Raw genomic sequence first — 144179 nt, 5'->3', positions numbered from 1 at the left:
GAGCTCCTGCACAACCGGCATCTCCTACTACGGCCTGCCGGGAATGACCAAAAATGTGTTTGAGGTGAGATACTTTAAAGATGAAAAAATCACTGTCCAGAATTTCTGAATCACAAATATACAGTGAGTCACTGCTCAGAAATTACGAAACATTCTTCAGAAGTTAAGAGTCACTGTTCAGAAGTTAGGAATCACTTATTTTAGGATGTATCTTTGCAAATATACAAAGAATCAGTGTTTAAAAGATAAAAGTCACTGTTCAGAACTTAAAAATCACTGTTTAGGAGTTAAGAATTCCTGTTCAGAAGTTAGAAATCACTTATTTTAGGATGTATCGTTGCAAATATACAAAGAATCACTGTTCAGAACTTAAAAATCCCTGTTTAGGAGTTAGAAATCACTTATTATAGGATGTATCTTTGCAAATATACAAAGAATCAGTATTTAGAAGATAAGAGTCACTGTCCAGAACTTACAAATCACTGTTCAGAAGTTAGAAATCACTGTTAGAACCTAAGAATCACTATTCAGAAGATATGAATCATTGTTCAGAAGTTATGAATCACTGTTTAGAAGCTCTATGTTGTATAGAGTGTGTGTCAGTGTGTGTTATATTGTGTGTGTTGGTGATTTAGAGCCTCTCTTTTCTTCTGGTTTTTAGACAATCCCGGTGACGGCGTCTGGCTCCCCAGTCAGTGACCGACCCTTCACCCGCACCTCTCTGCTGGGCTTCATCGGGCCGGTCAGTTCTTAATTCCTGTTATTAACTGACTGATCTGATTTATTATATACATGTAAAAATTTTAAGATTTAAAGATTACATTACATATTCATGTTTTTTATCTTCAGGATAACCTACTGTTTGTTGTGGGGAAGATGGACGGACTGATGGTGGTCAGTGGGCGGAGACACAACGCTGATGATGTGGTTGCCACGGCACTGGCGGTGGAGCCCATGAAGTTTGTTTATAGAGGAAGGTGAGAGATGGTGTTCAGATACTGTTTTTTTTTCAAACTAAAAGTCCTTTAATTTTTCCTAAAATTGACAGTGCTCCTTATAATCGGGTAATAAGGAGCAGTAAAGCCACTCCACTGAAGTACAGAGTTATACAGGAGTTTAAGTGAAGTTTCTCCAGCTCTAAGGCTGGAGCAGTATTAGCATTAGCATTATCCTCTAACTGTGCTAAGTGCTAGCTCTTTCGCCGTACAGTAGCGAGTATATCAGACTGTAGCCTGCTGCTAACCCCGGCTAGCACTGGTGGAACAGTATTAGCATTAGCCGCTAACCACTAACTCTAAGCAATAGCTCTTTTAGAATGTATGTGTGTGTGTTGCAGGATTGCAGTGTTCTCGGTGTGTGTGCTGCATGATGAGCGGATCGTTGTTGTAGCAGAGCAGCGGCCGGACGCTTCAGAGGAAGACAGCTTCCAGTGGATGAGTCGAGTACTGCAGGTACACACACACACACACCTTTTTAATAGTACTGTTGCATTCATTTGTATATTTTTTTCATACTGCCATAATGTCATAATTTCTTTGGATTATCAGTGTTTTTTTAATTATTTTAAAATGTTCTGTATTGTACATTAATACTAAACTCGTTTAGATGATCAGTTTTGAACATCTCTGCTGGATTTTCTCAGTCAGTTTTATGAGGTAGAGTCTCCTGGAATTCAGGCTTTCAGTTAACAGCTGTGCTGAACTCATCAAGAGTTAATTACTTGAATTTCTTGTCTCTTAATAAAGTGTTTGAGAGCATCAGTTAAAGTAAAGTAGTGAAGAGGTAGAGTTACAGGTATACAGTGAATAGTGAATATTTGAGTAATGTTCTAAGCAAGAACTACTCAACTAAGTAAAAATCAGATGAAACTGGCCCTCATCAGGACCGCCCCAGGAAAGGAAGAGCGAGAGTTTCCTCTGTTGTACAGCATAAATTTATCAGAGTTACCAGCCTCAGAAACCACAACTTAACAAACAGCTCCCCAGATAAGAGCATCTAAATACTTCTTTACAGAGTATTTTGGTTTGTTTAACACTACATGTAGTTACTACATGATTCCTTATGTGTTCCTGTATATTCCTGTCTAATCTGTAGGCTATAGACAGCATCCATCAGGTAGGAGTTTACTGTCTGGCTTTAGTTCCTGCGAACACGCTCCCTAAAGCTCCTCTCGGGGGGATCCACATCTCCGAAACTAAACAGCGCTTCCTGGAGGGGGCGCTGCACCCCTGCAACGTGCTCATGTGCCCCCACACCTGCGTCACCAACCTGCCCAAACCCCGGCAGAAACAGCCAGGTACATACTGAATTAATTTACATTATAGATTGGTTTCCTGTTGCTTTTAATACAGATGTAATACAGAGATCACTTCAGTTTCTGAATCAGTTTCTCTGGTTTTGCTATTTATAGGTTTACGTTTGAGTAAAATAAACATTGTTGTTTTATTCTATAAACTACAAATTCCAAGTAAAATATTCTCATTTAGAGCATTTATTTACAGAAAATGAGAAATGACTGAAATAACAAATAAAGACGCAGAGCTTTCAGACCTCAAATAATGCAAAGAAAACAAGTTCATATTCATAAAGTTTTAAGAGTTCAGAAATAATCAATATTTGGTGGAATAACCCTGTTGGTTTTTAATCACAGTTTTTTTCATGCATTTTGGCATCATGTTCTCCTCCTCCAGTCTTACACACTGCTTTTGGATAACTTTATGCCTTTCAGAGGTGGGTCCCGCCTCCATGATCGTGGGGAACCTGGTGGCGGGGAAGAGGATTGCTCAGGCTTGTGGACGAGACGTAGCTCAGCTGGAAGATAATGATCAGGCACGTAAGGTACATCTTCATACTCATTCCATTCACACCTGAGACGAGTGCTTCAGAAGGTAACATTCCTCCTTAAATAAAGTACAAATACCTCAAACAGCCTCGTTACTCCTATTTCATTTCATCCAGATAAATCTCTCCATCCAGATAGAGTGAATCTGATTGTGATTGGATGTAGAGAAGTATAAACATATACCATTCCGACTCCCTATTGGTTTATACTGTGATCCATCACACCTGCACACCCATCTGCACTTTTTTAAAAACACTTTTACTTAGAGTAAAAAGCTTGAGTTGATTCTTTAACTTCTACAGAAGTATTTTATTAAACACTAGTATCTATACTTCTGCCTACAGAGTAATGAATATGAATCATTTTGACACCTTTGGTGAAATATAAGTCCAGTAAATTTGCTGTTTGTATTACATTTTGTGCATTTAATGCCGGGGGGAAAAGCACATACTAACATTAGCGATGAGTAAGCTAACGTTACTATAAAGAGAACTAAGGTTAACTGAGAGCTAGCTAACGTTAGCGGTTAGGTAGCTAACATACTAACATTAGCAGTGAGTTATCTAGCTACATTACTGTGGAGAGAACTAAGGTTGAGCTAGCTAACATAGTAACATTAGTAGTGAGCTAGCTAACATGCTAACATAATAACATTAGCTGCAAGTTAGCTATGTTCCCGGGAAGAGAACTAAGGTTAATGGAGAGCTAGGTAACATAATAACATTAGCAGTGAGCTAGCTAACTTAATAACATTAGGTTAATGGAGAGCTAGCTAACATAGTAACATTAGCGGCAAGTTAGCTATGTTCACGGGAAGAGTACTAAGGTTAATAGAGAGCTAGCTAACATAGTAACATTAGCGGCAAGTTAGCTATGTTCACGGGAAGAGTACTAAGGTTAATAGAGAGCTAGCTAAAATAGTAACATTAGCAGTGAGCTAGCTAACATGCTGACCTAATAACATTAGCGGCGAGTTAGCTATGTTACCTGGGAAAGAAATTAGGTTCATGGAGAGCTAGCTAACATAGTAACATAAGCAGTGAGCTAGCTAACATGCTAACATAATAACATTAGCAGCGAGTTAGCTATGTTACCAGGGAGAGAACTAAGGTTAATGGAGAGCTAGCTAATATAGTAACATTAGCAGTGAGCTAGCTAACATAATAACATTAGCAGCGAGTTAGCTATGTTACCAGGGAGAGAACTAAGGTTAATGAAGAGCTAGCTAACATGCTAACATTAGCAGTGAGCTAGCTAACATGCTAACATAATAACATTACGGGCGAGTTAGCTATGTTACCAGGGAAAGAAATTAACGTAAGAGAACGGTATATCGTACACTTCAGTATTCCGTACAGTTGAGCATTTAAACAATAAAATACTTAATAATAAACTATTGTTATATTTGAAATAATGTCTGGGGTCATTGTCAATCCTTCCTCTTTCCATTAAAACAGGTCAGTGACCATCCACGTTGTGTTTTCTCTTGAAATTCCGGTAGGTAGGGAGGAACCGCCCGCGTCGCCGAAAACGGGTGGGTGGGGAAGGGTTAACAACGCTGAGGCTAAGGGGTGGGGAAAACTTTATCGACTAGTTCACGTAAGGTTTTACCCACTTTTAACATTGCATTTCACCCAAAATGCAACGTTAAGCATCCAACTAACAGCATTTGTTGTAATATTTGATTGAGGAATTAATAATCATTGTTTATAACTTACTTTAAAAACGAGCTTACTCCAGCTCCACTTCACCACTCATAGACAGCTGAGATTTTGTGCTGCAGCTTCAGCACAATTTATTTTCAATTCATAGACAACTTATCAAATCCATTTGACAAACACTTTACTAAGCATCTATGTCAGTCTAAGATCATATGTTAAAGGTGGTGAAGTTTTGCAAAATACAGCCACCAGGAGCGGAAATCTGAGGTGTACGGAACACCGTTGCCTGTTTGTTTGCAGGTGTACGGAATACTGATGCACACTGGTGACAGGACTGAGGTCAGTTTTTGGGGTTTTCTTTAAAACTATTGGTCCAAAAGTAACCAATCAAAATTTATTTTGGTTGCTAGGCAGATATTCCATAGTTTAGCCAATCACTGCAGCCTATTTGAACTCGGGTATTTTCGTATACCGAAAATGTGTACGGAATACCGTTCTCTTACGTTATATATTTTTAACCTATAAGTTAATGGAGAGCTAGCTAACACAGTAACATTAGCAGTGAGCTAGCTAACATGCTAACATAATAACATTATGGGCGAGTTAGCTATGTTACCAGGGAAAGAAATTAGGTTAATGGAGAGCTAGCTAACATAGTAACATTAGCAGTGAGCTAGCTAACATGCTAACATAATAACATTAGCAGCGAGTTAGCTACGTTACTAGGAAGATAACTAAGGTTATGGAGAGCTAGCTAACATAGTAACATAAGCAGGGAGCTAGCTAACATGCTAACATAATAACATTAGCAGCGAGTTAGCTATGTTACCAGGGAAAGAAATTATATTTTTTAAACCTATAAGTTAATGGCGAGCTAGCTAACACAGTAACATTAGCAGCGAGTTAGCTATGTTACCAGGGAGAGAACTAAGGTTAATGGAAAGCTAGCTAACATAGTAACATTAGCAGGGAGCTAGCTAACATGCTAACATAATAACATTAGCATCGATTTAGTGTTAGTGGAGAGCTAGCTTACATTACTGGCAAGCTAGATAACATAGTAACATTAGCGGTGAGTTAGCTATGTTAAGTTTTGATTTTCAATACAACAAATAATTTTCTACCAAAGAAAATTTGACTACATTTTTGGGTCTTAAATTATATTTATTGCGGCCTAAAAAAGGTCCTAAAAAGCATTACATTTGACTTTTAAAATGGTGCTAGATCCCTGATCCTTTTACTAATAAACCCCATAATGCTCTGCGTCGCCTGATATCACTCTTTATTATCACAGATCAGATCTTATCACCTCTTATCATCCTCTAACATCCCACTGATTCATTTCTCTGTCTCTGTGTGTCTGAGCTGTTGTGAGTTAACTGTGTTTATGTTGTGTTTCTGCTGCAGTTTCTGTACATGCAGGATGTTCTACAGTGGAGAGCTCAGGCCACGCCCGATCACCCTCTCTTCTTGCTGCTCAACGCCAAGGTACACTCTATATTCTATATATTATTAAGTGTTTTATAGATCTTTTGTCCAGAGTTAATTCACCGGCACACGCTGCTGACAGTCCTGACTGATCATAATCTAAATAAATGCTGAATTAATCAATGCTGATGTTGAATGTTGAGTTTAGCATTTTTAATCAATGTTTTCATTTTAATTTAAGGTCACACTTTATAATAAGCATGTGTGTTTGTGTGTGTGTGTGTGTGTGTTGTAGGGGACCGTGGCCAGCACTGCGTCCTGTGTTCAGATCCATAAGCGAGCAGAGCGTGTGGCCGTGGCTCTGATGGAGAGAGGAAGACTTAATGCAGGAGATCATGTAGCGCTCGTTTACCCACCAGGTAACAACAACACATTTTACCCCATTAAATTACAGTCAAAAGACGAGACACACCTTAAATTGAATGTATATATATATATATATATAGGGGTGGGCGATATGCCTCTAAAATAATATCACGATATTTCATGGTATTTTCACGAAAACTATACTTTTGGCAATAGGACAAAACACTGAATTAGAAAAAATATTTAGAATTTTATTATTGCATGCAATATGATATGGCTAACTAAGATATTAAAAAAATAATTTTATCAGATTTGTAACAGAAGTCAATGATCCACAATGTCATGATACTACTAATGCACTCCAAATATCTCCATATATCCATGATTAGTAGATATATAAAGGGAAATGGGAACAGTGTGAATTTTTCTTTTGATGAAAACGGCAGCTATCCAGCTCTTTAAAAAATGAAGAGAGCACTTCAGTTTCTGAATCAGATTCTCTGATTTTATTATTATAGGTTTATGTTTGAGTAAAATGAACATTGTTGTTTTATTCTATAAACTACAGACAACATTTCTCCCAAATTCCAAATAAAAATATTGTCATTAAGAATATTTATTTGCAGAAAATGAGAGAAATGTCTGAAATAACAAAAAAGATGCAGAGCTTTCAGACTTCAAATAATGCAAAGAAAACAAGTTCATTTTCATAAAGTTTTAAGAGTTCAGAAATAATCAATATTTGGTGGAATAATCCTGATTTCTAATCACAGTTTTTAATCATGCATCTTAGCATCATGTTCTCCTCCACCAGTCTTACACACTGCTTTTTTTGTGAATCTTCAGCAATATAAGGTTTCTTACTATAAGTATTATTTTGGTAATATTTGTTTGTGTTTATATATGTGTGTGTGTGTGTGTGTGTGTGCGTGCGTAGGTGTTGATTTAATTGCTACGTTTTACGGCTGTCTGTATGCGGGCTGTGTTCCGGTCACAGTCAGACCCCCTCACCCTCAGAACCTGGCCACCACGCTTCCCACCGTCAAGATGATCGTTGAGGTAAACTGATGAGTGCCAGTTTCATCATTATAACGTTTTTGATGGTCTTTGCGGTGACTGCACATTTTTGAAATTCTTATTCTTATTTACCTTTATTTTTATATATTTTTAAGTATTTTTATTCTTTATTTAGTTGAGTGTTTCCTGTTTCTCATAACCTGGATTAGAACATTTCTCAAATATTCACTATTCACTGTATACCTGTAACTCTACCTCTTCACTACTTTACTTTAACTGATGCTCTCAAACACTTTAAGAGATCAGGGTTGGAGACGGGTTGGGTTGGTGATGCCTGGTTTATTGCTGTGACTAAAGCTTTGTCGCCCCCTTCTGGCACAAATCCTCCTTAACCAGGAGTGGAAAACACTTGAATCACTTACTTCCTTACTTACTGTTTTCTAGTATCATTGTGTAAGATTTTTAATACACTAGAGTTTTATTAAAATGATTACTCTTATTGATCTGATTCTCATTTAGACCTTTAATATACGTGAAACAACCCAAACCCTATCAGTAGTTAATTTTTTATCAATCAAAAGAGTACAACTATGCTTCTGTTTGCTCTAGGGGGAGTGTAAAACTTTTTAACCTATAAACTGTGTGTTTTTCTGTGTGTGTGTGTGTGTGTTGTAGGTCAGTAAGTCTGTGTGTATTCTCACCACACAAGCAATAATGAAGCTCCTAAAATCCAAAGAGGCAGCAGCAGCCGTGGATGTGAAAACGTGGCCGGTGGTACTGGATACAGGTACAGAGACATTACTACACATGTGTTATTTATACTCTTACCTGCATACTGTACATACCAGATTACTGTACCTGTCCATATGGTTGCACATGTTGCTGAAACAGCACACACAGCTTGTCTGGTCCCTGTAGAGTGGTTTAACCCTTTAAAAGGCCTTGGTCCATATATGCAGTAATACAAAACCCTTTTTTCTCTGCAGTAAACTTTAAGGGCTTTGAAATCTCCTACACTGGAGAATCTGCATGTTTTCTCTCTACTCCACTTAATTATTTTAGATCAGTAACAGGAATCAACCCAAATTCTGCAGGTTTAAAAAATAGACATAAAAACTAAAAACGAAAGGTTGTGAGGACTTAAACTGTTTGATTTGTATTTTAAACAAAGTTTAGAAAGTGCCATTTTTTATTCACTATATTTTTGACAGTTGCATATTTACTTCAATATTAAAAAATCTATTATAATTACAGTTAGGATTTTCAGTTTTATTAATCAATCATGAAACCTTTTTATTTACTGATTGAATAGAATAGGCATGCTGCTGTGTTCAGGCACAAAATACATGTTCTTCACATCATTACTTATTGCAACTTCATTGTCTTCTATCTCAAAATTAAACTAAAGTCATCATATGTGGACATCATTTTTCTTAGGAACTAAATCATTTTTTTTTTTTCAGTTTTCAGGTGCAAATTAACCCAAATAGCAAAGAGAAATGAGAAAATGCATGCCATGCAAGAGTTCGGGTCTTAGGAGGTTAAAATGCTCTTAATTTTAGAAGAAACAATGAAGGAACAGGCATCACAAATGTTATGAGTTATGAATAATTGAGGATACAGGTTTCTGAGACTGGTGTCAGAAATGGTTTTAAGTAAAGTAATTTTTTTCTTCATTCCTGTTGTTGTAGATGATCTTCCCAGGAAAAAGCTTCCACAGATCTACAAACCACCCACTCCAGAGATGTTGGCGTACCTGGACTTCAGTGTTTCCACCACAGGCATCCTCGCAGGAGTGAAGGTACCTGACAGAATAAAACCTGATATTAAAATTATGTTTCTGTGTGTGTGTGTGTGTGTGTGTAATATGTTGTAATATGTGTATAAATATCTGCTGCTGTTTCTCAGATGTCTCATGCTGCAACCAGTGCCTTGTGTCGCTCCATTAAGCTGCAGTGTGAGCTCTACCCCTCGAGACAGATCGCCATCTGCCTCGACCCGTACTGCGGCCTGGGCTTCGCTCTCTGGTGCCTCTGCAGGTCTGGAGCACCTCATACCTTTATAATAATTAGATAGATGTATTACACACAGAGTGATCTATTTTAAGCGTTTATTTCTTTTATTGTTGATTATTGTCTCAGAAAATGAGAATATTATATAAGACCAACTGGTACTTTTGGCAGTGTGGGCAGTGTCCCAAGTCCTGCTGGAAAATGAAATCCGCATCTCCATAAAAGTTGTAGCTGCAGAGGGAAGCTGTAAGATATGAAGTGCTGTAAGATTTTTTGGGGAAACAAAACTGCACTGACTTTAGACTTGATAATAAAACACAGTGGATCAACACCAGCAGATGACAGACATGTCTCTCCAAACCATCACTGATCATCAGTAAATTTTACATTTCATTTAAAGGAAATCAAGGGATCAGAGTCTGGAGGAAGAGTGGAGAGACACACAGTCCAAACTGCTCGAGGTCTAGTGTGAAGTTTCCACCAATCAGTGATGGTGTGGAGAGACATGTCTGTCATCTGCTGGTGTTGATCCACTGTGTTTTATTATCAAGTCTAAAGTCAGTGCAGTTGACCCACAAAATCTTACAGCACTTCATATCTTACAGCTTCCCTCTGCTGAAAACAACTTTTATGGAGATGCGGATTTCATTTTCCAGCAGGATTTGGCACACTGCCCACACTGCCAAAAGTACCAATTGGTCTTATTATATAATATTTGAGTTTCACATTTTGAACTGAATTACTGAAATAAAGTATTTTTTCAATGATATTCTGATTTCCTTGAGCTGTTTTAATATAATATATCAAAATATCAATATAATATGTGTGTATTTACAGTGTGTACTCAGGGCACCAGTCCATCCTGGTTCCTCCTCTGGAGCTGGAGAGTAACGTGTCTCTGTGGCTGACGGCCGTGAGTCAGTTTAAAGTGCGCGTGACCTTCTGCTCGTACTCAGTGATGGAGATGTGCACCAAGGGCCTGGGGTCTCAAACTGAAGCTCTACGGGTCAGTATTCACTAGACCTTTATTAAACACCGCTGTTCCAGTGAAGAAAAAAGTTATTTTTTTATCCTATTTCTTCTCTGTTTCAGGCAGAAATTTATTTAAAAAAAGAATATGAAGTAAAGGTACAATTTTAAAATAAGACTCATTTATAAAGGTTTAGTAATAGTTTATATTAAGATTATCAATTGTTAGTAAATAGGTTATAAACTATTAATACTTGGTAAGGGCAACAGTGGTCTGTCGTGTACCAAATAGTGATTCCACATTAGTTTATACTGTTAAACCTCAGATCTTACTAAATGCTAATCTGACTTTCAGTCATCTTGAACACTTCTGTAAATAACATTATTTATTTATTTAACTATAATAACATATTAAACGGCTAAACTGACTTTTAAACCTGAGTATATTATTTTATTAGATATGTTTAAAAAATCTTTGTCAGTTGTGTTCTTTCTATTGGTTGTTGTAATGTTTTTAAGTGCTAGCATTTAACTGCTAATGCTAATGCTCCAGCCTTAGTGCTGGAAACATTTTGGGAATATAAGCTTACTGTAAATAAAAGGAAGGGCTTTACTCACCCAATAATCAGTTTTCAGTAGAGAAATTTGTGTACATTAATGTCCAGCGCTCGTTTGACTTGAATTACAGTTTTGTTTACTTAGCTTAGCTTAGCTTTACTTAATTTAGTTAACTATACCCCCCACACCACAGCAGCAAAATCTGCAAAATTAGAGGGGAAGACATCAAAATCAACATACTTCTCTATATTTCACTGGTAGATTTATTATAATTACAGCTCACTCATTAAATCCTCTTGTGTATGTGTGTGTGTGTGTGTGTGTGTGTTGTGTTATCAGCTACGGAACGTGAACCTGTCGTGTGTTCGTACCTGTATGGTGGTGGCGGAGGAACGGCCAAGGATCGCTCTCACTCAGTCCTTCTCCAAAATCTTTAAAGACCTCGGCCTCTCGCCCAGAGCCGTCAGCACCACCTTCGGCTGCAGGGTCAACGTGGCCATCTGCCTTCAGGTGAGGGGGAGCGTCTGAGGGGTGGACGGGTCCGGAAACTGGTCTTATATCTAAATTAATATATAAATCATATAGTAATACACTACCTGGCCAAAAAAAAATCGTCACTCTGTAAAAAAAACAAAACTTAAAATCATTCTCAAGAAATATTTAATTGCACCCTAAATTATAGAAAAGTGTGACCAATTAGACTTTTTTGCTCCCTGTTATCATGTTTTGGAGTAAAATTCTCTCATACTGGCCACTGGATATTCAACATGGCACCTCACGGCAAAGAACTCTCTAAGGATGTAGAAAAAAACAGAGGCTATAAGAATTGGCTAACTTTCCAAAATTTAGATACAGCATGATGGCAAAGATCATTTCAGTTCCATTCAAAACAGTCCTCCCCAGGGTTGAACAAAATTTTTAATCCATGGATTCAGCATAATATCCAGAGGTTGGCTTTTAAAAAAATACATGCATGAGTGCTGCCAGTATTGCTGCAGAGGTTTAAGAAGTGTGAGGTCAGTTTACTGCAGTTCACTGCATCAAATCTGTCTGCATGACATTGACCAAGAAGGAGGCCTCTTCTGAATCTGATGCACAAGAAAGCCTGCAAACAGTTTGGTGAGGACAAGCAATACAAGAGCATGGATTTCTGGAACCATTTCAAGACTACTGTAGCAAAAAATACATATATTAGTTTTATGTAGTATAAATACAAAATAATCTATACATAGCTATTTTGTTAACAACCAATATTTTAATCTTAGAAAATAAATCTGACAAAAACGAATGTAATGCAACACAACAGTTGACAACAAAACTAAAGTGCTGCATATTTAATGCATGCATATGCATTAAATATATAAATGTAAAGTAAGTACACTAAATTAATTACAACAATTACAAAATAGGTTTGCTTTCAAGAATATTGCTATTATTGCGATGGAGTTTTCTTATTGTGTCAAATAATTTTGCACTATCATTTCATACAAAACTATATAGCACACCCTTAATAAAAGCATATAGGGTTCAAACTGACAGATTTTACGCTAAAAATAACCTTCTGTTTTCTGTCCTCTGAGTCGTTTCTGTGTCTCACTCGCTTTTCTCTCTTCTGTTGTTCTGATTTTTTTGTTTGTTTGTTTGTTTCTCTCCTGCTGTTTGGATGTGTCTGTTGGTGCTCTGATGTGTCTTTTGGTTTTGTGTGTGTGTGTGTGTGTGTGTTACCTGTTCCTCCGTCTCGCACCGTCAGCCCAACAGACTGGGCAACCTGGCTGATCAGGTATAGTGTTAAAAGGGCGAACGAGTGCTGGCAAGAAGCTCATACACAGTCTGCTTTTATATGTTTCTTTATGTGTGTGTGTGTGCGCGCGCGTGTGTGTGCGTGTGTTACAGTGGAAGGAAAAAGTATGTGAACCTTTTGGAATTTCACGGTTTTCTGCATAAATTTGTCATAAAATGTGATCTGATCTTCATCCAAGTCAAAGATATTGATAATTACTATGTTCCTAAAATTTGAATAGCAAAAATGTAATATTATAATTCATGTCTTCATTGAGAACATCCATAACAACCATTAAAAAGTGTGTGTTTATGACCTCAAAAAGCTAATTAGAGTTAAGTGTTAGCATAGCTGGAGTTTTGCTAGTTTGGAGATGTGGACTAGAGCTAATTTGACTGATAAAAATCAGTCAAACCTTTTTGTTTTGCTCTGCACAAGAAGGATATGTGTATTTGAGCCGTGCCTCACCAAAAAGAACTTTCAGAGGATCTTCAGTAAAAAATATTGATTTACCTAAAGCTCAAAAGGTTTACAAAGTGATTTTAAGGACTTTGGGACTGTGGCTATTCTGCCAAAAAAGTTTCCACCCAGTCAAAATTACCCCAAGAGCACAGTGTAGACTCATCTATGAGGTAAATAAATAACAAAGAGTGACAGAGAAAGAGCTGAAGACATCATTAGTACAGGTTTAATATCTGTTTTCATGAGTCTACAATCTGTATAACCTTAAATAAACAGGATGTCTATGGCAGGAACACCACTAAGGAAGTTATCATAAAAACATCATCCCAACTGTAAAGCATGGTGGAGGGAGCATCTTGAGTCGGACTGCCTTTGCTGCATTAGTGCCTGTTCACAGCTACAATCATTAAGGGGAAAATGAATTCTCAAGTGTACCAAATTCTACAGGATTTTCCACAGGATGATTATTATATTAAATATATATATATATATATATATATATATTCTACAGCAGTACGTGAGCTGAAGCTCTGTAGAAGTTGGGTAATGCAACAGGACAATGACCCAAAAACAGTGGAATAAGTGCACAACAGAATGGCTTAACAAAAACAAAATCCACGTTTTGGAGTGGCCAATCAGAGCCCAGATTTTAGAGGCTAAACATCGACTTCAAGAAAGATAAAGAGAGTTAAAGCAGTTCTGCAGCAAGAATGGACTAAAATTCTTACTGGACGATGTGCAGGTCTGATCCACAGCTACAGGGAGTGCCTGGTTGAGGTTATCGAGTGTTGAATATGTGTTGAATTTGAGTTATTATTATTTAGGCACATTATAATTGCCAGTACCTTTGACTTGGATGAAGATCAGATCATATTTAAGAGCAAATTTATATAGAAAAACATGAAATTCCAAAAGGTTGACATGCTCCTTCTTGCCACTGTATATCCGTAGCTTATCTGCATGATGTAGAAAGCTGCTATATGTTGGATATCTGTGATCCAGTACAGTCCTGTTCTACGCTCCTGATATGTTATGTTTGATGTGGAACATTTCTTCTAAATCTGGTGAAAATCTCTGCAAGTTATTAAGAGCTACAGAAACTTTTAAAATTATATCCGTTTTCTATTAAACTTCATAATATAAATCTAAAATGCTGCTCCTGGGATAGTAGGGGCACTTGCTCAACCAAAACTGATTATATTTAAAGCAGCAGGTCTACAAATCATGAAATTTACATTGTTTACATCTTCAACCAAAGTGTAGTCAACAAGTTCAATTATTTATTAATTTATGAAGTTTGCTAAATTGCTAAAAGTATTTGCTTCTCTGCTTCATTCTTAACACTTGTGCAAAATTATGTTGAAACAGCAAAAGTTGGGAGCATGAAATTGTCCGAAAAATCTTACAGCACTTCATGCTTCCCTCTGCTACTGACAACTTTTATGGAGATGCGATATGAGATTTCATTTTCCAGCAGGATTTGGCACACTGCCCACACTGCGAAAAGTACTAATTGGTCTTATATAAAATAATATTCTAATTTTCTGATTAGATTCTGATTTTTTTTTCATTGGCTGTAAGCCATAATCATAAACAATAAAATAAATAAAAGCAAAAATAAAATAGATAATTCTGTGTATAATACATCTATATAATAACATTTTGAACTGAATTACTGAAATAAAATAACTATGAGAGCGAATATCTGATTGTCTACTATTGGATAGATATTATATAATTGATATTATATGATCGTGCTCTGTAATACTCCTTCTGTATGTATACACTTTTTCTGCTGCTGTTTGCAGGCCTGTACGATCACTCATAGTGCTTGCAGTGTTTGATATTGTATTATAAATGGCTTTTTTCTGCTCGCATTGGCTTCCTTCAGTTCTGCAGCCTGTGATTAGCCTTAGTCCTGCTGTGCTTTGCCCTTATAATCCAGTGCTCTTCAGGCCTGTGGATGATTTCTTTGGCTGTTCACTAAACACGACTAAAACTGACTGCAGAACAGCTGTTTTTAGCTGTTAGATTAGGTTTAATTGTCCAGAACAGACTGATCTTAAAGTGATAATGCTTGTAGGGGGAAGGATGATTGAGAAATGAACTAGAGATGAAACCGATCCAGTTTTACAGTAGTGATATTGACATAATTAACACTTAAGAGCCTAGACACATTTTTAAATATAGATAAAATAAATTAAGAATATTCATTTTTGTTTCATATTGTGGGAAAATGACTGTAAACACAAATTTCTACATAACTATTATTTTTATTTATAACATTTTGTTCCAGAAATCAGGTTAGAACTAGTTCTATAGAAGGTAAAACCTTTATTTAAAGCGTTTGATTGGTTAATGGGTTGGAATCTGAATAACTTTAGAATCAGTATCAGAATCCCTTTATTTTGCCAAGTATGTTACACACATACCAGGAATTTGGCTTGGTAAGAGCAACACATATATGACATGTAACAGTTACACAGACTATTGACAAACACTACACTATTAAAGAAGGTACAATAAACAATAAATATAATACGAATATAGTTAAATTTACTAAAGGAATAAAAAGCACTGAAGAGCAATAGAAGCTAAGACAGATACGTTGAAGCAAATAGTACACTTTTAAAAGGATCTAGTTTAGTTTTATCTCCAGAACTAACCCAGCACTCCTCCTGCTACTTCTGTAAATACGATTGGTTGGTGTGGCGCAGTGGATAACACCAGCTTCAGTGTCAAGGCCAATTTATACAGTTTGATGTGGTTAGATTTGATCAGTGCAAGTTTGTTTTTGCCACTTAAAAACGTCTTAAAAGTGTCAGACTCTGAGCTGCAGTTCATTTTATTTTATTTCAATTACAGCATTTAGCTTATGCTCTTATCCAGAGCAACGTACAAGGTTATTTCTATTGCAGAGTTTGGCCAATGTAATGTTAGGAGTCTTGCCCAAGGACTCGTAATTGGTGTAGAGCAGCATACAGTCACCCAGAGCTGGAATTAAACCCCCGTCTCCTACATGATTCGGTAGTTCACTGACAGGTAGTGGAAGGCCCTGATGCACAACTGTGCAAGAAGATAAATATAGTTATGAGACATATAGTTTGCCCCCAAATAAAATTATTTTAAATTTGGTGTTCTTGCATTGATGGGAATTGTGTGCGAAAGAACTTCCTCCTCCAGGGCATTATGTGATGGCTCTCAGAAAGCCTTTTGTGACTGTAGAAATCGATGTTTAAATCTGATCATGCTTTCATCCCACAGGGAACGGCTGGCCCTGACCCCACCACTGTATACGTGGACATGAGAGCACTGCGCCATGATAGGTACTGCAAACCCTTACAGATATTGACCCTAATAACCCTCACTCTGAGACTTTTTAAGGGCGTTGCTTACTAAAAAAATTACTTTACATACAGAACTATATAAATATATTAAAGAGGTTTAGTTGGACTGGAGTTTATCTGGAGTTCTCTTGAGTCTCTGCACAGATCATCTTCATACTAGACTACATACGTCTGCTATGTTCTTGCTGGATTCCCTAAACCAATAGGGAATCAGAATGGTATATGTTTATACTTCTCTACATCCAATCACGATCATATTCACTCTATCTGGATGGAGAGATTTATCTGGATAGGGGTTTTATTGAACGATGAGAAGCTGGAATGAAAATTAAATAGGAGTAACGAGGCTGTTTTTTAAATGTAAGGAGTAGAAAGTTCAGATTATTGTTTAAAAAAGTTAAAAGCTGAAAGTTCTTTAGACACTGATTAGTGTGAGGAGGTCTGGATACAGAGACAATAAAAATGACTAAGATATGTTTTTTTTGTTTATTTTCCAAATTCTGAAGAGTTCGGCTGGTTGACAGAGGATCCCCACACAGTCTGCCTCTGATGGAGTCAGGAAAGGTATGTATACATACTCTCTCTTATACACACAAACACAAACATATATCCATGTATATAATGTATATTGTGTTCTATTGAGCTCAGATATTAAAATATCCTAGTTCCCAATAAGAAAAAGTCTAAATTCCTACTAGGAAAGTGAAAAGAGCCATTTAGTATCACTTCGGTCTATTAATGTTTTATTACAGGAGAAATTCAATGTAAAACTGAAAATTTAAATTTAGTGAAGGCTACTCAATACAAGATATTGCTAAACTAAAACTGAAAATATCTTTCAGCCATGCTGTTAACTACTTCCTGCAGAGTATAGCGCAAACTGGCTGTAACAAAGATTGAAGGAGGAGTGGGAGGCCCTGATGCACAACTGTGCAAGAAGATAAATATCCTAGAGTGCACAGTTTGAGACAAGGATGCCTCATAGCTTGTCAACTGACATCAGGATGTTGGACTTATTGATAATAAATTGCCAAGAAATAGCTATACCTCATACCATTGCTAGATTAGGGACAGTTTTTTCCTATAACAGGATAATAACCCCTAATCTTTTGTCTGTTTTTATTAAAAACAAAGAAAATTCACATCCCAATCTTTTAAACGGTAGTGTATGTGTAATAATAATAATAATGTAATAATATTTTTTGGTGTTTTTCTTTTGTGCAGATTCTTCCTGGAGTGAAAGTCATCATTGCCAACACAGAAACCAAAGGTCCACTGGGAGACTCTCATCTAGGAGAGGTGATGTTCTCCACTACATCTGCTTCACTTTATTGATATTAGACTCTATATCGTATCGTACGCAATAATATCGCCAACATTTTTAATCTGGTGAACTATGATATTATACTCTGAAATATGGTGCCATATCACCCAGTCTTAATTATCACATTAGGGTTCTACTTTTTTACTGTTTTTAGCAAAAGAAAAATTCACACTGTTCTCATTTCTCATTATATATCTACTAGAGACAGATTATATCTGTCCAGTATCATTTATTTTACCCTAATCCTGGATATATGGAGATATTTGGAGTGCATTACTGTTAATATCATGACATTCTGGATTATTGACTTCTGTTACAAATCTGATAAAATTCTTGTATTTTTTTAACATCTCAGTTATATCTTATCAATGTGCAATAATATATATATATTTATTTTTAATTCAGTGTTTTGTCATATGAAATATCGTGATATTATTTTATGATCATATCGTTCACCCCTAGATTCCAATAGGCCTGGATGCTTATGGGCCGTTAGCATTTAAGCTAATTAACACAATTGACTCCTCTAAAATGTGGGAAATGCTCTGATTTATTGTTATTTAGATCTGGGTGAGTAGTCCCCATAATGCAACAGGATATTACACAGTTTATGGAGAGGAGGCGCTGCACGCCGACCACTTCTGCACCAAACTGAGCTTCGGCGACACGCAGACGGTGTGGGCGAGGACCGGATACCTAGGTTTCCTGCGCAGAACCGAACTGACTGATGCCAGCGGAGGTAAATACAGATCTTACACATAAAATCCTTATGTCTGCCTGTCTCTCTATCTGTGTGTCTATCTAAAAAAGGGCCTTAACTTGTGCTAAAATGTCTTAAATTTAGCTGGTACAGGTCCTACAAATGCCAAAGACATTTCATGCATAAATGTCGTCTTCTTGGGACACCCACTTTCAATTTTCAGTTTGGAGATACTGGTAACAGGGCTTGGTTTTGTGGAGCACCAGCTTGAAGTTGTTTCTATCCATATCAGCCAAATGTGGCATGATGCTGATTCTTGGAGCAGAACCTACTGACCAATCACAGGTGCTGCATCACCTGGAGAAACCAGAGGATCCTCAAAACAAGCATCAGTAACAACAGCTGAATAAGCAGTTTGGCAATGGAATAGAAGATTTAGAAACCCATATACTCAGCTCTGCTTCTCAACCCACAGATTCATGTTCCTTACAAATGTGACTCCATATAACAGAGAAATGAACAGACTTTCTAAAAATGTAATATTTATTACCAACCCACAAATTTACTTCTACTAAACACAAATTCACTTAGTTTTGTGGTAAGTTTATGTATGTGTCTGTCTGTCTATCAGATGCTTGTGAACAGTGTTGGGTACGTTACTTTGAAATAGTAATTAGTTATAGTTACTAGTTACTTCTCTAAAAAAGTAACTGACTGAGTTACTCCACTATAAAAGTAACTAGTTACCAGTAAAAGTAACTATTGCGTTATGTTTGTGTTACTCACCCCCGTTACATATAACGGTGTTATAGTGACAGTCAGAGTAATTTGTTAGATTACTCGTTACTGAAGAAAGTAACAGCGATAGTAACGCCGTTTATTTCAAAACCGTAATTCCCATCACTGTTCTGACCAGTTTGTGTGTGTGTGTGTGTGTGTGTGTGTGTGTGTGTGTGTGTGTGTGTGTGTGTGTGTGTGTGTGTGTTCCTCCAGAACGGCATGATGCTCTGTACGTGGTGGGTTCTCTGGACGAGACGCTGGAGCTCAGGGGAATGCGTTATCACCCCATAGACATCGAAACCTCCGTCATCAGAGCGCACAAGAGTATAGCAGAGTGGTGAGTAGAATCTGCACTTTTAGTTCATTTTCTCTCTCTCTCTATCTCTTTCCCTTCTTCTTTCTCTCTTTTTCTCTCCATCTCCCTCAGCTTCTTTCTTTAACTGTGAGTAAGATTAATATAACTTTAATAAAAATGAAACATGTCTTGTTTAACTACTCTAGCAGCCTCTAGTAACACTGAGTGAGAGAAACAATAGAACTTGTGGCTTGGCTAAAACTACAGCTTGTTTTGGAACTGCTGGTCGAGCTGTCACGTTTAAGGTGGAATTTAAGGTGGAAGTGAAAACTTGTTGGAGAAATGCTAACTTGTTTGCTAATACATGAGAGAGATAAACATTTACTAAGAATAAGAAACATCTAGTGTAACTACTCTAGTAACAGTAAGAGAGAAAAATAAAATGAATATACTATTAATAAAACCCATTGTAACTCAAGCAGAACTAGAAACTCCACCCTGATAGGGACTTGAACCCAAAACCCCAGTGGTTCTTCCTGAAATAGAGCTTCTGATTGGTTCTTCCTGAGTTTGAACCTCTGTTGTTCCACCCCAAATCTAAAATAGAGCTTTTGATTGGTTCTTCCTGAGTTTGACCCTCTGTTGTCCCACCCCAAATCTAAAATAGAGCTTCTGATTGGTTCCTCCTGAGTTTGACCCCCCCTGTTGTCCCATCCCCAATCTAAAATAGAGCTTCTGATTGGTTCTTCCTGAGTTTGACCCTCTGTTGTCCCACCCCAAAACTAAAATAGAGCTTCTGATTGGTTCTTCCTGAGTTTGACCCCCCCTGTTGTCCCATCCCCAATCTAAAATAGAGCTTCTGATTGGTTCTTCCTGAGTTTGACCCTCTGTTCTCCCACCCCAATCTAAAATAGAGCTTCTGATTGGTTCTTCCTGAGTTTGACCCTCTGTTGTCCCACCCCAAAACTAAAATAGAGCTTCTGATTGGTTCTTCCTGAGTTTAAACTCTGTTGTCCCAATCTAAAATAGAGCTTCTGATTGGTTCTTTCTGAGTTTGACCCTCTGTTGTCCCACCCAAAATCTAAAATAGAGCTTCTGATTGGTTCTTCCTGAGTTTGACCCTCTGTTCTCCCACTAGAGCTTCTGATTGGTTCTTCCTGAGTTTGAACCTCTGTTGTCCCACCCCAATCTAAAATAGAGCTTCTGATTGGTTCTTTTTGAGTTTGACCCTCTGTTGTCCCACCCCCAATCTAAAATAGAGCTTCTGATTGGTTCTTTCTGAGTTTGACCCTCTGTTGTCCCACCCCCAAACTAAAATAGAGCTTCTGATTGGTTCTCTTCTCCTGCAGTGCCGTGTTCACCTGGACTAATCTGCTGGTTGTCGTGGTGGAGCTGGAGGGTTCGGAGCAGGAAGCTCTGGATCTCGTCGCCTTGGTGACCAACGTGGTTCTGGAGGAGCACTTCCTGATCGTCGGGGTGGTGGTGGTGGTGGACCCCGGGGTCATCCCCATCAACTCTCGCGGGGAGAAGCAGCGAATGCACCTGCGCGACGGCTTCCTGGCCGACCAACTGGACCCCATTTATGTGGCCTATAACATGTGATTAAGAGCATCGAGCAGCGAGCGGGAGGACTAACCGCAGAACACGACCTGTTGACCAGAGAAAAGCATCTCAGAGATATATCTAATATTTCTCATTATCAGAGTATTACAAGATATTTTCAGATATATTTAACCCCTTAACATGCCAGCATTTTAGTCAATTTTCTGCCTGACATTACATAGCTACATCTTGATTATTTATCTTTAAGCATTACACATAAAGGTTTCATGTTTGACAAGCAACATTACTGAAAATCTTAATTGTATTTATAATAGAAATGCTGAAATATATTGAAGTAAATCTGCAACTGTCAAAATGTAATGAATACAAATCATAAAATTGGCACTTTCCTGAACTTTTCACATTTTAAAATCAGTATTTTCCTAAATTCAAATGATCATTTCATTGTCCTCCAAACCTTTCGTTTGTTGACTGTTTTCTAGTTTTTATGTCTGTTCTCAATCATGCAGAATTTGTTTCTGATTCTTCTTAAAACAGACATCCTCTCCAAGTGTTATTTAGGAGTCTCCAAAACTCTCAAACTTTCAAACAGAATGTGAATAACTTAATTTACTGCAGAGATAAAGGGGTTTTTTCATCTTTACCTGTAGCCCATACACAGCCCAAGGACTGTTAAGGGGTTAAGCTTATATCTTAATCATACACAGTACCAGTTAAAAGTTTGGACACATCTCTTCTCATTCAATGTTTTTTTACATTGTAAATTTAATAATGAAGTCTAAATTAAAGCTCTACAGAAAAAACATGCTGAATTATTTGTTAATAATAAAGCAGAATCTGTTTTATAATATAGATTCTTCTAAATAAATATCAGATTTATCTTTGAAGGCAGATCTGCACAATATTGGAGAGATTTGAATCTCAGTGTCTTCATGAGGGAGAGTTACCTGGAATAGTTTTCTCAGCATCTTGAAAGAAGGAGTTCCTGTTTACTACATTATATAATTCTATATGTGTCCCTTAATCATTTTCATGTCTTTAATCAACAAATCAACATCTACAATGTAGACAGTAAGTTGGTAACATGACAGTAAAAATGTCTCAACTTGTTCTCAATTAACGCTTCTTAATACATTATCAATCATTAGTAAATTTTAATACTTAAGAAATTAATTGAGACAAGTTTCATTTATAATCATTTATAATGCCTTAACTAGTGTCGAGTAATAATTAGTTAACATATATTCTGTCATAAATAGTGTTAATTAATTAACCTTATTGTAAAGTGTTATCAATAAATTACATAAAGAAAGAAATAGTATAGATAAATAAAGAAAAAAAAGCATTGAATGAGAAGAAGTGTGTCCAAACATTTGAGTGATACTGAAGCTTGTTTGAGAAAATGATTAAATAAAAGGAAAATTGACTAGAAATGTGTGAATATAGGTTTAAAAATCTATAAAAAGACGGAAAAAGACTGAATATTCCTGTTGATAATGATGAATAATAGATATATTACTTCTTATTGTTTGAGATGCTTTCATTTTGGCAAGATGCTCGTTGTTTCATCAGGTGCAACAAAGCGTGGATTTTTGGGAATATTGGGATTTTGGAAATTTGGGAATTTGCACAGAGCGAAAGAGAAAAAAAGCGACAGAGCGCGCGAGAGAGAGAATGGGATTTCCTCCTTCTGCACATCCTCTTCATCGACTAAGCGCAGTCTGTGATGGAGCTATGCAGCACGTTTGTTCGTTATTTTGTTAATTTGTTTGTTTGTTTGTTTTATCATAGGAAGACTGTTAAAATGCCTTGAACACAGAACTGCGTCTCCTCATTTCATCAGGGCAAATTAATGACCGACTGACATCATTTTCATTTCGAGTTTTATCTTGTCTTCTCATCTTCAGAACATCAGTTTAGTGTGTGATGAATCCACACTCTGGACGCCGGAGAACGAAACGTCAGGAATCAGAAATATCCAAGCGTTCACCTGTAGAGCTGTAGACCATAATACTCCACTACATCTACAGCGAAGAAGAAGATCGGCACTGGTGTATTGATCGCAACAAACCCAACACTGCAAAAATATAACACTAATAATAACACTATAACAAGTCCTAAGGAATCCTTTTAAATCTGAAATCCAGATTTCTAACATTTCTGCCATGTTTTTTTTTATTGCGTTATTTGAAACATTTTACACTTTTACAAGATGCATCAAAAAACAGGTTGAAGAGTTTTAAAAATATTAATATTTCTATTTTAATACATCAGTCATGAAGAGAAAAATAACATGCACTACATGGTATGCACTACGAATGAATGCAGCGTTCAGCTACTTCCTGCGCAGATGTCTAGTAAACCAATTTGAAATGTTATTCACTAAACCTGATAAACATTATATTTGTATTTATAATAATATTTATCTAATTTTAAGTGTTACTCCTCCTTTTTTTTGTTTATTTCTAATTTACAAGGTCAATTGCCCAACCCACTCATTAGGACTCCCCCTATCACTAGTGTGAAGTTAGACTCCGCCTCTTTTTGAACCGAATAGCGAGTAGCATGACAGCGCTAACGCTCACAGGAAAGCACAGCGACTTGCTTCTGATACATCAGCTCACAGATGCAGCCTTCTTCTGATCCACATCACCCTATGAGTGATAAGAGGAAAGAGAGAGCGCCATCTACTGTACCCACCCAGAGAAAGCAAGGCAAATTGTGCTCTCTCAGGGCTCCTGCAGCTGATGGCAAGCTGCATGACTGGGATTTGAACCGGCGATCTCCCAGTCATATTGGTGTAGCACAGCATAGTTCATTGTTAACCCAGATCAGGAATTGAACCCAGTCTCTCACACAGCATGCTAGCTTACTGGTTTTATTAGTAGTGAAGATATTGAGCCTCATCTCATGAACCTCGATTATCTAATGGAGTATAAAGCTCTACCTTCATTGAGCTGTGAGCTGTGTTTAAGATGAGTTGGGGACCTCATTAACACGTTTTTGTCGCTGAATGCAATCAAATCTTGACAGCAATGCTACATTTTGTGTTGAAAAATCTTCGAAAATGCTTCCAACAGCCGTAAAAACAAGATTTAAGATGATTTCACCAAAACAAATGACTTTTTGCATTGAATTAATGCTTTAGTTTACATTCTTTACACGCCATAACTTTACACTTTGATTTACATACATCCCAAAACCTTTATATATGAGATATATAGTGCAAGTTATGAATGCAATAAAGGGAAGTGATGGTTGGTTGGAGGTCTGGAAGGGCAATTCTGCTGCTTTTGGGCAGATTATTTAGAACTACATACATAAACTACAATATATGTTTCAGTTTACATGGTTTACACGGCAAAACTAAATTAAAAACACACAAAAACCTTTAAAGATGAGATATTATATGTAAGGTATCAAAAATGAACAGAATGCAATACCTGACCTCTGCTTTTTGCAGAAGATAAAAGTTCTAGATTTAAAGTCCTAAGCCTCCTCTACTGATAATTATTTTCAGTGGAGATCAAGTGGGAACACTTTAATACCTTAATTATAATCTTCTAATATGCTTCCAACAGCTGAAAATACAAATATTAGCACTGAAACTTATATACAACTCTGGAAAAAATAAGAGAGCACTTTAAAATGATGAGTTTCTTTGATTTTACCAAATTAAAAACCTCTGGAATATAATCAAGAGGAAGATGGATGATCACAAGCCATCAAACCACCAAACTGAACTGCTTGCATTTTTGCACCAGGAGTAAAGCAGCATAAAGTTATCCAAAAGCAGTGTGTAAGACTGGTGGAGGAGAACATGATGCCAAGATGAATGAAAAAAGTGATTGAATTTGGAAGAAATGTCTGTAGTTTATAGAATAAAACAACAATGTTCATTTTACTCAAACATAAACCTATAAATAGCAAAATCAGAGAAACTGATTCAGAAACTGAAGTGCTCTCTTCATTTTTTCCAGAAATATATAAGATATTTTATGTAAGGTATCACAGAATCATGGAATGCAATACCTGACATCACTTACAGTACAACAATCTTGTTGCTGATGGCTGTCAAATCCTCACAGCAATGCTCCATAATCTAGTAGATATAATCTAGTCTTGATTTGGACAGTAGAGATTGATTTCAGAAAAACTGCAGATATCTGATCCCAATGTTTATTGTGTAAAGATGATTTAATCAGGTACATCCTGATGCCTGTGGACAGTTCTTCGTATTTTTAATGCTGTTCTGATCATGTGTTCAGGTCGGGGGAGGTGGAGGTGCAGTGCAGTTGTGTTCAGGTTCAACAGGCCTGATCTGGCGCTTTATTAGTTCGTTCTTTTTTTACGTACCGTATTTTTTGGACTATAAGGTGCAATTAAAATCCTTTCATTTTCCCAAAACTCGGTGCTGCTTATGTATGAATTCTACCAGTCAGTTATTAAGGATCAGTAAAACCACTCCACTGAAGTACAGAGTTATATAGGTGAGTTTTCAGTGAAGTTTTTCCAACACTAAGGCTGGAGCAGCATTAGCATTAGCCGCTAACTGCAGCGCTAGCTCTTTGGTCGTTCAGAAGCAATTATACTCTATCAGACTGTAGTCTGTGTGTTTACTGTGTTAAAACAAGCTACGTGTAACGAACCGCTAGCTGATAGCAGTCTGGGTTACCGAAACACTCAGGGTTCATCAGTCAAGCGCTATCAGGCAGCATTTATGGCCAATGCTGCTGCACCCAGCCTTAGTGATGGAGAATCTTCACTGAAAACTCTTCCTTAGAAAAAATATTGGAAATCTAAGATTACTGTAAATAAATGGAAGCCCTTTGCTCACCCAAATAAACAGTTTTCAGGAGAGAAATCTGTGTAGATTATTATTCAGGGCTCGATTGACTTTAAAAGAAAATGTTTTTTTTATATATAAGAATTACAGTTTTGTTGACTTAGGCCCTTCCCCCAGCTTCCACATTAGAAAAAGGGAAACATGGCGACACCCTTGCTCACTTCAATGAAGGCATCCTTAATAGTGTCGCTTAAAATGCGCCTTATAATCTGGTGCACCTTATAGTCCGAAAAATACGGTAATTTTCTCCTCAGTTAACAGCTCATTTACTCAGTCATTTTTTTTTGTACCAGGAACAGTGAGTTTGTGCTTGTGTTCATTTCGTCTCTGTTAATGTTTAATCTAAATCTTCAGCTCATATCGCTCTTAATCGAATGTATCGGGGTGACGTTTTCTCAAAAGTCACTTCTGTTTTCTGATTTATCGAAAGGAGAGGAAAGCTTCACACCTTCCCCCAGACCCCCCATTCATTTCCTACACTCAAACTCAACTAACTCTACTATCTACCAATCATGGTCAGAGAGGGCGGAGCTACTTCAGGACTAAATAACTGGCTGCAGGTTTGAGGGGTTATGGGCTCGTGTAAAGCTTAGTTTCAGGGCTTGTTATAAAGCGTAATAACAGTCCCTTGTATTTTTCAGACTCATTCACTGTATGATGAGTGGGCCAGCACTGTAAAGAGACCACTTCTGTCGACAGCTGCATTTCTGTCTTTCTGTTGTGTGATTGGTTGATCACTCGTATGTGGGGCAGTAGCCCGCTGTAATTATGTACAGAATTTATGTAAGTTATTCCTGGGCACCAAACACTCTACGAATGGTTCTGGCGGAAGACGTCTCTGAGCTAACCCGACTTTACCCGTTTCTTTCTCGATCTGACATCAGAAACAGCTACGTGAATAAATATTCCTGTTATATATTATTGTTATTATTACGATTATGATTATTATTTTGTTATTCTAACAGACTTTTGGGGACACAGCGACTGGTTCTGCTTCCAGGATTGTAAAGCACATGCAGGTGTGAATGTTTCTGCCGTGGTTTCCTCACCGTCAGACCGGCCTCAACGATCGCCCTGTTGAAAGGTTTTGGCTGACATTGCTTTTTGTCTTCTGTTAACATGATTTCTTAATAAAAAAAAACTTGATTTTAATCAGCGTCTGATTTTGAATGTGTGAAAGTCTGATTCGTTAGAAATAGGACTGGACAATAATAAATTATGTCAATATTTATCGTGATAGAAAATATTTAAATTACAGTGATAGAATTATTCAACATATCAGTTAAAGCCTTCTCTTAATCGTGGCAATATCTGTATTTAAGCATTTTAAGCATGGTTGGTATGGTTTAATATTGAAGACGGACCAGCATAGGATCACCACATAACATTTTGTGTGTGATTGGCACATACAATGCTAATACTAATACAATGCTCATACTTAGTCATAGAATAGCCAAGTTAATGTGTTTATTTAAGTTTTAGATGTGTGATAGGTTAAGAAAATACCTTTGTTTTAGATTAATTTCATAAAATTCAGCACTTTAATGCTGTAAAACTGAGTTTTAGTGGCCCCTACAGGCGAACTGAAGTCACGCTACGTTTGGTCCCTCTGAGCCACTGTACCTCAGCAGCAGTCTGTGATTTCTGTGCTGAGCTCTGTGTTTTATGAATAAATAGTGGTTAAAAACATGTTTTAAGTTGAAAATACTGCTCTTAATTCGATTATAAGTCATATTAAAAAGCATTTCTGTGGAGAATCCGCTGTTTTAGGTCGTAGTTTTGAGTTTATGAGCTTATTTCTCACTTGTCTGTTAGAAGTTGAGTGAGACCAGGTTGTTTTCCCGCCACTTTCTGTAGCCGCGCTAGCAGCGTATGAGCTAATCCTATAACTAGACCGCTGAAGCCGTGTCGTGTCGTCTTCTATCACATTTTGTGGTAAATAAATGTGTTCAGAGCCCTGTATGTTTTATTATGTGTGTATTTTCCTCCTGAACATCACTGGAACGTCTGAATTACAAGATTGTTTAAGGGGAGTAATTAGAAAAAACGCTAGCTTTAAGCTAATGCTTAACTGACGTCACAGCTCAGCGGCAGGGAGCAACAGTACCAGCGAACTCCGACCGGGTGTTCTATCGAGTTATGCTACCCATCGATATGTGCTACTTAGCGGCTGCGCGCATGCGTAAAACTCTTACGTTTACTGTTTCTTATGTGTTTTACATAGAGCTGGGTAACTCAGGTCTAAAAAGTACGCAGTTGGTACAAAACCCTACATGGATTTTTACTTTCCGGACCTGGATTATCCATCCACCTCTATTTTTTCTGATAATGAAGTTTTTTGTTTTTTCAATCACCTATATTACCTTAACTTCATACAGCAATTTAGGCTACTCAAACATCATATCGGCACTTATACTGCATGCAGCATGTTCTTATTTTATTTTTATAGTTAAACATACACTAGGGTAGCACCGTTTGACAGGGTAGCACCACTCGACAGAACACCGGATCACGTTTTGGATTCTTCTTCTTCTCCTTCTCCTTCACAGAGGACCATTAAAGCATTCAGAGAGGTAAAACCCTTTCAGTCTGGTGATGTTGAGCAGTGTAGCCTGTGTTGGAGATTTAAAAGGCAGATAATATGAGATGGTGGTTCTCAGTGCGCTTCCCTGCCATTTATTATTTTATAATTATTTAATTATTACAGCACACCTGATTTAAATAATCCACTACTAATCAACTAACTATCTGCCCTCACTGAGGATAGCTGATTGAAACAGCAGTAAAAAATTGCAGGACAGTGTTACTAATCTACGAGCTAATCTAGATAATCTAACTAAAGAACCATAGAGTCTAAAACACTTAATGTAAAAAGGCTTTTTTTCCACTGAAACCTAATATGGGGAAATTCTTAATGTGCCTTAGTGTAGTAAAACTTACAAACATCTCTAATTTATTTCACTGCATAATAAAAGACAGTAAATGGTAAAACGTGCTACAGCGTTTAAAGATGGTTTTGGTGTAACTCTGTGCTGTTGGGTTAGTGATTTTCTGCAGTGATATGCTCAGCTCTCCTCAGAGAGGGTATTTAGTTCATTAGTCAATTCCTGTTCCACTGGTGGGGAGCGTCATGCTGCTTTCAATTCGTGTCAGAAATATCATATTTGTGAGATGAGAGCACATGAACGCCACCACAAACTTGTATTTACCAGTGAGAAACTCAGATTTTTAGATAAGCCCTGAATTTCCCCTCTTAGGGGTGTGTGAGTAACAAGAGGTCATGTGCCTGCCAGTATGGATCCTGCTCCTACAGTACACAGTAAAAACTTTAAGCTTATTAGCAATAGTTTTAAGCTGTACAGGTTTAAAACTAAAAAAGCTTTAACCCTTTAATGCGCAACATGGGTCAAAACTGACCCAGTTTTAATTTTCATTATCCTGGCAATAAATTAATTGAATCATTTTGTTTTTGATTTTTTTTTTAATTCAAGTTGTTTTTGATTATATGTCCTTATTTCCTTTCTTACCTTTTGAAGAAAAGCCCCTTTTGTGTCAATACCCCCAGAGGCGGTCTTTGCATAAAGGCATTGCTAGGCAATTGCCTTGGGCCCCTCCCACTGCAGCCCACTGTAAGGGCCCCCTGACTAGCTGCAAACTTTCCATAGGCCTACAGCTGGTAACTGGGGCCCTTCGGACAGTAATTCACAGATAGTGGGTTCAGAAATGGTGATTCTTGTATGTTTAAAATGGAAACAAAGACAACACAATAAATTACAAAGAAATACGGTTCAGTCCACACACCCTCTCTTTCCCGTTAAAATGGAATATTCCATTCATGCCATGTGGCCATGCCGTGAACCGCTAAGGCGAGGAATTAAGGTGAAATTAAGTGTACAAGTGGGTTGTGAGCGAAGCCATGAAGCACCACTTGCTACAAAAAGAAAAAAAGAAGGAAGAGGCTTAACTAAAAACAGATGCTCTTCCAAAACTGATAAGCTTTTTTTTTCATCAATAAAATACTAAACATATTTAAAATGAATAAAAAGTAATTAATATAAAATAAAAACTCCTTTAACACACAATCAAAAGCTATCTAATAGTGCACAAAATAATATCAGTTTCAGTTAGTTTCAGTTTCAAATAATTGAAACAGCTCCCCAAAACCTCAAACTATCCTTTATATTTGACAATATTTGATTACTTTACAGGTCCTCACTCATCTTAATTTTAGTTGTTATATTATTTTTAGCCTCCGCTGAATTTAGCTCCGTGCTGGGAGGGAGGGAGGGAGGGAGGTAGGGGGAGAGAGAGCGCAGCGCGGCTCATTTTGCCTGATTTCTCTTGATTAAATATCAATAAACATGTGAATTTAATAGCTTTTAATACCATATATTTTAATTCACTTGATAGGACCTTATTTATTAAAACGTTTTTTTTTTATCGCAATGCCACGCCTTTCCTTTTGACTGAAGCGCGCGTTCCTTATGACTGAAGCTAAACTGTTTGATCCATCTGTTATATTATATTATATTATATTAATACCATTTTAACGTTTTTCGTTTCCATGTTTTGAAATTCGTTAGATTATATTTTTGTCAACATTTTGGGTTTATTTTCGTTTGTTATTTTTCTAATAATAATAGAATTTACATAATTTATTTTCAAAGTACCGTGCCCAACACTGGCTGACAATGAGCAAGTTTCCTGGCACAACCAGCATGAATGACATGAAATGTTTAAAATGAATACAGACATGTAGAAAAACGAAGACAAAGACAAGCTGTAACCTAGATATAAATAATAATAGGATAATAATAATAGAATAATTATAAATAATAGAATAATATGCCAATTAGGCATATTTGTAGCAGTAGGGTATTTTAATTTTCATCCCTGACTCTAATTCATTTAAGTTATATACCTGATTTGATATTTTTCTGTACAATCCCTGCTAAAGTTTTAGGTGAAGGAGACCTAAAGAAGGTCAGTGCATGTTTCTGGAAAAAACAAAACAGTGGGCGTGGCATCGCCATGGTTACCATCCATCGCATGCTGGGTCATAAATGAGGATGGACGATGATATCATCTATCAGCACAACCCTATTTCTCGCATATTAATGTTGATGGGCCCCCTAGCTAAATTCGCCTTGAGCCCCCAAATTGCTAAGTCCGCCACTGAATACCCCTCTAATGCGCAACATTTTTAGCACAAAAATGTTTCACTCATCTGATTTTTCAGGGTTTTCATGTTATTTTTTGGTTGTGTTGTATTTGGGATGGAATTACCAGCTTTTCCAATCGTAAATGGTGGTGAAAGGTGGCTAAAATTAGCAACTTACTTTAGAAGAAAAACTTGCTACCTTGACAACATTGGTAAAGTAGGTGTTCATAGATATCTTGTGTTTGTAGTGTCTTTAATGATCATTCTGATTGATCAAAAAGCGTAAGATTTACATAGCACTAAGGACATCTTAGCCGTCTTAGATTAGCTTAGCTTAGCTGGGGTTTTCTGTTGAGTTCTACTAATTGATATTTTCTATTTAACGATTTTGCAGACACCCACAGTTTTTAATGTTTTCTTTTGTTTTTTTCATGATAATTCTGTATATCTCTTGAGCATTTTACAGTCCAAGCTTACATATATGGCAACACATTAACAGACTTACAGTACCTACAGTACCTAGCAACCTAGCTAACATATTAGCACTCATTTAGTAGAAAAATGACACATAATACAAACAGCAAATTACCTTATTATTAAAACCACTAGCCATATGGATATATCGCTAGCTTAGCTACCCAGCTAACAAGTTAACAAACATTTCAACTGTAGAGAACTTACAAATAGCATATCTGTTTTTAAAATTATTTAATTATTTTTTTTTAAATGAATTTATTAAAATGAAAAAGCCATTCTCTTTTTTTTATGTGCTGTTACTAGCCAAAGTGTTTATTAATGGAAGATTATTTATAAGTTTAGTAGAACACACTGCAAAACACTCAGCACCTAAAACATAAGGCCTTTTAGGATTAAAAACTAGTCTTGGTCAAAACTGTAATTTTTAATAGAATTTGATGGAATGTTTAAAAGCATTAAAAATTGGGAATTAAAAGCTGCAAATGAAAGGTATACATTGACATGGATTTGATTCAGCTTTGTGTGAGACACTGAAAATATATGTATGTCTTCATCAGAATTTATTTTACATACATATTTTTATCCAAATTCCCTAGACTTTAACTAGAGAATGCTGGTAATTTACTACAGCATGACCAAGAAAAATCATTTAATCACTGTTAAAATATCAAAATATGATGAAATAAATGACCACGAGTCAAGGTTTAATATGTAATATAACATTACAATTTAATTGGAAAATTGATTTAGCAAGTCAAAAGTACAATAGTAAAAGAGAGCAAAATCATAAAAACTGTTTAATGCATTCAAAACCAACAGACAGAGTGAGATAATAAAAAGATAGAGGGGGTGGGATCACTCTTAGTTGTCTCCCCCTAAAACTAACAGACTTTGTTAAAGCAATTACATGTTAATGCAAAATATATGTAAATCAGCCTCAATCAAAATGTGTAACTACACATTATATTAAACCAATTATACCATTGCCCTTATGGTGATAAAACCAGAGGAAAATTATTATTAATGATTAGATAGAGTAAACATTTTAGCTTTAAGCACAACTAATTTTTTATATATGTATTGGTTAAATGCAGTTTTGTCTTTTTAAGTAATTTTACGCCACCACCCTTTGGTTTGTTCTTTCCACACAATTTTTTTTTTCCCAAAATTCCCACAAACAAACCCCTTGTAGTATTTAGGTAATTATTCTGTATGCAAGCAAATTATTTTCCACCTTTTTTAGTTATTCTACATTGAGATAATAAGAGAAATAAGAAAAGCTATTCTAAAGATTCAGTTTTACAACACACTTTGTGCTAAAAGTAATCCTTCATTCAGTGTTGCATTCAGTAATGTATTTTTCTACATTCTTCAGAAGCTCTGCTGCAATCTTCACTGCTATCAGGGCTTTTTCCACGGCCTGATGCACTTTAAACAGATTCCACTCAGGACTCGCCGCAGGTTCACTCTGAGCAGCGCTGAGGTCACATTCTGCCTGTCGGTACCAGCGCTTAGCTTCTTCTCTGTCTGGAATGTCTGGTTTTGGCATGTCCCTCGGTGTAAAATATGACCAAAAGTTATAGTGCTTCCTAGAATTGTTCTGATAAAATCGCTCTCTCCCCCTTCTGTGCCTTCTGGCCTCTTCATTCCATCTGGACCAGCTCTCTCGGAAATGATCTCCACCTGAAGATGTGCTGCCTGCAGTCTTCCCTCCCTCCAGCTCGTTGATTTTTTTCTGTAGATATTTGAAAGCTTCATTGAAAAGTTTAGTGTTGTCCAAGTTCTTGTCTGGGTGCCACCTTAAGTAAAGGCGTTTGATAGCCTTACATTTGTCTTCTTCTGACATTTTCCAGATTTCTTTCAAATATTGGTCAATCTCTTCTTTGACCTCATCCAGGGTCTGTGGTTTGGGTCTCTCCTCAGGTGTCTGTGGTTTGTGTCTTTCCTTCGGTTCATGTTGTGGTGTGGGTATCCTTGGTGAGGATGTAGACTCTGAAGGATTCGGCATCACAGCCATTTCTGTGCAGGAGGAAAATGTCATTGGGGTTGATTGTTCTCTCTTAAACTGATAAAGATCGAGAGAGCTTACTTCAATAAACTCATCAGTCCCAATCTGTATTTTGTATCTTGCAGGAATCCTTCTGTTCTGTCCTGAAAGCTCATCCAGACATTCTACAATGATGGCAAAACGATATTCATTTTTCAATTCATCCTTTTGGAAGCCAACATATTCTCCCTTTTCAAAACAATTAAAGGGGTTCATGTCAAGGGAATCAAGCCATTCCTCTGGAATAGGATCTCCAGGGTCTGGACGGGTACCAAATCCTCCTTCTTCAGTCATGCTGTTATGGATTCCATTTTGTTCCAAGGTTCTTTCAACATTCTCCAGATTTTTACACAGCAAAAGATGACCAAGGATGAGTAACATGAAGGAGTTTAGTCTGTTGTTGAGAAGACCATTGATCTCTTTAGTTAGATGCATGATGACTTCATTCACTACTTCAAAGTCCATGTCATCACTGTGTTTCAAATAAAAGATGGATGCCTCTGGCTGCTTTTTCACATAAACCTGTGTCCTGGACCTAGTACCCTCCAGCGGCACCTGGTGCAACAAAAGCTCAGTTTGGAGATCACTGCAACAGTTGATTTGAATTTTACCAAAAATGTTTTCACACATGCGTGTAGCTTCAGTTTGTGAAATAGAGCCCTTGCTCTGTTCTCTGATCAAACAGATCAGACCATAATGAAATGCACGGGAAGACAAATGCTGTTCAAACCAACCACTGAATTCACATCTTTTTCCATATTCACATTGTTCAGCATGTGCACCAACCAGGTTCTCTGAGATAACTTGAGTAAGAAGCTTTGGACGAATGTTCTAAGGAAGTAACTGCAGAAGTTTCTGATGTTCATATGGGTCATTTCCAAGGTGGCAATGGTTTAGGTTCTCAAGCAGCTTCAGTTTGGTTCTCAGTGGATCCTCTAGTCTTTTAGGCCGGAAGACAGTGTCATTGAAAAACAATGTGTTGGACTCATATAGTTTTCCGTCTGTTGATGGGAGATAAAGTGTGTTATTGTGAAAATTACATGTTTTATCCTCTTTAATCAGCTGGAAAATTTGCTTCACTACACGTTGCACTGTGGTCTGCTGGTTTGGGTGAAGTGTATTCTTATCACTACACTCCTGGTAGATTTCCTGGAGCACTGTACACAGTTGTGTAATTGTAGGCTTCTCTTTAACCCCAATCTTCTTGAAGAATTTTGCGTACTTTACATGATTGCTTTGGATAGGGTACAAGTAAGGCCTGAACTCATTAGAATGTGGAAGTGAAAGGACTGCTTGGGTAGCTTTCACAAGGGTTGTGTCGTTTTCAGTGAGAACAAGAGGGAGACCGACCAAAGCAGATGCATCAAAATCCACAGACTGTAGGTATGCATACGAGTTGCTGAACACTGTAGCTCTTGTATCTACAGAAATGTCTGATTTGCTCAAATGTTGACAGATATTTCTCAAGTTTTGCATGACTTGTTCTGAAGGGGGTTGATCAAAGGCTCCAACAGAAATCATTGCATCTAAATGACTTATAGCGCACTTTCTGGAGGGCAGGATTGGCATAGCTGTCCATATGAGATACTGGTGGCTAGAGTCTTTTTCCAACAGTGATCCTTTGATAGCGACAACCTCTCTTTCTTGAGCAAATGCTCGGTGATAGTCACAAAGCTTTGCTTCTACCTTCACAGGAAAGATAAATTTCATGGTTGCAATTTTCTGCAAAAATTCTGAATTCTCAGTGCTCTTCTGCAAAACAGTCTCAAGTAATGTTGTTGATCTGTGTTTCAGAACATCCAGGTCAGTGTTACCTCTGGCATCAGATTCAACTTGAAGTGCAAAGTCAATTATCTCCTTCTCTGATACTTTGTGATTTAACCCAAATTCCTTTAGAAAGTTTTTTACTTTATCCTTAAGTTTATTCTTTTGAAAGCTTTCTCCATCGCTCCTTGGTTCAAATTGAAATTCATTCCAAAATGCCTGTGGCACAAACCTCTCTTCTGGCAGCATAACCTTATAAAGGTTTACAGTTTCATCATAGAAGTGTGAAGCCATCTGAAGATGTCCATGTATGTCCCGAATACATGAGACATCTCTCATTTTCGAAGTAATTGTATGCCAACAATTTACATTGACACCAGAAAGTTTCAGTGCAAAAAGAAGTTTTACTAGATTGAGCAGCTGGGTTTCTTTGAGGTTTTTGACAGTGGGAAGAATGAATCTTACACAGTATTCCAAATCAGCTAACTTTGGTATTTTGAGATTTTCTGCCAAACTTGTGTTCACTGAACTATTCTTGAGGAAAATTCCATTTTTGTCATCAAAAATGTACAATTCTGGAAACATTTTGTGGAACTCAGTTATTGTAACAAATACATTTTTGTGAAGATCAATCCGCTGCCGCTTTCCAGATATTGTCTCAAACAACGGCAAGGACATTAACTTTCTCTGGTATTCATTTCTGTTTTTGGTGGACCTGATGCCATTTTGCAAGTAATATTGAAGCTCTTCAGCATCTGCAGAAGAAAGCTCTTCAAACTGTGAATGAGGTACGTCATACAGCTGCTCCAAAACAGCATGGGTGTTGCTGAGTTTCAGAAGATTTGGTTCCAGATACATCTGCCTAAAACTGTCAATATCTACAAAAAATGCATTGTTTAATGTCACAAATCCCAGTTTGAACAAAGTCAAAGAAATGGGATTTTCTTTGTCTGAGTCAGGAACAACATTTTGTAGATGTCTAACTGACTGTAGGAACTGTTCATCCTCCTGGTTTGGGCAAATTACAGGCAGAATTGGCCAATTAAAGTGTTTTTTTATTTTCTCAAAGATTTTATCTGTTTCTTCATGTAGGGCCTCCTGCTTGTATTGATCGTCAAATAATTTCCAAAGTTCTTTCAACCATGTGATTGTCTCTGTCTCTGCTCTATGAAGCCCTTTCCATTCTGTGGGTGATGATGGTTGTAGCTTTTGCTGAAGCACTGGTTCCAGAAACGTTGCTGCAACTGGGATTGTTATCTCCTCAATGTATTTTCCCTCTTGGAAAAGTGTTTGATGTTCATCATTAACAGAGAAATCTGCAAATTCTGACTCATGTCCCGAAAAAATGTTTGCAAATTTTGAAAATAGCACTGGAAAGTCTGAGTTGAACTTTCTTAACATCTGATCATGAGTAAGAAAGAGAGGTAATCCATTCAGGTCAGGTGATTTTTCCTTTTCATCTGATAAACAAAAGTTCAGAAGTTCTAAACAACTTTCTTTATCTTTAATCAGAGTCTGGCTGATGGGTAAGGGTAAATCCTGAGTCGTTTGTGTGGGATCATTCAGTCTTTTTTTCTTCAAATAACTGATAACTGATAAAGGACTGAAATCAGCTACTTCTACTTTTGCTTTTTTAAAACTCTTCATAACTTCATTTGAATTATTTATCCATGGTATCAGCTTCATTCCAGTGTGCTCCAAAACTTGGAGAATTGTGTCCTTATGTTTCTTTGATGTAAAATGAGGTAAATCATTTGGGTCTGGTTCTGACACATTGGACCAGTAAACTTTGTACATTGGACTTGAATGTGAACGGGCGACACTTTTTAGGGTAGGTATCACCTGAAGTTTTCGTCTCTTGATTGATTTGTAGACTTCACTGATCATCTCATGCCAAACTTTGTCAACGCTCATTAAAAAAAGTGGAAAATGCATGAAATAATGCTCCAAATGTTCCTTGATTAGTGTTAAATCATTGGGTTCATCTTTCTTAAAAGCTGAACACAAATGGTTTAGAAGGTCAGCATATAGAGGTGCCAGGGCCTTCAGCTTCAATGACTGATTCCAGCTGGTCCTCAAACTGTCGCCATCCTCTTTCCACAGATCTCTTCTAGAAGAATCTAATTCAAAGTTTCCGTTCACATGAACAGGAAGACCAGTTTCAACTGGTAATGGTAGAGAACAAAAAGCCTTTCCAGTAAATTCAGGATCAGCTGGTTCTGCTCCGTTGCAAGCTGCCAAAGCCACATGAGGCACTCTGTGGTCCGGGTGTCCATCTTCTTTGTTGTAATTTTGAAAGAAAGAGCCAAAACTCTCTGCAATAACCCAGTCACTTTGCTTTTTTTTAGATGATATCTGTACATTATAGATAGTTTGGCATGGGGCAACCTGCCCAGAATTGAGAGAATTACGGACATGTTTTAGAAATCCTTCCCTTTCCTCAATGTTGCTCTTGATGACTTTCTCAATTAAGAAATCATCTGTCATTTCGCCATTGTTGTTGATCACGTGGAACTGAATTTTTGTGATGTTCCTCAAGAAGAGAACCAGTCCCTCAGGATCTTCAACCAAAGCTTGTTTAAGGCTTGTAAGTTCCTCATCTGTTACAACATGTTTAGATATCTGAGATTGGTCTGCCATTTCCTCTGTCCTGAGAGGAAGCCTGAACATGGTTCCAGCTTGAAGAACAAATTTGTCAGGGAGAAATGTGCGGTAAACATCGTTGAAAGACTCTTTGAAGTTTTCATCCATGGAATACTTGCAGCCTCTTTTTTTTCTAACTCCTTCCACATACTGCAGATTTGGGTCAGAGATACAGAGATACTCGTCACCAGTGAGTATAGAGGGGCAGTCTGTCAGCTGGTAAACAGAATTGAAACCCAGTCCATATTTCCCAGTTCGACCAAAAGTGCCATGTTTACCACCTTCCCCAAGCTGCTGAATGCCAATCAGGTCTTTGTCAGAAAATGTCTTGTTGTTGTAAACACAAAGTGCTGGGCCCTGAAGCATCTCCCATTTTTCTCCAAATATTTTTTCAGTCTTATGCTCTCTTTTGTCCCATATAAAGTGGATTTCCGTTGCTTCTGCATCATCAGCATTCTGTATGAGTTCCTTCAGGATGTCTTTTTTGGATGGATATGCTTCAATAATGTTTCTTATTCTGACAGTTAATTCTTCACCTTGTCCAAACTCTTCAGCAAACAGAGAAAACCCTTCATCTTCATGACTGTTCAGTGTATGGTGTCGTGTTGTTTCCACACCAAGGTAGCATGCAATAGGTCAAGGTATTAGTTCATGACAAAGTTTGATCCCAGCTTGGACTGGCATCCAAGGGCTGTCATTATACTTAAGCTTACTTGACCTTGTGAGGACACCTTCTTCATCAGGTAAAAGACAGTCTTTAACCGGTCCATCTCTGGACTTATACAGTCCTTTTGTAAGAATGGAAAGAGATGTATTAAGAGCTGATTTACAAAGAGGTCCAGGACAAGTACTTATTTCTTCTAGTACAGCCACAAACTGATCTGTGGTAAACTGTTTTTTGATGCCAACACAGTTCCAAAGAGTCTCAAATCTGGAGAAGTCAGATGGAAGGATATAGAGGTAAGGTTTCTCTTCAAATTCCCCACTCTTGGCCACTGATTGCACGTTTACAAAGTGGCCTTCAATAAAAACAAATGGTACTGATCTTGCATGATCAATGATAGCAGTAGAATCTCCACCATCAAGCAAATATTTGTTGAGATAGTCGTAACAGCTTTCAGCCACATTAAGCAGCATTGCTTTACTCAAAGTATCTGAATGTTGATGTGCCGCCTTAAGTTGTTTGAGAATTGTCTCAACTGGTGGGTTCCTGTTTACTCCCAGTGTTGTTAGGACTGGGTGATCTTGCCGTATAAGCAGGTTTGTGTGATCAACACTGGATTCTGTCATGTTCACCAGATGGTAGTGTCTCTTACTGTAGACTTCAGATGGTTTTTTTAGTCTGGTCATCTCTTTATTACCCAGGTTGGTAATCACAGCAGGCAGGAACGGGATGTGTTTCAGTGTTTCCCAGTGTGGAGAACTGACATCACGAGAACATTCTTTCATACAGTCAAACAGACAATGGAGACATTTTTGTGCTTTCTCACTGTCCTCTTTCCAAACTCTTGAAATTGTCTTTGCTCTGTCTACAACTTCCTCAAGTGGTAGAGTATCATTCTGCATTCCCAAGCCTGACAGTCGCTGAAACCTTTCGGGAGTGAAGTAGTCATTTTTGGTTCCATCAAGAAAGCGTCCTTCCTGTGGCTCATACAGACATGCTACTTTCCCATGGGGATACACAAGTTTGTTGATGAACTGAAGTTTGTCACTTTTCTGTGTTGGAATGCATGGATTACTTTTCAGTAATTCATCAATCGCAGGGTCATTCAAGTCGAGAGCATGCAGTATAAGAGCATTCCTACAGGGTGGATCCATGTTGCCTAAATTCTTGAAAACTATTTGATAGAACTCGACCCAGTAAAAAGTCCTTTCTTTTACCATCTCATCAAAACCACAGTCAGTGAAGCTTTTTCTCACCCATGATGGCAAAGGAACGGCACAGTAGCTTGAGTCTGCATCATTCAGGAAAACTTTCATGGCAAGCTCTCCCACGGCATTATTGTTTTCAATGTTTGCAGCCAGAAATCTCACCTTGTCCATTGAGCACCAGGTTTTCCCATTACTGAAAAGCTCTAGAGATTGTTCAGTCATGTTGATCTGTGTAATGGCTGAGTAGAAAGCAGCAACCAAAGGTTGAAATGCTTTGCATACTTTTTCAGCATTAGGCCAAAATGTGTAGTAGTCATAGTTTTGAAGTTTCCCGTTTTGGGACATCTTCTTTAGCTCGAGTAGTGTGGTGATATAGGCAGAAGCAGTGGCATCTTGGAGTAATGCTTTGTTCCATTCCCCCTTTATTCCACTTTGCCAGAGAGCCTTCCTATTTGACTTCCTATAGACTGCAAAAGACCCATTGATATGAACTGGGAGGCCTGTCTCAATCAGAAGAGGAAGGAAGCAGTAGGCCTGGCCGACTCTACAACTTTCATCAGGGGACCAAACATTTTGTGCTTCTTGTTGTAAAGGTACAGCAACTCCTCCAATTGGCAGGGAAAACTTGCTCCCCTGTTGTTCTCTCTGGAACATTCGCAGGGAATCCTTTGTCCCAAAACTTGAGTAGAGAAACCAGGACTGGGTGTTAGTTCTCTCAAGCTGTTCGTTTTCTATTTCTGTAATGTGTGCTCCAAAGCAATCAACAACCCTGTGGCAATTTTTGTCAAGGTTTCTCAAAGTGTCCCTGATGTCTTGAAGATGTTCAGCATTTGAAATTTCAATTGAACAGGCAACCTTCCTGGAGATTTTAAGGAGTTTCTGAGTTTGATTCGGTAGTGGAGGCGTGGAAGCATCTTCAGAAATTGATTGAAGAGACACAGAGTTTATGTTCTTAAGGAATAGCAGGGGACTTTGAAATCCATCAGTGAAGTGTTCCTGTAAAGCACTTATGCGTTCTTTGTCATACACCTTGCAGCTAATTTCTGATTTGCAGGCTTCTTCTGGAGTGCGGAATGGTAATTTAATCAGGGTACCATTGTAGTAGTTCTGGCTGCTCTTGGTCAGGTCACAGTCAAAAATTCCTTCATAAGATCGGAACTGTCCAGGAAATCTCCTGAACAGTCTCTCTTGGAACAAATCAAGTTTAATTCCAGGATTTGATTTACTCTGTATGTGTTTTTCCAAGTGGGTGACATTTGGATCAAGAATGAGAAGACTTTTCCCACTCAAAATAGATGGGATATCTGTCAAGTGATAAACAGCATTGAACCCAAGCCTAAAATTCCCTATTTTCTCTATTTTGTTTTCTTTTGAGGCAGCTCCAACTCTGACAATGTTTTTCCAATCTTCTTCTGAGAAGCGTTCATTGTTGAAAGTCCAAAGACACGGTCCATTGCAGAGGGCCATTCCTTCATCAATGAGACCATCAGCAGGATGTGTTCTGAAGTCAAGAAGGAAATCACAGGTACTTGCTCCTGCATCTTCTGCATTTTGGATGAGTTCTTTGAAAATGTCACTTTCCTCATCATAATCTTTGAGTATGTTTTTGATTCTTTGAGTAATTGGTTCTTTTCGACCACACTGTTCAATTCCTGGACAAACATCCTCTGCTTTTATGAATTGTGGCTTCAAGATATGTGTACTAAGCAAAGGAATTTTCAGCCATTTTGCAGTGACAGCTAGTACCTCTTCATGAATGACGTGAAACTCCTCCTGGTCGTGTCTCAGGTCATCTAGTCCTTCATCACTGATGTCACAGTAAACTGTATTTCTTAAAGGCTGTAGGGTGAATTTTCCATTTTCCGCCCTGACAGGCACTGGGGTACTGTCCTTCAAAGGTTTTTCATTCTTTTGCATCCAGTCAAGAATGGCTATTGACACCTTGAGTTCAGAGTGATCGCCATAAGGTGGATCTCTGTCATCGATGCTGTGCTTTATATCATTCAATATGTCTTCAATCTCTTCATCAGAGAGTGTTTCCTTTACACCAAACTCTTTTAGCATGTCACCATATTGCAGAAACTCATCTGGTACCTTCTTAATGTGAAGGCTGAGATCTAACTCATGTGGATAGTACAGCACAACATCCCGAGGTGAGACAAACTCATTCTGGCACCAGAGCCAAGTGATGCATTTCTTGTTCATCTCTTCTCTGAAATATTCGATGTTTTCCTGCATGAATTTGTAGGTGTTGTGCAATTTGTTTTTGAACTCAAAATCAGAATTTGGATTGTCTGGAACCATCGACTGCAAAACACAAAGGTTCTCCAAGACCTTTTTAGCTGGAGGAGGGCTAAAAAGACTCAGATTTTTGCATACATCCTCACTTAGCTCTGAATTAAGTGGCATAACATGGCCCACAATTGCTGAGAATTTTGATGCTCTGATTTCAGCTGGTTTGTAGAGACCCTTCTTCTGACTCTTCTGACTCTTACTGTTTACTGAACTTGCATTTTTACAGGGCACCCACTGCATTTGACGAAGCTGTTCTTTCTCCCCCACAGAACACTTTGAGAGCAAATTTGTTCTATTTAATACTCTCACAAGGGCTTCTGCCTTTTTAAATGCCTTATTTCGAGAGTGGATGTGGAGCTTTTGAATTTGGGAGGCAACATGAAGCACATTTGAGGAGGATATTTCTTCTTCTTTTGTTCGTAAACCAAGTTGTTTCAAGCTTTGGAGAATCACCGGGGTTCTGTAGACTGGTGGTGGAAAGAAATCAGCGTCAAAAAGATCTTGAAAAATCTTGTTTGTTGGGTCAAACACACTTGAGGGTTTCTTGCGCTCCCCATTTTCGGTTTGAATGAAAGGGAGATTCTTGCTTTTTCTAAGCAGTTCATCACTTTGTGGAAGCAGGACATTCCCATGATTCAATATCCAAGTCATTATTTTCTCTTCATTCTCTTTATTAAATGCATTTCTTTCAATGCAGTCTACCAAGTTGATGGCCAAATGAGCTGCATCTAGAAGATCAACCTTGAGAAGAGTCAAAAGCCTACGATCAGCTTCATTGGCACACTGTACAATAGTCTCAGGAACAGGCAAATCTGCTGGAATGGCTGGGTTTGACTTCAGAATAACTGCCTGTTTTGACTCAGCAGCTACAAAATTTCCAGACATCAGTCTGAAGAGAGGAAGAGCTGAAAGTAAACGTTTCTCAGCATCAGAGACAGAATCCAATGAAGAGAGATACATCTTAAACTCTTCTTTTTCATGGAGTGAAGCACTGGCAATGCCTCTCATGACCTTGTCCCTGGCAGAGTTTAGAAGGACTTGCAGAACATTCCTTGGTGATGTTGTCAGGACATAACTTTTGATGTCATGATGTTTGAGACATCCATCCTTCTTAACGACTGTTCCTCCCACCATCTTTACCACTTTCTGAACTTGATCTGGCAACCTGGACTCTCTGCTTTTCTGAAAGATCAATGTGGAATTTTTCTCTAGTCTTGCTAACAGTGTAGAACTGCCTGTTTTTTGAAGAGGTTCCAGAGGTATTAAAGGCATGCCAATGAAATCCTTCAGCTCCACCCAGTGAGTATTCAGAAATTTCCAGAATTCTGTTAGCCATGACTTTGGTGGGTGACCATCTTTAGAGGGATTCCATTTCACCTGACCTTGGGTCTCTATCCAGTCTCTGGGTAAGTGTTTCCTGGCAAAAGCTGCAACGTTCTTTGCATCCAAAATGATTATTTTGTACAGGTTTGCATCTGAAATTAAACAGATATGGAGACTATTCATTAGAAAAGCAACTGCAAATGTAACCAAAATCTGCAGTTGTTAGGGGTTGACAATATGACATTATTTGGTATGTATGACATTATTATTGTGATATAAAGCTTAATACCAGAACAACACACACCACAACCATGTTGCTCAGTGTTGCTGAAAAGAAGGACAATTAGTGTAATAACAAGAAGGGGTCTTTCCTTTTTTACACTACATATATACAAACCTTTGCATACCACTCTAACTGACAATGAACAATGGCCAACTAAATGTTTATTTGTGAAGTATTTATAATTATTCAAGTACACTCGTGTGGTATCTTGAATAAAAATAATTATATTTATATACTGTAATATATTTTTAAGTCATGCTAATGGCATTTTATTGTCTTGAATCTACTGTAATGCAAGCTATGTGACATGAATGTTCTCAATGTTGTATTTTTGATGTATCACATACTCCATGGATACTACATGGATTATGAAATTGCATAAAAGCTTTACCTGTCAAAGCCATTCCTCTAAGATGAGGGACTATGTTGCTGTTAACGTTGGCATGCAAAAACTTCTCTTTGCAAAAAGGCAACAGCATTCTAGAAAAAAGAAAATTTGCATGTTGAGAGTGTCAACAAGTACTGATATAGGCACCAACTGACCTGGCACTGGGTCTTTGGTTTTTGGGTCAAGAATTAAAGAAGGAGGTGTCCAGAACACTGATCAAATGGTAAAAGATATATATTCAAATTTAAACCAGCTGGAAAAGTGATTTTTCACTGCAGACAGACTGGACCATGGTTCAGTTGATCAGGACTTTTGGTCCAACGAATTTTAGTCCATGGCAACTTCCAAATCTGCTACTTTAGTTTGGTTTAATTGGCTAAAAAAAACATTGACTTCAAAAGGTTAACAGGTCAATTGTTACATGTATTATCCAATTGTAACTGTTCTTATGGTAACTTTGCTCACCCAAATCAATCACCTCTCACCCCTTCCTCAATAGTAACCCATGCCAATACCCACTTACAGTTATGAATGGGGATAAACTGAAGATAATCTCTAAAACTCACCGTGAAAACTCTTCATTGTCAATCAAAACTGTATCTTCTTCCTTATTGGTGAATGACCTGAAACTCCCATCACTGAGAGGCAGAAGCTGTAGACCATGCAGTTCTTTGTACTTGCCATCACTGAGGATGTACTCCAGGAGCGACAGTTTATCATCTTTACACACATTTCCAATCTCTGTTTTGCGGAGCACATTTCTAACAAGGCACGGGGTCACCCATTTCAGAGCTGCAGGTTCTGGGAAAACTGTTCTTATAGCTGTCAGCACATGTTCAGGAAACGTGATGAGGTTTTCTCCCTCTTTGATCAATAACCGGGACACTGCTGACATAACACCGCTATCTGTACTGTTGGATGGGAAAACAGCCTCTGAAGCAGCCACCCAGTTTTTCTCATTTTGAGCAAGAGAGAAGATTCCTTTAGTCTGGAATAACCGTTTAAACACGTCCAGGGCAACTTCATGCCATCGGTCATTGTGTTCCGTCTTGCTCAGGTCAGGCCAAAGACTGTACACAGCGCTGGCCGGCAGCAGCGACTTTGTGGATAGTTGAACAGCATCTCGAATCATCTTGAGATACACGTGGGGAAGAACCTCCTTCTTCAGCAGCTCGTTCCACATCGCCGATTCGTCGTTCTTCTGGTCCTCCTCCTGCCACTTGATGTACCTCCGGTCGTCTGTGAGGCCGAAGCATGCGTTAACGTGAACCGGGAGGCCCGTGTTATTGGTCTCATTGTTCGGAAGGGGCAGGAAGCAGCTCAGTCTTCCAGAGTCACATGTTTTGACTTCATCACACTGAAATGCTACATCAACCTGAGGAAGGAAACTGAGCTTCTCAGCAAGGGTGTCAATCTCAGGTATGTTCCCTTCTGTTAGTCGACTGGTCGTCACTAGCCACTCGGCCTTTGTCTCAGTCCCAGATGAAGAAAAACAGGACACTGTTTTATAGCTGGTTTTACCTTCTACCATCTCTCTTCGGAAACATTCTTGATAAAGAGGAATTTCAGGAGATGCCACAGAAACTTTCATCCTAACATTGGCGGTGCCGTTTGTGTCGACATGCATCAAAGAAATGGATGAAACGTTTCTCAGAAAGAGAAGACTGATCTCTGCATCTGCTATGAAGCTGTTGAAGAGCTGTGTTATCTTGCTGGAGTTGTATAAATTATCAGAGATCTCAGAGGCTTCACTGCGCAGAGGAAAGCGGAAAAGTGTTCCACTGAAGTTCTGCTCATCTATGATTTTCTTCCAAGAACAGCGGCTGACTAGATGAACTATATCCTGAAAAGGCTTGAACTGATCTGTGAATTCCAAAAGGTGCCTTCTGTCCTCTTCATCATCCAGTGACCATCGATAGCCCTCTTTTTTATTATCGAACATCTTCATTTGTGGGTCGAAAACAGCCAGGTGTTTAGAACTGAAGACACATGGCAAGTCTATAAATACAAAAAAATAAAAAGTACTTAATTTTACACCTTTGTTTACAAAACATAAATACAATAAACAAACCAGTTATTTATTTCTTGCATTGCAAAAAAACACCAGCAGATTACATGGCTCCCTAAACCATTAGTGACCATCAGTAAATTTTGCATTTCATTTGGAAATCAATCTCCCAGAGTCTGGAGCTTTATCTAGGTTGTCTAGATATGTCTAGATACATGAATAACAAATGTAACCCAGATGAAACATATCATGCTCAGCCAATAAGCATACAGTTATATCCTGAACTGCTAGCCTCTTAAATACTCTTTACCTGTAACATGGTAAATAGAGTTGAAGCCGATCCCAAATCTCCCCACTTTGGTTGGATCGTCCTGCTTGATGCTTCTTCCAGCTCGCTGGATTCCCTCCCAATCCTCGTCAGTGAAGACTGCATTGTTGAAAGCATAGAGAGCAGGTCCTACCAGAACATCGAAGAGATATGAACACCATGAAGAGACAAAAACAAGTCTATATTAATGTTAATCAGAACCGCTGAAATCAGATACCATCAGAAAGTGGTCTTGAACTGGATTATTAAGCAGTATTGAAAAATAAACATGCTCAAGTGATATGTATACTTGTTCTAAGTGTAAAAAAGTTACATCTTCTACAGAGACACATTTCTGCATTTTTTTATTGAATTAATGGTCTGTAGGTTTATTTGAGAGAAGAGAGAGGAGGTAGGGCATGCAACTGCAGCCTCAAAAGGAAAACAGGGGCAGTGGATGCGATGGGAGAGTGTTAAGAAGGAAAGAATTGCTTGGAAAGAGCTGTGAGCTTTGGATGCGAGTCATATCAAGCTACTGCTAGGAGTTATCTATGACTGCAAAACCTTGTGCAGTGGTTAGATGAAGATAAACCCTATGAATTACGCATTGAAACCAGTGCTGTCGGCATGTAAGGTAAGCTTGTTGCAGGGTTACTACACTTACTACACGCTTGATCAGGTATTTAGGTCTCTTACAGGTGCTGAATGATCTACCTGTAATAGTAAAGTCAGTTACTGCTATTGGATGAGTAGTAAAACATGGTGACTCAGGCTCAGAGTGGTCCAGCGGGCGAAGCGCTGACACTATAATCAGGAGATCGCGTTTTTCGAATCCTGTTCATGCAACTTGCCATCAGCTGCCAGAGCCCCAAGAGAGCACAACTGGTCTTGCTCTCTCTGGGTGGGTACAGTAGATGGCACTCTTTCCCCTGATCACTCCTAGGGTGATGTGGATCAGCACAAGGCTGCGTCTGTGAGCTGATGTATCAGAACCGAGTTGCTGCGCTTTCCTCCGAGCGTTAGCTCTGTGATGCTACTCGGCAATGCTATAGCATCAGCAGCAGTTTAAAAAGAGGCGGAGTCTGACTTCACATGTGTTGGAGGAGGCATGTGCTATTCTTCACCCTCCTGGTGTTGGGGCAACACTAGTGGGTATTTGTTTAAAAAATCATCTCTACCTTGATACTTTCCAAGAGCTTCCCTCCACACGCTGCCCGTACCGTATCTTCTCTCATCATAGATGAACACGATCTCTGAAGCTTTAGCATCATCTGCATTCTGTATCAATTCCTGTTGTAGAACACAAAGCACATTTTAACCAAAAAACACAAAACATCACCCTGCGCTAGTGCCTTCACTGAGCTCCTGAGAGTTCAATTATTTGACTGGGTGAGCGAATATTTTTGGCAATATAGTGCATCACACTTCTGGAAAAATTTAATTAAAAAAAATTACAGTATTTTTTTTACATTGCAAAATGTATCACAGGGAAAACAAAAATGCTGCAATGTTATTTCTTATTTTAATATTGTGCTGCCTTAGTTATAATTATGTGCTGTTTACAAAACTGGCTTTAATATAATGTCAAAAACTAATAATGCAATAATGCAGCACTGAAGAAGCAAGACTTTAATATAGAAGATTAGATGGTAGAAATGGAATTAGAAGAGTTTATCCTGATTCTTTCTAACATTTAAAAGACTAAACCCATTATTTGCTACAATCTTCCATCTAAATATAAGGACTTTTACTATCTGTAAAATGTTATGATGATGTCACCATGCACCAGTGGGCGGGGCAACATAACTGCATTTGTACACTGAGAAATACAGTTTAGTACCCTTTTTTCTGAGTGTGTATTTTATCACATTCAGTTGTATAAAAATACATAAATAACCAATAAGAGAATTACCTTCAGTATCTGTCCTCCATCAGGGTACCTTCTCAAAATCTCCTTCAGGTAGTCGATAAAAGGTGGAGACGTGGCTCCAAATGCATTTCTTAACAGGAACAACACATTCATATTTAATTATCAGATTAAAAAAAATTTGGTTTAAGGTAATAAACATGCATGTATCCTGATTAACAGACATAAATCAAGACAATTACTCACTTTTTCTTCCTTTTTCTTGCTGGAAGACTCATTTTTCCACTTTTATGTTCTTCTGTAAACACAAAATTGTCACTGTACCACTGTCACATCTTTACCCTGTTTTCTGTCTGTTCTCATGTCTCTGTGTGTGATCCCCACGTGACCAGGCTCCTCTGTGTTTATTCCCTAGTGATTTTCCGCTCACCTGTGTTCATTTGTAGCTCCGCCCCTCATTAATCAGTCCCCAGGTGTTACCTGTTCCCTTTCCCACCTTGTGTGTATTTAAGCTTCTCTGTCGTTAGTGTTAGTTTGTCGGTTTTTGTGTGTTTTTACGTCTGTCACGGCTGCGTTTCTGTTCTGTTTGTATTCAGTTTATACTTTAAGTTCCTGTTTGGTTTATTGTTTGTTTGTTTTCTGTTCTTTAATAAATATTTCTTGCATGAGCGTCCGCTCTCCTCGTCCGTCTTTTCACGCAGCGTTACAACCACACAGTACTAGATAATATAACACTATTGTAGCATCATTTTCCATCAATCATTCAATCAATCAATCAATACATTATTCAACACAAAAAAGCAAAAATAATCATTGTTTTTTGGAAAGAGTTTTTAAACGTGATCTTTTTTTTTTTTGCATTTCAAGTAAATCTGTGTATAACTTTCTACAAACCACACATTACATTTGAATATTTATTTTTTTTGTTTAAAGTGTTTAAATAAAATAAGTATATTGAAATATCGGCTTAGTAAAGTTTTGGGGGAAAAAAGATTATCATTAATTTTAAATAATGTGGCTTCCCCTGTCCACTATAAGCTCCAGCAGGATTCCCTGTAAAAACAGCAATTAATCAAAAAGCTGAGGTTAAGAAACCTGTCAGTTCCACACACTGGACCAAGTTTATCTTAAATATACTACTTTAAGTTTCTTTGATTTTACCAGATTAAAAACCTCTGGAATATAATCAAGAGGAAGATGGATGATCACAAGCCATCAAACCACCAAACTGAACTGCTTGAATTTTTGCACCAGGAGTAAAGCAGCATAAAGTTATCCAAAAGCAGTGTGTAAGACTGGTGGAGGAGAACATGATGCTAAGATGCATAAAAAAACTGTGATTAAAACCCAGGATTATTCTACCAAATATTGATTGAATCTTTATGAATATGAACTTCTTTGTTTTCTTTGCATTATTTGAGGTCTGAAAAGACTGCATCTTTTTTGTTTCAGCCATTTCTCATTTTCTGCAAATTAAAGCTCTAAATTGCAATATTCCATGTTCATTTTGCTCAAACATATACCTATAAATAGCAAAATCAGAGAAACTGATTCAGAAACTGAAGTTTTTGAAAATGATTTAATATTAAATAAGGATGATGATAATTTCCCTCCTCCGATGTAAAAAAGTAAAAAAGTTCTTACCGTTTTAAACTGGTCTTCATGAGTGTAGAGGTGGTGTAGTATAGGTGGTCCTTATGTCCTGCAGATGCTGAGAGCATCTCCCATCTCTTCCAGGTTGGAGGAGGAGAAGTGATGGAGAAGGAGGAGGAGAGGAAGATAAAGGAGCGGAGAGTTTCTATTTACTGGGAATCTGACATCACCATCCTCTGATAAACGAAACTTATCTGCTGAGGTTCGGTTTCCTTTCCTCCCAGTTCTCCTCCCGTTGGGGACTTCTGGACTCCATCAAGCAAAGTCATGGTGCAGGCCTGGTGCAGCATGTGCCCTGTTCTTTATTTGTTTTAATTCATTTAAGATTTAGCTCATTTTAAGCATGTAAATCATGAATAATTTGTACTGTACATAGCTGCACTAGGCACTAGTTATATGATCTGCCTAATTCTGGCACCTAATCAAACCTCAAAGACCTCATTTAGACAAAAGTGCTTTTATTGAGCATCTCAGAAAAGAGCCTCTGATCTAGGATCTGCTCTAAACTGTGATGTCTTGAAAGTGCAGTGATTTTGCTTGTTCACATCTCTTTACCTCTTTATTCTGTCGAGTTGTGCTACCCGTGGATTTGTGCTACTTAGCGATTGTGCGCATGCGCTAAACAGCTGATTTTACTGTTTTCATGTGTTTTTCCTGATAACTTAAAAAAAAATTCTCAGGTGCAATGTACAATCTGGACCTACTGTCATAGTTTGTTCGAGTGTTACAACTGTGTATAAAAAATAATGATAAAAAAATAATAAAAACTAAAATTAATTAAAAAATATTTCTAATCATTTATATTGCATCGTATCATACTGAGACTTTTACTGTGAGCATGTTCTAATATTTTGTATTTTACCTTTAAATATACACTAGGGTAGCATAGTTTGACAAGGTTGCTAAAATCGACAAAACACTCTTTATAAGTGGGAAATTGTGCTTCACTCTAAAGAAAGTCACCAACTCAGATTTCTTTACATTGATTGTGAATGGAAGCAGGCATTAATCACAGTGAAACAACACTAGCATAGCCATTGCTTTAAGCCAGTTTATCTAAAATCTGCCAGTTAACCTAAACATCTTCAAAGGTTAAAAAGTTTGGAAACACCTTCCCCCTTAAAAAATGATTCATTTATTTATTTCCTACATAAAACAATGAATAGTGAAGTGATATATCAGACTATGAAGGAACACATAAAGAATCATGAAGTAACTTAAAAACAGTGTTAAACAAACCAAAATACTTTTTAAAGAAGTATTTAGATGCTCTTATCTGGGGATCAGTTTGTTAACTTGTGGTTTCTGAGGCTGGTAACTCTGATGAGCTTATCCTGTACAATAGAGGAAACTCTTGCTCTTCCTTTTTTGAGTTGGTCCTGATGAGTGCCAGTTTCATCGTCATAATGTTTTTGATGGTCTTTGCGGTGATCGCACTGGAGGATACTTTTTAAATTTCTTGTCACGTTTTTGTCCTGTTCTGTGTCTCTCCTGTCTCTCCATGTTTTCACTGCCCTCCTGTTTGTTTATCTCCTCCATGTGCTCTGCTGTGTTAAAGTTAATTTTCAGCTTATATATTCTCTATATTTTTCTTTCACTAATGTATGTAACCATTCTTCTATGAAGACTCCTCCTAGGTATGTCTCTAAGTCTAGAATATGTCTTAAGTGTTTCCAGATGTATACCATAACACCCTATATAAGCAGGTCGGGGGAGGGGAGGGGAGAGCAGCAGGAACATATATTTGGGCAACATCTCTCTCCAGGGCTGGCCTAGGACTGCCTTGAAGATATTGTCTTACTCTTTGTAATAAATAATTGTATTACACATAAGGCAATGTCTGCGGTGTCTTCTCCCTAATCTTAAAGCATCTTCACAGCAAGAGACAGCGGTAAACGACAGTGTTCTTCCGCGTCTCCTCCCCCGTTTAGTGCCTTTACCTGTGTTTCATCTGTAGCCTTTCCTGCCTTGTGTGTGTATTTATAGCCCTGTGTTTCCTGTTTCTTTTGTCGGTTCTTGTATGTTTTTATGTAAGTTCAGGTTGCGTGTGTTTTCTTATGTACTCAGTGTTTCTCTGTTGTTTAAGTTTGTTTTATGGTTTGTTCGTGTTGTTAATACATTTGTTGTTTCCAAGTTAAAAACAGGAGCATTTCTGAGTGGAGAAGGGACCAACTCTTTGGCCCGTTTTCTGCACTACAATTGAGCACTCTCGCCGCTTTTAGACTCTTTGGCTGTTTTCTGCAGTACAGTATGTTTATTAATTAAATGATTTTATATTGGGCGTATTGCCTACAAAATCAATTCTCCTCAGATAGGAGATAATTTCAACTTTAATAAAAAACAAGAAATAATTGCATTGAATAATATCTTTACCACATGAAAGAGTACATTGTAATATATATTAACTACTACAAACAGTGAGTTTTAAACAACATGTACAAATATTTTGCGGTTGCTCAAAATGCATCCCAAATACATATTCATCACCACCATCAAATATTTATAAAAGGCTATAAAATCAGAAACTACAAAATCAACTACATTCCAGAGCACACCAGACAGACAGACAGTCTACTATTCTACTGTCACAATCATAACATGTCATCACTGTCATATAAACATATAAGATTAGATTATGATGTACATGTATACTTTTAAAGAATATGTCTAAAGTAGCTGCAAACAGAGGAGAAACAAGATGGATAATGTGAAGAACTCCTGCAGATCATGAGAAAATCTCCATCTTCAGTTTTTTTGTCTGATCCTCCAAATGCTTCTTAACAGAAACTAGAATGGAATTATTAGTTGCAATAAACACTAATATGACCTGTAATGTTTCATTAACCTCTTTTATATTTTTGTTTATGTAATTTCACTTAGATTTCTTCCTAGTCGTGTCCTCCCTCTCTTAATTCACTATTATGCCGTGTTGAGAGAGAGACAGAGAGATAGACGCCAGTCGAGGGGTGAGGACCCTTGGTGGTCTCCTCCCCCAACCCAACACAGACTTCATCCGAGCAGTTATACCTTTATGCAAATGACACTTAAATCAACAGGATCCAATACAGTTGGAGGAAATCTCTCAGTATTGTCCAGCTCAGAAGACGTGATCAGCTCCAGCCTGTCTGAGCAACAAGTTCTTATCATGGTGTTCCTCAGCTCTGTGTCCTTCATGAACACTGTAAACAATCATTGTGTATTAAACAATCCTTAAGTGTCTCTGAGAAGCTGAATGAGAAGAAAAGAGTGGAAGGAAAGCTCTTCTGGCCTGTGTACGACTTCACACCGTGTAGAACAGGCATGCGCTGACTATCTGAGGAGAGGTTTACAGCACTTCACTCAGAAGTCTTCTAGTTCATATGCGTGTGTGTGTGTGTGTGTGTGTGTGTATCAGAGCTGTCTAAAGTCGACTTGAGTAAAAGTAAAAATGCTCGATCAAAAAAGTGACTTAAGTAGAAATTTAAGGTGCCTTAGGGAGAGACTCTTAGGTCTTGGAGTCCTCAAAGCAGGGCGAATGAGTAACGTTTCAGCAGAATAGTCGAAGGGCTAAGGCTAATGCTAACGTAAAGCTTACAGACAACGGATAGGTATAAAGGTAGGTCTAAAGAAGATAGATAAAGGTAGAGAGGACAGTTTTTAGAGAATTTATTAATTGCTGAGTGGACAACCAATCAACTGTTGAGGAAAGTGTACAAGACAAACTTCCAGCTCCGTGTAACAAAGATCTTCCAGCAGAGCTTTTAAGTTTTGTGATGTGGTTCAGTTAAAGATTGGGCTTGTTAGTCTAGTGCCTCATGCAGGTTAATGAAACACAGGTCCTGTGTAGAGACTATTCTAACTTACACACACACACTGACTCAAAAACCCTGAACCCTGCATACAGTGGTTCAGTGAAAGTGGTTTGGACTGTGTGTAAGGGGGTCAGTTCGTCTGTGTCAGAAAATCTGCTGAAGAATTTCAGAATACCGGCCTTCCAGTCCACATAAACTCCTACTCTCTCAGTGCGGTATGGGTGGTAGAGTTCAGAAATCTTCTCTTTATTGTGATAAACACAGTAACTGTTATTAAAGTACTCCAGACTCCAGGACTGATTATTTTGTCCAAACTGACTGTCTTCACTGTGTCCTTTCCTCCTGATCCCTCTGTATGACATGGCTATAACCGGCCTCTGCTTTCCACTCCACTTAACCTCCCAGTAACAGCGTCCAGTCAGACTCTCCGCACTCAGAACCTGACCCCAACACTCAAACCGGTCCGGATGATCTGGATACCGCTGATCCGCTTCCACACGCTTCACCTCTCTGTTCCCATCAGACAGAGACAGGACACTGCTCGCTGTGTTTGGGTCCAGAGTGAGGTCACGAGCATCTACACAAACACACACACACACACTTATTAGATAGATCACACAATCGGCGTGAATTTATGAGAGAGAGAGAGAGAGAGAGAGAGACTTACATTTCACTATTCCTCGTTTTAGCCTGATCTCTCCTCCATGATCCACCCTACACACACACACAGATTATGAAAAATGCATTTGCAGAAAATAAAACTCATTATGTTTTTTTTTTTTTTTCAAATTTCTCCCCAATTTAGCACGGCCAATTACCCAACTCACTCATTAGGACTCCCGCTATCACTAGTTATGCCCCAACACACCAGGAGGATGAAGACTAACACATGCTTCCTCCGATACATGTGAAGTCAGCCACCGCTTCTTTTCGAGCTGCTGCTGATGCTATAGCATTGCCGAGCAGCCAGCGCACTAGCGGAAAGCGCAGCGAGTCGGTTCTGATACATCAGCTCACAGACGCCCTGTGCTGCAGACATCACCCTAGGAGTGATGTGGGGAGAGAGCCCCATCTACCCAACTGGAGGGAGCAGGGCCAATTTTGCTCCCTCTGAGTGCCGGCAGCTTGATGGCAAAGCTGCATGAGCTGGGGTTCGAACCTGCGACCTCCCGCTCGTAGTGGCAGCGCTTTAGACCACTGGATCACATGACTGGCCTTTTTAAAAACTGGCCTCTATCACATTCTGTAGTAAAGAAATATGTTCAGAACCCTGTGTGTTTTATTCTGTGTACAGTTTACTCCTAAACATCACTGGATCCTCTGAATTACGAGATCATTTAAGAGTCGTAATTAGAAAAATGATAGCACTAAGCTAATGCTACAGTGCAGCTGCAGAGATCGGCAGGGGACTCTATTCGGCGTAACACCAGCGAACTCCGGCTGTATGTTTACAGCATAATTACACCCAGCTGATCCAACATGTTTAGATGTTTGGTGTTTCTGGCTCAATGTTTTAATACATTAAGCCACATTAAGATTTGTCCTTATAACAGGTTTCAGTGGAAAAAACCCACATTAAGCCTTTTTACATTAAGTATTTTAGACTCTTTAGATGGTTCTTCAGTTAGCGGGGTTAGCTCTGTAGTTCTTCAATTAGCGGGGTTAGCGCTGTGGTTCTGGAGTAACTCTGTCCTGCTAGTTTTCCTGCTCTATCACTCAGCTCGTCTCAGTGAGGGCAGATAGTTAATTGATTAGTTAGTTTTTAGTTGATTATTTGGGTCAGATGTGCTGTAATAAACTGATGACCGTAAATAAATAGTAAACCCTGCGGGGAATCGCTGCTCCTGAACAGCTAAAGCTGTGTGTGTGTGTGTGTGTGTGTGTGTGTTTGTGTGTGTGTGTGTGTGTGTGTGTGTGCGCACTGATTGGTCATGGGGCAGATGCTGCAGATGTCTGAGGAAGGTTTTGGTCTTTTAGAGTATCTAGATGGTTTCTTTTTCTAGAAGCCAATAATAAAGCTTCACTAACAGAGAAGAGACATTTGTAGAAGAACTCTAGAGCCCTTCAGTCCAACATGTGCACAACACCAAGAGCGGTTTGACCCAGGTGTGACAGGAGCTGCCCGAGCCTAGGTAGTACTGTAATGGGTCAATGGATCACCCTGGCAGATACACATCCTCTGGGTGAAATGGTGCTTTTGTGCTCAGACTGGGAGCATTCCCTCAGACCATTATCAACACAGTGAGGATTAGAAAACCAACAGGAAAATAATTGACATGTTGATCTCACAAGAGGTTTAAAACAATCAGATCTTTAGTCTCGGTAAATGAGGCCCAAATCCCATCTTTTACGTCATATGTGACACAGGTGTTTCGTTTGTGTGGCAGTTCAAACAGGAAAAATCACACCGAAGCTGACATTTTATATTAAGAATATATGCGATATTGAAATTTGATACATTTAATTTGCTGCAATGTGAAGGGAAGTGAAGGAACAAATAAAAAATTTAGTCTGCCAGTACAGCGGAGTACTGTAAGTATGGTAAAAAAGGCAGCAGCTGGGATTTGAGGGCTTCAGTGGGCTACAGATCAAGTGAAGGAATGAGCAAACTTAAAATCAAGAAAAAGTGTTTGGAACATTTCTCCTACTTCTTCGCTAATATTATCAACATCTGCAGGACTGTTCAGACACCAGAACACCTCCTCTTAGAAATCTAACAATAAACCAATAAACAGGTGATGCTGTCTTCATTTATTAACATGATTGAACAGATATTTTAACGCAATAAGCAAGACCACAACTCACCTCAGTGTCTCCAGTTTACACTGTGGATCCTCCTGCAGTTCAGAGAGCAGCTTCACTCCAGACTCTCCTGGGTGATTGTAGCTTAGATCTAATTCTCTCAGATAGAAAGGGTTTGACTTCAGAGCTGAAGCCAGATAAGAACAACCTTCCTCTGTAACCATACAAAAAGATAATCTGCAGAAAAAAAGAAAAAGAGAGACATATGATACTGTAGAAAACACTGCAATAATAATTATAACTAGTAATAATTAGCACTAACATTAACAATAAGTAATTTAATTATTATAGTAATATAATACAGGAAATTGACAAATCCTGCACCTAACAGCTGGGGTTATGCATAGGGCTCAGCCAGGATCTACTACTCACTCGACTAACAACAATAGCCACAACCACCACAATCTGATACTGGCTCGACAAGGATCCAGAAGCACAGCCTAACACTATGTTCATGGTCCGTTGCCTCAATTGCCAAGTATCCAGACCTACCAAAAAAATAACCAATGAACAAACAGAATCACTCCTTAATCTATGCTCACTTCCTTTAGCTATGGCAACAACACACTAACCACATCACCCTACCTAAGCACAATCACACACCATAAATGACATTATAAGTTGCGTGAGCAGAACACAGCAACCACTACCATCTGATACTGGCTCGACAAGAATCCAGAAGCATAGCGAACTATGTTCATGGTCCGTGCCTCAACTGCCAAGTACTCAGACATCTGCAAAAATTCATAAGACAAATTACTACAAGAACCGCAGGACCACACCAATCCCCTTCCTCCGAACTCTAAACACCTACTTCAGTTCATAACCTCTTCTCAGGGGTTATCAGGTAGGCACCTTCCTTCGTCAGTGTTTCGCTGAATTAAGCCCACGACACCTCCAGAAGGCTCAACAGTGAAGTCTGGCGTCCCAGACCCACCCCCCTCCAAGCCTGCTGTTGAAGCACAAACTCATTCCCTTCCCAGCCCTTCTGAACCACAACCACTGACTAGATCTTTCAGCTACATCTGACAACCCCCTTCACTACTGTCCTCAGCACAAGACCTCTAATTCCAAATTCAGACAGCAGTCTTGTGGCAGACTTTGCTACAAAGCCTCTAGTACCTACCTCCACCGGTCTAATATATGCTTGCCACCCACGCTCTCTTACCTCAGCCACCAAGTCTGTATACTTCAGCCTTTTCCTTTCATAAGCTCCATCTGCCTCGTCTTCAAACGGAACAGTTAGCTCTATAAAATACACTATCCGCTTACTTTCAGAGTACAATACTACATCCGGTCTCAAGGTTGTAACCTCCGGGATCTTCAGTTTACTACCTACATCCACTAACAACTTCCAATCTCGTGCATCAGCCCACTTACCAGCAGTTTTCAAGCACTGTGCTGTTTCTCCACTATGCTGCCCCTCACGCACAAACGTGATTACCCTACTGCAACCTACCACGGGCATGTTATTAAGTTCTAACTCCTTCTTATCAAGTGCACCTGCAAGAAATTTAAGTACTTGATTATGTCTCCGTGTATAGCGCCCCTGGGATAGACTCACCTTACATGCCGACAAAATGTGCTTCAGCGTGCCACTTTCTGCACATAGCTTACAAATTGGATCCTCACCCACCCACTGAGCAAGGTTTTGTGGCGTTGGCAGAACATCATATCTAGCTCCCAAAAGAAACTTTATACGACCTGTGTCCAATCCCCATAACTCTTGCCAGGTGATTCTCCGCTTCTCTACACTTTCCCATCTCATCTACTGCCCCTGTTTACTCTGCCCTGCTGCTTTTGCTCTCCTTGCTTCCTTCTCCTGCTCACAAATAAACCCTGTAACCATACGCCTTTTCTCTGGTAATGTGGCCTTGCCGAATGCTTTCCACGAATCACCTAAACCTAATCCTGCCCTCCCATTTTGCATCTGCCCCACAACATCCCTGTGCTCCAGTGCCCTCCTTGCTGCTTGAGTGGCTTCTCGAGCATTCCACTTTCTCCCAGACCTAGTCACTGATGCTGCTGCTTTAACCAGACCATCTTTTGACCCTAACAACTGCATCTCACGTCCTACCTTAGCACATTTGAACTACTCAACCAAGCTCTTCAACGGCAGTTCCAGCATCCCTCCCCCACACCATGCCACACTACTGAGGCAACGCAGCACCCCCAACCATGTCCTTATAGCCTTGATCATAACCTTTTCTAAACTCTAAACCTCAGAAATCAGAATATCATAAACTGTTAGTGGCCACCTTAGACGAGGCAACAAACCAAACTGCAGACACCACAATTTTAATTTACCTGGCAGAAAAGACTTATCAATTCTATTAATGGCCTTCCACCTTCCACCTGCTCTTTATCATTCAGCGTTGCAGTACACCACCTACCTAAACTCTTAACAGACTTTTCCAATATAGATGGTATGACTTCTCCCTCCATCATAAACCTTTCTTGTATCAACCTCCCTTTAACGATTGATACACTCCTAGACTTGCTCGGTTTAACTTTCATTCTAGCCAGCCTAAGATTATCATTTAACTTCCCTAGTAGTCGCCGGGTACATGGCACCGTAGTCTTTAATGTTGTCATATCGTCCATGAATCCCCTAACTGGTGGGAGCCGGGTGCCATCATGCAGCCTCTCCCCCCCTACGACCCACTTAGAAGCCCTAATAATCACCTCCATGGCCATCGTAAACGCTAACGGTGAAATTGTACACCCTGCCATTATACCTATTTCCAGTCGTTGCAAAGACGTGACACACTCCCCTGCACTAAAGCAAAACTGTATGTCTTCAAAATAGGCTTTAACTAACCTTGAAATCTCTTCTGGAACCCTAAAACATTCGAATGCCTTCCACAACAATGCATGTGGTACCGAACCAAAAGCATTAGCCAGATCTAAAAACACCACATGTAGATCCCTTTTCTCGGCTCTTGCTGTTTGAATCTGGTGCCAAATCATACTATTATGCTCTATGCAACCAGAAAAACCTGAAATTCCTGCCTTTTGTACAGACGTATCAATTAACTTATTTCTTTTCAGGTACGCTGCTAGTCTACGTGCAACCACACTAAAGAAGATCTTACCCTCCACATTCAGCAATCTTATGGGACGGAACTGATCAATAGCCACAGAATCCTTTTCTTTTGGGATAAGAACACCACCTGCTCTGCGCCACTCCCTTTGGAATTATCCCCTTTTTCCACACTATAGCCATTAGTTTCCACAGAAACTTCAATACATCTGGTGCACTTTTATATAATCTATATGGAACCCCATTTGGCCCTGGGGCAGAACCTGCCTTTACAACCTTTACCACCTCCTGAACCTCACTCCACCTAGGGGGGTTAATAAGTATTATCACTAATAGAACCCACTTTCACAAAGAAATGTGACTGTGAAGCTAAAAAAGTCTAAACTCTTCTATTGTTCAAATTCAAAACAATTTATTACAATTGTTTTGAATTGTTTTGTTTATTTTACTTATAAATTCTTTTGATGGAAATTTGTTTTGAAGATTGACTTGCACATCTGTCACAGCATTGTTCTGCTTTAGTAAAAGGTGCAGTATTTGTATTAAGTAACTCATCTACCAGTGACTAGCCAATAACATCTAACCTTTTGTCTGCAGAATTTACAGTTAATTATTAGAGAGACTCAGCTCATGTTCACCTGAGTTTCTCCAGTTTACAGTGTGAACTCTTCAGTCCTTTAGAGAGCAGCTCCACTCCATAATCCCGCAGTTCATTCTCACTGAGGTCCAGCTCTTTCAAAGAGGAGTTGACTGATTCCAGAACAGAGAAAACGGCATCACAAACATAACTGGTGATATTACAGCCAACCAGTCTGCAGAAGAAAAAAAAATGAATTCACAAATAAAGTATTGTTGTTCAGAGCATGCACAGATTTCCTTTCAACTTTCCACTGAACAATCCTTGGTGCAAAGCTACCAGTGAATTGAACTGGTGTGTGTCAGTAACTGACTGAATGTGAACTTTCTACCAGTAAAATTAACTGGTGCATGTCAGTAACTGGCGGAATATGAAGTTTCTACCAGTAAAATGAACTGTTGCCTGTCAGTAACTGGTTGAAGGTGAAGCTTCTACCAGTTAAATGAACTGGTGTGTGTCAGTAACTGACTGAATGTGAACTTTCTACCAGTAAAATGAACTGGTGCGTGTCAGGAACTGGATGAATATCTGTTGATATTTCCCACCAGTGTTTATTACACTATATGCTGGAATAGCACCACAAGCTAGGTATCAATGGGCACCATTAACATGGAACTACCTCTGTGTTCGTCATAAAACTAGAAAAGATTCATTTCAAACTAAAACAACCCTGTTAATGTTTCACTGTAACTGTAACAGATTAGTCCTGATTACCCAACATTATTACATGTAATCTGTTACCATCCAACCCTACTGATCATTGTGTAGATGTTAAATAAATGTGAATGTTGTGTTAATGTAGAAATAACACTCACACAGCCCTTCTGCAGGCAGTCACAGCTGGGATCAGTCTCCCATAACCCCGCTCTGATGTGTTGTATTTCTTCAGGTCCAGCTCCTCCAGAACCTCCTCAGAGGTCAGAAGCATGCAGACTAGTGCTGAACACTGTCCAGGAGAGAGACGCTTTTCTGATTGGTTCTCTGATTGTAGATACTCCTGGATCTCTCTGGAGAGAGACTGATCATTTACTTCAGACAGACAGAGGAACAGATTGATGGCTCTCTCAGTAGAAGAAAATCCGATTTCACTTTCTTTTTTGATTAAACGCTTGATGAACTCTGTCACTTCCTCTGAGAGTGTGTGTGTTTGATTCAGAAGACCCTGCAGAAGTCTCTGATTGGATTCCAGTGAGATACCCAGCAGGAAACGGAGAAAAAGATCCAGATGTCCATTCTGACTCTTAACAGCTTTATACACAGCTCCTATTAGCACCTCATTTAGACTCACATGCTTGTTTAGATCTCTACAGTGACTTTTCTCACTGTTGCGGTTGTCCACAGAGCTCTCACTGTGATCGTAACACATCTCACTGTTAATGCTGCCACTAATACTTTCACTGTCACTGCTATCATAATAGGGGTCATCAAAGGGGTCATAAAGGTATTTCCGGGAGAGTTCTTCAAACTGCCACAATACCTTCATGTTCTGTCTCTCGTAGCAGTGAAACAGATAAACAGCAGCCAGGAACTCCTGAAAGCTCAGATGAACGAAGCTGTAGACCTTCCTCTGGTAAATCACACACTCCTCCCTAAAGATCTCAGTGAAAACTCCAGAATACACAGAGGCTTCAGTGACGTCAATGCCGCACTCTCTCAGGTCCTCTTTATAAAACATCACGTTCTTCTTCATCAGCTGTTCGAAAGCCAGTTCAGCCAGTTTTAGAAGATTGGTTCTGTTGGATTCCAGCAGTTTCTCTGGGTCTGTCTCGTCTTTCCACTCATACTTCTCCTCCTTCCTGTTTACCTGAGTGATCAGGAAGTAGGAGTACATTTCAGTCAGAGTTTTAGGGATTTCTGTGTGACCTTGTTTCATGATTTCCTGAAGCACAGTGGATGAGATCCAGCAGAAGACGGGGATGTGGCACATGATGTGGAGGCTCCTCGTGGTCTTAATGTGGGAGATGATTTTCTGGGCCTGGTCTTGGTCACTGATTCTCTTCCTGAAGTACTCCTCCTTCTGTGGGTCATTAAATCCCTGGATTTCTGTCACACGACTGATGTGTTCAGGAGGGATCTTATGGGCTGCTGCTGGTCGGCAGGTGATCCAGATTCGAGCAGAAGGAAGCAGCTCTCCACTGAAGAGGTTTGCCATCAGCGCACTAATTGATGATGTCATGGTTATATCAGATTTCTTACATAATTTCTTTCTATTTGAGAAGTCCAATGCAATTCTGCTTTCATCCAGACCATCAAATATGAACACAACTTTGTGCTCCTCAAATATCTTTGGATCCAGGTCTTTAAGTTGAGGATGGAAGACACACAGGACTTCATGAAGACTGTATTGATTGTCTTCAATCAAGTTCAGCTCCCTGAATGGAAGCACAAACATGAAATCTACATCTTGATTGGCTTTTCCCTCAGCCCAGTCCAGAATGAACTTCTGCACAGAGACAGTTTTTCCAATTCCAGCGATGCCTTTAGTCAGCACAGTTCTGAGCTCTTTATCCACTTTTCTTTTTTTGGGTCTGAGATCATCTTGTAAAGGTTTAAAGATATCTGAGCAGTTGATAGAAGATGGAGTATCTTCTATGTGTCTCCTGGGGGTTTTCTCCATCTGTAACACCTCATGTTCTTTATTCACCCCTTCAGTCTCTCCCTCTATGATGTAGAGCTGTGTGTAAATCCTGTTCAGCAGGGTTTTATTCTCTACTGTTGTAATTCCCTCAAATAAAGTCTCGTACTTGTTCTTCATGCAGGTTTTATGTTTGTCTATAACTTTGAGCAGATCATTGTGTGCTGGTTGGTGAAGATCCTGCTGCACAGGTCCAGTAACTCCCAGCTGAGTGTGTATGTTTAGGTCTACTTCTGATGAGCGCTGCCTGGAGCACATAAACAACAATAACACAAAGAAAAAACTCATTACTGAACTGTTAACACATATTTATAATTTTATTGCATTGCACTTGACCTTAAGATTCATGGTGCGTTCCATTTACCATTTATTTCGGAGCTGGATGATGCCACACATCAGTTAACTGTGTTCCATTTAAACTTTAAGATATTAGCTATCATTGTTAATATTGTCCCAGGTTAGCATTAATAGTGATACCAGTGGAAACAACACATTATCCGGTATTTTGCAGATTCAATAACAGATAGAACTGATGATGAACTTCATAATACTTCTGCTGTTACTATTGTTGATGTGTGCAGGTACTGCTGCTACGTTTGTAAAGAGGGTGGATCCAGTCCAAGATCCTTTCTCCTTTTGTTCTTTAAGTGAATGCTGTGTTAAGGGGTTATTTTTGTAAAGATGATATGGAATTTCCTTTTAGTAACTATGCTACTACATACACGTATTACATCTTAATGTTCCTCTGAGGCTTGAAGAACATTAGGCCAGCACTCTATACACAGGAAATGCTTTTAATCACAGCAAAAATAACCAAATATACATTTAGATTTTAAAATAAATCCTAATGCTACTGCAATTTTCTTGGCTGGTATGTCATTACAGTAATTATTGTGACAGGCGTACATAAGTTTACCACAGAGCCAATGACAGGATGTGTCAGAATGTCCTGCCAATGTATAAAGACAGTGCAAGAGTGATTGTGTACTAAATTGTTTCTCTTTCATTACCAATAAAGACAATAACTTACTCTGAGTTAGAGGGTGCAGCTCCACCACTGAAATCAGGAGGTTTCCCCTTGGACCAGTCACTCTTCATAGATACACAGCTGTGTTCTTTTCCTCCACCACTGAAATCAGGAGGTTTCCACTTGGAATGGTCACTCTTCATAGATACACAGCTGTGTTCTCTTCCTCCGCCACTGAAATCAGGAGGTTTCCACTTGGAATGGTTACTCTTCATAGATACACAGCTGTGTTCTTCTCCTCCACCACTGAAATCAGGAGGTATCCCCTTGGACCAGTCACTCTTCATAGATACACAGCTGTGTTCTTCTCCTCCACCACTGAAATCAGGAGGTTTCCACTTGGAATGGCCACTCTTCATAGATACACAGCTGTGTTCTTCTCCTCCACCTCTCAAATCAGGACGGTTCTCCATTGGACCTGCCACTCTTCTTCAAAACAGCTGTGTTCTGCAGGTACTGCAAACTTTCCCTGAAAGCAGATCACCAACAATAAAGGTTAAGTGTTAAAGTGTAAGTTTGGCTGGACAAAACAGCAGGACTCCCTATCTCCCTCTGCTAGCATTAAGCCAATGATATATGCCAGTATTCTGGCATAGGTTCTGATAACAGATGGATGGTGCTGTGCTGGTTAGATTAGTAGGTTCTGGATACCGTTGTAGTCAAGACTGCTAGAGCCGAATCTGAGACCAAGACTTTTTAGTAGTCGAATCCGAGTTAAGACCAAGACAAGATTAAGGGGGAATACAGATGGATGGTGCTGTGCTGGTTAGATTAGTCGATTCTGGGGTTTGATAACAGATGGATAGCGCTGTGCTGGTTAGATTAGTAGATTCTGGGGTTTGGTAAAAGATGGATGGTGCTGTGCTGGTTAGATTAGTAGGTTCTGGGGTTTGATAACAGATGGATGGTGCTGTGCTGGTTAGATTAGTAGGTTCTGGGGTTTGGTAATAAATGGATGGTGCTGTGCTGGTTAGATTAGTAGGTTCTGGGGTTTGGTAATAAATGGATGGTGCTGTGCTGGTTAGATTAGTAGGTTCTGGGGTTTGGTAACAGATGGATGGTGCTGTGCTGGTTAGATTAGTAGGTTCTGGGGTTTGGTAATAAATGGATGGTGCTGTGCTGGTTAGATTAGTAGGTTCTGGGGTTTGGTAATAAATGGATGGTGCTGTGCTGGTTAGATTAGTAGGTTCTGGGGTTTGGTAATAAATGGATGGTGCTGTGCTGGTTAGATTAGTAGGTTCTGGGGTTTGGTAATAAATGGATGGTGCTGTGCTGGTTAGATTAGTAGGTTCTGTGGTTTGTAACAGATGGATGGTGCTGTGCTGGTTAGATTAGTAGGTTCTGGGGTTTGGTAATAAATGGATGGTGCTGTGCTGGTTAGATTAGTAGGTTCTGGGGTTTGTAACAGATGGATGGTGCTGTGCTGGTTAGATTAATAGGTTCTGGATAGCGTTGTAGTCAAGACCCCTAGAGCCGAATCTGAGACCAAGACTTTTTAGTAGTCGAATCCGAGTTAAGACCAAGACAAGATTAAGGGGGAATACATTAAAGTATCTTCTCTATTTATCAAAATGATGCTTATTAGAGGTCACATTTGTCATAATAGAAGTAGTTCATTAGATTTTTTTTTTATTTGACATATAATAATCAATATTATCCCATTAACAGACATTTATCATGCTGACTATAAAAATATCTGAAGATTTTGATGGACCAAGCAAGGAGTTCTGCAAAAATGGTTAAATAGATCTGCAATCTGCTGTGTTGACATTTATACAAGCACACAAATCTGCAAGCTAATAAGTGAATGTAAACATATTGTGATAAAACTCAGAACAACAGTGGTACAATATAAAAAATTAGAAAGACAAAGCACAGCAGGCTATCATAATATTACAATATTCATACAATGATTAGTAAATTGGGAAATTTGGGAAACTTGGTTGTCTGTCCGGTAAAGTTAATATCCCCGGTAAGTATGTTAGGTTAGCTACCTTTTGTTCTCACCCCAGTAACATTAGTGTGTTAGCTAGCCTGTCGCTAAGGTTTGCCAGCTCTTCACTAGCTTCAGTTCTCTCCTCAGTAACATTACCATGTAAGCTAGCCTGTCGTAAAGGCTGCCTAGATTGAAATTGTCGCTAAGGTTAGCTAGCTTTAGTGCTCTCCTCAGTAACATTAGTGTGTTAGCTAGCTTGTCGCTAAGATTAATTAGCTCATCGCTAGCTTTACTGCTCTCCTCGGTAACATTAGTGTGTTAGCTAGCTCGTCGCTAAGGTTAGTTAGCTTTAGTTCTCTCCTCGGTAACATTAGTGTGTTAGCTAGCTCAAAGCTAGCTTTAGTTACGGTAAAAACAGTGACCACAAACAAATTAATCATACTTATTAATTCACATTAAATGTATAACTCAGGTGGTGAAGAAAGACAATAACTATATTAATTACAGATCCAGTTAATATAGTTTTTTCTAGAATTATCCACTTATTATTTTGTTTATTGTAATAATTGTTTGTTTAATGATCATTTATTTATTAATTACTAATCACTAGAGTCAAATATTGTTTTGATTAGATTGTACTGACTGAGTTAGAACTAGATTCAAAGTTTAGAAACACACACACACACACACACACACACACACACATGCACACACACACGCACACACGCGCACACACACGCACACACACACACAGTAGATACATACATTTTGGTACATTTAGTATGAATCTCTAAATGTTAGTAATTAATATTAGTAAAGATGAGTCATGTATAACATTATGAAGAAAACTCAACAATAAAAATATTGTTAAATTTATAGGTCATAACTGTTCATTTTGCTCCAAACATCCTGAAAAACTAGAACATTTATTTTTTAATGTTCTTATTCAGAATGTTTTTGGAAAGCTCTAGCTAATTGTTTTTCTAATAAAGCATAAGAATTCAGGGTAGATATAAAATGTAAGTTAAATGTATGTTATTTTTTGTCAGTATGTTAGTTTTGCTTTCAACTAGCTTTGAGGTTTTGTGGAAACTAAATAAAAGCGATGTATTTTGTACATTTAATTTCAGAGTATTTTATTTATTTATCACTGGCGCCCTCTTGTGGTCAAGTAGCGTTAGAATTTCAGCGGCCTTGTTTCCGTTTTAATAATCGTAGAAAAAGAGACATGATAAAAAAACAACAAACAGAAAACACCCACAAAGTAAAACAATAAAGAAATCATCTGCTTTGTTTTATTTTAGATGCTTCTGTTTGTTGCTTCTAAAAAAAATCAAATAAAGAAGGTAAACTTACATCCTATTGTCTTAACAGGCCTGAAGATTTCTGAGCCGTCAACACTGAACTATAATACATTTTAACTCGCAGCAGAAACATCAGACTGGGGGACAGACAGTGAGATCTGATCTGCTTTTATCATTTTATTTATTACTGAAGTAACTAATTATATATTTTTATACTGAAATAAACAACCCACCCAACACACACACGCACTTGCACTTCCTGGTTATGTAAGAAACACCACTGACTCTTTTTACGCTCTTTTTGAGGAAAAATCGCTTCATACCTGAAATCACTAACCCAGAGAAACATTACAAACCATTACAGTCAGTTCTGAGATAAACTGAAATAAACTGATACCTTTTCTGATGGTCGAATAAAAAACTTCTTCAGTCAGAAACTCCGTCTTCAGTTAAAACGAAACTAAATTCAGGGCACTTTTTCCCAAGGTAGTGTACGTGTCCAAAGGTGAGTTAGGGTGGGGGTTATAGAGAGGGCGTGTCTACAGGTGTGGGAGTGTCGAAATTTCAGTGGGTGTGCCACCACGTTTTGACACGCCCACACAAATTCGACCCAGTACTTTTTTTTAGTAGAAGAAACCGGAAACCTAAATGGCCGGGGACTCGGGGCATGAGTCGATTATGTTTTGCATCAACCAATTACATCCTTGCTCTTAGCCGTCAATCACATTTTGCATTGACCAATTGCAGAGTAGAACAACCTATAATTTTTTTACATAAACCAATCTAGATGTTGTTACGTTAGTTTAACCCTTTTTAGACCCTGGATTGATTGCAATGAACATCATGTGTTCTCTTCTTTCTTGTGTATTCATGCACTTAACACAGATTGAGATCTATTGTCCTTCAGAATAAACATTTATCACCAATCCAACAGCAGCTTAGCCCCGCCCACTATTTATTCTTTATAAATAAAAAATAAATATATAAATAAATAAATACACACATAAATAATTGTAAAGATAAATACAGAAACAGCTCTTACATAAAGGTTAATGCATGAGAATATTATGGGATCCTGCTTACACTAAACATTACAGCAATAGCATGTAAGGGAACACATTTAAAAAAAAAAAAACCTTCTCAATATCAAGCCATTCTGCTGTGATGTTTTTGTGTTTTGTTTTGTTATTATTAACCCAGAATGCTTACGTACATGAGTGTACATCTGCTTGCCTTCTTTCAGGATTTGCTACATGTTAATCACTATTAGGCTTAAACTCCGGTGCAGTAAAAGCTAATGGACATGGGTCAGCGGTGCAAGAACAATAGACACAACAAGAAACGACACATAGAATATAAGAAAAATAAACAGTAAAAACAATTATTATCGTTATTTTAGGTGCAAAAGTTTATTTATTAATAAACTGTAATTTAGCTCTACAGAATGGATCTCTCACGATCTGACCCATTTAATTATTATCAAAGATTTTCTCAACATTGCTTAAAGAAATATTTTTTTTTATCATTATAGTTTAAGTTGATTTATGGTTTTATTGTCCATGTCTGCACTGCACTGACATTTTAAAAATCGTATGGTGGTGAAATTTCCCTTGAAAATATTTCATTCATGAAAAAAAATCATTAAAAAGTAATGGAAATTTATTGGTTAAAAATGAACCCTAAGTGCTGATCTGGGCACGGGGTGCACGGGTGCAACTGCAATATAATATTATATATATACACGACGCACTCAAGTTTCTATTGACCTCAAATAAAGAAAAGGTGACATTTAAAGCACTTCGGTGTACACGAGAAAAACTCTTTTTTCCAGATTCCTTTAAACCAGGGATGGGCAACTTCCATGATGGAGAGGGCCACATTTTTTTCAGCATGACCATTGGAGGGCCACATGACCTCGCACTTCAAATAATGAAATTATTTTTGATCTATTCGCGGGCCGCACTGAGTGATGACGAGGGCCGTGTGCGGCCCCCGGGCCGCCAGTTGCCCATCCCTGCTTTAAACCAATGGCTGATGCAAAAAAAATGACAGACAGGTACTTCACACTTTTGACTGGCCAATGAAAGAAATATTGACAGTTCTCTGTTGTACGATTGGCTGATGCACAAAATGATTGACAGTATCCCCGCCTATTCGCCACGCTCATTGGTTCTCTGAGCTGCAGTTACACATACACATACATAGAAATAAAATGGAAATATGCAAGAAGCCGTTCTAAACTGCGCAGAAATATAAGAAATAATAAAAAAGAAACAATAAATCACCTGCAGCCCTTCCTGAGAGAGGGTGCCACTGTCTGCTGCTTTCACGCGCTCCGGTGTTCTGTCGGATAGTAATACCCCGACAAACTGTGCTACTGTAACTAGTGCTATATGTAAAATATGCAGCAACTCTTGATAAAGCACAGCTGTTAACTGAAAGTCTGAAATTTCAGGTGACTCTACCTCATAAAGCTGACTAGCAAGAAAATCCAGCAGAGACGTTCAAAACTGATCATCTAAACAAGAGGAGCTGCTTTGAAGAATGTAAAATATTATAAAACATATTCTGGATTGTTTAACACTTTTTTGTTTACTAAATAATTCTGTATTATTTCTTCATAATTTGGACAATTTTAGTACGAATCTAGAATGCAGAACATTTGAATATAATGAAAAATATAACTGAATTTAAGGTGTGTATAAACTAACTTTTTTGGTACTGTTTATAATTTCATGTGGTTTACATTCTGCTTAAATAGTTTTGAACACAAGTTTTAGGAGAGTTCATCAGATAGATCGAGCAGTCTTTCCTGGGAGAGTTTTTAAAAAAGTTTTTGGCTGGTAATTCTGCAAATCTGGAAAAAGCATTAGACCAGTCTGAGGTTTTGCTGAGTGTTTTTATTGAGATTAACATTAAACAATAGGTTAGACTTGAAGAATAACTAGTGTTACAGATATAGTATTTTAGTACTTAAGCACCATAGTGAAGTAAAAATAATACTCTAGTAGATACAGATACAGTATTTTAATACTTTAATACAGTAGTGTAGTAAAAATAATACTTAAATGTTCTTGTACATTTAGTAGTACAAGTAGTGTTCAAAAATATTAAGAAGTTTAAGAGAAAATAGCTCTTAAACTTCGTAATATATACTGTCTACTATGCTTCTGTCACAACATGTCACCACCATCAGCTTTTATTGGATTAGATTAGGATAAACATGTATATTTTTAAAGAATATGTCTAAAGTAGCTGCAAACAGAGGAGAAACAAGATGGATAATGTGAAGAACTCCTGCAGATCATGAGAAAGTCTCCACCTTCAGTTTTTCTGTCTGATCCTCCAAATGCTTCTCAACACAGACTAGAATAGAATTATTAGTTACAATAAACACTAATATGACCTATAATGTTTCATTAACCTCTTTTATATTTCCATTAATGTAATTTCACTTAGATTTCTTCCTAGTCGTGTCCTCCCTCTCTTAATTCACTATTATACCGCGATGAGAGAGAGACAGAGAGATAGACGCCAGTCGAGGGGGTGAGGACCCTTGGTCGTCTCCTCCCCCAACCCAACACAGACTTCATCCGAGCAGTTATACCTTTATGCAAATGACACTTAAATCAATAGGATCCAATACAGTTGGAGTGAGTCTCTCAGTATGAATACATCAGCAGCGTCCAGTTATCAGCTTATTGTCCAGCTCAGAAGACGTGATCAGCTCCAGCCTGTCTGAGCAACAAGTTCTTATCATGGTGTTCCTCAGCTCTGTGTCCATCATGAACACTGCAAACAATCCATGTGTATCAAACCATCCTTAAATTCCTTAAAGTCTTTGAGAAGGTGAAACAGAGCAAAAGAGTGGAAGGAAAGCTCTTCTGGCCTGTGTACGACTTCACACCGTGTAGAACAGGCATGCGCTGACTATCTGAGGAGAGGTTTACAGCACTTCACTCAGAAGTCTTCTAGTTCATATGCGTGTGTGTGTGTGTGTGTGTATCAGAGCTGTATAAAGTAGACTTGAGTAAAAGTAAAAGTGCTCGATCAAAAAAGTGACTTGAGTAGAAATTAAAGGTGACTCGGGGAGAGACTCTTAGGTCTTAGAGTCCTCAAAGCAGGGAGAATGAGTTACGTTTCAGCAGAATAATCGAAGGGCTAAGGCTAATGCTAACGTAAAGGTTTCAGACAACGGATAGGTATAAACGTAGGTCTAAAGAAGATAGATAAAGGTAGAGAGGACAGTTTTTAGAGAATTCATTAATTGCTGAGTGGACAACCAATCAACTGCTGAGGAAAGTGTATGAGCCAAACTTCCAGCTCCGTGTAACAAAGATCTTCCAGCAGAGCTTTTAAATTGTTTAAATAGTGATGTGGTTCAGTTAAAGATTGGGATTGTTAGTCTTGCGCCTCATGCAGGTTAATGAAACACAGATCCTGTGTAGAGACTATTCTAACTTACACACACACACTGAACCCTGAAACTCTGAAACCCTGAACCCTGCGTACAGTGGTTCAGTAAATGTGGTTTGGACTGTGCATAAGTCCTTCATTATGTGTTTGCCAGGATATATACTGTAGAATTTCAGAATACCAGCCTTCCAGTCCACATACACTCCTACTCTCTCAGTGCAGTATCGAAGGTAGAGTTCAGAAATTTTCTCTTTATTGTGATAAACACAGTAACGTTTATTAGAGTACTCCAGACTCCAGGACTGATTATTTCGTCCAAACAGACTGTCTTCACTGTGTACTTTCCTCCTGATCCCTCTGTATGACACGGCTATAACCGGCGTCCTCCGTCCACTCCACTTAACCTCCCAGTAACAGCGTCCAGTCAGACTCTCCGCACTTAGAACCTGATCCTGATCCCAACACTCAAACCGGTCCGGATGATCTGGATACGGCTGATCCGCTTCCACACGCTTCACCTCTCTGTTCCCATCAGACAGAGACAGGAATCTGCTCACTGTGTTTGGGTCCAGAGTGAGCTCACAGGCATCTGCATCTACACACACAAACACACACACACACACATTAGATAGATCGCACAATCGGTGTGAATTTATGAGAGGAAGAGAGAGAGAGAGAGAGAGAGAGAGAGAGAGACTTACATTTCACTATTCCTGGTTTTAGCCTGATCTCCCCTCCATGATTCACCCTACACACACACACACAGAGATTATGAAAAATGTATTTGCAGAAAATAAAACTCATTATGTTTTTTTTTTTCTTCAAATTTCTCCCCAATTTAGCACGGCCAATTACCCAACTCACTCATTAGGACTCCTCCTATCACTAGTTATGCCCCAACACACCAGGAGGGTGAAGACTAGCACACGCCTCCTCCGATACATGTGAAGCCAGCCACCGCTTCTTTACATCAGCTCACAGACGCCCTGTGCTGCAGACACTTCGAACCTGCGACTTCCCGCTCATAGTGGCAGCACTTTAGACCTCTGGACCACATGATTGGCCTTTTTAACAACTGGCCTCCATCACATTCTGTAGTAAATACATATGTTCAGAACACTGTTCGTTTTATTCGGTGTACATTTTACTCCTAAACATCACTGGATCCTCTGAATTACGAGATCATTTACGAGTCGTAAATCTGAAAAATGCTAGCTTTAAGCTAATGCTACAGTGCAGCTGCAGAGATCGGCGGGGGGCTCTATTCAGCACAACACCAGTGAACTCTGGCTGTATGTTTACAGCATAATTACACCCAGCTGATCCAAAATGTTTAGATGTTTGGTGTTTTTGGCTCAATGTTTTAGTACATTAAGCCACATTAAAATTTGTTTTTTACATCAAGTATTTTAGACTCTATGGTTCTAAAGTTAGCGGGGTTAGCTCTGTAGTTCTTCAGTTAGCGGGGTTAGCTCTGTAGTTCTTCAGTTAGCGGGGTTAGCTCTGTAGTTCTTCAGTTAGCGGGGTTAGCTCTGTAGTTCTTCAGTTAGCGGGGTTAGCTCTGTAGTTATTCAGTTAGCGGGGTTAGCTCTGTAGTTATTCAGTTAGCGGGGTTAGCTCTGTAGTTATTCAGTTAGCGGGGTTAGCTCTGTAGTTCTTCAGTTAGCGGGGTTAGCTCTGTAGTTCTTCAGTTAGCGGGGTTAGCTCTGTGGTTCTGGAGTAATTCTGTCCTGCTAGTTTTCCTGCTGTATCACTCAGCTCGTCTCAGTGAGAGCAGATAGTAAGTTGATTAGTTAGTTGATTATTTGGGTCAGCTGTGCTCTAATAAACTAATGACCGTAAATAAATAATAAACCCTGCGGGAAACAGCTAATGCTCACTTTCTCTTATTATCTGCATTTTAAATCTCTAACACAGTCTACACTGCTTAACATCACCATGCTAAAAGGTTTTCACCTGTTTAAATACTTTAATGATCCTGAAGAATAAAATAATCCTTTATTAATCCCACAATGGGGAAATTTACAATAATTCAAAACGTTATCTGGTGTTCACTGGTGTTGCGCCGAAAAGTGTCCCCTGCCGTCTCTGCAGCTGTGCTATAGCATTAGCTTAGCATTTTTCTCTTAACGATCTTGTAATTCAGAGGATCCAGTGATATTTAGGAGGTAAATGTACACAGAATAAAACGTACAGGGTTCTGAACATATTTATTTAACACAGAATGTGACAGAGGCCAGTTTAAAAAAAAAAAAAAGCCCATTAATTTATTTCATTGACCTGAACCTCTTAGACATGGATAGGGCTGCAGCGATTGGTCGATATAATCGACAATGTCGATTATTTAAATTTGTCGACTAAAATTTAATAGTTGACTAATGGTTAGTTTGTAACAGTACCGCATTACACAAAGTGCTGGGGACAAAAACACAATGGGAAATGCTCACACAGTTTACACTCAACTTAGTCTGTGTCTCCAGAAGTGACCAAACACAACAGATTACATATTTAATCACTAAATATCAGTACTTTCCACATTTAAATAACATTCAGATATTTAAATGCCATTTAAATCTCATGTTCTGCTGTTTCTATCGTTTTTAGTGATGGCAGAAATAATCGTTGACTAATCAACTAATCGGAAATATAATAGTCAGATTAGTTGATTACCAAAATAAACATTAGTTGCAGCCCTAGAAACAGAAGCCCAAATATGGGCATAAACAACATGGCACCGACTACAAAATGACGACACGACTTCGGTGGTCTATATAAGCGTGTCTCATGGAAACTAAAAATGCTGCATTGACCATTAAAATTTTTAAAACCATTTATCATTTTTGTATCACTTCATAATGATGTGCTACTTTGTGTTGGTCTATCACTTAAAATCTCTATAAAATACAGAACGTTTGAGGTTGTAAGCTGACGGGGTATGAATATTTCTTTCTAATCCACTGTGTGTGTGTGTGTGTGTGTGTGTGCACTGATTGGTCATGGGGCAGATGTTGCAGATGTCTGAGGAAGGTTTTGGTCTTCTAGAGTATCTAGATGGTTTCTTTTTCTAGAAGCCAATAATAAAGCTTCACTAACAGAGAAGAGACATTTGTAGAAGAACTCTAGAGCTCTTCAGTCCAACATGTGCACAACACCAAGAGCGGTAATGGGTTAATGGATCACCCTGGCAGATACACATCCTCTGGGTGAAATGGTGCTTTTGTGCTCAGATTGGGAGCATTCCCTCAGACCATTATCAACACAGTGAGGATTAGAAAACCAACAGGAAAATAATTGACATGTTGATCTTACAAGAGGTTTAAAACAATCAGATCTTTAGTCTCGGTAAATCGAATCTTTTACGACATATGTGACACAAGTGTTTCCTTTGTGTGGCAGTTTAAACAGCAAAAATCACACCAAAGCTGATGTTTTCTATTAAGAATACATGTGATATTTAAATTTAATACATTCAATTTGCTGCAATGTGAATGAAAGAATAAAAATATAAAAATAGACAGCAGCTGGGATTTGAGGGCTTCGGTGGGCTGTTCCTATTAAATTGGCAGAGCACGGCTACAGATCAAGTGAAGGAATGAGCAAACTTAGAATCAAGAAAAAGTGTTTGGAACATTTCTCCTACTCCTTTGCTAATATTATCAACATCTGCAGGACTGTTCAGACACCAGAACACCTCTTTAAGACTAGGTGTGGAGCAGAACGTTGTTCAGAGGTCTGATGTTGGTCAGGGGAGTTGCCTGGGTATGTAAAGATCCGGGGCTCAGCCCAGTTAATTTTATATCAGTGGTGTGCAGTGAGGCCCTTCTAACCCTTCAGAGAAGGGGTGACAATAGGTGCATGTAAATCATTACATAATATTTAATCAGGAAATATATATTATAGTTAAACTATAGGTATAGGTATATACTATAGGTAAACTATAAGCATATATTTTATAAATTAACTAAAGTAAAAAAAAAACAGCAACTAATTCAAAGCATTAGTCTGTGTTTTTCAGTTGCTACAGGACTCTTATCTGACTGACAGCTGTTCTAACCAATCAAAACTTTTTTAAATGGCTTCTGTCCCCATGTGTCTGCATGACCCTTCTGCTGATTTTTGAAGGGTGTAGTAATGAGTATATTAGCAAAGTCGCAGGACAGTCTAACCAATCAGATTCATGATTTTCACTATGGGGTGGGGCCATGACTGTCTAACCCCTTCTCAGCAGCGCTGTGTTGGAGGTGTTGCTTAGTGTAAAACGGAGCACAGGCATGCTGGATTAGTTCAATTGTTACCTAACTATAATGGAATTGCAACGTAAATGAGATCATAATAAATGCCCCTCAATGTGAAACTAATTCACATCATAATAGGCCATCTGACTGGTGAGTTTTTGTGTGTACTTAATGTTTTGGCTGACCTGGCGTCTTGTAGGCATACAAATGAGTGATATTTGTTGGCCGGCAGTACTTGTAGGAAAATTAAGCATTGGTAGTTGTATTTTTTGGGTGTTAATGTGCATTCTCTCTCTCTCTCTCTCTCTCTCTCTCTCTCTCTCTGCATTAAGCTCATATAACTAAGTCGAGACTGTCTGTTGCAGAATGGGTACCCACTATATTAACTGCACGCCACTGTTTATATATATATATATTACAATAAGCATCCTGATATATAATGTTAAGAGATATAAGGGTTAAGAAACTCATTTAACTAAGTATAGTACTAAATTCTGGCTATCCACAACATCAAGCTTCTAGCTAACTGGTTAAGTAAATTAAGCTTCGTTAATTGGGGTGAGAGCGCCATCGAGCAGGGCCAATTTTGCTCCCTCTGAGCGCCGTCAGCTTGATGGCAAAGCTGCATGAAGGGGGGTTAGAACCTGCAACCTCCTGCTCATAGTGGCAGCGCATTAGGAAAGCCCCCATTAATTTTCTGTTGTTTCTGTCAGCCCTAGATTGAGTCATAAAACAAAAAATAAATCTATAAACCCCCAGTTTTCGGCCCAACTGATGTCATCCCTGTTCTTTCAATTACCATAGTTTCCCCACATCATGCAATGCTTTTATTTCCTATTTTTTTCTTATTTCTAAATATAATTTGTTACATTCCAGTGACAGCATCTTAGAAATCTAACAATAAACCAATAAACAGGTGATGCTGTCTTCATTTATTAACATGATTTAACAGATATTTTACCGTAACAAGCAAAACCACAACTCACCTCAGTGTCTCCAGTTTACACTGTGGATCCTCCTGTAGTTCAGAGAGCAGCTTCACTCCAGACTCTCCTGGGTGATTGTAGCTTAGATCTAATTCTCTCAGATAGAAAGGGTTTAACTCCAGAGCTGAAGCCAGATAAGAACAACCTTCCTCTGTAACCATACAAAAAGATAATCTGCAGAAAGAAAAGAAAAAGAGAGACAGATGAAACTGTAGAAAACACTGCAATAATAATAATAACTAATAATTACCACTAACATTAACAATAATTATTTTAGTTATTATAAGTATTATCACTAATAAAACCCACTTTCACAAAGAAATGTGACTGTGAAGCTAAAAAAGTCTAAACTCTACTATTGTTCAAATTCAAAACAATCTATTTTTTAATTGTTTTGTTTTTTTTACTTATAAAATCTTCTGATGAAAAGTTGTTTTGAAGATTAACTTACAAATCTGTCGCGGCATTGTTCTGCTTTAGTAAAAGGTGCAGTATTTGTATTGAGTAACTCATCTACCAGTGACTAGCCAATAACTTCTAACCTTTTGTCTGCAGTATTTACAGTTAATTATTAGAGAGACTCAGCTCATGTTCACCTGAGTTTCTCCAGTTTACAGTGTGAACTCTTCAGTCCTTCAGAGAGCTTCTTCACTCCATAATCCCGCAGTTCATTCTCACTGAGGTCCAGCTCTTTCAGAGAGGAGTTTACTGATTCCAGAACAGAGGAAAGGCCAGAACAACTGAAACTGGTAAAATTACAGCCAACCAGTCTGCAGAAATAAAAACAAAATAAATCTGCAATTAATTGACAAACAAAGTACTGGTGTTCACAGCATGACCAGATTTCCTTCAAATTTCCCACTGAACAATCCTTGATGTAAACCTTCTACCAGTAAAATGAACTGGTGTGTGTCAGTAACTGGGAGAATGTGAAGTTTCTACCAGTAAAATGAACTGGTGCGTGTCAGTAACTGGGAGAATGTGAAGTTTCTACCAGTAAAATGAACTGGTGCGTGTCAGTAACTGGGAGAATGTGAAGTTTCTACCAGTAAAATGAACTGGTACGTGTCAGTAACTGGGAGAATGTGAAGTTTCTAACAGTAAAATGAACTGGTACGTGTCAGTAACTGGGAGAATGTGAAGTTTCTACCAGTAAAATGAACTGGTGCGTGTCAGTAACTGTCTAAATGTGAAGCTTCTACCTGTAAAATGAACTGGTACATGTCAGTAACTGGGAGAATGTGAAGTTTCTACCAGAAAAAATTAACTGGTGCGTGTCAGTAACTGGGAGAATGTGAAGTTTCTACCAGTAAAATGAACTGGTGCGTGTCAGTACCTGGGAGAATGTGAAGTTTCTACCAGTAAAATGAACTGGTGCATGTCAGTACCTGGGAGAATGTGAAGTTTCTAACAGTAAAATGAACTGGTCCGTGTCAGTAACTGGGAGAATGTGAAGTTTCTACCAGAAAAATGAACTGGTCCGTGCCAGTAACTGGGAGAATGTGAAGTTTCTACCAGTAAAATGAACTGGTGCGTGTCAGTAACTGGGAGAATGTAAAGTTTCTACCAGTAAAATGAACTGGTGAGTGTCAGTAACTGGTTGAATGTAAAGCTTCTACCAGTCAGTAACTGGATGAATGTAAAGTTTCTACCAGTAAAATGAACTGGTGTGTGTCAGTAACTGGGAGAATGTGAAGTTTCTACCAGTAAAATGAACTGGTGCATGTCAGTAACTGGTTGAATGTAAAGTTTTTACCAGTAAAATAAACTGGTGCGTGTCAGTAACTGGGAGAATGTGAAGTTTCTACCAGTAAAATGAACTGGTGCGTGTCAGTAACTGTCTAAATGTGAAGCTTCTACCAATAAAATGAACTGGTACATGTCAGTAACTGGGAGAATGTGAAGTTTCTACCAGAAAAATTAACTGGTGCGTGTCAGTAACTGGGAGAATGTGAAGTTTCTACCAGTAAAATGAACTGGTGCGTGTCAGTAACTGTCTGAATGTGAAGCTTCTACCAGTAAAATGAACTGGTACGTGTCAGTAACTGGGAGAATGTGAAGTTTCTACCAGAAAAATGAACTGGTCCGTGTCAGTAACTGGGAGAATGTGAAGTTTCTACCAATAAAATGAACTGGTACATGTCAGTAACTGGGAGAATGTGAAGTTTCTACCAGAAAAATTAACTGGTGCGTGTCAGTAACTGGGAGAATGTGAAGTTTCTACCAGTAAAATGAACTGGTGCGTGTCAGTAACTGTCTGAATGTGAAGCTTCTACCAGTAAAATGAACTGGTACGTGTCAGTAACTGGGAGAATGTGAAGTTTCTACCAGTAAAATGAACTGGTGCGTGTCAGTACCTGGGAGAATGTGAAGTTTCTAACAGTAAAATGAACTGGTGCGTGTCAGTAACTGGAAGAATGTGAAGTTTCTACCAGTAAAATGAACTGGTGCGTGTCAGTAACTGTCTGAATGTGAAGCTTCTACCAGTAAAATGAACTGGTACGTGTCAGTAACTGGGAGAATGTGAAGTTTCTACCAGAAAAATGAACTGGTCCGTGTCAGTAACTGGGAGAATGTGAAGTTTCTACCAGAAAAATGAACTGGTCCGTGTCAGTAACTGGGAGAATGTGAAGTTTCTACCAGTAAAATGAACTGGTGTGTGTCAGTAACCGGCTGAATGTGAAGCTTCTACCAGTAAAATGAGCTGGTACGTGACAGTAACTGGCTGAATGTGAAGTTTCTACCAGTAAAATGAACTGGTGCGTGTCAAAAACGGGTTGAATGTACAGCTTCTACCAGTAAAATTAACTGGTGCGTGTCAGTAACTGGTTGAATGTGAAGTTTCTACCAGTAAAATTAACTGGTGCGTGTCATTAACTGGTTGAATGTGAAGTTTCTACCAGTAAAATGAACTGGTGCGTGTCAGTAATTGGTTGAATGTAAAGCTTCTACCATTAAAATGAACTGGTGTGTGTCATTAACTGGTTGAATGTACAGCTTCTACCAGTAAAATGAACTGGTGCGTGTCATTAACTGGTTGAATGTGAAGTTTCTACCAGTAAAATGAACTGGTGCGTGTCATTAACTGGTTGAATGTGAAGTTTCTACCAGTAAAATTAACTGGTGCGTGTCATTAACTGGTTGAATGTGAAGTTTCTACCAGTAAAATGAACTGGTGCGTGTCAGTAATTGGTTGAATGTGAAGCTTCTACCAGTAAAATGAACTGGTGCGTGTCAGTTACTGGCTGAATGTGATGTATCTACCAGTAAAATGAACTGGTGCGTATCAGTAACTGGATGAATATGAAGTTTCTACTGGAGAACCAAAAGGAGAACCTTTCCTTCCTCATTTTGTATATTATGCATATTATTATTTTTTTGAAGTTCAACTGGAAATTGAAAATAGTTTATATAGTGTTTCTTGTTCAAAAGATACAACTGAACAAACATATTTGAATAAAAAATCAAGTGTTTAAGATTCCTTTAAGTCAGCAATGATATGTTAGATTTAAATTAAACTGTAATAAATAATAATATTAAACTATTACACAGAAATCCTGCACATTCGAATAATAAGAGAACGATCACCTACTCATAATCAGCTAAGCATTTCTGTGGATTCAATGATGATTTCTCTACCATCAAACATTTATTGCAGTGGTGCTTTTGAAGCTGAGAGAATATTTACTGCAGGAACTTCTATTTTACGCTGCAAATTTGATTGAGAAATATGACTGTGAAGCTAAAAAATCTAAACTCTTCTATTAATCAAATTCAAAACAATTTATTAAAATTTTTTTGATTTGTTTTGTTTGTTATTTATAAAAAAATTTGATAAAAAGTTGTTTTGAAGATTGACTTGCAAATTTGTAACAGCATTGTTCTGCTTTAGTAAAAGGTGCAGTATTTGTATTGAGTAACGTCTACCAGTGACTAGCCAATAACTTCTAACCTTTTGTCTGCAGAATTTACAGTTAATTATTAGAGAGACTGAGATCATGTTCACCTGAGTTTCTCCAGTTTACAGTGTGAACTCTTCAGTCCTTTAGAGAGCTTCTTCACTCCATCATCCCGCAGTTCATTCTCACTGAGGTCCAGCTCTTTCAGAGAGGGGTTTACTGATTCCAGAACAGAGGAAAGGTCAGAACAACTGTAACCGGTAAAATTACAGCCAACCAGTCTGCAGACATAAAAACAAAATAAATCTGCGATTAATTCACAAAAATAGTACTGGTGTTCACAGCATGACCAGATTTCCTTTCAACTTTTGCACTGAACAATCCTTAATGTAAACCTTCTACCAGTAAAATGAACTGGTGCGTGTCAGTAACTGACTGAATGTGAAGTTTCTACCAGTAAAATGAACTGGTGCGTGTCAGTAACTGGGAGAATGTGAAGTTTCTACCAGTAAAATGAACTGGTACGTGTCAGTAACTGGGAGAATGTGAAGTTTCTACCAGTAAAATGAACTGGTGCGTGTCAGTAACTGGGAGAATGTGAAGTTTCTACCAGAAAAATGAACTGGTGCGTGTCAGTAACTGGGAGAATGTGAAGTTTCTACCAGTAAAATGAACTGGTGCGTGTCAGTACCTGGGAGAATGTGAAATTTCTACCAGTAAAATGAACTGGTACGTGTCAGTAACTGGGAGAATGTGAAGTTTCTACCAGTAAAATGAACTGGTGCATGTCAGTAACTGGGAGAATGTGAAGTTTCTACCAGTAAAATGAACTGGTGCGTGTCAGTACCTGGGAGAATGTGAAATTTCTACCAGTAAAATGAACTGGTACGTGTCAGTAACTGGGAGAATGTGAAGTTTCTACCAGTAAAATGAACTGGTGCGTGTCAGTAACTGTCTGAATGTGAAGCTTCTACCAGTAAAATGAACTGGTACGTGTCAGTAACTGGGAGAATGTGAAGTTTCTACCAGTAAAATGAACTGGTGCGTGTCAGTAACTGGGAGAATGTGAAGTTTCTACCAGTAAAATGAACTGGTGCGTGTCAGTAACTGTCTGAATGTGAAGCTTCTACCAGTAAAATGAACTGGTACGTGTCAGTAACTGGGAGAATGTGAAGTTTCTACCAGTAAAATGAACTGGTGCGTGTCAGTAACTGGGAGAATGTGAAGTTTCTACCAGTAAAATGAACTGGTGCGTGTCAGTAACTGGGAGAATGTGAAGCTTCTACCAGTAAAATGAACTGTTGCGTGTCAGTAACTGGGAGAATGTGAAGTTTCTACCAGTAAAATGAACTGGTCCGTGTCAGTAACTGGGAAAATGTGAAGTTTCTACCAGTAAAATGAACTGGTGCGTGTCAGTAACTGGGAGAATGTAAAGTTTCTACCAGTAAAATGAACTGGTGTGTGTCAGTAACTGGGAGAATGTGAAGTTTCTACCAGTAAAATGAACTGGTGCGTGTCAGTAACTGGGAGAATGTGAAGCTTCTACCAGTAAAATGAACTGTTGCGTGTCAGTAACTGGGAGAATGTGAAGTTTCTACCAGTAAAATGAACTGGTGCGTGTCAGTAACTGGGAGAATGTGAAGTTTCTACCAGTAAAATGAACTGGTGCGTGTCAGTAACTGGGAGAATGTGAAGTTTCTACCAGTAAAATGAACTGGTGCGTGTCAGTAACTGGGAGAATGTGAAGTTTCTACCAGTAAAATGAACTGGTGCGTGTCAGTAACTGGGAGAATGTAAAGTTTCTACCAGTAAAATGAACTGGTGTGTGTCAGTAATTGGCTGAATGTGATGCTTCTACCAGTAAAATGAGCTGGTACGTGACAGTAACTGGCTGAATGTGAAGTTTCTACCAGAAAAATTAACTGGTGCGTGTCAGTAACTGGCTGAATGTGAAGTTTCTACCAGAAAAATGAACTGGTGCGTGTCATTTACTGGATGAATGTGAACCTTCTACCAGTAAAATGAACTGGTGCGTGTCAGTAACTGGCTGAATGTGAAGTTTCTACCAGAAAAATGAACTGGTGTGTGTCATTTACTGGATGAATGTGAAGTTTCTACCAGTAAAATTAACTGGTGCGTGTCATTTACTGGATGAATGTGAACCTTCTACCAGTAAAATGAACTGGTGCGTGTCAGTAACTGGTTGAATGTGAAGTTTCTACTGGAGAACCAAAAGGAGAACCTTTCCTTCCTCATTTTTTTATATTATGCATATTATTATTTTTTTGAAGTTCAACTGGAAATTGAAAATAGTTTATATAGTGTTTATTGTTCAAAAGATACAACTGAACAAACATATTTGAATAAAAAATCAAGTGTTTAAGATTCCTTTAAGTCAGCAATGATATGTTAGATTTAAATTAAACTGTAATAAATAATAATATTAGAACTAAACTATTACACAGAAATCCTGCACACGCGAATAATAAGAGAAAGATCACCTACTCATAATCAGCTAAGCATTTCTGTGGATTCAATGATGATTTCTCTACCATCAAATATTTATTGCAGTGGAGCTTTTGAAGCTGAGAGAATATTTACTGCAGGAACTTCTATTTTACGCTGCAACTTAAGATTGAGAAATATGACTGTGAAGCTAAAAAAGTCTAAACTCTTCTATTGTTCAAATTCAAAACAATTTATTACAATTGTTTCAAATTGTTTTGTTTGTTATTTATAAAATTTTTTGATAAAAAGTTGTTTTGAAGATTGACTTGCAAATCTGTCACAGCATTGTTCTGCTTTAGTATAAGGTGCAGTATTTGTATTGAGTAACTTATCTACCAGTGACTAGCCAATAACATCTAACCTTTTGTCTGCAGTATTTACAGTTAATTATTAGAGAGACTCAGCTCATGTTCACCTGAGTTTCTCCAGTTTACAGTGTGAACTCTTCAGTCCTTCAGAGAGTAGCATCACTCCATCATCCCGCAGTTCATTCTCACTGAGGTCCAGCTCTTTCAGAGAGGAGTTTACTGATTCCAGAACAGAGGAAACGGCATCACAAACGTAACTGGTGATATTACAGCCAACAAATCTGCAGAAATAAAAACAAAAGAAATCTGCGATTAATTCACTAAGAAAGTATTGATGTTCACAGCATGACCAGATTTTCTTTCAAATTTCTCACTAAACAATCTTTGGTGCAAAGCTTCTACCAGTAAAATGAACTGGTGCGTGTCAGTAACTGACTGAATGTGAAGTTTCTACCAGTAAAATGAACTGGTGTGTGTCAGTAACTGGTTGAATGTGAAGTTTCTACCAGTAAAATGAACTGGTGTGTGTCAGTAACTGACTGAATGTGAAGTTTCTACCAGTAAAATGAACTGGTGCGTGTCAATAACTGGATGAATGTGAAGTTTCTACCAGTAAAATGAACTGGTGCGTGTCAGTAACTGGATGAATGTGAAGTTTCTACCAGTAAAATGAACTGGTGCGTGTCAGTAACTGGATGAATGTGAAGCTTCTACCAGTAAAATGAACTGGTGCGTGTCAGTAACTGACTGAATGTGAAGTTTCTACTGGAGAACCAAAAGGAGAACCTTTCCTTCTTCATTTTTTTATATTATGCGTATTATTAATTTTTTGAAATTCAACTGGAAATTGAAAATAGTTTATATAGTGTTTATTGTTAAAAAGATACAACTGAACAAACATATTTGAATAAAAAATCAAGTGTTTGAGATTCCTTTATGTCAGCAAGGATATGTTAGATTTAAATTAAACTGTAATAAATAATAATATTAAACTAGTACACAGAAATCCTGCACATTTGATTAATAAGAGAAAGATCACCTACTCATAATCAGCTAAGCATTCCTGTGGATTCAATCATGATTTCCTTACTTACAAATATTTATTACAGTGGAGCTTTTGAAGTTGAGAGAATATTTACTGCAGGAACTTCTATTTTACGCTGCAAATTGAGATTTAAAAAGCAAAGTTCTGTTGATATTTCCCACCAGTGTTTATTACAATATATGCTGGAATATCACCACAAGCTAGGTACTAATGGGCACCATTAACATTAAACTACCTCTGTGTTTGTCATTAAAACAAGAAAAGATTCATTTCAAACTAAAACAACCCTGTAAATGTTTCACTGTAACTGTAACAGATTAGTCCTGATTACCCAACATTATTACATGTAATCTGTTACCACCCAACCCTACTGATCATTGTGTAGATGTTAAATAAATGTAAATGTTGTGTTAATGTAGAAATAACACTCACACAGCTCTTCTGCAGGCAGTCACAGCTGGGATCAGTCTCCTATAACCCTCCACTGATGTGTTGTATTTCTTCAGATCCAGCTCCTCCAGAACCTCCTCAGAGGTCAGGAGCATGCAGGCTAGTACTGAACACTGTCCAGAAGAGAGACACTTTTCTGATTGGTTCTCTGATTGTAGATACTCCTGGATCTCTCTGGAGAGAGACTGATCATTTACTTCAGACAGACAGAGAAACAGATTGATGACTCTCTCAGTAGAAGGTGATCTGTGTAAAAGTTGACTTTCTTTTTTGATTAAACTCTTGATGATCTCTGTCACTTCCTCTAAGTGTGTGTGTGTTTGATTCAGAAGACCCTGCAGAAGTCTCTGATTGGATTCCAGTGAGATGCCCAGCAGGAAACGGAGAAAAAGATCCAGATGTGCATTCTGACTCTTAACAGCTTTACAAACAGCTCCTATTAGCACCTCTTTTAGACTCACATGCTTGTTTAGATCTCTACAGTGGATTTTCTCACTGTTGCTGTTGTCCACAGAGCTCTCACTCTCACTGTGATCGTAACACATCTCACTGTTAATGCTGCCACTAATACTTTCACTGTCACTGCTGGCATAATAGGGGTCATCAAAGGGGTCAGCAAGGTATTTCCGGGAGAGTTCTTCAAACTGCCTCAATACCTTTGTGTTCTGTGTCTCGTAGCAGTGAATCAGATAAACAGCAGCCAGGAACTCCTGAAAGCTCAGATGAACGAAGCTGTAGACCTTCCTCTGGTAAATCACACACTCCTCCCTAAAGATCTCAGTGAAAACCCCAGAGTACACAGAGGCTTCAGGGACGTCAATGCCGCACTCTCTCAGGTCCTCTTCATAGAACATCACGTTCTTCTTCATCAGCTGTTCGAAAGCCAGTTCAGCCAGTTTCAGAAGATTGGTTCTGTTGGATTCCAGCAGTTTCTCTGGGTCTGTCTCTTCTTTCCCCTCATACTTCTCCTTCTTCCTGTTTACCTGAGTGATCAGGAAGTGGGAGTACATTTCAGTCAGAGTTTTAGGGATTTCTGTGTGACCTTGTTTCACGATTTCCTGAAGCACAGTGGATGAGATCCAGCAGAAGACGGGGATGTGGCACATGATGTGGACGCTCCTCGTGGTCTTAATGTGGGAGATGATTTTCTGGGCCTGGTCTTGGTCACTGATTCTCTTCCTGAAGTACTCCTCCTTCTGTGGATCATTAAACCCCTGGATTTCTGTCACACGGCTGATTTGTTCAGGAGGGATCTTATGGGCTGCTGCTGGTCGGCAGGTGATCCAGATTCGAGCAGAAGGAAGCAGCTCTCCACTGAAGAGGTTTGTCATCAGCGCACTAATTGATGATGTCATGGTTGTATCAGATAATTTCTTACTATTTGAGAAGTCCAATGCAATTCTGCTTTCATCCAGACCGTCAAATATGAACACAACTTTGTGCTCCTCAAAGATCTTCAGATCCAGGTCTTTAAGTTGAGGATGGAAGACACACAGGAGTTCATGAAGACTGTATTGATTGTCTTCAATCAAGTTCAGCTCCCTGAATGGAAGCACAAACATGAAATCTACATCTTGATTGGCTTTTCCCTCAGCCCAGTCCAGAATGAACTTCTGCACAGAGACAGTTTTTCCAATTCCAGCAATGCCTTTAGTCAGCACAGTTCTGAGCTCTTTATCCTCTTTTCTTTCTTTGTGTCTGAGATCATCTTGTAGAGGTTTAAAGATATCTGAGCAGTTGATTGGAGTTTCTTCTATGTGTCTCCTGGGTGTTTTCTCCATCTGTAACACCTCATGTTCTTCATTCACCCCTTCAGTCTCTCCCTCTATGATGTAGAGCTGTGTGTAAATCCTGTTCAGGAGGGTTTTATTCTCTTCTGATTTAATTCCCTCAAATAAAGTCTCGTACTTCTTCTTCATGCGTGTTTTGTGTTTCTCTATAACTTTGAGCAGATCATTGTGTGCTGGTTGGTGAAGATCCTGTTGCACAGGTCCAGTAACTCCCAGCTGAGTGTGTATGTTTAGGTCTGTTTCTGATGAGCGCTGCCTGGAGCACACAAACATCAATTACACAAAGAAAAAACTCATTTCTAAACTGTTAACACATATTTATAAGTTTTATTGCATTGCACTTGACCTTAAGATTCATGCACAGTGTTGATTTGTGGAGCCGTGGAACTGTGGGGAAGCAAATAAATTGTTTACATCCCATCTAGTCTAGATCCATCTGTAATTAAACAAGCTTACGAACCGCTGGAAGATCAGTACTGCTGTTACGTTTGTATAGAGGGCAGATCCAGTTCCAAGATACTTTTTCATTTATTCTTCAAGATAATGTTGTGAAAAAGAGTATTTTTTGTAAAGATAATATGAAAATTCCCTTCACATCAAAGTAATTATGCTACTACCTGAAACTTGTTAGCAGGGGTATAAGAAAATATCAATGTATCGAAGTATGTCAATTAGGCGTGTCGTAATAACTATGTTTTCGACTTATTGTACGAACGTTAGTGAACGTTAGCTTGCGAACGTATTCAAGGCTAATATGACTTTCTCTAAACTAAACTGCTATAGAGAAGGTTTAGAAGGTTTTTTAGATGTCGGGATGGACTTTCAGCTCCGGTGCGTGAGTATTTCGGCTTTAAGCCAAATGAGTGAGGAGAACCATCAACGCAAATGAGCCGGTATGTTTACTTTGTTTAAAAACAGTGGAAACGAAGCTGAGATCTCATTTAAAGCACAACCCTCCCTATTTTCAAAGCTGAATATTGAATATGAATATTGTTACTCCAGAGAGATCCTGCCTCAAGCCCCACACGGTTAACATGCTGCTGTTCCTTGCTCGGAATTTGTCTGAAAGTTACAAAAAATAATAAATTTATTTTATTTAAGCTATGGCTGAACCATCTGTGTCTTTGATCATATGAACACTTGTGTCTTTGGATGCTAATTTGTGTTTTTTATATGATCAGAAAAAGGAATCTGCATGAAGTGCAGAGTTAAAAAAAAAAAGTTGAATTAATGTAAATGTTACTTTAATCTAAATATTGTTACTGTATTTTTTTATAAAGGTCTGTTTAATATTTAGTGCAGTTTTCTTACAACCCACAGAGTCCCAGGGTGGTTGTACTTCATTTTTTTTTGTTATTTAGGACATTAAAATATGTTTATATCAGAAGCCTAATGTCTGCTCTTAATAATAAAAAGTTAGTTTAACTGTAAAATGGTGTAATAGTATTATGCAAGGATTTTAATAGTCACATTGTCTTAAAGCTCCTTTGGGAGCATTTTCTATAGTCCCCTTAAAAATGACAATATTATCGTTTATCTCAATAATTTCTGGGACAATATATCGTCCTGAAAATGTTGTTATCGTGACAGACCCAATATTTTGTTTTGCAATACTGTATCGTCTTTCAAAAACACAGTATCAATATTTATTAGTTTAGATGTAAATAGTTTACAATTGTGTTTTTTTGTTATACTATAACAATTTTAAACATCTGCAATATATTGTGTTGTTTACAGTATTGCAATATATTGTGATATATTGAATCATAACCCCTGTATCATGTATTGTTAGTACAGTCAGCTAACACGAGGCTAAATAAATAAACACTTGGCCTGTGGCGTATGCACAGGAAGTATTTTTAATCACACAAACATTAACCAAACATTAACCATTTAGATTTTAAAACAAATGCAAATGTAAATTATCTTAATCATTTCATAATTGTTGTACAAAATATTATTTTGTCATTTTTAATAAAAACCTTTTTCTTGGAATCAGTTCATAGGGGCGGTGGCCCCCCCTTGACCAGCTACTGGTATGAAACCAATATTTCATGCTTTATCTGCTTAACTTCATTTTATTTGTTAATATACAATACTGTGCAAACATGTTAGGCACCTGTGTAACTTAGAATGGAAACTATTGCAATCAAATTAAACTAAATTAAACTAAATTAAATTAAATGTAATGTAAGAAATATGTATTTTTTAAATAACTGCTTTTTTCATGCTGTACCAACTTTTTCTGACTGGGCTTTGCTGGAAGGTCATTATAGTAATTATTGTTACAGGTGTAGATGAGTTTACCACAGAGCCAATGACAGGATGTGCCAGACGAGTTTTATTACTAAACTGTTTCTGGTTCATAATCCATTAGTGTTTCACTAAAGACAATAACTTACTCTGAGTTAGAGGGTGCAGCTCCACCACTCAAATCAGGAGGGTTCCCCATAAACCGGTCACTCTTCATAGATACACAGCTGTGTTCTTCTCCTCCACCACTCAAATCAGGAGGTTTCCCCATAGACCGGTCACTCTTCATAGATACACAGCTGTGTTCTTTTCCTCCACCACTGAAATCAGGAGGTTTCCCCTTGGACCAGTCACTCTTCCTAGATACACAGCTGTGTTCTTCTCCTCCACCTCTCAAATCAGGACGGTTCTCCATTGGACCTGCCACTTTTCTTCAAAACAGCTGTGTTCTGCATGTACTGCAAACTTTCCCTGAAAGCAGATCACCAACAATAAAGGTTAAGTGTTAAAGTGTAAGTTTGGCTGGACAAAACAGCAGGACTCCCTATCTCCCTCTGCTAGCATTAAGCCAATGATATATGCCAGTATTCTGGCATAGGTTCTGATAACAGATGGATGGTGCTGTGCTGGTTAGATTAGTAGGTTCTGGGGTTTGGTAACAGATAGACGGTGCTGTGCTGGTTAGATTAGTAGGTTCTGGATACCGTTGTAGTCAAGACTGCTAGAGCCGAATCTGAGACCAAGACTTTTTAGTAGTCGAATCCGAGTTAAGACCAAGACAAGATTAAGGGGGAATACAGATGGATGGTGCTGTGCTGGTTAGATTAGTAGGTTCTGGGGTTTGATAACAGATGGATGGTGCTGTGCTGGTTAGATTAGTAGGTTCTGGGGTTTGGTAACAGATGGATGGTGCTGTGCTGGTTAGATTAGTAGGTTCTGGGGTTTGGTAACAGATGGATGGTGCTGTGCTGGTTAGATTAGTAGGTTCTGGGGTTTGTAACAGATGGATGGTGCTGTGCTGGTTAGATTAATAGGTTCTGGATAGCGTTGTAGTCAAGACCCCTAGAGCCGAATCTGAGACCAAGACTTTTTAGTAGTCGAATCCGAGTTAAGACCAAGACAAGATTAAGGGGGAATACATTAAAGTATCTTCTCTATTTATCAAAATGATGCTTATTAGAGGTCACATTTGTCATAATAAAAGTAGTTCATTAGATTTTTTTTTATTTGACACATAATAATCAATATTATCCCATTAACAGACATTTATCATGCTGACTATAAAAATATCTGAAGATTTTGATGGACCAAGCAAGGAGTTCTGCAAAAATGGTTAAATAGATCTGCAATCTGCTGTGTTGACATTTATACAAGCACACAAATCTGCAAGCTAATAAGTGAATGTAGACATATTGTGATAAAACTCAGAACAACAGTGGTACAATATAAAAAATTAGAAAGACAAAGCACAGCAGGCTATCATAATATTACAATATTCATACAATGATTAGTAAATTGGGAAATTTGGGAAACTTGGTTGTCTGTCCGGTAAAGTTAATATCCCCGGTAAGTATGTTAGGTTTACTAGCTTTTGTTCTCACCCCAGTAACATTAGTGTGTTAGCTAGCCTGTCGCTAAGGTTTGCCAGCTCTTCACTAGCTTCAGTTCTCTCCTCAGTAACATTACCATGTAAGCTAGCCTGTCGTAAAGGCTGCCTAGATTGAAATTGTCGCTAAGGTTAGCTAGCTTTAGTACTCTCCTCAGTAACATTAGTGTGTTAGCTAGCTTGTCGCTAAGATTAATTAGCTCATCGCTAGCTTTACTGCTCTCCTCGGTAACATTAGTGTGTTAGCTAGCTCGTCGCTAATGTTAGTTAGCTTTAGTTCTCTCCTCGGTAACATTAGTGTGTCAGCTAGCTCAAAGCTAGCTTTAGTTACGGTAAAAACAGTGAGCACAAACAAATTAATCATACTTATTAATTCACATTAAATGTATAACTCAGGTGGTGAAGAAAGACAATTACTATATTAATTACAGATCCAGTTAATATAGTTTTTTCTAGAATTATCCACTTATTATTTTGTTTATTGTAATAATTGTTTGTTTAATGATCATTTATTTATTAATTACTAATCACTAGAGTCAAATATTGTTTTGATTAGATTGTACTGACTGAGTTAGAACTAGATTCAAAGTTTAGAAACACACACACACACACACACACACACACACACATGCACACACACACGCACACACGCGCACACACACGCACACACACACACAGTAGATACATACATTTTGGTACATTTAGTATGAATCTCTAAATGTTAGTAATTAATATTAGTAAAGATGAGTCATGTATAACATTATGAAGAAAACTCAACAATAAAAATATTGTTAAATTTATAGGTCATAACTGTTCATTTTGCTCCAAACATCCTGAAAAACTAGAACATTTATTTTTTTATGTTCTTATTCAGAATGTTTTTGGAAAGCTCTAGCTAATTGTTTTTCTAATAAAGCATAAGAATTCAGGGTAGATATAAAATGTAAGTTAAATGTATGTTATTTTTTGTCAGTATGTTAGTTTTTGCTTTCAACTAGCTTTGAGGTTTTGTGGAAACTAAATAAAAGCGATGTATTTTGTACATTTAATTTCAGAGTATTTTATTTATTTATCACTGGCGCCCTCTTGTGGTCAAGTAGCGTTAGAATTTCAGCGGCCTTGTTTCCGTTTTAATAATCGTAGAAAAAGAGACATGATAAAAAAAACAACAAACAGAAAACACCCACAAAGTAAAACAATAAAGAAATCATCTGCTTTGTTTTATTTTAGATGCTTCTGTTTGTTGCTTCTAAAAAAAATCAAATAAAGAAGGTAAACTTACATCCTATTGTCTTAACAGGCCTGAAGATTTCTGAGCCGTCAACACTGAACTATAATACATTTTAACTCGCAGCAGAAACATCAGACTGGGGGACAGACAGTGAGATCTGATCTGCTTTTATCATTTTATTTATTACTGAAGTAACTAATTATATATTTTTATACTGAAATAAACAACCCCACCCAACACACACGCACTTCCTGGTTATGTAAGAAACACCACTGACTCTTTTTACGCTCTTTTTGAGGAAAAATCGCTTCATACCTGAAATCACTAACCCAGAGAAACATTACAAACCATTACAGTCAGTTCTGAGATAAACTGAAATAAACTGATACCTTTTCTGATGGTCGAATAAAAAACTTCTTCAGTCAGAAACTCCGTCTTCAGTTAAAACGAAACTAAATTCAGGGCACTTTTTCCCAAGGTAGTGTACATGTCCAAAGGTGAGTTAGGGTGGGGGTTATAGAGAGGGCGTGTCTACAGGTGTGGGAGTGTCGAAATTTCAGTGGGTGTGCCACCACGTTTTGACACGCCCACACAAATTCGACCCAGTACTTTTTTTTAGTAGAAGAAACCGGAAACCTAAATGGCCGGGGACTCGGGGCATGAGTCGATCATGTTTTGCATCAACCAATTACATCCTTGCTCTTAGCCGTCAATCACATTTTGCATTGACCAATTGCAGAGTAGAACAACCTATAATTTTTTTACATAAACCAATCTAGATGTTGTTACGTTAGTTTAACCCTTTTTAGACCCTGGATTGATTGCAATGAACATCATGTGTTCTCTTCTTTCTTGTGTATTCATGCACTTAACACAGATTGAGATCTATTGTCCTTCAGAATAAACATTTATCACCAATCCAACAGCAGCTTAGCCCCGCCCACTATTTATTCTTTATAAATAAAAAATAAATATATAAATAAATAAATACACACATAAATAATTGTAAAGATAAATACAGAAACAGCTCTTACACAAAGGTTAATGCATGAGAATATTATGGGATCCTGCTTACACTAAACATTACAGCAATAGCATGTAAGGGAACACATTTAAAAAAAAAAAAAACCTTCTCAATATCAAGCCATTCTGCTGTGATGTTTTTGTGTTTTGTTTTGTTTTTTTTTATTATTAACCCAGAATGCTTGTGTACATGAGTGTACATCTGCTTGCCTTCTTTCAGGATTTGCTACAGCAGTCTCCAGGTTTTCTACACTGTGGGGTTTTCATGCTCATGGCAATATTTAAAATGTTGAAAAATGATGTAATATGAGCTTATCTAATTTATGATGAGAGATAAAATAATAAAACTTGAACAATTTAAATTACAGTGACAAATATATGTGTTGTACTGTCAGGACTAAGTGAAACTGATCTTTGATAACAGATGGATTGTTTTTAATAAAAATCTAAATATTGAGTGAAAATAATATTGTTGTTATAATTTAAAGGGCCTTTATTTTGAAATGACACATCAAAATGTCCTGTTATTAAGTGAGTGACACATACACGTGCTCTACTCTCAGAACTAAGTAAAACTGACCTGTGATATCAGATAGATTATTTGTAATAAAGAGTCCAAACTTATAATAAAATAATGTAACTGTTATAATTTTTAGGGACTTTTTTAAATGTACACATCATATTGTCCTGTTATTAAGTGCGTGACACAAACAAGTGGTGTACTATCAGGACTAAGCGAAACTTGTCTGTGATAACAGATAGATTCCTTTTAGTACCACGTCACAGCAGAATGACTTGATTTTGAGAAGGGGGGCTTTTATTTTGAAATGTGTTCCTCGACACGCTGTTGGTGTAATGTTTAGTGTAGCGGGATCTGAGAAACAGCGCGGCGGATAGTAGAAGTGGAAGCTGGTTTTAAAAGCGCGTTAGAGCTGCTCTCCAGCATCTATAATCTCTCTATTATCACTCACTGTGCAATCTAACCAATCAGCCTGAACTGATCGGAGTTAGCCCCGCCCACTGAGTTTGATGGTTGATGTTGACAGATTTAATTATTTCATAGTGCACCTGCGCACATGAAATAATTAAATAAATAATTAATTTAATTATTTAAGTTAAACAATTAATTAAATATGAATATTACTATCAACTTACGAAAAAAATACATTAAATTAATTACTTTTACGTTTTCATATTTAAATATTTTAATTAAAAATTTAATTATTTAAATCTCATATACGTTTTAATTAAACATTTTTTATTAATTTATTTATAAAATAATATCACAAATAAACCTACATAGTTTGGTCTATGTGTGTGTGTGTGAGAAAGAGAAATGTATGATATTTTTTTTATACTTTTACTTTTATTTATATTGTTTTATATTTTTATATTTTTATCTGTAATATCTGTTTTTAAGCAAACTAGCCATACTGTTATGTCCAGGAAACTCTGCATTAATCACGAACAAGGTATATTTGATTTAAAACCACAAAGTACAGCATGAGAATAATTATTTCTTTTAAAAGAAGGCTTTTACTTTTAACTTTGCACAATTAATGCACAATACATTTCCAACAGTGAACAGTTTTTGTGTTTTGTTTTGTTGTTATTAACCCAGAATGCTTGCGTACATGAGCGTACATCTGCTTAACTTCTTTCAGGATTTGCTACAGCAGTCTCCAGGTTTTCTACACTGTGGGCTTTTCATGCTCAAGGCAATATTTAAAATGATGAAAAATTATTTAATATTAGCTTTTCTAATTTTCTGGTGCTCCATATTGGATGCTAAGGGTGTGCCATATCGTATCGTACGTGATAATATCTCCAAAAATTCACACTCTTCTCATTTCCCAGTATATACCTTCTAGAGACAGATTATATTACTTATATATATATATTACTATAATAATTTACTTCTGTTACAAATCTGACAAATCAGTTAGCCATATCATATTGCATGCAATAATAAAATTCTAAATATTTTTTCTAATTCAGTTTTGTCATATCGCCAAAAGTATCGTTATCTTGAAAATACCATGAAATATCGTGCTATTATTTTAGAGCCATATCGCCCACCCCTATTGGATGCATTACTTTGATGTTGTGCCTTATTTAATACGATCTTTATGTGACTCTGAGGAAGCCTTTCAATTTCACAGCTGTATATATTTTTAAAGAAACTGTCTAAATAAAGTGCTTTTAAACAAAATTCCACATTGCTAATCATTTAAATGTTTATTTCTTAGAAGGACATGCCAACCATCAGAGGATGGTGGTGTTTGTTGCTTTTGGAGAATTATTCCAACATAATGTATGCATTTTCTTTTTCTTTGAAATAAAAAAAATATTTGGTTTCAAGATCTTTATCTGCTTATACACCAACAGGTATGTACACTGTAGGTGTGTGTGTGTGTGTGTGTGTATTTGTGTGTATACAGAAGCAGGCACATGCTGAGGCCTGAGAGTTAGAGTAATAAAGGTTCATAAAAATATATGTATTACCTTTCTGAAAGTCTGACCTGACATTTCAATAGAAAATGGGGAAATGTTTACTGATCCATGTGCTGTACCACCCATCCTCTGCCTAACTTTATCTATTGATAGGGCCACTCAGTGAGAAGTTAAACATCCATATGGCTGCATGTGTGGGTAATATAATGCCCAGCAGATGTCACAGGCCCAGCTGCTAAATTTGATTGTGAGAGATTGTGGGGCAGATGAGAAGTTGCTGGTAAATTGTGTTGTTATTTACTTATTTATTTATTTATGTTAATCACTATTAGGCTTAAACTCCGGTGCAGTAAAAGCTAATGGACATGGGTCAGCGGTGCAAGAACAATGAACACAACAAAAAACGACACATAGAATATAAGAAAAATAAACAGTAAAAACTATAAAAAAATATGTGCGTGATGTAGAGTCGTTATTTTAGGTGCAAAAGTTTATTTATTAATAAACTGTAATTTAGCTCTACAGAATGGATCTCTCACGATCTGACCCATTTAATTATTATCAAAGATTTTCTCAACATTGCTTAAAGAAATAGTTTTTTTATCATTATAGTTTAAGTTGATTTATGGTTTTATTGTCCATGTCTGCACTGCACTGACATTTTAAAAATCGTATGGTGGTGAAATTTCCCTTGAAAATATTTCATTCATGAAAAAAAATCATTAAAAAGTAATGGAAATTTATTGGTTAAAAATGAACCCTAAGTGCTGATCTGGGCACGGGGTGCACGGGTGCAACTGCAATGTAATATTATATATACACGACGCACTCAAGTTTCTCTTGACCTCAAATAAAGAAAAGATGACATTTAAAGCACTTCGGTGTACACGAGAAAAACGTAACTCTTTTTTCCAGATTCCTTTAAACCAGGGATGGGCAACTTCCATGATGGAGAGGGCCACATTTTTTTCAGCATGACCATTGGAGGGCCACATGACCTCGCACTTCAAATTATGAAATTATTTTTGATCTATTCGCGGGCCGCACTGAGTGATGACGAGGGCCGTGTGCGGCCCCCGGGCCGCCAGTTGCCCATCCCTGCTTTAAACCAATGGCTGATGCAAAAAAAATTACAGACAGGTACTTCACACTTTTGACTGGCCAATGAAAGAAATATTGACAGTTCTCTGTTGTACGATTGGCTGATGCACAAAATGATTGACAGTATCCCCGCCTATTCGCCACGCTCATTGGTTCTCTGAGCTGCAGTTACACATACACATACATAGAAATAAAATGGAAATATGCAAGAAGCCGTTCTAAACTGCGCAGAAATATAAGAAATAATAAAAAAGAAACAATAAGTCACCTGCAGCCCTTCCTGAGAGAGGGTGCCACTGTCTGCTGCTTTCACGCGCTCCGGTGTTCTGTCGGATAGTAATACCCCGACAAACTGTGCTACTGTAACTAGTGCTATATGTAAAATATGCAGCAACTCTTGATAAAGCACAGCTGTTAACTGAAAGTCTGAAATTTCAGGTGACTCTACCTCATAAAGCTGACTGAGAAAATCCAGCAGATGTTCAAAACTGATCATCTAAACAAGAGGAGCTGCTTTGAAGAATGTAAAATATTATAAAACATATTCTGGATTGTTTAACACTTTTTTGTTTACTAAATAATTCTGTATTATTTCTTCATAATTTGGACAATTTTAGTACGAATCTAGAATGCAGAACATTTGAATATAATGAAAAATATAACTGAATTTAAGGTGTGTATAAACTAACTTTTTTGGTACTGTTTATAATTTCATGTGGTTTACATTCTGCTTAAATAGTTTTGAACACATGTTTTAGGAGAGTTCATCAGATAGATCGAGCAGTCTTTCCTGGGAGAGTTTTTAAAAAAGTTTTTGGCTGGTAATTCTGCAAATCTGGAAAAAACATTAGACCAGTCTGAGGTTTTGCTGAGTGTTTTTATTGAGATTAACATTAAACAATAGGTTAGACTTGAAGAATAACTAGTGTTACAGATATAGCATTTTAGTACTTAAGCACCATAGTGAAGTAAAAATAATACTCTAGTAGATACAGATACAGTATTTTAATACTTTAATACAGTAGTGTAGTAAAAATAATACTTAAATGTTCTTGTACATTTAGTAGTACAAGTAGTGTTCAAAAATATTAAGAAGTTTAAGAGAAAATAGCTCTTAAACTTCTTAATATATACTGTCTACTATGCTACTGTCACAACATGTCACCACCATCAGCTTTTATTAGATTAGATTAGGATATACATGTATATTTTTAAAGAATATGTCTAAAGTAGCTGCAAACAGAGGAGAAACAAGATGGATAATGTGAAGAACTCCTGCAGATCATGAGAAAGTCTCCACCTTCAGTTTTTCTGTCTGATCCTCCAAATGCTTCTCAACAGAGACTAGAATGGAATTATTAGTTGCAATAAAAACTAATATGACCTGTAATGTTTCATTAACCTCTTTTATATTTTCATTAATGTAATTTCTCCTAGATTTCTTGTTAGTTATGTCCTCCCTCTCTTAATTCACTATTATACCGCGATGAGAGAGAAACAGAGAGATAGACGCCAGTCGAGGGGGTGAGGACCCTTGGTCGTCTCCTCCCCCAACCCAACACAGACTTCATCCGAGCAGTTATACCTTTATGCAAATGACACTTAAATCAATAGGATCCAATACAGTTGGAGGGAATCTCTCAGTATGAATACATCAGCAGTGTCCCATTATCAGCTTATTGTCCAGCTCAGAAGACGTGATCAGCTCCAGCCTGTCTGAGCAACAAGTTCTTATCATGGTGTTCCTCAGCTCTGTGTCCTTCATGAACACTGTAAACAATCCTTAAGTTCATTAAAGTCTTTGAGAAGGTGAAACAGAGCAAAAGAGTGGAAGGAAAGCTCTTCTGGCCTGTGTACGACTTCACACCGTGTAGAACAGGCATGCGCCGACTATCTGAGGAGAGGTTTACAGCACTTCACTCAGATAGCTTATTGTCTTCTTGTACTGATGCATTGGTCTCAGAACAATAGAACAGTAGTGAAGTGTGTGTGTGTGTGCTCAAAAAAGTGACTTGAGTAGAAATTAAAGGTGCCTTAGGGAGAGACTTCTTAGAGTCCTCAAAGCAGGGCGAATGAGTAACGTTTCAGCAGAATAGTCGAAGGGCTAAGGCTAATGCTAACGTAAAGGTTACAGACAGCAGATAGGTATAAAGGTAGGTCTAAAGAAGATAGATAAAGGTAGAGAGGACAGTTTTCAGAGAATTCATTAATTGCTGAGTGGACAACCAATCAACTGCTGAGGAAAGTGTATGAGCCAAACTTCCAGCTCTGTGTAACAAAGATCTTCCAGCAGAGCTTTTAAGTTGTTTAAATAGTGATGTGGTTCAGTTAAAGATTGGGGTTGTTAGTCTAGTACCTCATGCAGGTCAATGAAACACACACAGATCCTGTGTAGAGACTATTCTCTCTGACACACACATACTGACTCAAAAACCCTGAACCCTGCGTACAGTGGCTCAGTGAATGTGGTTTGGACTGTGCATAAGTCCTTCATTATGTGTTCGCCAGAAGATACACTGTAGAATTTCAGAATACCGGCCTTCCAGTCCACATACACTCCTACTCTCTCAATGGGGTATGGATGGTAGAGTTCAGAAATCTTCTCTTTATTGTGATAAACACAGTAACTGTCATTAAAGTTCTCCAGACTCCAGGACTGATTATTTTGTCCAAACTGACTGTCTTTACTGTGTCCTTTCCTCCTGATCCCTCTGTATGACACGGCTATAACCGGACTCCACCATCCACTCCACTTAACCTCCCAGTAACAGCGCCGAGGCAGACTCTCCGCACTCAGAACCTGATCCCAACACTCAAACCGGTCCGGATGATCTGGATACGGCTGATCCGCTCCCACACGCTTCACCTCTCTGTTCCCATCAGACAGAGACAGGACTCTGCTCACTGTGTTTGGGTCCAGAGTGAGCTCACAGGCATCTGCATCTACACACACAAACACACACACACATTAGATAGAGCACACAATCTGCGTGAATTTATGAGCGAGAGAGAGACTTACATTTCTCGATTCCTGGTTTTAGCCTGATCTCCCCTCCATGATCCACCCTACACACACACACAGATTATGAAAAATGTATTTGCAGAAAATAAAAATCATTATGGTTAAAGAAATGCTAGTTAATTTTTTCACTCATTTATTGTAGCTTGTATTCTTATGAACTGAAAGTCTTGTATTGTTGAATGTTCTTATTTATACACTGACATGCCAAATGTCACGGGACATGAAACTAATAGACCACTGAAGTCATGTGTCATTCTGTTGTCCTCTTATGGCTTCCGTGTCTAAGTGTTTTTTCCCCATAAGGAAAATGATTGGCTTTTTTTTTTTTTTTACCATTTTCTCCCCAATTTACACAGCCAATTGTTCTGTAGTAAATAAATATGTTCAGAACACTGTTCGTTTTATTCCAGTTTACTCCTAAACATCACTGGATCCTCTGAATTAGGAGATCGTTTAAAGTCGTAAATCTGAAAAATGCTAACTTTAAGCTAATGCTACAGTGCAGCTGCAGAGATCGGCAGGGGGGCTCTATTCGGCACAACACCAGCAAACTCCGGCTGTATGTTTACAGCATATTACACGCAGCTGATCCAACATGTTGGTGTTTCTGGCTCAATGTTTCTGGTTCTTCAGTTAGTGGGGTTAGCTCTGTAGTTCTTTAGTTAGCGGGGTTAGCTCTGTGGTTCTGGAGTAACTCTGTCCTGCTAGTTTTCCTGCTGTATCACTCAGCTCGTCTCAGTGAGAGCAGGTAGTTAGTTGATTATTTGGGTCAGCTGTGCTGTAATAAACTAATGACCGTAAATAAATAATAATAATAATAAACCCTGCGGGGAACAGCTAATGCTCACTTTCTCTTATTATCTGCATTTTAAACCTCTAACACAGTCTACACTGCTTAACATCATACTAAAACGTTTTCACCTGTTTAAATATTTTAATGATCCTCTGGGAAGAAGAAGAAGAAGAAGATAATCCTTTATTAATCCCGCAATGGGGAAATTTACAATAATTCAAAACGTTATCCGGTGTTTACAGGTGTTGCGCCGAAAAGTGTCCCCTGCCGATCTCTGCAGCTGCGCTGTAGCATTAGCTTAGCATTTTTCTCATTACGACTCTTAACGATCTCGTAATTCAGAGGATCCAGTGATATTTAGGAGGTAAATGTACACAGAATAAAACGTACTGGGTTCTGAACATATTTAACACAGAATGTGACAGAGGCCAGTTTAAAAAAAAAAAAAAAAGCCCATTAATTTTTTTCATCGACCTGATCCTCTTAGACACGGATAGGGCTGCAGCGATTGGTCGATATAATCGACAATGTTGATTATTTAAATTTGTAGACTAAAATTTACTAGTTGACTAATGGTTAGTTTGTAACAGTACCGCATTACAAAAAGTGCTGGGGACAAAAGCGCAATGGGAGATGGGTAAATGGTTTGCTAACTTAGTTTGTGTCTCCAGAAGTGACCAAACACAACAGATTACATATTTAAATATCAGTACATATCAGTACAGTATCAGTACAAATAACATTCAGATATTTAAGATATTTAAATCTCATGTTCTGCTGTTTCTATCGTTTTTAGTGATGGCAGAAATAATCGTTGACTAATCGACTAATCGAAAAAATTATCGTCAGATTAGTCGACTACCAAAATAATTATTAGTTGCAGCCCTAGACACGGAAGCCCAAATATGGGCATAAACAACATGGTGCCGACTACAAAATGGCGACACGACTTCAGTGGTCTATATAAGTGTGTCTCATGGAAACTAAAAATGCTGCAGTGACCAATAAAATTTTTAAAACTATGTATCATTTTCATATCACTTCATAATGATGTGCTACTTTGTGTTGGTCTATCACTTAAAATCTCTATAAAATACAGTGTGTGTATGTGTGTGTGTGTGTGTGTGTGTGTGTGTGCGAACTGATTGGTCATGGGGCAGATGCTGCAGATGTCTGAGGAAGGTTTTGGTCTTCTAGAGTATCTAGATGGTTTCTTTTTCCAGAAGCCAATAATAAAGTATAAATAAAATTTGTAGATGAACTGGATGATTTGTGGATTGAGCCCTTTAGCCCAATAAGTGTGCAACACCAAGGGCGGTTTGACCCAGGTGTGACAGGAGCGGCCCGAGCCTAGGTGATCCTGTAATGGGTCAATGGATCACCCTGGCAGATACACATCCTCTGGGTGAAATGGTGCTTTTGTGCTCAGACTGGGAGCACTCCCTCAGACCATTATCAACACAGTGAGGATTAGAAAACCAACAGGAAAAGAGTTGATATGTTGATCTCACAAGAGGTTTAAAACAATCAGATCTTTAGTCTCGGTAAATGAGGCCCAAATCCCATCTTTTACGTCATATGTGACACAGGTGTTTCGTTTGTGTGGAAGTTTAAAAAGCAAAAATCACACCGAAGCTGACATTTTTTATTAAGAATACATGTGATATTGAAATTTGCTGCAATTTGAAGGAAAGTCAGGGGAAAAAGTAAAAACGGAGTCTGCCAGTACAGCAGAGTACTGTAGTGTATTGCAAGTATTGTAAAATAGACAGCAGCTGGGATTTGAGGGCTTCAGTGGGATGTTCCTATTGAATTGGCAGAGCGCGGCTACAGATCAAGTCAAGGAATGAGCAAACTGATGCAATGCACTGTGGATAAACATCCATCCTGAGACTTTAAAGCTGACCTGTTGTTTCTGTCAGCTCTAGATTGAGTCATAAATCCATAAATAAATCTATAAACCCCCAGTTTTCTGCCCAACTGAGGTCTTCTGTGTTCTACCCATTTACCATGGTTTCCCCACATCATGCAATTCTTTTATTTCCTATTTTTTTTTCTTATTTATAGAAATATAGAAATCTAACAATAAACCAATAAACAGGTGATGCTGTCTTCATATATTAACATGATTTAACAGATATGTTACCGTAACGAGCAAGACCAGAACTCACCTCAGTGTCTCCAGTTTACACTGTGGATCCTTCTGCAGTTCAGAGAGCAGCTTCACTCCAGACTCTCCTGGGTGATTGTAGCTTAGATCTAATTCTCTCAGATAGAAAGGGTTTAACTTCAGAGCTGAAACCAGATAAGAACAACCTTCCTCTGTAACCATACAAAAACACAATCTGCAGAAAAAAAGAAAAAGAGAGACAGATAAAACTGTAGAAAACACTGCAATAATAATAATAACTAATAATAATTACCACTAACATTAACAATAATTATTTTAATAATTATTAGTGTTACCACTCATAGAACACACTTTTACAAAGAAATATGACTGTGAAGCTAAAAAAGTCTAAACTCTTCTATTGTTCAAATTCAAAACAATTTATTACAATAGTTTTGAATTGTTTTGTTTATTTTACTTATAAAATATTTTGATGGAAAGTTGTTTTGAAGAATGACTTGCAAATCTGTCACAGCATTGTTCTGCTTTAGTAAAAGGTGCAGTATTTGTATTGAGTAACTCATCTACCAGTGACTAGCCAATAACTTCTAACCTTTTGTCTGCAGTATTTACAGTTAATTATTAGAGAGACTCAGCTCATCTTCACCTGAGTTTCTCCAGTTTACAGTGTGAACTCTTCAGTCCTTCAGAGAGCAGTCTCACTCCATAATCCCGCAGTTCAGTCTTACTGAGGTCCAGCTCTTTCAGAGAGGAGTTTACTGATTCCAGAACAGAGGCTAATTCATTACAAACACTCCAGGTGATATTACAGCCAACCAGTCTGCAGAAATAAAAACAAAATAAATCTGCAATTAATTCACAAAAATAGTACTGGTGTTCACAGCATGACCAGATTTCCTTCAAATTTCCCACTGAACAATCCTAAATGTAAACCTTCTACCAGTAAAATGAACTGGTGTGTGTCAGTAACTGGATGAATGTAAACCTTCTACCAGTAAAATAAACTGGTGCGTGTCAGTAACTGGATGAATGTGAAGTTTCTACCAGTAAAATGAACTGGTGCGTGTCAGTAACTGGTTGAATGTGAAGTTTCTACCAGAAAAATGAACTGGTGCGTGTCAGTAACTGGATGAATGTGAAGTTTCTACCAGTGAAATGAACTGGTGTGTGTCAGTAACTGGATGAATGTGAAGTTTCTACTGGAGAACCAAAAAGAGAACCTTTCCTTTCTCATTTTTTTTATATTATGCATATTATTTTTTTTTTTAAATTCAACTGGAAATTGAAAATAGTTTATATAGTGTTTATTGTTAAAAAGATACAAATGAACAAACATATTTGAATAAAAAATCAAGTGTTTGAGATTCCTTTATGTTAGCAATGATATGTTAGATTTAAATTAAACTGTAATAAATAATAATATTAAAACTAATCTATTACACAGAAATCCTGCACACTCGATTAATAAGAGAAAGATCACCTACTCATAATCAGCTAAGCATTTTTGTGGATTCAATCATGATTTCCTTACTTACAAATATTTATTGCAGTGGAGCTTTTGAAGCTGAGAGAATATTTACTGCAGGAACTTCTATTTTACACTACAAATTGAGATTGAGAAATATGACTGTGAAGCTAAAAAAGTCTAAACTCTTCTATTGTTCAAATTGTTTTGTTTATTTTACTTATAAAATATTTTGATGGATAATTGTTTTGAAGATTGACTTGCAAATCTGTCACAACATTGTTCTGCTTTAGTAAAAGGTGCAGTATTTGTATTGAGTAACTCATCTACCAGTGACTAGCCAATAACATCTAACCTTTTGTCTGCAGTATTTACAGTTAATTATTAGAGAGACTCAGCTCATGTTCACCTGAGTTTCTCCAGTTTACAGTGTGAACTCTTCAGTCCTTCAGAGAGCTTCTTCATTCCATCATCCCGCAGTTCATTCTCACTGAGGTCCAGCTCTTTCAGAGAGGAGTTTACTGATTTCAGAACAGAGGAAACAGCATCACAAAGGAACATGGTGACATTACAGCCAACAAATCTGCAGAAATAAAAACAAAAGAAATCTGTGATTAATTCACTAAGAAAGTATTGATGTTCACAGCGTGCTCAGATTTTCTTTCAAATTTCTCACTAAACAATATTTGGTGCAAAGCTTCTACCAGTAAAATGAACTGGTGCGTGTCAGTAACTGGATGAATGTAAAGTTTTTACCAGAAAAATGAACTGGTGCGTGTCAGTAACTGGTTGAATGTGAAATTTCCACCAGTAAAACGAACTGGTGTGTGTCAGTAACTGGATGAATGTAAACCTTCTACCAGTAAAATAAACTGGTGCGTGTCAGTAACTGGTTGAATGTAAAGTTTCCACCAGTGAAATGAACTGGTGCGTGTCAGTAACTGGATCAATGTGAAGTTTCTACCAGTAAAATGAACTGGTGCGTGTCAGTAACTGGATGAATGTGAAGTTTCTACTGGAGAACCAAAAGGAGAACCTTTCCTTTCTCATTTTTTATATTATGCATATTATTATTTTTTTGAAATTCAACTGGAAATTGAAAATAGTTTATATAGTGTTTATTGTTAAAAAGATACAAATGAATAAACATATTTGAATAAAAAAAATCAAGTGTTTGAGATTCCTTAATGTTAGCAATGATATGTTAGATTTAAATTAAACTGTAATAAATAATAATATTAAACTATTACACAGAAATCCTGCACACGCGAATAATAAGAGAAAGATCACCTACTCATAATCAGCTAAGCATTCCTGTGGATTCAATCATGATTTCCCTACTTACAAATATTTATTGCAGTGGAGCTTTTGAAGTTGAGAGAATATTTACTGCAGGAACTTCTATTTTACACTACAAATTGAGATTTAAAAAGCAAAGTTCTGTTGATATTTCCCACCAGTGTTTATTGCACTATATTCTGGAATATCACCACAAGCTAGGTACTAATGGGCACCATTAACATGGAACTACCTCTGTGTTTATCATTAAAACTAGAAAAGAATCATCACAAACTAAAACAACCCTGTTAATGTTTCACTGTAACTGTAACAGATTAGTCCTGATTACCCAACATTACATGTAATCTGTTACCACCCAACCCTACTGATCATTGTGTAGATGTTAAATAAATGTAAATGTTGTGTTAATGTAGAATAACACTTACACAGCTCTTCTGCAGACAGAAGCAGCTGGGATCAGTCTCCTATAACCCTCCACTGATGTGTTGTATTTCTTCAGGTCCAGCTCCTCCAGAACCTCCTCAGAGGTCAGGAGCATGCAGGCTAGTACTGAACACTGTCCAGGAGAGAGCTGCTTTTCTAATCGGTTCTCTGATTGTAGATACTCCTGGATCTCTCTGGAGAGAGACTGATCATTTACTTCAGACAGACAGAGGAACATATTGATGGCTCTCTCAGTAGAAGAAATTACGATTTCACTTTCTTCTTTGATTAAACGCTTGATGATCTCTGTCACTTCCTCTGAGAGTGTGTGTGTTTGATTCAGAAGACCCTGCAGGAGACTCTGATTGGATTCCAGTGAGATACCGAGCAGGAAACGGAGAAAAAGATCCAGATCTCCATTCCAACTCTCTATAGACTTACACACAGCTCCTTTTAGCACCTCATTTAGACTCACATGCTTGTTTACATCTCTACAGTGGATTTTCTCACTGTTGCTGTTGTCCACAGAGCTCTCACTCTCACTGTGATCGTAACACATCTCACTGTTAATGCTGCCACTAATACTTTCACTGTCACTGCTGTCATAATAGGGGTCATCAAAGGGGTCATCAAGGTATTTCCGGGAGAGTTCTTCAAACTGCCTCAATACCTTTGTGTTCTGTGTCTCATAGCAGTGAATCAGATAAACAGCAGCCAGGAACTCCTGAAAGCTCAGATGAACGAAGCTGTAGACCTTCCTCTGGTAAATCACACACTCCTCCCTAAAGATCTCAGTGAAAACCCCAAAGTACACAGAGGCTTCAGTGACGTCAATGTCGCACTCTCTCAGGTCCTCTTCATAGAACATCACGTTCCCTTTCATCAGCTGTTCGAAAGCCAGTTTAGCCAGTTTTAGAAGATTGGTTCTGTTGGATTCCAGCAGTTTCTCTGGGTCTGTCTCGTATTTCGCCTCATACTTCTCCTTCTTCCTGTTTACCTGAGTGATCAGGAAGTGGGAGTACATTTCAGTCAGAGTTTTAGGGATTTCTGTGTGACCTTGTTTCACAATTTCCTGAAGCACAGTGGATGAGATCCAGCAGAAGACGGGGATGTGGCACATGATGTGGAGGCTCCTCGTGGTCTTAATGTGGGAGATGATTTTCTGGACCTGGTCTTGGTCACTGATTCTCTTCCTGAAGTACTCCTCCTTCTGTGGGTCGTTAAACCCCTGGATTTCTGTCACACGGCTGATGTATTTAGGAGGGATCTTATGGGCTGCTGCTGGTCGGCAGGTGATCCAGATTCGAGCAGAAGGAAGCAGCTCTCCACTGAAGAGGCTTGTCATCAGTGCACTAATTGATGATGTCATGGTTATATCAGATAATTTCTTACTATTTGAGAAGTCCAGTGCAATTCTGCTTTCATCCAGACCGTCAAATATGAACACAACTTTGTGCTCCTCAAAGATCTTTGGATCCAGGTCTTTAAGTTGAGGATGGAAGACACACAGGAGTTCATGAAGACTGTATTGATTGTCTTCAATCAAGTTCAGCTCCCTGAATGGAAGAACAAACATGAAATCTACATCTTGATTGGCTTTTCCCTCAGCCCAGTCCAGAATGAACTTCTGCACAGAGACAGTTTTTCCAATTCCAGCAATGCCTTTAGTCAGCACAGTTCTGAGCTCTTTATCCACTTTTCTTTCTTTGGGTCTGAGATCATCTTGTAGAGGTTTAAAGATATCTGAGCAGTTGATTTGAGTTTCTTCTATGTGTCTCCTGGGTGTTTTCTCCATCTGTAACACCTCATGTTCTTCATTCACCCCTTCAGTCTCTCCCTCTATGATGTAGAGCTGTGTGTAAATCCTGTTCAGGAGAGTTTTATTCTGTTCTGATTTAATTCCCTCAAATAAAGTCTCGTACTTGTTCTTCATGCAGGTTTTATGTTTCTCTATAACTTTGAGCAGATCATTGTGTGCTGGTTGGTGAAGATCCTGCTGCACAGGTCCAGTAACTCCCGGCTGAGTGTGTATGTTTAGGTCTGCTTCTGATGTGCGCTGCCTGAAGCACACAAACAACAATAACACAAAGAAAAAACTCATTACTGAACTTTTAACACATATTAATCATTTTATTGCATTGCACTTGACCTTAAGATTCATGCACAGTGTTGATTTGTGGAGCAGTGGAACTGTGGGGAAGCAATTGTTTACATCCCATCTAGTCTAGATCCATCTCTAATTAAACAAGCTTACGAACCGCTGGAAGATCAGTACTGCTGTTACGTTTGTATAGAGGGCAGATCCAGTTCCAAGATACTTTTTCATTTATTCTTCAAGATAATGTTGTGAAAAAGAGTATTTTTTGTAAAGATAATATGGAAATTTCCTTTACATCAAAGTAATTATGCTACTACCTGAAACTTGTTAGCAGGGGTATAAGAAAATATCAATGTTTCAGAGTGTGTCAATTAGGCGTGTCGTAATAACTATGTTTTCAATTTATCATACGAACGTTAGCAAACGTTAGCTTGCGAGCGTATTCAAGGCTAATATGACTTTCTCTAAACTAAACTGCTTTAGAGAAGGTTTAGAAGGTTTTTTAGATGTCGGGATGGACTTTCAGCTCCGGTGCGTGAATATTTTGGCCAAATGAGTGAGGAGAACCATCAGCGTGAATGAGCCGGTGTGTTTACTTTGTTTAAAAACAGTGGAAACGAAGCTGAGATCTCATTTAAAGCACAACCATCCCTATTTTCCGAGCTGAATATTGAATATGAATATTGTTACTCCAGAGAGATCCTGCCTCAAGCCCCACACGGTTAAAATGTTGGTGTTCCTTGCTCGGATTTTGTCTGAAAGTTACATTAAAAAATATATTTATTTTATTTAAGCTATGGCTGAACCATCTGTGTCTTTGATCATATGAACACTTGGGTCTTTGGACGCTAATTTACGATTTTATATGATCAGAAAAAGGAATCTGCATGAAGTGCATTTGTGTCCAGAGTTTAAAAAAAAGTTGAATTAATGTAAATGTTACTTTAATCTAAATATTGTTACTGTATTTTTTTATAAAGGTCTGTTTAATATTTAGTGCAGTTTTCTCAGAACCCACAGAGTCCCAGGGTGGTTGTACTTTATTTTTTTTGTTATTTAGGACATTAAAATATGTTTATATCAGAAGCCTAATGTCTGCTCTTAATAATAAAAAGTTAGTTTAACTGTAAAATGGTGTAATAGTATTATGCTATTTTAATACTGTCACATTGTCTTAAAGCTCCTTTGGGAGCATTTTCTATAGTGCCCCTTTAAAATGACAATATTATCGTTTATCGCAATAATTTCTGGGACAATATATCGTCCTGAAAATTTTGTTATCGTGACAGACCTAATCCCAATATTTTGTTTTGCAATACTGTATCGTCTTTCAAAAACACAGTATCAATATTTATTGAATAGTTTAGATGTAAAGAGTTTACAATTATGTTTTTTTGTTATACTATAACAATTTAAACATCTGCAATATATTGTTATATATTGAATCATAACCCCTGTATCATGTATTGTTAGAACAGTCAGCTAACATGAATAAACACTTGGCTACCAGTAAAACTGAGCATGTCCCGTGCTCCGTTCCATTAGGCCTGTGCCGTATGCACAGGAAGTATTTTTAATCACACAAACATTAACCAAATACACATTTAGATTTTAAAACAAATGCAAACATAAATGATCTAAATCATTTCAAAATTGTTGTACAAAATATTATTTTGTCATTTTAAATAAAAACCTTTTTTCTCATGATCGGTTCATAGGGGCGGTGGCCCCAGCTATTGACCAGCTACTGGTATGAACCCAATATTTTATGCTTTATCTGCTCAACTACATTATGTTTATTAAATACAATACAGTGCAAATGATTTGTAAAAGTTTCACCTGGGAACCATGATATATCTTGGGTTAATACTCTCTGCAATCAAATAAAACTCTGAGGTAATATAAGAACGATGTATTTTTAAAATTAACTGGATTTGTCATAGTGTACCAACTTTTTCTGACTGGGCTTGGCTGGTATGTCATTACAGTAATTATTGTGACAGGCACACATGAGTTTACCACAGAGCCAATGACAGGATGTGCCAGAAGAGTGAGTATGATCTATTTCATTCTAAACTGTTTCTGGTTCATTATCCATCAGTGTTTCACTTAAGACTAGGGCTGGCCCGAATAGCGTTTTTTGAGCTCCGGATATTCGGCACTGATTCGAAGCGAATATTCGAATATTCGTTTTTAAAAAAGAGGCAAAAAAAAAAAAAAAAGCAAATCACGGCCCCTTTAATCCACTGAAAAATGTTCAATTTGCTCTGACCGACGAGACATATTCACCCCGGATTTTTGGTGTTTTTATCCCGGATTTTTGTGTTTTCACCCCATATTTTTTCTGTGTTTTTAGCCCAGATTTCTTTGTGTTTTCATCCCGGAATTTCTGCTGCCCCACACCGCGGCTTATCCGCTGCGTAAGCAGGCTAGGAGGCTGCTGCTGCACGTTTCTCCGCTGCGCAAGCCAGCCCAGTAAATTGCTGTTTGTGTTTTCACACTTAGGCTATTTGCTTAAAAAAACAAAACAAAAAAAACGTTTGTTCAGGAAGTATTTTATATTCTTAAACATTGTTGATTATATTAGAGGACAGTCATTGTAAACTGTACTTGGTCTATTTCGGTTAAAGGATTGTGCAGGGCATATTACTGATTTTGTATTTTTGCACTTGGGCTATAAGCTCAATATTAAATATTTTGTTTGTTTAGAAATTATTTTATATTTTTAAACCATGTTAAATTATATTAGAGTAGAGGAAAGTCATTGTTAATGACGTTATTGTACTTGGTCTATTTCGGTTTAAGGATTGTGCAGGGCATAACCGTATTACTGATTTTGTATTTTTGCACTTGGGCTATAAGCTCAATATTAAATATTTCGTTTGCTTAGAAATTATTTTATATTTTTAAACCATTTTAAATTATATTAGATAAGAGGAAATTCGTTCAGACATCATTTTTGTAGGCCAGGCTTTTGTAACCGATTTAGCCCCTACTGTTGCCACATTACCCCTTACGTTTTATTATATAAATCAGTTTCGAAGAGCCTGCATTTTTTTTTATCATGTATAATAGAGGTCTGCGCGAGACTGATTTTTAAACCCACTCTTCCACGCTCCCGCGTTTCTGTCTCGTTACCGCGCCGCAAAAAAATTGCTTCTTTTAATCCCGCGCCCGCCCGCCACATACACATTTCTGCCGCTCCCGCCCCACGTTCCTAATATAAATTAAATAAACTACATTTAATGCTTCAAATTTACTTATATATTTATTAAAACAGCAGCGCTGAATAGTGAGGTCCCGTTCCTTACCCCAGTCCAAACACCATCGGTGTGTGCGTGTGTGTGTCGGTCCATCCTGCGCGTTGAGAGTTTTCTTTAGGTTTTTTTTTTTTTTACAATTATTACAGTTTTCTTAACTATTTATAAATTTGCTCCCGCATCGTCTGGATTAAACTCCCGCTCCAGCCAATAACAGTTCAGTTCTGTCCCGCGCGCAAGATATTCTGACGGGACCCGCGAGAACAGAAGTGGTTAGAGTGAGGTGGAACTCTGGAAAGGTGAAAAAAAAAACGAATATCCGAATACCAAAATTAAAAACCGAATACCTACTCAACGAACGAATATCCGAATACCCGAATATTCGGGTCCAGCCCTACTTAAGACAATAACTTACTTTGAGTTAGAGGGTGCAGCTCCACCACTCAAATCAGGAGGATTCTCCATGGACCAGTCACTCTTCATAGACACACAGCTGTGCTCTCGTCCTCCACCACTAAAAAGAGGAGGATTCTCCATGGACCAGTCACTCTTCATAGACACACAGCTGTGCTCTCGTCCTCCACCACTAAAAAGAGGAGGATTCTCCATGGACCAGTCACTCTTCATAGACACACAGCTGTGCTCTCGTCCTCCACCACTAAAAAGAGGAGGATTCTCCATGGACCAGTTACTCTTCATAGACACACAGCTGTGCTCTCGTCCTCCACCACTAAAAAGAGGAGGATTCTCCATGGACCAGTCACTCTTCATAGACACACAGCTGTGCTCATGTCCTCCACCACTAAAAAGAGGAGGATTCTCCATGGACCAGTCACTCTTCATAGACACACAGCTGTGTTCTTCTCCTCCACCACTGAAATGAGGAGGTTTCTCCATGGACCAGTCACTCTTCATAGACACACAGCTGTGCTCTCGTCCTCCACCACTAAAAAGAGGAGGATTCTCCATGGACCAGTCACTCTTCATAGACACACAGCTGTGCTCATGTCCTCCACCACTAAAAAGAGGAGGATTCTCCATGGACCAGTCACTCTTCATAGACACACAGCTGTGCTCATGTCCTCCACCACTGAAATCAGGAGGTTTCTCCATTGGACCAGTTACTCTGCCTCAAATCAGCTGTGTTCTGCAGGTTCTGCAAACTTCTTTCTGAAAGTAGATCATCAACAATAAAAGTTAAGTGTTTAGTACATTTTATTCTGCATGAGTGTAAGTAGGGCTGGACAAAACAGTAGGATTTACAACAGGATCTCTCTCTGCTATCAAGTACTTGAATCTGTGTCAAGACCGAGACCAAATTAAGATTTAAAATAAAAAATGGGGGTTTGGAGGGGGGAAACCATTAAAATATTTTCTCTATTTATCAAAATGATGCTTACTAAAAGAAGTCACATTTGTCATATTAGAGAAAGGTTCCCAGCTGGCATTTCAACGTTGAATAAACCTTGAATCAACGTAGATGTTAAAGTTGAATCAACGTAGAATCAATGTTGATTTTGAAAAGTGAATGAACGTTGATACAGCAACGTTGTTTCAACGTCATACTTTCAAACTTTAATAAACCATAACTCACTAAAATTAGAAAATCCTGTGGTTAACTAAGTGTTAACAATAAACTTACAGCACTGTAGTAAAGCTGAGTCTAACAAAGTTACCCACCACTACCAATATGATTCAACAGCTGATCTCAAAAACACTAAAACAGTAAAACTATTAGAACATGAACATGATAATTAAAAAGCAGTTACTGCAAATAGAAGCAAAACACTTTTTCATTCCTCCATCATAAATAATTATCATTGGGTTTTAAATTTAATAATGTCATAATTTCAACACATTTCATTCTCAGTTAATTTGGCTCCCTGCAACTGCAAAATGGTTGAGGCCTAACGCTGGCTGCGTTGTCTGCGTATGCAGACATTAAACTGCGTATGTTGATTAAACGTTGAAACAACAACTGACTTTGCTTTAGTCATATTTCAACCACATTTGAAGGTCACACGTTGAAGGTCAGTTGTGTGCCAGCTGGGTTCATTCATTTTTTTTTTCTTTGACACATAATATTTTATATTATCCCGTTAACAGACATTTATTATGCTGACTATAAAAACGTCTGAAGATTCTTTCTGACCAAAGTAAGAAGTTACATATCTGCAATCTGCTGTTTTGATATTTACACCATCACACAAATCTGCAAGCTAATAAAAATACTAAGTGAATATAAACATATTGTGATAAAACTCAGAATGATGAGTTGGTACAATATTAACAATTAGAAAGACTAAACACAGCAGGCTATCATAATATTCATACTATGGTTAGTAAATTGGGAAATCCCCGGTAATTTATCTGTAATTTAGTATTTTATCTGTTTCACTGCTAATGTTACTTCTCTCTGTGTTAGCTAGCCTATCGCTAAGGTTAGCTAGCTCATCAGTAGTTTTAATTCTCTCCTCAGTTACATGAATGTGTTAGCTAGTTCATCGCTAGCTTTAGGTCTCTCCCCGTAACATTAGTATGTTAGCTAGCCTGTCGCTAAGGTTTGTTAGCTTGTCGCTAGCTTCAGTTCTCTCCTTAGTAACATTAGTGTGTAAAGTAGCTCGTCGCTAAGGTTAGCTAGCTCATCAGTAGCTTTAATTCTCTCCTCCGTAACATGAATGTGTTAACTAGCTCGTCGCTAAGGTTAGCTAGCTCATAATAACTATATTAGTTACAGATCCAATTAATATACTTTTTTCTAAAATTATTCATTTATTTTGTTTATTGTATATATTGTTTGTTTAATGATCATTTATTTATTAAATATTTAATTTCTGTTTTAATATTACTAACGTTAACTGACTCAGTCAGAACTAGTTTCAAAGTGTATGCACACACACATACATTTTACACTTTAAATCTTGTTCTAAATAAATCGGTACATTTAGTATTTATTTCTAAATGTCAGTAATTAATATTAATGTTAATATTAATATTAGTATAAATGAGTCATGTATAACCTTATGGTGAAACCTCAATAATAAAAAATATTGTTCACAAAAACAAATAAAATTATTATTACTATTAATATTAATATTTGCAGTTCAGACAGTATCAAATTACAAGAATAACGATAAGTGATATTTTATTCGCTCTATTTTGCTCATGTAATCATAATCTTTCTAAATTTATAGATATAGATCATTTATTTTATTCTTATTCAGAATATAAACATATATAACTAAATTAAATGTGTTTCTTGTTGAATTTAATTTGTTTATTGAGTCTCTTACCTGCCTTGGGAACAAAAAAGCTGTGTTCACTGTAAGGTACATGAAGGAGTTAAATTTGCTGGTTGATGAATGAGATGTGTTGTCAGTATAAATGTTTATTTAGCTTGTTAAAATTTTTGGAAATAAATAAAAAAATCGCTGTATTTTGTATGTTCATTTTCAGAGTATTTCATTTATTTATCACTGGCGCCGCCTTGTGGTCACGTAGCGTTATATTTTCTGTTTCCGTTTTAATAATGGCAGAAAAAGAGACATGATAAAAAACAGAAAACACCCAACAAAGTAAAACAATAAATAAATCCTGTTCTGGTTTGTTTTGCTTCTAAAAAAATAAAATTAAGAAGGAAAACTTACTTCCTATTGTCCTAACGGGCCTGAAGATTTCTGAGCCGTTAACACTGAACTATAATACATTTTAACTCGCAGCAGAAACATCAGACAGTGAGATCTGATCTGCTTTTATCATTTTATTTATTAGTAAAGTAACTAGTTATATATTTTTATACTGAAATAAACAACCCAACCAACACACACACACACACACACTTCCTCTTTATGTAAGAAACACCACTGACTCTTTTTACGCTCTTTTTGAAGAAAAATTCGCTTCATACCTGAAATCACTAACACAGAGAAACATTACAAACTATTACAGTCAGTTCTGTGATAAACTGAGATAAACTCATACCTTTTCTGATGGTCGAATAAAAAAAACTTCTTCAGTCAGAAACTCCGTGTTCGGCTGAAATAAGTTAAAACGAAACTAAATGCAGGGCAGTTTTTTCCACTGCGTGAACTTTTTACCGTAAATACCATAATAACACCGACTCGCTCATTCTCCCATTATTTCTCTGGCTGGACTGCAGATTAATGTACAGAATGGCATTTAATGATGACTTCAGTCAAAAAAGTGTAAATTTGACAGTGAGAAGCAGTGAATTTTAGAGAGATGTAATTCAACTATTCAAAATTGGTGCTATTAACTTGTTGTATATATATATATACATATATGTATATTCAACTCTAAATCTAATACCACATATATTTCAATATTCAAAACATGTACTGATCAAATTTAGGCAGCTTTATTTCATTTTCTACAAGGTTTCCAATCTGAAGATGGTTGCATTTTTCATTTTTCTCAGTTCTGTTACCAAAACTCATGTGACATTTAAAAAGCATATTTAAAAGCAAATCCACGTATTCATTTTCTCTCAAGTTTGAACTGCATGTTCAAATAATTGACTATATATGCATGCACATTGTATTTTTCCAAAACATGCAAAGTTTTTTTATCTTATTAAGAAGACCCAAACCTGAAATGGATCAAATTTATTATCATGCATTTTATTAAACATATGGATAAATGATGAACTAAATATAATTGGAAAAAAAGCGGTTTGCATTAACTAATGTTCACATTAATAATTAAATAAACCAGGGGACAATACTCATTCCTCTTACTGGAACTCACTCCTGTTACTGGAACTCACTCCTGTTACTGGAACTCACTCCTGTTACTGGAACTCATTCCTGTTACTGGAACTCATTCCTGTTACTGGAACTCATTCCTGTTACTGGAACTCATTCCTGTTACTGGAACTCATTCCTGTCACTTTTTATGTTTTGGATAACAGGACTGAAAGTAACAGGAATGAGTTTGCAGCATAGAATTATAAAATAAAGAATTGCAGAGAGATTTGGAATTCCATTATTAAAGCTTCTATTCTGTTCCAATCTGAGCCAAAAATGACTTACCTCCAACAGTAAAACATCATTTTATGAAATATTTGCTTTGATGTTGAGTTCCATCATGGATTTCGGAATGTTATTATTAGCGTCTTGACATTTTTTAAAGATGCAGAAGAAAACGGGAGACTACCCACTCCCTATCTCCCCTGCGAAAATTATGATAAAATTAACAATTTAGTATTCTTGGATTTTATTTGTCAGTATTATCGATGATAAATCTACACAAATCTTTGTAGAACTTATTTGTATGCGTAGAGTAACAAAATAAATAGAGTGAAATATCTGGGTGTGCAGCACAAAATTAACTATTGACATTGATATCCTTTTTAGAACTCCATTAAATTTAGGTTTACAATGCATTATTAGTAAAATGTATTATTATATGTTTGTTAAAAGTTTGTATTCTTGTTAAAAAATATTGTATTAATTTCTAGAGCAGTGGTTCTCAAACTGTGGTACGTGTACACGTACCAATGGTGGTACACAACGCATTTCAGGGTGGTACACCAGATGACCTCAGCATGCATTTACAGCATGCACAAAAATATTAATGATTGAAATCTAAAAGGTGTTTTAATTTTCACATCAGGTTTGTCTCTGTTTAGTGTTTAACCTGGTAGACCCTGTATGTAAGCGTACATTTCAGGTCTTTACAGTTCCATAGGCCCTACATTACTAACCCTGTGGAGCACCACTATTAGCAATAGTTTCTGTAATAATAGTAATAATAGCAAAATACTTAGCCTAGTGTTAAATGTGGATCCATGTAGACTCTGTAGGCCATTACATTTCCCCAAACTTCTGTTATTTCCCTCTTTCTCAAATTTCCCAACATGTCTCAGTAGGCATGATGCATTTACAAAGAAACAATAATCAATCATTTGTAGATTGCAAAATGGGTAAGCCCTATACATTAGCTCCACACTGAAAAAAATGATGTGTAAAATTTACTTTAAAAACATTTCGCAACTTTCCGGCTTCTCATCGTTTAATAAAACCCCTATCCAGATAAATCTCTCCATCCAGATAGAGTGAATCTGATTGTGATTGGATGTAGAGAAGTATAAACATATACCATTCCGACTCCCTTTTGGTTTATACTGTGATCCATCACACATGCACACGTCCCCCCCCACACACACACACACACTCCAGCAAGAACATAACAGACGTATGTAGTCTAGTATGAAAATGATCCGTGCAGAGACTCAAGAGAACTCCAGATAAACTCCAGTCCAACTAAACTTTAACTTTAATATATTTACATTGTACTGTATGTAAAATACATTCATTTACAATAAGCATATATGCAGCTGAAACACTAGGGAAAAAAAAAAGCCTAGTGCAAAATCCCAAATTATATATATATATCAACATTAACATTTTAATATTTTAACATTATAGCCATTATAGCTTTTAGTAAAATGTGTTTTGGGGAGGGGGGGAGGGGTAGTGCACTATAGGACGCTTTTGTTCTTAATGGCTTAATTTTTTCTCCTTACATTACTTTTACTTTTATACTTTAAGTAGTTTTGGAATCCAGTACTTTTTTAAAAAACACTTTTACTTAAAGCTCCGCGAGGTAGGATTGAGATTTTGTGCTCCTGGGCTCCCCCTACAGTTGCAGAGTGTAATAAATGTTTCAGGCGGATTAGTTTCTCTTTCTCGTTTTCTGGCTTTCACAGACATATTTGGTCTCTTTCCAGCTTCTGCCAGAGTGTCTGTATGTTAGTTTGTAAAGAATGAACCAGTAGTCCTTGTAGAACTGTTAGAACTAAAGGTCGGAAAGCAGGTCGCAGTTCTCGCGAGCGTTGGTCGTGGCCGCCTCGGAAAACTTACAGAGTCTGGTTTGAGCTCAGAGGAGCTCCGGCACAGACACGAGAGCACCGCTATTCCTCCTGTTACACCTCAATGCAGCGCTGCAGTGAGATTCAAGCTGTAATTTCACTTCTTTAAAAAGATAAAAAATCAAGGAAATCCTACCTAGTGCTGTTTTAAATAGTAAAAAGCTTAAGTTGATTCTTCAGCTTTTACAGAAATATTTTAAACTCTAGTCTCTACAGTGTAATTCTCCCTACAGAGTAATGAATATTCCCCCAGATTTCTAAACTGGAGAACTTTTCAGTACTGATTTCATGAGTTTAAAGTGGAGGATCTTGGAGAAAACATCTACTCCAGTATCGATCAAAGGCAGTACTGTTTGCTGGAAGAAGCTCTGTGAATTATTTCCGATTTCGTCTTTAAGCTGGTCGATCTCCTGTCTCATCAGCTCCGCCTTCTCATAGTAGTTTTTCTTGATGAGATCTTCCTGTTCCGCCAGTTTTCTCTGCATAGCTTTTTCCAGCTCCTCCACCTGCAGACGCTTCTCCTCCTCAAACTTCGTCTCCATCTGCTGCATTCGCTCCTCGTGGCGCTTTCCCTCCACCTGCTGAGCTCGCTGAAGCTCCTTATGCTTTTCCTCTAACGCTTTCTTCTGCTGCTCCTCCAGAGCTGCCTTCTCTCTTTGCTCTGCCCAGGGTAAAGAGAGAGATGGAGGGAGAGATGGAGGGAGAGATGGAGGATGTGAAAGAAAGAATAGTATACTGTATCAGTCTGCAGTGCTGTAAGTATTGTATTAGTAAATTCCTTGTTCTGTCTGAAATCAGAGGTATTATTATCAGATCGCGTATTGGAAAAATATTATTTTATGATGAGTTTCTTTGATTTTACCAAATTGAAAACCTCTGGAATATAATCAAGAGGAAGGTGGATGATTACAAACCATCAAACCACCAAACTGAACTGCTTGAATTTATCCAAAAGCAGTGTGTAAGACTGGTGGAGGAGAACATGATTCCAAGATGTATGAAAACTGTGATTACAAACCAGGGTTATTCCACCAAATATTTATTCTGAGCTGTTTTTCTTTTTTTTTTGCATTATTTGAGGTCTGAAAGCTCTGCATCTTTTTTGTTATTTCTGACATTTCTCATTTTCTGTCAATAAATGCTCTAAATGACAATATTTTAATGTGGAATTTGGGAGAAATGTTGTCTGTAGTTTATTGAATAAAACAACAGTGGTCAAGTGCTCTCTTATCTTTTTTTTCTAGAGCTGTATGTACAAAGTACGGCAGAGACAGACTTGAGTTTTTGTCACATATGACATTTTTTTGTCAAGTGAAAAATTAAAATGCAAATGAAGTGATTTCATTTAGTTTTTAATTTAATTTATTTAATTTTCATTTTCACACGTTTGGAAAAAGAAAGAGCAAAGCAGTATTTGCATTTTCATTTTAGTTTTTTTTTTTTTTTTTAGGATTTACTGAACCTCCCATAGAGTAAAAGTACAAAAAAAGTAAATTGAGCATAAGATAAAGTGGAAGTGCTAAAGTATTCAGCATTCTTTGTACTGAAAGGCTATTTATTGGGGAACCTTAAATGTCTTTGCACAACTTTGCTGCTTATCTTGGACAATAGAATCCTACAGCAGTGTATACTTGGTGTATTGTGTTTTTCTTTCTACTTAAAATACTTTCTTTTTCCTAAATAATCAGTGCACCTTTTAATCCAGTGCTCCTTATGTAGTATGAATTTTAACAGTCAGGTTTTGTTAGCATTACCCGCTAAGTGCATTAGCCATCCGACCATTCAGAGGTGAGTATTATCGGCCTGTAGTCTCCTGCTGACCCCGGCTAGCACTGCTGGAGTGGTATTAGCATAAGCTGCTAACTGTGCTGTGCTAGCCATTTGGCCGTTAAGAGGAGAGGCCTGCTGAATTAGAAGGGAAACATGGCGACACCCCTGTTCCTTACTAGTGCAGCTTAAAATTTGCCTTATAGTGCAAAAAATACGGTACTTCTTGCGGATACACCACTTACTTGGGTTCGGCGAACAACATAATGTAACTGCGTAGGAATTAACAGCCGTAGACATCTCGTAGGGACTTTATTTCTTTGTCCCTGCGATTGGTTGACAGGAAAACGAAACAGCAGAAAGTATGCTATTTTGATCCCCATGGTTTCAGGTGTGTTTTACAGGTGAATTTAGTGAGATATTGGTGTTGGTTAGTCTAATAATATCTAAGGATATCTTACTCTGAATTTCTTTGTCTTTTTCCTTTAAACTGTTGTCGGCCTGGAGAATGAAGTTTGCTTCCACATTTGTTTCACTCAGAAACGCCTCCAGCACATCCTCAGCCTAAACACACACACACACACACACACACAAATACATTAAATAATGCTTTCTGTGGTCAGAATTATCCTTCTGTGGGTCTGGTCTCTTGCCTTGACCCCCTTGCCGGGCTGTGATTGGTACTGGGAGATGACGCTGTCTCGGTGTGAGCAGTAAATAGCATATCCTCCAGGCTTGGTGTATTCCCCCTTCTGCCGACCATCATTCAGATCTTTGGACAGTTTGGACAGAAGCTGCCAGCACCTTTGCTCTGAGCTCGACGCGTTCTCTCCAAGAAGCTCTGAGTAGTGTTCATCTACTTTCTCCTAAAACACACGAATACACAAACATTAACAGAATACAGAAACATTTCAGAAACGTATATATCACAGGAACAATTATTTGGCTGAAAATATTTTTAGGAATATACAGTAGCAATCAAAAGTTCAGACACTTTAAATTAATTGTTTTATCATAATTTTAAACTATGAAGAAAACCATATTGATTCTACAATACTTTACATTATTCAAAGTAGCTCCTCTTTTTTCTCAGTCAGCTTTATGAGGTAGAGTCTCCTGGAATTCAGGCTTTCAGTTAACAGCTGTGCTGAACTCATCAGGAGTTAATTACCTGAATTTCTTGTCTCTTAATAAAGTGTTTGAGAGCATCAGTTAAAGTAAAGTAGTGAAGAGGTAGAGTTACAGGTATACAGTGAATAGTGAATATTTGAGTAATGTTCGAATCCAGATTATGAGAAGCAACAACTACTCAACTAAATGAAGAAATTAAGGTCAGTCAATATGAAAAGAAGAATTTCAGAAACTTTCAGTATCCTTAAGTGCAGTCACTGCAAAGACCATCAAAAACAGTATAATGATGAAACCGGCACTCATCAGGAGCGCCCCAGGAGAGAAAGAGCAAGAGTTTACTCTGTTGTCCAGCCTCAGAAACCACAAGTTAACAGCTCCCCAGATAAGAACACCTAAATACTTCACAGAGTATTTTTGTTTGTTTAACAAAAAAACGTACCGCTCCAAAATAAAGCGTTTGTTTATTCATCTATATTAATTTAGAAATGCTTATAAGACATTAATAAACAATTAACACATGACCAGAAATGGCAACAGTGACCTGTTTTTGCCAAATAGTGATTACACATTAGTTTACGTGGTTAAACCTCAGATCTTTCTTTTAAGATACCTGCTGTATCTTACATTATCGTTATACCTGTTATATTACCATACTTATGTTTAACCATCAATATGTGTAACTACACAATGATAATGTGGTGTGCTTTCACATGCTGGTTTTACAAGCACCGTGCTTCGTCTGAGGGAGGGATCTATACCTACTTTTATTCAGTGTTTTTTTTTATATCAACAATAATATTGTTATTGCATAAACAGCCTGGAATATTGTGATATAATTTTATATATAATATAAATATGTGTATGTACGCAGTGTGAGACTCACTGTGAGTAAGCTGATGTATTTTCCTTCTTGGTCTTGGAAGGAGCGCTTCATGAACTCAGTGGTTGCCATTTGGCTCCACTTCTGGTGTTCATCCAAAATATCATCTGCACTGACAGGAAACGAGCTCCTCACCTGCAGCACAGAATCACCAGCTTATTCACCTGTTCAGTAAATACACAGTGTGTTTTTGTGTGTACAGTGCTGTGAAAAATTTTATTTTTTTGGTTTAACAAACACATTTTAATATGTCATAATATAACATGAAAAAATATAAAAAGCACTTTTAAAATGATAATTTAATTTATTAATAAAAAAAAACAATCTAAACCTAGCTAACCCAGTGTAAAAAAAATAGTTTGCCCCATAAATCTAATGACTTGGTTGTGTCCTTTACTCTTGGCGAAAAGAACTGCAATCAAGATTTACTGATAACTGGCAACGAGTCTTTCGGTCAGCCGGTCACTCCTGGGAAGGTTCACCAGTGTTCCATGTTTTCTTCATTAGTGAATAATAGTGAATCACTGTGTTTTTCTGGAGTCTAAAGTGTATTTATTCAGATTGTGCCATAGTGTGTTGCTTTTTGAGATGTTTTATCCTGCTTCATTTTTGTCAGACATTAGGCATGATAAAACCCCCACCCACTAGATAAGTTGAAGAAATGCAATCAGACTTTGTCTGAGGGAAGGATCTGTACCTACTGTTCATGGCAAGTCAGCAGATGAGGGAGATGTTAAAAGTTTCAAATAAAGAGCTTGTGCTTCTATCGCGGTTAAGCATGAACTAGCTTGTTTGTGTTTCACAACTTAGCATAAGCTAATGCTAATGTGTGGAAAAAGTTCAGCGTACACATGGAGCATGGCCTAAAAGTGTCAGAGCCCTTAAACAGCTCACCTAAAAGGGACTACAACTGTTAAGAATAGAGCTGGTGAGATCTCTTTATCTTTATATGAGAGTAATTGTGTGTAAAGATCTTCATAAACATGTTTTGTATAGAACATATACACACTGTATTCTAACTTGTGTGAAAACAGGTACAATATGTCTCATTTAAAGGAGGCAATACACTGTATGTTAACTTTTGATCAGGGTCTTTTGGGTAGTTCTTGTTGTCATTATGATTTACAAGGGGCAAAGACATTATTATACATATTATTGTATAATAAATGGCTTCATTTATTGTGTGTACAGGTATTTGTTACCTGTGCCATCCCACTCTGGTACACTTTAAGCCCCTCCTGCACGGCTGCCTGGTTCTCTATCTGGGCCAGAGTGACCACAGCGTTCTCCAAACACGGCATATTCCCACTGCTAATGGTCTCCACATACAGCCTCACTAGATGACTGAACACTGAGAATACACACACATACACACACTTGTTGGAGCAGAAGTGCATCATTATAGAAAAATTGTGCCTCCGCAATTGTGTTATGGAAAACTGCCCGACAGGGTGGACAACAGTGGTTGAATTTTTGATGGTGACTGATTTTCTATAATGATTTTAATCAGTGATATTTTGCAGAGACAGGGTGGACTAAACATTAAACATTACATCTCAACTTTTCCGTCCCTTGAAAATAAAACATTGTGAAAGTTGTGATGTCACCAGAGGTCTCAGGTAATGAAGTACAAATACTTTGTTATCTTATTTAAGTAGAAATGTAGGTTATCTATATTTTACTGGAGTATAATATAAATAATTTTTTACATTTTTACATAATTATCTGAACTTTCTATTCCTTTAATTTAAAAAATAGCCTCGTTACTCCTATTTCATTACAGCTTTGTTAGGGCTCAGCCAGTTCCCGCAGCGGCCACCAGAGGCCGCCATAAACCCACCAAGGTGGTAAGAAGGGACCCGGCTGAGAGTTCATTAGCACAGAGTTCATAAAGGCCACATTAAAGCTAATAACGCGTCATCAGCCTCAGCTGTGGTACCGTCTTTAAAAAGACGAGCTTCCAGCAGACTGCTGTCGCAGACTTTATGCCCTGTGACCGGTAAACGGTAGCTCCACTGAGCAAAACAGCTGAAAAGAAAAAATGAAAGAAAGCTTGCAAAGCTGAAAAGAAAGAAAGAAAAAATGAAAGAAAGCCTGCAAGGCTGAAAAGAAAGAAAGAAAAAATTAAAGAAAGCCTGCAAAGCTGAAAAGAAAGAAAGAAAAAATAAAATAAAGCCTGCAAAGCTGAAAAGAAAGAAAGAAAAGATTAAAGAAAGCCTGCAAAGCTGAAAAGAAAGAAAGAAAAAATTAAAGAAAGCCTACAAGGCTGAAAAGAAAATAAATAAAAGAAAGCTTGCAAAGCTGAAAAGAATAAATAAATAAATAAATAAATAAATGAAAGCTTGCAAGGCTGGAAAGGGAAAAAAAGAAAAGGCAAGGCAAAGAAGAAAATATTTTTTTTCTTTATTCTGTTTCTACTGTCTTTATTTTATTTCAAACAAAGGCATTATTTATTTAGCTTTGTCACGCCGAAAGGGCGTTCTCTTGTTTCTTTTCCCCTTTGTCTTTTATGCACACACTCCCTTTATTAATAAAGAAGAAGGATACAAAATTATAGTAAAACCCCTACCACGACAAGCTTGTTTTCATTCCGCCTTCTCAATAAAAAAACAACACTGTTTAGAACCTGTATCGTAGCCTGATCTCCGGGAACCCCAATCTTAAAGTAAAGTCATGATCAGTACAGTGATGGCAGCACCCAGAGATGTAGCTAACGCTACGGGCTGTGCAATGTTAAAGTTTTAAACTTAGTAATGCCTCGTTTTAAATGTCAGAGCTCTCTAGATTCTACCAATGAAGTGTGGAGCTACTTTGAGCTACTGGATAACGGTGGAAAAAAGCGATATATCAGGGCAAAATACGCACTGAAGCGCCTGTTTATAAAGAGTGCTGGGCAAACAGCACAAAATGACTGGATCTCGGAACGCTGTGGGAGAGCGGAGGTGTGCTATTTATTCATCAAACGTAAGAACTTTTTATCATGTTTTACTACAACAAAAGTCCACTTTACACCAGAGTTCTCCTGAAGTGTTTAAAGGGTTTGCCTCTACATCAGATAAGTAATTAAATCAGAATAAAGAAACGGGTTAAAGGTATAAAGTGTGGTGAAACACTCACTCCTTCCCGTGACTCGGTGTCCTCCTTTAAGCGTTTTTACTCTGCTTTCAGTAAAAACATGATCACAGAAGCGCTGGGAGACCTCCAGAAACCCGGGGTGAAGGTTAGCCTCGCCCAGGTTCTCTAGCTTAGACATGCTTTCTGGGGTGGCCGGCATCGGGAACACAAAGCACTTCCGCGATGGGAAGTAGCTTCGGATGCACTGCCGCGGAACATTGTAATCACTTATCTTCTGGCTGATTCCTGAAAAAGAAAGAAAGACAGAAAAGATCGATACACTTTAGTCCATGTTTGCCTCATTTCCTCTTTTGTTAGTCTTTTCTATTCCTGTCTTATTTCATTCCCCATGTATTTTATTGAGTTTTAAGTGATAGACCAATTCAAAAGTACTGAAAATCAATACTTGGTAGAGCCAGTCTATTGAGGTTTGTCTCTACCAGCTTTGATCATCTAGAGACTTTTTACCCTGTTCTTCTTTATAAAACAGCTGAAGCTCAGTCAGGTTGGATGGATCTTCCACAGAAGATCAATGAGATTTAGGTCTTTGGGACTTTGACTGGATCATTCTAACACATGAATATATTCTTTAATCTAAACCATTATAGCTCCACTGTAGCTCTGGCTGTATGTTTAGGGTCATCGTCTTGTCGGAAAGTGAATCTCCTTCCCAGTCTCAAGTCTTTTACAGCCTCTAACAGGTTTTCTTCTTCCAGGATTGTCCTTTATTTATACAGCTTCCCTGTCTCTGCTGAAGAACAGCACCCCACAGCATGATGCTGCCACCACCATGTTTCACAGTAGGAATGATGTTGTTTTCAGGGTGATGAGCAGTATTAGTTTTTTTTTGCCAAACATTGGTAAGTGCCTTGGATTTACGCCAAAAAGTTACATTTACGTCTTGTTTCTTACCCAGCCTCCTCGTTATCATTCTCAGGTGTTCCTTGTTTTCTCAGCTCTACAAATACCTCACATTTCTTTGTTCTGTGTCATCCTTTGTGTGCACTGTTTAATATTTATGTTTTTTTGTTAAACTTATCTTTGTGTAGTTAGTCTCTGGTTGTTTGTTTTCCTAGACTTTAGTATTGTTTGTTTCTTTGTTTATTGTCTTTACAGAGATTAATAAAACCTCTTTGCCCTCTACGATTGAATCGCTACAAATTGTTTTGTTGTTCTTTTTATTGTTACCAAATTTACCAAATACAATACCCAATGGTCCAGTATGATCATCAATACCTTTCTTCAGCTGAAGAGCGTTATCCAGGTACTCATCCTCCTTGATTGGTCCCTTTTCCCTCGTCGTCAGCTCCAGACTAAAGTCTCGCACCGCCCAGATGAAGTTTGGGAAAAACTTCACAAACTGAGAGTCTTCCTCCTCCTCCTCCTCCTTATTTTCAACACCTTCTGCTGGAGTGGGTGACTTGACTTTAATGTGCTCTGCCAGCTGAGTGACGAAGCTGCAGCATTATAAGGATAATAATGCATAATAATGGTGTGTAATAATGATACAAATGATAACTAGTATATTTGATAACTAGGTGTGTGTACAGTGTTTACTGGTGTATAGAAGTGTGTACCATTGTGCGCAGGTGTGTAGGGGTGTGTAAACCCAGCTAACAATTTTGGTTAGCAGAAAGTTTTCTGAACGTTACAGTTAGTATTCTTGGTTTGTTTAATCTGTCAGGTTTTCTTGATGTTCTTACAACATTTTTAAACGCTCTTATAATGTCGCTGCAACAGCACTTCAATGTTCACGTCAATGTTTTCATTTCTAGTTTTGGGAATGTTACTTTTATTTTTTCTATAATGTTAGTATACATCCAGCACATTTTTTTTAAACGTTCCTGGAACCTTATTTTTGTAACGTTACACACTAACCTTCCTGGAACCTTATCAAAACATTGCTAACAGCTCTTATAACGTTCTCTGTTAGCTGTGTTAGGGGTGTGTGCAGATGTATAGGTGTGAGTTTGTGTGTGCAGGTATGTGTACAGGATACTGCAGTTGTTCCAGTGCAATGTTGTCGATGGTTCCTCGGCTGTTGTAGACCAGAGTGCTGCTGAGAAGAACCGCCAGGCAGAAGATCCAGGTGTCGTTCTTAGAATCTCCCTAAAACAACACCAACATTAAACATGGCAGGACAGTGACCTCACGCTGTTACAGGACTGCTAATACTGTATGTCAAATAGGACCAATAGCACTAATAAGGCCCAAAGCACTGTAAGCAGGACTAATGTATTATCGGCATTAATAGCACTTATAGCACTAGTAGGACAAATTGGACTAAACAGGACCAATCAAACCAAAATGAATAATAGGACCAATGCACTGATAGAACTAATGGGACAAATTGGACCAATCAAAAGAATATGAATAATATGACTAATAGGACCAACTAGATCAACAAAACTAATAAGACTAATGCAACAATAGCACTAATAGAACAAATAGGACTAATAAGACTATAAGGCCCAATGTACTGAAAGCACTAATACAACTAATACAATAATATAACTAGTAGGACATATAGGACCAATTGAACCGATATGATTAATAGGACCAATGCACTGATACCACACTCTAAAAAGTGATTTTGTGTTTTAGTCAGAAGAACTATTATTGTCAAGTTGAGTGAACTTACCAGCAAGAACAACTCAATAAAATGAGCTCAGTGTCATGTCTGGTGCTGAAAGCACGTCTGTGTCTCCCACATTCAGCTCTATCTGCGATTCTCACAGTAACAACTACAATACCCAGAACGCACCACTCCATGACACAACATACACTCCCGATCACATGACACATCACATGACGCCACCAGGAAGCCCCGAGTACTGATTATCCACAGTATTTAAGGACCATGCTCACGCTCACCCCTCGCCGAGTATCTGTTTGGAAATTCCTACAATACAAAGCGTTTCTCTTGCCCTTGCTATCTTCCGTGTATGATCTTGTTTTTGTTTTCTACCGACTTTGATTTTTGCCTGCTCCCTTGTGTTGGATACCCGTGTATGACCTGGACTGTTTATAGTACTTTGGATTTTTGCCTACCCTGTTATACTGCCTACCCGTGTATGAACTCTGGACTGTCTTCCGTTTATGGTATGGTTTTTCTACACTGCGTGTTTTTGGTACTGACCCTGTTTCCGTTGACTACCCCTGTCTGCTCTATAACTTTAAATAAAGTTATTTTATTGTATCTGCACCAGTCTCATTCCTGTCTGGCCCTGACACTCAGAGAACTTCAAAAATGTGATTTCAACCAACTTTAAGTATACTACACGTGCCAAAGCTCTTTCTATAGTGTTGGTTCATACAGCTTTCCTATAGGCTCCTGGCACCATATATTTGCATATTGGGAGTGGGCTCTTCCTTACTTACGTTCTTCCCAGTCAGGTGTGGGTCAATACTAGCAAACCATTAATTGCACAAATAGGACTAATGTAATAATAGCACTAGTAGGACAAATAGGACCAATGCATTGACATATAGGACCAATTAGACCAATACGTCTGTAATGACTAACTAGACTAATGCAATAAAAGCACTAACAGCACAAAAAGGACCCAAAGCACTGAAAACACTAACAGAACCAATACAACAATAGCATTAATATCACTAGTAGGACAAAAAGGACCAACTAGACCAATACAACTAAAGCAATAATAGCACAAATAGGTACAATAAGACTAATATGATCAATGCAAATGAAAGCATTAATAGGATTAATGCAATAATAGCATTAAAAGTACTTATAGCACTAGTCAGACAAATTGGACCAACCAACCAACCAACTAAGACTAATGCAACCAATGCATTAATCCTATTAAGCCTAGAATCAATAAGACCAATAGGACTGGTATTAGTCTCAGGTAGATGAAGTTTTAGAACACTTCATGGGACTGTCTGTGTTGAGGGTTTTTCAGATTCTGTGCCGCTTTGAGAAGTTTTGGGTTCTCACCTTCTTCACGTCCCCCAGTCCCTCAGTGTCCAGCAGCACCAGAGTGTGATCTGGTTTATTGGGGTGTGGTACACACCACATCCAGATACCCTTAGTCTCGGACTCGATGGTGCTGCCCAGAGCAAAACCTGGAAATGTCCACAGGAATAATCAGCAATATATAAAAAAGCACAGTCAAAAGTTTGGACACATAGTAAATGAAGAGTGAAGTGATCTACCGGACTATAAAGGAGCACACATAGTATAAATGAATCATGTAGTAACTTAAAAGTGTTAAACAAACCAAATACAAAATGTGAAGAAGTATTTAGATGCTCTTATCTGGGGAGCTGTTTGTTAACTCTCGCTCTTCCTTTCCTGGGGTGGTCCTGATGAGTGCCAGTTTCATCATTATACTGTTTTTAGATGGTCTTTGCAGTGACTGTTCTTAAAATTCTTCTTTTTGGATTGACTGACCTTCTTTTTTTAAACTATTGACTTGTACTGTATGTCTAGAAAAGGTCACCTGATCCTGCTGGTCAGTCTCTTTTACAAAAAGTGTGTCCCAAATCCAATCTCTACTTGGGCTGATGTGTTCCAATTATTTTAGAAGGCTTGTGTATCTAATGATTTGGCCGGTTGTTTCTACAGATAGCAGCCGCGGTGTAAAAGGAAAATAAAGATTATTATACAAATAATAAATATAAATAATCAGAATAATTAAAAAAACGAATTAAAGCAATGTGTACAGCGAGGCTGGGGTGAACTCTCTGTGATAGACCCAGGTGCAACCTAAACTCATTTAGCTCTTGTGATTCTAGTGAGGATGAAACTGAAACTTCACGTGAAGCGTTACTGTTTTATACAGTACGTGCATGTCAAATGGTTCAGACAGAGAACAAGAAGCATCATGTTTGGTCAGATATTTGGATTTAGACCAGTTTTACCTGCTGTGTGAACAAACATTTAACAGCAAACAGCAAACCACTGACTCTAAACCTCCTGCAGGAGGAGCTGCTCTTTTATCAAACTTGAAAAACGTAAAATAAAATCTTTCCACCTTTAAATTCTTTAAATTCTTGCATTTTCCTGTTTTCACCAATCCCACACACCTGACCCACTGCTAAGCGGTACACATTACGTCATAAGTTCAGAGTTCAGGTGCAGATTTTCTCAGGTGTGCTCTTACCTGTTCGTTTACCTGCCAGGCGGTTCATGAGGTAAGACTTGCCGGTGCGGTACAGACCCACCACAGAGACCACCATCACCGGCTGGCTGATCTGCTCCAGGTACCGAATGGCACCGTCACTCACACAGAATGAGCTCCCCACATTCTCCACCAAACACACTGGATTCACCATCGGATCTCCGCTCATGATCACCTGCTGGAGAATAAAATAAAAATTAAATAAAACAGCATTTTTAAATATTTATATCTAATTTTTTTCCCATTTTCTTTCCCACCCATTCTGCTGCTACTATTCAGCTGTATATCCCTTATCACTAGTGATCCCACAACACCAGGAGAGTGAAGACTAGCACACGCCTCCTCTGACACAAGTGAAGTCAGACTCCGCCCCTTTATGAAATTTTACGAGTAGCATCACAGCGTACTTGGAGGAAAGTGCAGTGACTCGGTTCTGATACATCAGCTCACAGACGCAGCCTTGAGCTGATCCACATCACCCTAGAAGTGACGAGGGGGAAGAGTGCCATCTACTGTACCCACCCAGAGAGAGCAAGGACAACTGTGCTCTCTCAGGGCTCCAGCAGTTGATGGCAAGCTGCATGACCGGGATTTAAACCAGTGATCTCCCGATCATAGTGGCAGCTCCCTTAATACTACTTAATAATACTAATAAAGCTACTAATAATAGTCAATTTTAAAATAACCCTAATTCAACTTAGACTCACTCAGATGCGCCCTCTAGTGTCACTCTATCTGGATGGAGAGATTTATCTGGATGGGGGTTTAATTGAACGATGAGAAGCCGGAATGAAAACCAGCTGAAATGAAATAGGAGTAACGAGGCTGTTCTTATTAAAATGTAAGGAGTAGAAAGTTCAAATAATTGTGTGAAAATGTAAAAATAATTACTCCTATCTTTACTAAAGTAAAAATAACCTACACTTCTACTTAAGTAACGTAACAAAGTATTTGTACTTCATTATTTCACACCTTTGCTCAAAAGTAAGTAAACACCCTTATGAAAGTATGGGCGTCTCAGATCTAGTTTACAGGCACTGATCTAATTTTAAACACTGGCTTTGTCTGAAGAGAAAACTGGTTCAGTCGGTATCCTGTTGTTTTGTTCATCATCTGTTCATCATCTGCCACTGCCTGTTATCTTCTTATAATGGTGTTTCCTCAATTATAAAACAGCCTATAAATGTTGGTATGTGATATGTGCTTCAGAATGCAATGTTATAAAACATTTTCTGGTTTGTTTAACACTTTTTGTACAGAATAGTTCTGCATGGGTTCCTGTATAGCTTTAATGTCTTCAATATTAAATTTACAATGTAAAAAGAAAACATAAGCTTTGATGACAGATTTGCACACACTTGGTATTTTTATATGGACTAAATCTTATATTCTAATTTATAGGAGTGTTTGTTAAAGGTGTTTTTGGACTAATATCTCCTATTCATTCTCGAATTATATTAATATAGGGTGTAATGTGGTGTAATGTGATGGCAAAATTAGAATAAATGCATGTTTGGTTGTATATAGATGGCAACAAAATAAGAAATTAAGCGGTCATCAAATGACACTATTAAATCCTATGAAAAAAACTGTTATCAAATGAAACCAGGGAAGTCTTAAAGAAGCCTTTCTATACTATTAATGACATGAATATTAAGTGATATTACTGTAGCATTTTAGAGTAATGGAAGGTCAAACTTAGGAAAAATGCAAATTCGTTTTTGCGTGAACCAGATTTTGGAGTCCTATAAAACCAGCAAATCAAATATTTATCAAATGGCACCATGACATTCTTAAAGCATGCTTTCTATATTATTATAGACATAATTATTAAATTAATTTACTGTAGCATTTTGGAGTAATAGGAAGTCAAACTTTGGAAAATGTCTATTTAATTTAGCATAAAACAGATTTTGGAGTCCTATAAAAACAGCAAATCTACCTGTTATCAAATGACATGGTTACATTCTTGAAGAAACCTTTATATACCATTAATGACATGAGTAATAGGTGATTTAACTGTAGCATTTTAGAGTAATAGGAAGTCAAACTTAGGAAAAATGCAAATTCGTTTTTGCATGAACCAGATTTTGGAGTCCTATAAAACCAGCAAATCAAATGTTTATTAAAGGACACCATGAAATTCCTGAAGCAGGCTTTCTATACTATTAAAGACATAAGTATTACATTATTTTACTGTAGCATGTTGGAGTAATGGAAGGTCAAACTTAGGAAAAATGCAAATTCGTTTTTGCATGAACCAGATTTTGGAAAAGTCCTATAAAACTATCAAATCAAATATTTATCAAAGGATACCATGAAATCCTTAAAGCAGGCTTTCTATACTATTAAAGACATAAGTATTACATTATTTTACTGTAGCATTTTGGAGTAATGAGAGGTCAAACTTTGGAAAACGCACATTCAGTTTGGCATAAACCATAATTTGCTTAGGGCACCCAAAAGGGCAATTGCCAGCCCTGGTTATTGCTGAAAGATTTTAGACATTTTAACCGTAATTCTGTTCAAACGAAGAGCATATCACTTACCGTCTGATGTCTCTCGCTCTGATTCTGGCTGGGCTGGTTGGGGCAGGGTTCTGCTAAACAAAAGCTTTTCGTGGAAACCAGTGGGAGGGTCCGGTGTCTGGAGATCCTATCTGATGCTGCATGCAACCTTCTGCACTCGCACTACTTTCACTTTTACTTTCAGCCAATCATCAGCAGCAGCAGCTTGTGCAGTCAGTCTGCAGGATGTGGAGATAAACCCAGCTTCGTCTCTTTAACTCTGGCGTTCCTTCACTTTATAAACACAACCCGAGGATCTGGAGCACGAGAACTCACCTGAACCGCCATCACTGCTACACCTGCTACACACTGGCCAGTCCTGAGGATGGAGAGTAAGGTAGGTCTATGTTTGGGTAAAGAGGAGCACAAACACACACTCAGCTGTAAACAAACATACGGCTCTGTAAAACATGAAGAGATCACTTCAGTTTCTGAATCAGTTTCTCTGATTTTGCTATTTATAGGTTTATGTTTGAGTAAAATGAACATTGCTGTTTTATTCTATAAACTACAGACAACATTTCTCCCAAATTCCAAATAAAAATATTGTAATTTAGATCATTTATTTGCAGAAAATGAGAAATGGCTGAAATAACAAAAAAGATGCAGAGCTTTCAGACCTCAAATAATGCAAACAAAACAAGTTCATATTCATAAAGTTTTAAGAGTTCAGAAATCAATATTTGGTGGAATAAACCTGTTTTTAAGGACATTTTTTTCATGCATCTTGGCATCATGTTCTCCTCCACCAGTCTTACACACTGCTTTTGGATAACTTTATGCTGCTTTTTTATGCCGGTTTCACTGCTGTGTTGAATTTCACCTGGTTTATGTATCTGTATCAGATGGCCGGGGCCATGGAGAAGCCGGAGTGTCTGATCAGCAGCGACTCTGAGGGAAAACTGTGTGTTCAGAAAAAAGCTAAAGAGATTCTGGATGGTATATCTAATCCAGTGGTGGTGGTGTCTGTGGTGGGACTCTACCGCACTGGGAAGTCTTACCTTATGAACCGCCTGGCAGGAAAGCAGGAAGGTAACAGCACACCTGAGAATGTAGTATAGTATGTAGTCTGTTGTACTGAACTCTGCTAAAGCATGAGTAGACTGATAAATCACTGTACTGATGATCAGTTATTTATTAATCTCAGTGTTACTGAACTCTACTAAAGCATGAGTAGACTGATAAATCACTGTGCTGATCAGGTATTTATTAATCTCAGTGTTACTGAACTCTACTAAAGCATGAGTAGACTGATAAATCACTGTACTGATCAGTTATTTATTTATTAATCTCAGTGTTACTGATCTCTACTAAAGCATGAGTAGACTGATAAATCACTGTGCTGATCAATTATTTATTAATCTCAGTGTTACTGATCTCTACTAAAGCATGAGTAGACTGATAAATCACTGTACTGATGATCAGTTATTAATTATTAATCTTAATGTTACTGAACTCTACTAAAGCATGAGTAGACTGATAAATCACTGTACTGATCAGTTATTTATTAATCTCAGTGTTACTGAGCTCTACTAAAGCATGAGGAGACTGATAAATCAGCGGAATGATCAGTTATTTATTCATCTCAGTGTTCCTGAACTCTACTAAAGCATGAGTAGACTGATAAATCTGAGACATCTCTTTTAATGTTTAAAATATTTTTTAGGCTGTAATCTAATATTTGTCTGTTTGCTTTTCTTCGATTTTTTTAGGTTTTGCTCTGGGCAGTACTATCGAGTCTGAGACTAAGGGTATCTGGATGTGGTGTGTTCCACACCCCAATAAACCAGATCACACTCTGGTGCTGCTGGACACTGAGGGACTGGGGGACGTGCACAAGGTTTATTATTTTCTGAACATTTTAATTTAATTTCAATTAGGTTTGTCACATATTGATATAAGCGGCACTGACAGTAACTTCTGTGAAATATCTACAAATTAGCCATTCCACAGTAAATACATATATTAACTATAATTTGCTTGATTTTGTCTTAAGTTTACCATATAAAAATAAACTGTGTGTTTCCATTGAATATAAAACACACTGTGAAAGGTCTGTTGGTTAGTTTTAGTGACCTGTGACACCTAATTGATTTACCAAATGGATTAAAATGTATTTATAGGCACTATAAGAACATGTGATAATGAGTTTGAGTCCTGGTGCCTCACCTTACAAAATATATTTTGATAACTGATGAAAGTTGGTGATTCGTAGATCTAAATAAGCTTCTGATGGTTATTTTCAGGGTAATGAAAAGCATGACACCTGGATCTTCTGTCTGGCGGTTCTGCTTAGTAGCACTCTGGTCTATAACAGCCTAGGAGTCATAGACAACATGGCACTGGAGAAGCTACAGTATCCTTCATCAATGACTTACAAGGTTTTATCATGTACTTAGACTGATTAATCACTGTACTGATCAGTTATGTATTAATCTCAGTGTTATAAAACGCTACTAAAGCATGAGTAGACTGATAAATCACTGTTCTGATCAGTTATGTACTAATCTCGGTGTTATTGAACTCTACTAAAGCATGAGTAGACTGATAAATCACTGTACTGATCAGTTATGTATTAATCTCAGTGTTATTAAACGATACTAAAGCATGAGTAGACTGATAAATCACTGTACTGATCAGTTATGTATTAATCTCAGTGTTATTAAATGCTACTAAAGCATGAGTAGACTGATAAATCACTGTTCTGATCAGTTATGTACTAATCTCTGTGTTATTGAACTCTACTAAAGCATGAGTAGACTGATAAATCACTGTTCTGATCAATTTATTTATTAATCTCAGTGTTATTAAACGCTACTAATAAATCACTGTTCTGATCAATTATGTACTAATCTCAGTGTTACTGAGCTCTACTAAAGCATGAGTAGACTGATAAATCACTGTTCTGATCAGTTATGTACTAATCTGTGTTATTGAACTCTACTAAAGCATGAGTAGACTGATAAATCACTGTTCTGATCAACTTATTTATTAATCTCAGTGTTATTAAACGCTACTAATAAATCACTGTTCTGATCAGTTATGTACTAATCTCAGTGTTACTGAGCTCTACTAAAGCATGAGTAGACTGATAAATCACTGTACTGATCAGTTATTTATTAATCTCAGTGTTACTGAGCTTTACTAAAGCATGAGTAGACTGATAAATCACTGTTCTGATCAGTTATGTACTAATCTCAGTGTTACTGAGCTCTACTAAAGCATGAGTAGACTGATAAATCACTGTACTGATCAGTTATTTATTAATCTCAGTGTTACTGAGCTTTACTAAAGCATGAGTAGACTGATAAATCACTGTACTGATCAGTTATGTATTAATCTCAGTGTTACTGAGCTTTACTAAAGCATGAGTAGACTGATAAATCACTGGAATGATCAGCTGTTTTTACACAAATACACAGAGATGCAGTTAATCCCCTGAACAGCGCCCTCTGCAGCTATGTGACGAAACTGACTGAGAAAATTAAGGTAAAGGCACATATGAATGATGATTATGACGACTCCGCTGAGTTCATGCGCATTTTCCCCTCTTTTATCTGGGCTGTGAGGGATTTCACACTTGAGCTGAAAAGAGGAGACCAGACCATCACAGCTGACGAATACCTGGAAGGTGCTTTAAAACTTAAAAAAGGTAAGAAATTGCATTTAGATCAAGTGTAAACACTTAGAATCTCACGCTATATGAATGTCTAGTTGTGGTCTCTAGTATAAATGAAGCCATTTGAGATGATTTTATGAAAAAGGTGCTCCGGTGATCCAGAATAACGCTGCTTTAGTCTGGTGGAGGAGTGGGTGGGGATAAAAGATAGGATTTCGGCTCTTCTTCATGAATATTCATACATGCAAACATATTGCCTCTGATTGGCTAACAGCACTCCGACACGAGGAGACAGCGAGGCAGACAACAGTTAAAAAACTTTTTAAAATAAAGACATTTTTACTCTAAATAACAGTCTTTGCAATGTTATATGTTACTTTACAACATGTGTAATAATTCCCTGCTAAGTGAATAGAGTTGAGCTACTGACCTTCTGAGTCTTAGAGTCTCTGTAAAACACCAAATCCACTGGAGATCCTATGTAAATCTGTAGTTACACACAGAAGTGAGGAGTCCAGGTCCAGAAAATAAAAATTCACCCCGATTTTTACTTTTAATTAGAGTAAACAGAACTGTTCTAAACATCTAAACACCTACCTATCGCTATTGTACTTGGCTGGTGGTGTTCCTCCATAGACAAATTCTAACCATTTGTTCCTTAGCTCAGAATTACTGGGTAAAGCATATAAATAACACTGATGTGTTATTCGCACAAATAACACAGGAATTAACTGCCATGCTGTTCATGAATACTAATTCACAGGTTGATGTAGACACTGTGCTTTTCCTGATCGCCTCTGAATATGTTTTTATTAATATTTTCTTTTAATAGCTGCTGCAGACAATGGAGGCTGAGTAAGAGTTTCATCATGTGCAGCATCATAAACAAATAATGCTCGGATCAGACTACACGATTTTAGCCCGATTTTGACACAATTTTGTCGGCACTGACACATTGCGTGCGTCGGATCCGAATTTTATTGTCATGGGCGACAAAGGTCCGTGTAGTGACACAGTTAAAGATCAGTAGTTTGACGTGAGCGACACTTACGTGTAGTGTTGCCAGTCCCCCGAGAACGACACAAAACGAAGACAACTGCTTAATCTGACATAGTGAACATTGTGAGTGACAAAAATGTCGTGTAGTCTGAGCTTGGCATTAGAGAGACCTGCTGTATTTCACAAAGAACAGGAAAAGAAAAAGTGGATTTTTTTAGCAGAAGGACACTTTTAATGTAAATGAATGCCCTCCTGTAATTATGAAAATAAAAATACATCTTGCATTTTGTCACGTTTTTATTATTTGTAGGTAATACTGCTTATGTTGAAAACTTCAACCTGCCCAGGCGTTTTTTGCGCCACTTTTTCGCTGAGCGGCGGTGTTTTGTTTTCCCACGGCCGGCTGATGTCCCTGACCTGAAGAACATGGAGAAACTGCCTGAGGAGAAGCTTGACCCACTATTTCTCCAGCAGTCCAAAGAGTTTTGTAAACACGTCCACAGCAGCGCCAAACCCAAAACTGTCCCAGGAGGGCGCACCGTCATCGGCAGCGGTCAGTAACTACTACTTACTTTGCATCAAGAGATAAAGTACTGGGACACACTGGGCCTGCCTCTAGGAGCCTGTTTGCCATTTGCCATTCTTATTGTAGGTCACGCAATGCCGTCCTGTGGTTGATCTCTGACACTCGAATAAGTTGACAGTCAATCTCCAGGCCTGAACCACATTGAAAATCTCTGGAATGTAATCAAGAGGCAGATACAGTAGATGGCCATCAAACAAAGCAGAACTTGTTGAATGTTTTCAGCAGGAGAGATAAGTCTGGGTGAGATAAGGTCACCCAAAAGCAGTGTGTAAGACAGGTGGAGGAGAGCATTATGCCAAGATGTGTTAAAGTTCAAAATCAGGATTATTCCACCAAATATTAATTTCTAAATTAATATGAACTTGTTTTCTTTGCATTATTAGAAATCTGGAAGCACTGAATCTTTTTCATTATTTTGACAATTTTTCAGAATTTGGGAGAAATGTTGTCTGTAGTTTATAGAATAAAACCAGTGTTCATTTTACACGAACATAAACCTATAAACAGTAAAATCGAAGAAACTGAAATCTCTTATTTTTTCTGGAGCTGTATATCTGCAAGAAGTGTAAGTACGTAAAACAAGTGGAAATTATGGAATTATGAAGATATTTTATCATATCTTGATTTTTTTTATCTTATTGACAATATGCTTTACTAAGCATATCGAGAATATTAAATCCAAAATGTGCAAAAAAAAATTCAATAAAACCACATTACTACACATGAAAAAGTATCTAAATAGCAGTTTTTAAGAATTTTTCTTTTGATGCATTTTGCGCATGTTAAAATATTGCAATAAATACTGTGCATGTCTTTAAAAGTCATGATGTAATGATTTTATTTGCCAACACATATCACCATGTGACTGGGTACACCTTAAGTGGTTTATTACTGTTAATATCAATATCGGATTTATATTTTATCAACCAAAATGAAGAAATGTATTATGTGGTATTGTGATATACACAGGGTTTGGAGAATGAAACTGAAACACCTGGTTTTAGAGCACAATAATTGATTGTGGTGACGGACAGTTCTGGTGGAAACAGGAGAGTTGAGGTGCACATTGAATTCTGCGTGATTTGATCAGCCGTGGTTTTATGTTTTTTGGATACAATCCGGGTTATCACCCGAACATCCCTTTCAGACAGCTTCCTCTTACAGCATCCACAGTTAATCCTGTTGGATGTGGTTGGTGCTTCTTGGTGGTATGCTGACATTACCCTGGATACCGTGGCTCTTGATGCATCACAAAGACTTGCTGTCTTGGTCACAGATGCTCCGGCAAGACGTGCACCATCAATTTGTCCTCTTTTGAACTTTGGTTTGTCAACGATAATGTTGTGTGTATTGCAATATTTAGAGCAGAACTGTGCTCTTACCCTGCTAATTGAACCTTCACACTCTGCTCTTACTGGTGCAATAATGTGCAATTAATGAAGATTGAACACCAGGCTGCTCCAATTTAGCTATGAAACCTAAAATCCCACACTAAAATGACGACAGGTGTTTCATTGTCCAACCCCTGTAAGTCTTCTGAAATGTTCTCATAATGTCTAAATATGAATAATAATATGTGAGTCTTGATGCCACTGACTGAATAATGTCTTCTGCAGTTCTGGGTGGTCTTGCTGAGGTCTACGTGGAGGCCATTCGTAGGGGTGATGTTCCGTGTCTGGAGAACGCAGTGGAGACCCTGGCCCAGATTCAGAATGAGAAGGCGGTGGAACAGACCCAGGAGGTCTATATGAAGGAGGTTCTGAAGTCTATCCGGTTACCAATGGACCCGGCCGAGCTTTCCCGCATCCACAGAGAAACAGAGCAAAAGGCGGTCAAATTCTTCATCAGCATGTCCTTCAACGACACCAAGCAGGAAGCACAGCTGAAGCTCATGGTAATTTATAAATACTAGTGGTGTCAATAGATTTAAAAATATTTAATCTGATTAATCACAACAAAATTCTGTGATTAACTGCAATTAATCACATTTTTTTTTCTTTAGACATAAATTTTTAAAGAGGATATTTAAATGTAAATAAAAAAATGAATGTAAGAATTGTAAAATGCAATTATATGTATATTAGTGGTGTCAATGAAAATACTAGTATATACTTGTATGTTTGAGGGGAGATAAAATCAACGTAAGGTGCTGGAATAAAGAAGGGATGATAAATTGAATTGTAAATGTCTCTGCTCTCTCTCTCTGTCTGTTTCTCTCTCTCTCTCTCTCTCTCTCTCTCTCTCAGGGTAAAATCCAGGCTAAGTATGAGGATCTGTGTTATCAGAACCAGGTTGTGTGTTTGGAAGTGTGTCGTGAGGAGCTGAACAGGGTGTTTGCTCCTCTGGAGGAAGGTCTGAGAGATAACTCCTTCATTAAGAAAGGAGGATACAAGAAGTATCGGGACACACTCCGGCGCCTCACTGCGGAGTACAGAGAGATCACACACACACAACACACTGTACAATACACCTTCTCATTAAATGTTTTTATTTATTTTAACTTGTGGTTTCTGAGGCTGGTAACTCTGATGAACTTATCCTGTACAACAGAGGAAACTCTCGCTCTTCCTTTCCTTTCCTGGGGCGGTCCTGATGAGTGCCAGTTTCATTATCATAACGTTTTTGATGGTCTTTGCAGTGACTGCACTTGAGGATTTTTGAGAAGTTTTTGCTTCTCATAATCTGGATTAGAACATTACTCAAATATTCACTATTCACTGTATACCTGTAACTCTACCTCTTCACTACTTTACTTTAACTGATGCTCTCAAACACTTTATTAAGAGACAAGAAATTCAAGTAATTAACTCTTGATGAATTCAGCACAGCTGTTAACTGAAAGCCTGAATTCCAGGTGACTCTACCTCATAAAACTGACTGAGAAAATCCAGCAGAGATGTTCAAAACTGATCATCTAAACAAGCGGAGCTACTTAGAAGAATGTATAATGATATAAAACATATTCTGGTTAGTTTAACACTTGTTTTTTTCTTCATAGTCTGGATGAGTTTAGTATTACTCTACAATGCAGAAAATGATGGTGCCGTATATTAAAATTAATTAATGAGAAGAAGATTGACCTTTGACTTTTTATCACTGCTAAAAGACTTGGACAACTGGAACTGTGTGTGTGTTATATGTTATATTATCACAGTGTGAAGAAGTGTTGACTGAGTATCTGAAGAAAAAGGAAGAGTATGGGAATATGATTCTAGCAGCGGATCTGGGTCTCACTGAAGCAGATAGGGAGCAAGAAGGTAAATTTCCCCCCTCCTTCCCTTACTTCATTACTTTACTTAAGTAGAAATGTTGAAACATTTTTGCACAATTATCTGAACTTTCTACTCCTTAAATTAAAAAAATATACAAATATCCTCGTTACTCCTGTTTCATTTCAGCTGGTTTTCATTCCGGCTTCTCATCGTTCAATAAAACCCCTATCCAGATAAATCTCTCCATCCAGATAGAGTGAATCTGATTGTGATTGGATGTAGAGAAGTATAAACATATACCATTCTGACTCCCTATTGGTTTATACTGTGATCCATCACACCTGCGGTAGACCTGTGGGTAGTGCACTGTAGGACTCTGTGGGCGTGGCCTAAGCTACCTTTTGTTCTTAATGACTTTATTTTTTCTCCTTACATTACTTTTACTTTTATACTTTAAATGTAATTTTGAACCCAGTACTTAAAAAAAAAACACTTTTACCTAAAGAGTAAAAAGTTGGAGTTGAAGAAGTATTTTACTTTACTTTACAATTTTACTTCTGATGAATGCAAGTACTGCACTTTTCTCACCTTTGTATATGCATATGTGATTCTTTCTCTTTCAGTGATACAGCTGAAGAGAGAGGCTGGTGAACAAATGCAGAAGGTTCTAGAAGAACAGATCCGGCTGCAGGAGCAGGCGCTCAGTGACCAGGAGAGAACCTACGAGGAAAACGTGACTCGTCTGCTGGAGAGAATGGAGAGGGAGAGAGAAAGAGCACAGGAGGATAATAAACGAGTGCTAGAAGCCAAACTAAAGGTATTATTTATATAGTAAACTCCCTAAGCCCCGCCCCTTAATTAGACTTATTAAAGTTGCAGTTTCATTACTCCAGATGGTGGCGCTATAATATAATATTTTATTGATTTATTTTATTTTTTTAAGTGTCAATCTGTTTGTATGGTTCTTTAGAATTTTCTGTTTTACATATATATTTAATTTATATTAAATTCTGATTTAAAATGAGTACTTCTTTTATGTATTATTTTTTACTATTTTTATTCTTTATTATTTCAAATTTATTATTAAATGTTTTTAATCCCTTTGATGTTGTAAATGCTCTGATGTTGCAGACGTCCTCTGAGAAAATTACAGGCTGAATTATCTACTGATTTTCTCTGAACTCCGTGCTCCTCCGGTAATTGTAGTCCTGTCCGGGAGCACATCTCTGAGTTTCGTCTCCGTCTCTTCGTTTAATAAAATAGCTATTTGTCCACTGCCGCGCACCGTAATTACACTTTGGGCGTGCCACGGCCACAAACAACAACAGCGAGTGGAAATGGAGGAGCTACTGAACGCTACTGATGTCATGTGACCGAGAAAAAAAAGCCTGAAAACTCACTGGTCCTCCTGTTTTTTCAATTGCAGTTCGTATGCAGTTTGAGTTTTATCACTGAGTAGAAGTGTGTAATATTTTACACAGACGTCCCCCTGAGAAACTAATCACTATATTTCAAGTATCGCAGTATCGCAGTATCATGATATTATCGCTACAGTGGGCAACATGTTTTATGTTCAGGTAAATGTCTGGAGTATTGCTATCTTGGCATCAGAAAACACAGGTGCACCACTGACTGTCTGTGTGTTTCAGGAGCAGGAGGCTCTGATCCAGGAGGGCTTTGATGAGAAAGCTGAACAGATGAAGAAGGAGATTAAAGGTCTAAAAGAGGAGATGGAGAACAAGAGCAGGTCAAAGCAGTCTACCTTCAGTAAGGTGGTGGAAACCTTTGGCACGGCATGCCTCTTCATACCTGGAATCGCCTCTAAAGTCGTTGGTATTGGTGCCACATTACTTTCTAAATTTCTGTGAGGAACCAGCAACCTGAAGTTCTCTGCAATGATGGAGCTCCATCTGATACTTCAGGATGAGTTGGGGATGAGGGGAGGTGGTGATCTGGACAGCAGAGACAGTTATTCCAACAAAAGCGGGATCAACTTTTTAAATATTATTGATTCTATAATAATAATCTTGTTCGTATAGTGTATTTTTCTATGTTCTCTGATCTCTGAAAGAAAGCATTTTATTTGGTGATTACTCAACCATTATTTCTGCCTTTTATTTCACTTTAAAGTGTTAGAAACTGCTGAACATGGAATTTAAATAACAAAATTGAATTAAATTAAAAATTTAATGTCCAGAAGATAAGTAAATATGTAATCTGTTGTGTTTGGGCAGAGAAAATGTACTGAAAACTCACCCTTAATCAAAATATTGGAAATCTAAGCTTACTGTAAATAACTAGAAGCACTTTACTCACCCAAATCTGTGTGGATTAATATCCAGCACTTGTTTGACAAGTTGTTTTAAGAATTACAGTTTTGTTTACTTATGCGCTTCCCCCAGCTTCCCCATTAGAAGGGAAACATGGCGACACCCTTCACTTAATGTGCCTCAATATAATCCTGTGCACCTCATTTATTCATTATGAATTTTGTCCAGTTTTTCTTCCTGCTTTTTAGCTGCCTGGAACTGAAGCCATGAAAGCACAGCGGGATTGTGCCTCAATCTTGGTCAAATATAATTAAATAAAAGTTAAGTTCATTAAAGAAAGTAATATTAATAAAGGAGAGGTTGATTTTGTTGTTCTAGTTTGCTGTTTTTCATTATCACTGAAACTGCAGCTGCACTGATTCTCAGTTATAAAATAAAAAAGGATAAAGAAAGATTTAGAACATGTTCTGTTCAGTAATGGCTTTGACTGATGTTATAATGTGGAGCTTAATACACATTTTCATTGTGTTTATTTCATATTTTGCAATTTTAACAATAAATGTGAATTCTCACACCAGAAAGTCTGGACCAAAGTTCATGTGTTTGTTACACTGTCTATTCTACAGTTACTTTTTAGTATTGTAGCACTGCAGTTAAGTGATTGAGCGCATTAAAGAACTTAAGAAAAGATAAGTCACACAACAAAAAGTTTAAAGGTCACCTTCCGCGAAAATCCGATTTTTCTTGTTTTTTGTGGAATACAGTAGGTCTCTCCGAGTTGAATGTGTACACCTGCACATTAAACTGTTTTGCAGCCCCCATTGTCTGCAGGAGCTAAGCAAAGAAATCCCCCCTCCCCCCCTCCGAAAAACGGGTGAATTTTGAATTATCTTTCTGCCTACGTAGGCAGAAACTCACAGACCAGCCCACCTTGGCTCGAGAAACTCCCAGAGGCGGAGCTGAAGCGACGCAACATCACCGCTCAT

General features: G+C 37.8%; 7 protein-coding genes and 1 long non-coding RNA gene across 21 annotated transcripts in view; 3 read left to right on the top strand and 5 right to left on the bottom strand.

Annotated features, from left to right (window-relative positions):
• The window catches only part of dip2a (disco-interacting protein 2 homolog A), a 159830-nt gene extending 132728 nt beyond the window's left edge, over positions 1 to 27102 (top strand). For 4 of the 9 annotated variants that reach the window (XM_049485077.1, XM_049485073.1, XM_049485076.1 and 1 more), the window contains 21 exons: positions 1 to 64; positions 662 to 742; positions 850 to 977; positions 1337 to 1451; positions 2095 to 2296; positions 2729 to 2838; positions 5911 to 5991; positions 6227 to 6350; positions 7235 to 7356; positions 7990 to 8101; positions 9006 to 9115; positions 9223 to 9353; positions 10164 to 10332; positions 11193 to 11363; positions 12604 to 12633; positions 16360 to 16421; positions 16949 to 17006; positions 17667 to 17741; positions 18331 to 18505; positions 19460 to 19583; positions 20891 to 27102. The exon at positions 1 to 64 is cut by the window's left edge and continues 73 nt beyond it. In XM_049485077.1, the coding sequence (XP_049341034.1) occupies positions 1 to 64; positions 662 to 742; positions 850 to 977; positions 1337 to 1451; positions 2095 to 2296; positions 2729 to 2838; positions 5911 to 5991; positions 6227 to 6350; positions 7235 to 7356; positions 7990 to 8101; positions 9006 to 9115; positions 9223 to 9353; positions 10164 to 10332; positions 11193 to 11363; positions 12604 to 12633; positions 16360 to 16421; positions 16949 to 17006; positions 17667 to 17741; positions 18331 to 18505; positions 19460 to 19583; positions 20891 to 21143 (2497 nt within the window). In that variant the 3' untranslated portion in view covers positions 21144 to 27102. Of the gene's footprint in view, positions 65 to 661; positions 743 to 849; positions 982 to 1336; positions 1452 to 2094; positions 2297 to 2728; positions 2839 to 5910; positions 5992 to 6226; positions 6351 to 7234; positions 7357 to 7989; positions 8102 to 9005; positions 9116 to 9222; positions 9354 to 10163; positions 10333 to 11192; positions 11364 to 12603; positions 12634 to 16359; positions 16422 to 16948; positions 17007 to 17666; positions 17742 to 18330; positions 18506 to 19459; positions 19584 to 20890 lie in introns of those variants that run through there. The other 5 variants (XM_049485075.1, XM_049485072.1, XM_049485071.1 and 2 more) reach the window with 4 other exon arrangements.
• Positions 27103 to 44693: 17591 nt separating this feature from the next.
• Positions 44694 to 47044, bottom strand: LOC103024795 (sacsin-like). The gene is made up of 3 exons (XM_049485136.1): positions 47022 to 47044; positions 46522 to 46718; positions 44694 to 46201 (listed from the first exon to the last, which is right to left on the bottom strand). The coding sequence occupies exons 1-3, from the start codon at positions 47042 to 47044 to the stop codon at positions 44766 to 44768; spliced, it is 1656 nt and encodes a 551-aa protein (XP_049341093.1). The 3' UTR covers positions 44694 to 44765.
• Positions 47045 to 47362: 318 nt separating this feature from the next.
• On the bottom strand, positions 47363 to 48555 carry LOC125805013 (sacsin-like). The gene is made up of 2 exons (XM_049485254.1): positions 48431 to 48555; positions 47363 to 47808 (listed from the first exon to the last, which is right to left on the bottom strand). The coding sequence occupies exons 1-2, from the start codon at positions 48539 to 48541 to the stop codon at positions 47632 to 47634; spliced, it is 288 nt and encodes a 95-aa protein (XP_049341211.1). The 5' UTR covers positions 48542 to 48555; the 3' UTR covers positions 47363 to 47631.
• A 3834-nt stretch (positions 48556 to 52389) lies between these two features.
• Positions 52390 to 92385, bottom strand: LOC111196360 (NACHT, LRR and PYD domains-containing protein 3). Of its 2 annotated transcripts, none has more exons than XM_049484734.1 (7): positions 92330 to 92385; positions 63977 to 64442; positions 61127 to 63193; positions 60313 to 60486; positions 56635 to 56808; positions 54497 to 54543; positions 52390 to 54406 (listed from the first exon to the last, which is right to left on the bottom strand). In XM_049484734.1, the coding sequence occupies exons 2-7, from the start codon at positions 64384 to 64386 to the stop codon at positions 53868 to 53870; spliced, it is 3411 nt and encodes a 1136-aa protein (XP_049340691.1). In that variant the 5' UTR covers positions 64387 to 64442; positions 92330 to 92385; the 3' UTR covers positions 52390 to 53867. The 2 variants fall into 2 exon arrangements, with proteins under 2 accessions (XP_049340691.1, XP_049340690.1); XM_049484733.1 differs by lacking the exon at positions 92330 to 92385 and adding an exon at positions 67611 to 67677.
• LOC111197130 (NACHT, LRR and PYD domains-containing protein 3-like) lies at positions 52390 to 112166 on the bottom strand. Of its 5 annotated transcripts, XM_049484728.1 has the most exons (10): positions 112098 to 112166; positions 89253 to 89493; positions 85043 to 87106; positions 83673 to 83846; positions 80857 to 81030; positions 77447 to 77620; positions 76851 to 77024; positions 72331 to 72377; positions 70638 to 72224; positions 52390 to 52883 (listed from the first exon to the last, which is right to left on the bottom strand). In XM_049484728.1, exons 1-9 carry the CDS (start codon positions 112120 to 112122, stop codon positions 71665 to 71667), a joined length of 3633 nt encoding a protein of 1210 aa, XP_049340685.1. In that variant the 5' UTR covers positions 112123 to 112166; the 3' UTR covers positions 52390 to 52883; positions 70638 to 71664. The 5 variants fall into 5 exon arrangements, with proteins under 5 accessions (XP_049340685.1, XP_049340686.1, XP_049340687.1 ...); XM_049484729.1 differs by lacking the exon at positions 77447 to 77620; XM_049484730.1 differs by lacking the exon at positions 80857 to 81030.
• LOC125804911 (uncharacterized) lies at positions 53300 to 98516 on the top strand. Its single transcript, XR_007441133.1, has 2 exons — positions 53300 to 53361; positions 98423 to 98516. It is a non-coding gene; the product is annotated as an uncharacterized LOC125804911 (long non-coding RNA).
• A 5330-nt stretch (positions 112167 to 117496) lies between the features above and the next one.
• Positions 117497 to 132590, bottom strand: LOC103024483 (guanylate-binding protein 1). The gene is made up of 11 exons (XM_049485172.1): positions 132490 to 132590; positions 129923 to 130118; positions 128755 to 128882; positions 126793 to 126902; positions 126030 to 126250; positions 124797 to 125039; positions 122882 to 123030; positions 121683 to 121814; positions 120322 to 120534; positions 120130 to 120232; positions 117497 to 118562 (listed from the first exon to the last, which is right to left on the bottom strand). The coding sequence occupies exons 2-11, from the start codon at positions 130107 to 130109 to the stop codon at positions 118159 to 118161; spliced, it is 1890 nt and encodes a 629-aa protein (XP_049341129.1). The 5' UTR covers positions 130110 to 130118; positions 132490 to 132590; the 3' UTR covers positions 117497 to 118158.
• An 84-nt stretch (positions 132591 to 132674) lies between these two features.
• LOC111197344 (guanylate-binding protein 1-like) lies at positions 132675 to 143740 on the top strand. Its single transcript, XM_022686692.2, has 11 exons — positions 132675 to 132844; positions 133353 to 133539; positions 134220 to 134347; positions 134754 to 134863; positions 135966 to 136159; positions 137436 to 137678; positions 139328 to 139605; positions 139958 to 140170; positions 140866 to 140968; positions 141547 to 141740; positions 142573 to 143740. The coding sequence occupies exons 1-11, from the start codon at positions 132833 to 132835 to the stop codon at positions 142789 to 142791; spliced, it is 1881 nt and encodes a 626-aa protein (XP_022542413.2). The 5' UTR covers positions 132675 to 132832; the 3' UTR covers positions 142792 to 143740.
• Positions 143741 to 144179: the final 439 nt, after the last annotated feature.

Source organism: Astyanax mexicanus, chromosome 11 (genome assembly GCF_023375975.1).
Source record: "Astyanax mexicanus isolate ESR-SI-001 chromosome 11, AstMex3_surface, whole genome shotgun sequence".
Taxonomy (NCBI): Eukaryota; Metazoa; Chordata; class Actinopteri; order Characiformes; family Acestrorhamphidae; genus Astyanax; species Astyanax mexicanus.
This window is presented reverse-complemented; position numbering and strand designations above follow the sequence as displayed.

Excerpts from the sequence above, each read along its gene's own strand:
- LOC103024795 (XM_049485136.1), bottom strand. The coding sequence starts at position 47,044 with ATGACTCGCATCCAAAGCTCACA. Across the intron at positions 46,719-47,021 it reads ACTCGCATCCAAAGCTCACA|ACTTGTTTTTGTCTCTTCAT; the intron begins GCTCTTTCCAAG and ends ACATTAATATAG. Across the intron at positions 46,202-46,521 it reads CTCTATTTACCATGTTACAG|ACTTGCCATGTGTCTTCAGT; the intron begins GTAAAGAGTATT and ends TTGTATTTATAG.
- LOC125805013 (XM_049485254.1), bottom strand. The coding sequence starts at position 48,541 with ATGAATGTGTTGTTCCTGTTAAGAAATGCATTTGGAGCCACGTCTCCA. Across the intron at positions 47,809-48,430 it reads ATGGAGGACAGATACTGAAG|GAATTGATACAGAATGCAGA; the intron begins GTAATTCTCTTA and ends GTTCTACAACAG.
- LOC111196360 (XM_049484734.1), bottom strand. The coding sequence starts at position 64,386 with ATGGAGAACCGTCCTGATTTGAGAGGTGGAGGAGAAGAACACAGCTGT. Across the intron at positions 63,194-63,976 it reads GCTGCACCCTCTAACTCAGA|GCAGCGCTCATCAGAAGTAG; the intron begins GTAAGTTATTGT and ends TATGTGCTCCAG. Across the intron at positions 54,407-54,496 it reads AAAACGAGGAATAGTGAAAT|ATGCTCGTGACCTCACTCTG; the intron begins GTAAGTCTCTCT and ends GTGTTTGTGTAG.
- LOC111197130 (XM_049484728.1), bottom strand. The coding sequence starts at position 112,122 with ATGGAGAAACCTCCTGATTTCAGTG. Across the intron at positions 77,025-77,446 it reads TGTAAACTGGAGAAACTCAG|ATTATCTTTTTGTATGGTTA; the intron begins GTGAACATGAGC and ends TTCTTTCTGCAG. Across the intron at positions 72,225-72,330 it reads AAAACCAGGAATAGTGAAAT|ATGCAGATGCCTGTGAGCTC; the intron begins GTAAGTCTCTCT and ends TTGTGTGTGTAG.
- LOC103024483 (XM_049485172.1), bottom strand. The coding sequence starts at position 130,109 with ATGAGCGGAGATCCGATGGTGAATCCAGTGTGTTTGGTGGAGAATGTG. Across the intron at positions 128,883-129,922 it reads CCTGGCAGGTAAACGAACAG|GTTTTGCTCTGGGCAGCACC; the intron begins GTAAGAGCACAC and ends GGACATTTCCAG. Across the intron at positions 120,535-121,682 it reads AATACATCAGCTTACTCACA|GAGAAAGTAGATGAACACTA; the intron begins GTGAGTCTCACA and ends CGTGTGTTTTAG.
- LOC111197344 (XM_022686692.2), top strand. Across the intron at positions 133,540-134,219 it reads CCTGGCAGGAAAGCAGGAAG|GTTTTGCTCTGGGCAGTACT; the intron begins GTAACAGCACAC and ends CGATTTTTTTAG. Across the intron at positions 136,160-137,435 it reads TGCTTTAAAACTTAAAAAAG|GTAATACTGCTTATGTTGAA; the intron begins GTAAGAAATTGC and ends TATTATTTGTAG.